The 121,896-nt window shown below is 46.3% G+C and overlaps 3 protein-coding genes across 4 annotated transcripts; 2 read left to right on the top strand and 1 right to left on the bottom strand.

Annotated features, from left to right (window-relative positions):
• Nucleotides 1-1,148: 1,148 nt before the first annotated feature.
• On the bottom strand, nucleotides 1,149-13,410 carry ND-ASHI (NADH:ubiquinone oxidoreductase subunit ASHI). Its single transcript, XM_075675365.1, has 5 exons — nucleotides 13,258-13,410; nucleotides 9,072-9,295; nucleotides 6,038-6,102; nucleotides 4,110-4,206; nucleotides 1,149-1,260 (listed from the first exon to the last, which is right to left on the bottom strand). The coding sequence occupies exons 1-5, from the start codon at nucleotides 13,346-13,348 to the stop codon at nucleotides 1,201-1,203; spliced, it is 537 nt and encodes a 178-aa protein (XP_075531480.1). The 5' UTR covers nucleotides 13,349-13,410; the 3' UTR covers nucleotides 1,149-1,200.
• Nucleotides 13,406-61,379, top strand: LOC142564377 (RNA-binding protein Unr-like). Of its 2 annotated transcripts, XM_075675363.1 has the most exons (15): nucleotides 13,406-13,488; nucleotides 16,524-17,015; nucleotides 19,802-19,921; nucleotides 21,743-21,839; nucleotides 22,617-22,771; nucleotides 23,610-23,921; nucleotides 24,498-24,757; nucleotides 30,929-31,094; nucleotides 34,672-34,815; nucleotides 41,013-41,165; nucleotides 42,115-42,248; nucleotides 44,223-44,458; nucleotides 51,383-51,546; nucleotides 51,981-52,171; nucleotides 56,601-61,379. In XM_075675363.1, the coding sequence occupies exons 2-15, from the start codon at nucleotides 16,995-16,997 to the stop codon at nucleotides 56,923-56,925; spliced, it is 2,478 nt and encodes an 825-aa protein (XP_075531478.1). In that variant the 5' UTR covers nucleotides 13,406-13,488; nucleotides 16,524-16,994; the 3' UTR covers nucleotides 56,926-61,379. The 2 variants fall into 2 exon arrangements, with proteins under 2 accessions (XP_075531478.1, XP_075531479.1); XM_075675364.1 differs by lacking the exon at nucleotides 34,672-34,815.
• A 38,421-nt stretch (nucleotides 61,380-99,800) lies between these two features.
• LOC142564696 (uncharacterized) lies at nucleotides 99,801-102,609 on the top strand. The gene has a single exon (XM_075675821.1). It carries the CDS (start codon nucleotides 100,450-100,452, stop codon nucleotides 101,113-101,115), a length of 666 nt encoding a protein of 221 aa, XP_075531936.1. The 5' UTR covers nucleotides 99,801-100,449; the 3' UTR covers nucleotides 101,116-102,609.
• Nucleotides 102,610-121,896: the final 19,287 nt, after the last annotated feature.

The raw sequence follows: 121,896 nt of genomic DNA, 5'->3' as shown, positions 1-121,896 counted from the left end.
CTTTCTTTCCTCCAGACGACCAGCATTGTCGCTGCTGTGGACAAGCGTACGTGAGCACCATCTCTTGGTGCTTCAAGGTGGCTTCCTCCATTTTCCTCCTTGCACTTTCTTCGCCATCACAGTCCTCTGCTTTTCTCCTCTCCCGTTTGCCATACTCCCCTCCCCCGCTTTCTGCCTCATACTTTCACTGTAGCCTCCTCTTCGCTATCGTCTTTCATTCCCCGCTGCGCTCAGCATTCTCTCGGTCACGCTGATGCTCAAGGCAGGAACGGGCACCGAAAAGCTGCGCTCTAAAAGCACGGTACCTAAGTGCATGAAGCTTGATAGTGAATGTCGAAGCAGCTAGGTGAGCGGATCGAAGTGCAAGATTGCTGGTTCAAGGCTCCAATATAATCAAAATGGCTGTAGTCGTGGCTTCAGTTAATGTTGTTGGGGCCCTGCGGTCACGGCAAAAAATCCGAAAAACTGTACAGGAAGTGTCTCAGTGTTAAAAATTTCAGACGTCTTTCTACAGTGGCTCCATGGAGTACGCAGCTAGGCCGCAAAGGCGTCCAAATTATCAAAGGCATGTCCAAAAAAAATGAATCGACTGTATTAGCTACAGTTGGCTTTGGTGCTTGAAATAAGTTTTCTGGCAACAAAAATATTGAATGCTCAGCCATGATCTACTTAAAACGGTACATTCGGGATGTGAACATGCGTTTTGGCCAATGGCATGGCTTCCCTGGCTTGCTGCCACTAAGCCTATGTGCCCATTCCGTGTTGTTACAGCAATCAAACAGTTGCTTGTCAGCCCTGCTGCATCAAGCTGGCCCTTTTTTTTTTTTTTGCAAACCTGATCACAAATTCTTCTTTTCACCAATATCAGCATGCATGCTTACAAGGAATACCGGACATAATGGAGATGTTTTTATGTCACATGCAGCCCTGACTCCAAATGTTTCTTTTCAAGGATTTCAGCATGCCTATTATAGTGATTGTAAGACAAAGAAGGTATTTTCTTGGTGGATGCAACTGCGTTATTAGAGCAAAGCCCAAGTGTATTGTGGCACAGCCCATAGACAGATCTATGGGCTTGTCTGAAGCTGTGAAGACCAATAGTACACTTCTTTCTACAACTGTGTATAAATGAGACAGATGGCAAGAACAATGGGTAACCTATCTTTAATGTTCGAACTGCAGCGAACCTGCACATCAACTCTACTCCACTGGATCAAAGGTATAGTGGACGACTCCATCGTTTGGCCGTTGTGGTGGACCCTGGAAAAGCATCAAACAGCAGTTTGTTACAGAAACCTTGGAACATCTTTTGGCAAATTACGAAAACGAGAATATGGGCAACAACAAGAGAGGAAATCAGAGGGACAATATTTAAGTTTTCAGAAGAGCTTTCTCTGATCATCGCGACGCTTTGGTTCAAGTATGCCTAACAAGTGCATGTATGAATGCGACTGAGCACTCACTAGCCAAATCTCGCTGTGATGACGCCCTCTCTGTCACGCGCCTGCCAGTTCCCAAGTGCACATTGCTGCACGTGCATGACTTTGATCCCCGCCAGTTCAGGACACAGTTTGCAAGGGTGAGGCTGAGCATAATGTGGCCTGACAATGACAGCAGCCATCAGTGACCATACACTGCATACTTCACACAAGTTCTGCAAACATACTGTGACAATAATTTGTTTGATGTTTGTTTTACATTTATGCATATTGTTCTTAGTGCAATTTTACTCAGCTAGTTTTGTAACATTGAATGAAGTTTTCATGTCAATGTTTGTTTTTGTTTCTAAAGTTCTTTTTTATGCATATTATACCCACCCCCTCTATAATGCCCAATGGGTCCTAAGGGCATGTCAACAAATACATAAAATAGATGACCTTAATGATGATGGCCGTCGTCACCGAATTAATAGAGTATCCTTTCACTTGTTTGTCTTGTGTAAGATCATGAGTTGGCCAGGCATCTAGCTCTAATCATTATGTTGCACCAAATAAGTGTAAAAAAGCCTTTTTTTCACCAAGCTAAGTGTATGCAAGCTTTATATTTCACGCTGTTTAGAAACTTAATAATATTTCGTATTTAATTTGGAAGTTTTGCTATCTCAACACCCCCAAGTTTCTTGCTTCTTTTTTTATGCTTTAGCATTAGGAGTGTCAAAGTAGAAAAAAGTGTATATGTGCGTGAAGTGTGGAAAGCCGGTCACGTGGTAGGGGTGGTTCATGTGGTGGAGGTATATGTACACACACACAAATATATATTACACACACATTAGGGGTGTGCGAATATAAAAATTTTCTAATAGTTAGCATCGAATATCAAATTAGCAAGTTGGTTTATTGTAACATGTAGGAACACTGCAATTACTTTATCATTGATAAAAAATTAAACTAGCAAGTCATTATACTAAAAGATTGTGTATTTGGCTTATGTTAGCTTTCAAAAATTGAGTAATTTCCACTAGTTGTCTGTTCTCGCAAACCTGTGCCTTATTATAACGCATCAATTTCCTGTACACACAAAGGCGTTTGGCCCTGTATCAGCTGTCACTCATCGGATTTGCTTTCAAGCAATAAACTCAGGATTTGGGGTGGAATGTGCAAAAGAGTGCACCCTCACTGTTCGCAAACCCGTGCCCCTTGCTACTGAGAGTGGATTTCCTGCAAAGCTTAGACGTCCAGTGGCTAAGCGTGTTTTACAGGCGAAATTTCACCAGCAGCATGAAATTGTCGCAAAATTCAGCACAAAAGCAGGCAGTTTCTTAGATTAGATAGAAATAAATGCCAAAAACCATGTTTACTCCCACAGGGCCAGCGATATATTCCATTTGTTTCAAATATTCATATGCAATTGTATATTAAATTTTTTTAAATATTTGCACACCCTTAATATATATATATATGCACACAGTCAGTTGCACTTCACTCCTTGAAGAGGCAGGATGTGTGTTGAGCGAGTTCCTGAAGAACGCAGCTTAACCTTCAATCCGGGACATCAAAAAGGAGCGATGTAATGCTCATGCATTTCAAATCGCCACTGAAATTTTTCTTTGCAATGCTTCATTTACGGTGTGTTAATATAAACAAGCAGTTGACCAGGCTGCTCATTTACATCGCTCACAGAATTTCAAGATTTTGATGTAGTTTGTGCAACTTTGTTGATTCAGTAGACTTGTGACTCCACAGCTGTTGAAGCTGCCCATGTAGCGGCCCCCATGCTATTGACCATGGGTTCAACAGCCTTCCAAATGCCCGTGAAACACTAGTACATGTATAAGAGCCCTGTAATACATGGGCTTTCCTACAGAAGTTAATCGAGGGACCTCTAGCACTAGTGGTCTATGGGAGCTGCAAATATTGCAGTTCAGCAAGCAGGAATGACTTGCTTAAACTTTGTCCTTCTGACTTTAAACAGCTTTCTCATTTTAAAATTGATCATTTTTCAACAGCATACTGTGCTGCATATGAAGCAATTAGAAGTGATTGGGCATGTGCGCAAAGAGCAATTGCCTTGCTGTGTTTAGAAAATGACAAAAATCTTGAGAACTTAGAAGCATAAAGCTTAATAAACAATGTCACAAGAACGCCTGAAGCCACAAGCATTATGATTAGGCAAATACAGTCAAGCCTCATTTTAGCAAACACAGACATAGCAAATTATCAGATATAACAAAGTAAATATAACATGTTTCTTCCCAGGGGTGGGCAGCACAACCCGAATGAAAGACAAAAGGAAATGCAAGGTACGAATCGTCCAGGTAGCGCTGCCCACCCCTAGGAACATGTTCAATCACAACTCCCCCAGCTTGCCATGTTAAAAAGGTTTCTTGCCAATATTTAGTGTATTACCGGTTATTTAGAGTAATATCGTGAATATTTAGCTACTATAGTGGATATTTAGTGTAATATTGGTTATTATGAAGGCATTTTCATATCAGATCCCACTTCATTATAACGATACTCAACTGTACACGCACCAACCACCTTTCCCATGATGGCTGAATGGTCGCAGGGCCAGACTTCCCTGTAGTCATTTCTGTGAGGAACTCTATGCTCTAATACACCCTGCTAAATGCCAAGCCATGACGCTTTGCAGCTGCGCGCACTACATACCAGGTCTATACCGATCTTTAACTGTGGGCGGTTGAAGAAGTTGCTGAGGGACCACAAGCCAATCACTGTGCCCAGAAACATGGCTATCTGCTTCCACCTGGTGAGCAATATAAAAAAAAGGGGGGGGGGGCTCGTTAGCGTTGACCCAGACACACCCAATCAGGTGCACAGTGAACCACCAGTAGCAAGTGCGATGGCAGAGCAGATGTTTTTACTTGTCAAATTACTACACACTGGACACCATAGAATTTCTTAAACCCCATTCATACAGGCAAATTTAGTGACACTTACCATGAGCGCACTTCACTGCAGTGTAGCAGCATACCGTGAAATTCCAAGCAAGTGCCCCTACTCATGCAAGCGCCCCCTGTCCACATTCAAGTGATTTGAAATTGATGCCGACTACAGAGCAATTGCCCCCTCCCTTTCATCACCCTGTTCACCAATCCATGCATTTTCACCGGACCACTTGGATGGTTCTTTTGGCACTCTTTTTACGAAATTGCATATTAAATTGCATAACATGATGCAGCTTAGTGAGAAAGAAATTAATTTTTTCGCCACACTTCTGCCGAGGCGATAGTTCACCTCGGTCGTCAGTCGTCGTTTTGGTCAAACGTGCGAAGTGTCACATGCGAATTAAGCGCGAGACACAAGCTGCGATTTTGCATGCAAGCTGTCATACGACGCATTGGAGCCCGACTTGCTGCATACGACAATTCGAGACACATGGTACGAATAAGCGAGCGGCGAGTAGCTCTGCCCAGAACAGGTGCCGCTGCATGGACGTTTGGAATGACTTCGCAAATAAAGTGAAGACAAACATGTTTGCACAGCTCTCTCATAAACAAAATGCCAATATAAACAAGACTATGCGAGCAGTGTAGACATGTTTCCGCAAGGCCACATCCGCAGCTTTGGCTCAGTTGATGGCCGCTGATGACTAGGAGCTGGCAGGTATAGCTCGCTGGGCCGTCAAATTGGGAGTCCGGTGGCGCTTGGGACGCAATCGCATGCAGTTTGTAATGAAGTGCCTATGTTGGTCAGCACAATGTGTACACAATTATGTCATGCTTAAATTGCAATACATTTGGTTTTACCGATGCCGGTGGAAGTGAACGAGCAAGCCAGGTGAGCCTATGATCGCTGGGAGACGGTATATAGGCCTACCTCGCTGGCTGCCGCATTTGGTGCCGACAGCCCTTGAATTTCGCTTTGTGACCAAGCAAAGGCACCCCCGCAAACTTTCTTGGATTACCTTGGGGGCGGGGTCTCGGAATTTTACGGTACTGCTACACAGAAAAGGAAACAGCCATTCCTAACTTATGGCAACCTCGATGGGTAAGTCAGCTGGCACATTTTATACAGTAGAAGTCTGTTTGTATGTTTCTTAGGGTATGAAGAAAGAGTGCATGGTCCGGGAAAATGTAAGATCCCAGTGCACAAGCACTATAGATAAAGCAGAAAGCAATCCCCACACAAAACCTAATTCGAAGTTGAATAGAAAGCCAACGCACCACTGAAAACCCATTAAACAAAGCTCATTATCACTGCCTGGTGGCCAGATTGAAGTTTTCCAAGTGCTGTTTTTAGCTCCAATGCACTATTATTTTGCAGACACTGCGAACAATAAGAAGTTCATGTTGTGCTTACTAATTCACCCATTGCTACTGCCGTCACTCCTTCGTGTAGCAGCTCGTCACCAAAGTGCGCTTGCTCATAATGGCACTAAACTTGCCTGCCCCCCTGGACCTCTACGATGTCTCTCATAAACTACTTTGCAGTTCTGGAATGGTAAAACCAGTAATTTTTAATTAGCGTATGTGTCACCAGGCAGCATAAATGCCACTGAATGATGTCTTCGCTGCCAGTGGATGCGTTAGCATTTGTGAAGCAGGGCTGCAAACTTGTAGTACTTTAGTACTTACATTGGAGTACGTTCCCTTTGCAAGTCTAGTCTTTCGAGGCTGTACGCATCCATGTAGATGTTAATCTAGACAAAAAGAAAGGAAGGGGTCAAATTAAACTATTGCGGCACTTTGATAGCTGGCAAGTTGTGGGACACTGCTAAACAGCAGTCAAGTTATCAGAGCTTGCTTGGGCTACGTAAAAGAATTCCACAGCACGCACCACCTCAGACGGCCTCTCGCTGGGGCCTCATTGGAAATTTCAATTATGCCCTTGAACCCAGATACACCAAACATTTTACCAGGGCTGACAATTCTGACAAACAAAAAGTCAACAACAACAACCAAAAAAAAAGAAAGAAGAGAAAGACTCCATGTGACACTGCATCCCAACACCAGTGATACCAGCAGTCTCGGATGTAAATATTGCGATCTAGTATGTTGTGTATATATGCACGTGCGAACCAAGGACACAGTCCTGTAACTGTTTGGGAAGGGAACCGTTACATAGTGTTTACTTTGTGTTTGATAAAAAGCGAAGTTGCGCGCCGAAAGCTGCTGACGTGTCGAAAGAGTGCTGCCGCTCGTTCCCACTGCCTGGAGGCACTGTCATGGGCACCAGTGTATTTTTTTTTCTCTTCGTAAAAAAATGTCTGCAGGAATCCTGTTATCGGTCATTTCTCGATGTCCTTCACAACTTTTTCATCGCCATCTTATCAATTAGGTAAGTTTACAAAGTTAGCTAACGAAACATATTCGTTCACAATGAACAAGAAATACTCGCAGTGAGCGCCATGAACAATGCCCATTGACATGCAGTGAACACTGTTTGCCTAATGACCTCTGCCAATTTTTAATTATTTGAGTTGTTCACTTGGGACAGCAGAACACCACGAAATAAATGTGAAGTTACTTCCCTAGGCATCATATGCTTGCCAGTATTCCACATCGCTTGCCATCAAGGAAACTGGTATTTTTGAGAAGCATAAAGGGCAGAGAATGTTCAATGGCTTTCCAATCTGCTTCATCAACCAATATTTTGTACGAGCTTGATTGTTCGGGCTTATTCGCAGCTCTGCCGCAGGCGCCTCATGAAGCCAATGTAAAACGGCAACCAATATTTTGAATGCCGAACAACGGTTAAGTAAATTTTTCAGGCTTAGTCTCCGCAAGTCACACTACGGATGTTGCTGCCGTGAAGACAATTTCTGTCTGCACTTTCGGCAAATATTTACGACTGCCATTTGGCCGCTAAGGTTTACTAAAACCCGAATTTTATGACCTTGGCATGCATTCTGTGGCGGAACAGTCTGATTTTGTATGGTATGGTTGTGCAGAAAACGGGTCGAGCAGACCACACGAATTATTCATTCAGGTGGGAGTTCGGCCTTCCTTCCCAACAGCCCCATAAAGAGAGTGCCAGTTCATGTTTAGATCGTTCGCATAGTATGCCCAAACACATAAGGCTTACATAAAACATTTATAATGCATTGCACAAAACCATTTTCATTTCCCTGCGACCAAGTTACAATGCGCCACTAATAACATTCACACTCAAATGGCGCCAACAGTAAAAAGTATTGCTTAGGCTTGGATTCCAGGAAAAGAATGCTAGCCAATGCATGACTAAATCCTATAAATTTGGAGACATCATTCAAAATTAGTGTTCTGGCGAAGGTTCGTGCGGCTCGGTGGTATGGCGCAAGATGGTGCTATTAGAGCAGCACTTCCATCCCTGCATAATAACTAGAGACTGGATTTTTTGGATTTTACTGATAAATGCCGAAAACTAGTTTTAGGGATTCGGTTTAAATAAATATACATAAAAAATCTACCGAATTTAGGAATTCGTCATGATTCAGAACACTGAGCCTGCGCAATGTGACCAGACCCTCTCAAGCGAGTTGGGTGCTTAGGCCCCCTTACTCAAGCTTGGGTGGTACAAAAGCTTCAGTGCATGTTGGGATGGGAGTGGGGTTCACTGGAGGAGCAGATTTTCTTTTTGCTAGCCTCACTCGAACCTCGTGCAAATAATGGGGGGCCTCGCCAACGGTGTCACGACAAAGGGGTGTGAGAGAGCTTTGTGCCGCAACCATTCATCCCCACTCTTCCTGCATATTGTTGTCGGCTTATGTGTCCGTCTGTGAAAAAGGAGAGTAAGATGTGGTAATGGGATTTATGCACACCAAGCAGACGTCATTAGTGCATGACTACTCGTGGATGCGAGCAGGGTGAGGACAATACCAGACAGCCCATTTCAAGAGGCAAAAGCCAACTGGCCATTGTGGATAGAGTAAGATTCCAGAAATTTAGTCAAGAGTTTGACGAAAGTTCGTCTGGTCAGGTAACATGATGATGAAGAAATTGTGGTCACTGACCAAGTCAAGGTGAAAACAACACAGACGTTTTGGGACCCGTACGGGTTCCTTGATCACACTCAAGGAACCCGTACGGGTCCCGAAACGTCTCTGTGTTATTTTCGCCTTGACTTGGTCAGTGACCACAATTTCTTCATTCCAGAAATTCGCAGGGGTCCCCGTCTTTTTTCACAGGCCAGCGTCGAGGCATTTTTGAAATAGACGCACTACAAGTGCGTATGGCCATACACAGCATGCACCGACCTATGTGCCCATTCTATGCTCTGGTGCTTCTTTGCAGTGCTACTGCAACAGATGCAGGGCAGCAGGATTCAAGTGTTAGTCGCACATGATTGGCAGCGCATGAGACGGATTGTGCCAGTGATCACTCAAACCTTATTCCACCTTAACATATATCTGTATGTTTTTGTACTAATTTGCCTCCCTGCATTTATAACAATAAAGCTTTCTATTTCCTTCCCGAAATAAATATGCACGAGCAGCTTTTCAAAGGGCCGAAAATGCAGTGAAGGCAGTATTGTAAGAAAATAGGTACCTATAAGTGCTGAATTTTTCAAGGAAAATAAGTGCCGATAAATGCCTACCAAATTTAAATAAATATAGGTGCCGAAAAATTCAGTCACAAATTATAACTTATGCTAACTCCAGATAACGTAAGAACATCCTCTTGCTCTTACCGGCTCGCCGTAATTCCGCCTCAAGTAGGGAAAGTCGTAGTCCTCCTCGGGGTGCCTGCTTCCTGCCGGGATCGTGGGAATCTTGGGGTAGTCGCCCCAGGTGAGGCCCTCACTCTGGTCACGCACCTTGTAGTCCTCGGGCAGCATCCTGTACTTCTTGGCGGCCGCTCTCACCTCTTCCTCCGTCTGTGGAGCCGGCTTGGGGCACCAGTCCTTGTTCCAGTCTGCAAGCAAAAAAAAAAGGCCACAAAATGATCAAGATTCATTTACAACAAAGACAAAGTACAGGGTTGGAGGCCATCCTGGCAAGAAAGCTGTAAGCCTGACAAGGCCAGGAGGCCACCATACAGACAACAGCAGCAGAGAGCACCGGTGCAGAACAATGAGTGCACTGAAATGTTAGCTTCATCTAGTACATTAGGCACATATGGACTTCCCTGCTCATAAATGTATCTACATACTTGTACACAATACACATGGATTAAAACATACGAGTATGGACAAACACTTTGCATAATTGACAACACTGTAGGTAACACTGGTGATGGCCCATCAATTAAACATTAACAGCAGCTACAGTAGTAATACAGCATGTACATCCCTGGGTGAAAGGGCCTAGACAGCCGCACATGCGACCACCCGGTAGCCGGCACTGCACCGGGTGGCACAGAGCACTTCGGAGCAAGCAAGTGCATAGCGTACCCACTCTCCCTTCGCCCGTAGAAATGCAACCACTTCAACATAGGTATCACAGCAGGGCTTCAACTTCATCATGAGCACAGTGACTCGGGCACCTCTGCAGAAGAAAATGCATGCACAAAATAAAGGTTGCGCTTTATGAACTAGTTCATTGCAGTTCAGTGCAAGTTCTGTGCAGAACTTGCTCAGTACTTTCTGCACAAGCCTTGCACTATGTTTCTCCCACAAATGCAGGGGATGCTGTGAACTTGTCCTGCGCAAAGCCAGTGCTATGTGAAACAGACTACAACATGCTGCACCAGTGTAAATGAGGTGCAGCACCTCTTGAAGTTGGAGTTCTGGAAGTGCTGGCAAATCGAATGGACCTGAAGGGCTCGTTCACCTCGGCGACTGACAGTCGTAGCGTGACTGACCACAACTGCCGGCCAAGGAGCGACTCACGGTGACCAAAACGCATGGTGGCAAGCGCTACATGCCTGTGAATACACTGAAATGTCTTGCAATCGGTATCGCCCACACTTGCTCGCACCACCATCACCACATAAAACAAGCAAAATAAGCATCTTAATGTATGGATGTCCTATTCCTGCGCTGCCAATTGGTTCAGCTGGTTGTAGGCTTGTGACAGCAGTCGCACTGACTGCAAAATCGAGCAGCAAGCGACTGAACCAAAAGAGTTGCTTTTTCTACCAAAAACGACCATTTGCGACTGGTCACTTTGTGACTTGAGTGTACCAGGATATCTATGACCAACTTGATTGAAAGCAACAATGACTGATTTACAAAGTACAAGGTAGATACATATTTCTGCTCAGTTTTCATGACTTATATTACATATATTAATAATAACAATAATGCTTATCTTCATCTTGAAATGAAAACAATGACAGATGAGCTGTAGAAAAAGCTGTCCCAAATAGCTTGACAATGCTGCAGAGTCCATTATCGAAGCAGCAGAGAAAACAACATACAGTTCATCGAAGTACATGAAAGTTAGAAATTCCACATACCAAATGAATGACACAAATATGCAGATTAAACAATTTTTTCACTTTTCGCTATTCCCAAATCTCACAGCACTATATGCGGGTCTGTACATTATATGTGCATTTTTACAGTAGCTTGCATCAAAAAAAAAAAACAACAAGGAAAACGAAAGCGAATGAAAAGACAACTTGAACACTTGAAGACAACTACATGAATTCCCATGTAGGGTCCTTGCAAGGTTTTTTTACAAATAAATAAATGAAAAAAGATCAGTTCAGCTTTCAGACACCTGTGGCAACTCCTTTGAATGTCCAATTTCATTACACTATTCTCTTATTTCAGCACTTCTGTTAAAAAAGAATAGTTAATTGTCCCTGTGATTTCCCTGGTTTCATTGCCCATTTCTGACTTTGTAGTAATTTTGCTGAAACTGAGCTGAAATTCGTGGGTAGTTCAGTTTCTGGCTCAATACTGGCTGCCTCGTATGGTGGAACCTTCTAGCTCTTGCTGCCCTCACATTCACAATAAAAAACATAATGGAGACGTTGGAATAACCTATATAATGAGCCATTCCAGGAAGCTAAACAAGCCGAATGAAGACAGTTGAAAGGGGTGCATTACAACAAGTTCGTGTACATTATATTCAGTCAGTAGAGCCTTCAGTTAGCATGTCTCTTTGACAAGATGGATTAACTTTAATCACATTTTTGAGGATGCCCTTTGAATCATCCCCGTGCACATGTTTCATGAAAAACATCAGGCTCATGAAACACATCAGGTTATTTTCTAATTGTTTTGGGTTTTACATACTAGATGGACATATTTGTCTACATTTTCAGCAGTAGTTTGAAAAACAATGGAAAGATTCTTGCTCATCGGACTCCTCCGTTGCTGTAGCTGTTGCAACCAGAGTACCAGGCTCAAAAAGAAGCATAGAGGCTTCCAAGTGGGCTCTTTTTTTTTTTTTGCACATACCACTGAAAACTGAAAAGCAGAACCATTCAATGCTGCGCTTAGTTTTCGAGGGCCAAGTTCAAAGGCAGAAATATTCAAAATCTGAGTGCTAAAATATGCAAAGGAGCACTCCACATTCCTGCTTGTTTTAAACTTCTATTATGCTCACTTTCTAGTTTTTTACCACATCTGACATGGAAACCGTCTGAGAACAAAATGAATCAGACATTTTGTAAATGCGGTGTCATTAGAAGATTTTAGAGCAATTTTCTTACAATGCGGAACACCAGGCACAGCGGAGTGCTGAACGAGCGGAAGGTGTTAAAACACAGCGCCATGTGTGCCTTACTTACTGTGCCCTGGTCTTCTATTTCTATGCTCTGCTTGTGGTTTTGCCCTTGAAAGCGGTTGCAAATGTCACCTTTTAACTTGGCTTGCTTAGACCAACAGGAACACCGTGTCTAACAAGTGATGTTCTGTGTAGGGAATTTTCCCTTTTTCAAGAAATGTTCAGCCATAATGTAGGACCAAAGGGAATCTTTCTGATATTAAAGGGAACTTTAGATTCATGGAGTAAATATTAAAATTATGCCAGTGAACGAAATATTATATCGTTGATCCACAGCATATCAGTGTCAGTGCACGGGCTTAACTGGGAGTTGGTCATTTTCTCATTTTTATACTCTGCATTGTCAAACAGCCGATATGCTGTTTCGTACAATTAAACCTGTACTTCAAAGTGTTGTGTTAATACAAAAGTTAAACCACTAAGAATCGAAACGATGCTTCATGGCGCCAGTAATAGTCGATGCTAAAGAGCAAAATGCGCGGAAGAGATGTCCGGAAGCGCACAGGGCACCAGATTAGAAATTAAGTTCTCACATCATACTGTCCAACCAATGTCGAGTCATGTAATGTTTTTCAACGTGAGTTTTTCTTTCTTTATCTAATATTTGTGGCTGTCAAGATTCTTTATCAAAGATTACATCTGCGTTTGTATGTATGTGCAGGGAAATTTGTGGGAACTTTTCGAGTCATGGCGGGGAAAAGTGCTGGAAATAGGGAACTTTCATGTCTAGGAATGAGAATTCTCTGAAGTACGGGACATCACTGTGGCTAACCACAGAACGGGAAGCAAAATTCGCAAACATCATCCAGATATACATTATTTTTAATTGCAAGCGTTCTCTGGCTGTGTGCTAGAAGTTCGAAAACGTCTGAAAGCGCGCTTGAAGCATGGTACAGTACGACACAATTTCAGAACGTGAAAACCGTGAAGGCCTTATTGACGAAAGTTACTTTAGTTCTGAATCACTGCTCAACATGGGAAAAGTTCGGAACCAGCAGCCGGCGTCTTTTGGTGGAGTTTGGCAGACAGTACCCCACATTTGTTCACAAAAACTCGTGTGCTTCATCGAGCAGCCGGCAGAGAGTGAACTTCCAATATCCACGTACAAAGTTCAATCCTTGCTATTAGCATACCTGCGTTCCGTGCGAACGCCGGGTCAACGCATAGCATGATATAAACTACATGACAGAAACTTACGGGCTGATCGGCATGATGCGATCAGTGGAGCCTTTAGCTGGTACTGTACAATTTGCCCGAAACGACCGGACCGACCTACAAGGGCGGCCATCTTTTTCGATCCTTGCCCGTGACGTAAAGGAAGTCTAGCCTGGTCTATCCACCGGAAATGGCGAGACGGGCCCTGGCGGATAAAAAGTAAACTTCGGGAGCCAACATGGCGGCATGTCGTCCGTGGTGTGCCGTGGAGAGGTAATTCCTGCATTTTCTTTGCGCTCTGTCTCCGCTAGAAAACTGCTCGAGTACACGTCAAGAGCCGCATTTCGATCCCGACTCGCGTTTCTGACCCTCTGTGTCGAGCAGTTCGCTGTTCCTGCCCTGCTGCCGGCGCTCTTCGGCCTAGTGCCTTGCCATTCCCTTGTTCAAAAGGAACTCTCTCGCCTCTTTCCCCATGCCAGCTGAGAAATGTGTCGAAATGAGGTTGCTGTCGAAAAAATCAAAAGGCTTCGCGATACGCTTGCAAAGGGTGAGAACGTCCCGTTACCAAGAACGGCAGACCGCCGGAATTTACTCGCGTTCTATTCGTCGCCGTTGCCCGAACGAAGCGACGGCCGGGTACTACAATAATCATGTGCGCCGTAGACTCTCCACCTCGCCGGTAGGCTTATCGTGTTCACGTCGGGCCCGTCCCATAGCATTCCGCCTAGGTCTGGCTGACTTTGTAGCGTTGCGTATGCCTTTACGCGACTGTCACCGACGCCTTGACACACTTTTCGGACCTCGACAAACTGACCGGGCCGCACCGGGACCGTTTTTCGGCGACCTCTCCGATTCACGTTGTTTCGCACTCGTCACGGCGCTGATTAGTCAGTACCGAGCGTGCACCCGTCGTTGCTGTATGCATGCGGTTCTGTGCGATCTCGCGGTGTTTGAGAACTTGCTCTGTGAATTTCATAACAACAAAAAGAAGGCTTGAACTTTGAGGCGATAGTGGCTTGCACTGTTCCTTCGTAAATGCGGAGTTCTCTCGCGGCATGATTTCAGCCTGACGTAGCAACAAGCCGGACGTCCTGATTATCCGCATCAGCGTGATTCTTCGGTTTTAATAGTGGGGGTCAGCCTGCGAAAATACTCGTGAGTCCTGCCGCTAATCCGTAAGACTTGTAGTTATCGGGAACTGTAAGGCGGCCGTGAATTTTACCCTCTTTTCCAAACTTTTTTTTCCTCGAGGCTGTATTGCTTAGTGTGGCTGCGAACATTTTTTTTTCTTTTTATCTGTTTGCTGTCTTGGAGCTCGTAAAGCGGGATTTTATTCGGCGGCGTATTTTTCGGCCCCTTACGGTTTTTTACACAGAAAAAACAGCCACTACGAAGACGGTATCGGTGCATCGCGATTTTCTTGCGGGACCATTGCTCCACCCCAGGGCATTTCACGAACTTTGGCAATCTGATGCTTTAGTGTGCGCATATTGGTATTTTAAAGTTGAAAAAGATGCAGTTTGTTGTAAACAAAAAATACATTTACATAGGCATATTTTTAGTCACAATAACGATCACACTTGTGGGTAATGCTCAATACTATTTTTAAGTTTTGGTTCGACGACATTTCCTCGAGCACTTGACAACGCAGTTCATGCTTTTTTGTGTGTGTGTTTGCTGCTGTTTTGAAGAATGCCATGCTGCTGCAGCAAAGCTTGTCTGCGCTGTGCTGCCCACCTAGTTCATGAATACTGTTGAATGCAGTGAAACGCCAGTGCCAGTGTCGTACCTTCCTTTTGGGGTCCGTCTTAGGTGTTTGTGCTGTAAGTTTATGTTCGGAATGTCAGTGAACTCAGTATTGTTGCTTGTTTAATAGTAGCATTAAAGGCAGTCATATGAGTCAGCTAAGAAGCTGATTCTATGAGGCATGTGCGAGTTATATGGATAGCTGTAGTAGGATCCTGATAGCATGAAAATGGTTAATGCAACTGTCAGCATGACATGTCAACAAACAAACAAAAAAAGGTGGGATTCTATGAGGCATGTGCAAGTTATATGGATAGCTGCAGTAGGATCCTGATAGCATGAAAATGGTTAATGCAACTGTCAGTATGACATGTCAACAAACAAACAAAAAAAAGGTGGGAAGTAACTAAGTATGAAGGCTCATCAACAAGGGGCAAACAAGGGAAGCCTTAGTACAGGACATGTTGCTTAGAAAAGTGCAAGGAAGTGACTTCACAAGAAGAGCATGACACACACAATGCCACTATTGACTTAATGAAAGGAAGACATCAGAGCAGTGAATATTTGTGTGTATGTGTGTGCAAGCACATTAAGTAGACAGTGCAAACATTGTGGAATGTCTTCTTTTTCTTTTTTTGCTAGCTTCATCAGGTGTACATGTTTAAGAGACTTGAATGTGTGTGCCATGATCTCTGTAATGCATTCTGTGTTTCATGCCAATAAAAAGAATGCTCAGTACGGGTCCGGCACTTAAATGCGGAGGCTTTTCTTTGTCAGGGCTCCAAAAGAGACATCCCTCTAATTAAAACATTGAGGGGGGGTTGTGGTTAGCTAGTTTGCCCAATGTTCAGAATTGATACAGTTAATTACAAGGTTATGCAAAGTTTGAGTGGTCAGACTATTTTCGTTGGCAAGGTTCTGCTGTACAACAGCTGCAAGACATGCGCCTTTATTGAAAGGTGTGTTAACATGTGCTTTAAAAGTTGCAGCAATTCTGTGCCACATGCTTTGCACTCATAAAGGGATGACACTTCAAATATGTGAAAGTTGCGGAACACTCGTATTTTCATTTGATAGTAAAGCCGATCTTGAATAGCTGTTGTTATTTGTGACGTGATAACAGAGGATGAAATTTGATGAGTTGCAGCATTAAGACTAGGTGTTATGACGTTGCTCAGACACATGCACAAGAAGTGCTGCAAGCATTTATTTTTGGCTGCACTCGCCTGCAGTGGCCGCAGTGATTGTAGAAACTGAACGAGCCAATTTCAATTGATGTCATGCATTTGTCAGCTGGTAACTCAAACTAGTTCTAGAAAAAAGTATTGTAAATTATTAAAGTTGCTGTGGCTATGCCAGTACCTTTTCTAGGGCTTGGAAAGTTTGGTTCTTCACTTAATGCAAGAAAAGAAGTTACTTCTTTTCACTCAGTAACCTTTGATCATTGAATCCACATTTATGTGCCCCTAACGTATCGTAGCCAAGAGTATCTAGTGTAACGAAATGATTCATGCACAGCTTGCTTGAGTCTTACGTGCAACATTTCTCTTTTTGTTTTTCAGCAAAGCTCACCACTAAAATAATCCAAAAATTGAAGCAAAACTCCACCACCGAAAGGCACTCACACGACAGATCTGGTCCGATTGATCCACATTCCACGGAAGGAAAGAAAGTAAACCGATTTCACCCTTCATTAGTCTGAGAAGCTGCCAAAAAAAAAAAGAAGAGGAAAAGAACAGGTTAAAAACGGTGCCGCGTCGTCCACAATTGGAAAGCTCATCAAGCAGCAGCAGCATCAGTTGTCGAATTTTCCGGCCAAAAAAAGAAAAAAAAAGCAAGTTTAAACAGTGCTCCAGTTTTTCCATCAAGAAGTTTTCTCTCTCAAAGAAGGAAAGGAAGACGAAGATACGCACTGGCAAGAAGTCCACGAACCAGCATCGTTACAGCATCGTAATCGCTAAGCCGCACAAAGCAAACACCGTTGCCTGTCTTGTCAGCTCCGGCAGGTTTTGCACACACCTCCTGGTGCCATCATGGCCAGCGCTAAGTGGCAGGTGAGTAGGGGGCATCGTCTTGCATAGTACCATCAAGTGGTACTAGGTGTGGGACATGTGGCACCGCTGAGCGGTACGTTTGTGATATGTTAGGTAGATGTAAATGGAAGCTGTAGTGGGCATGGTACCACCAAGTGGTAGCGTTGTACACTGAGTTCAGGCGTTATTGTAAGTGGTACTTATTGTGGTACACTGAGTACACATGGGGAGGCAGCATTGTCGGTGGTACCAAAAAGCAGTACTTAGTGCAGGACTTCAGTAGTAACGAGCGGTAGCATTGGATGTTCCATTGATAAAATATGTGGAGGTGGTATTGGTTATGATACCACCGAGTGGTACTACTTGTGGTACGTGTGTTGGATGTGGTACTACTGAGTCATTGCGATACATTGAGTAGATATAAGTAAACGGGGTTTGATACGGTACCACTGAGTGGCACTTAGTGTGGTACACTGAGTAGATATGGTGAGGCGGTATTGTGCCTGGTACCGCTGAGGGGCTCTTGTGATGTGGTAGGGGCAATGTGATAGTCTGAGTATGTGGAGGCAGTATTGCGCATGGTACCACAATGTGGTACTTAGTGTGGGGCTTGAGTTGTGATAGGAGCTGTTATTGGGTGCAGTGTCATTGTGGGGTGCATTGAGTAGATGTCAAGGTGGTATTGGGAATGGCACTACCAAGTGGTACTTAGTGCGGGACATGATCTACACACAGTGCACACAAGGATGGAACCAAGAAAGGGTGCAAAGTGCTGTGCCAGTCTTCCTTTGTGTTTCGTCCTTGTTTGATCTGTACGTAGATCATGGATAACCAGCTTGCCCAAGCCACCAGTCTAGTGTGAGACGTTCACTAGTAATGGAAGAGGGTTATTGAACTTGGCACCGAGTGGTATTTAGTGTGGTACTTTGAGTAGGTATAAGTGGGAGCAGTGCTGGGCATGGTACCAGCCATTAATGTCCCTAAATAAGTTTCCTGCTCCTCTACTCTTTGTACATAGAATGCCACTAGCATCTCCAAATTTCAGACCTCTTAACATGCAAGAAAAAGCAAATAGCTTCTAGATTGTGCTGTACCACGTTTGTTCTCAATAATAATTCTGAAACTGCGTTCCGTGCAGTAAATCCTTATTCATGCATATTTTGGTGTAGACCACGCTGTGTGAAGAAGCCTTGGAGCCTTTTGAGAATGCTAGTGATCAGTGTGGTTGCATAGAAATGCCACTTGATCACACTAAGCCAATCACGTACAGGCAATGGCGAGAGCGCATAAGGATGAGGAGGACAGCGATTAGATGGAAAGAATGGTGCTACTTTGAAACTTGTTATTTAGGGACCTTACCACCCTATGTTACTTAGTGTAGGGTGGTGAATTGATGCGAGACGAAGTGGTATGGTGTGGTATTGTGCATGGTACTTTAAGTAGGTATAAGTTGGGGCGGTTTTGGGCATGGTACCACTGAGTGGTACGTTCCAGATCATGGTGAGCTGGTGCAGGAACTTCAGTACTGTGTCACCACCCATCGTTCATTGAAGGAACATAATTTGCTGCTACAGTTTAAAGGAGTACTGACATGCATTTCTGAAGCTGTAGAAGTTCTGTCATGCAACAAAAGAATGGAACTAAGTGTGAAAGGTGGGAAACGTAACATTTGGTCTCGGAAGGCTTGACTGGATGTCAACATTATGATGACTTCTTGACACGGAGCAAAGTTGTTTTCACGTAGCCATCAGGTCAAGTGCACATTTCTTACCACTGTGCTCGGTTGTGGCCACTGCAGTGATTGCAGGAACATAATGGCTGAAACTGGTTTGTAGAAACATTATACAGTAAATAATATACAATTCTCTAATGTTTGTCATTGTTTCTTTGAGTGCACATTCATTAACAAGGAAAAAGTGACGAGTCGAAAATTTCATTTCAGTACTCATTTCTTTTTTAAGGTTTGGGACTGTGATGTGGCCTGTGGCATTTTGATGCTCAGTTGGATACACTCAAATTCCTCCTTGTCAAATCTCGCTTTGTTTGCGATTTCAATCAATCGGAGAGGGCTGCAACTGCCCTGCGGGCCAACCAGGGCTGACAACACTGTGAATTTGGCAATGCGGCGCATATTGGACTGTGTCTGGAATCTGCAAACTTTGTCTGGTGGGATCGATCTGCTGCGGCATCTACTGCAACATTCTTGTTATGCCACTTCTTGCCATGCTAAAATCACACATTAGTCACGGCGGTAGAAAGACGCAACTGTGATTCTGCCTGCGACGCTTCGGTGCTGTTCTGGACTCTTGTATTCGACCACATTTTGAAATTCTGCCATGTTTCAGTGTTGAGCCAACTGTACAGGACATAGCTGCCCTGTAAGGCAATCAGGTATAACATGACAAAATTTGAGTGTTCATGAGCCCTGATCTTGGACGATCACATTCTTGAGATTTCACAGGACTAATGCCAAATGCACGAGTGCCCACCAGCAGCGCAATTCTTGGTGCAGTGCCAAGCCGACTGGCTTATCATTGTTGGTCAGGAATACTGTCACTCGTCAACACACACATCTTCTGCTAGTCTCAGGGAGTCTCGTGAAAGTGGAAGCATCCCTGAAAATGATTCTTTGAGAAGACCGCCCTGTGCCTAGTAAGATTGTTCTGTTTGAGGATATTGCTCTGACACTATCGTTACCTTGCACCGTTTCCGAGCCGTGCCAAAGCTGCACATTATCCCACAGTGTCGAAAGGAAAGAACTGTGATTCCGCTTTGTGACGCTTCCTCGATCTCTGCATGCTCTGCAGGCGTCTGGCGCTCAGCAGGGGGAAGACGAAGCCGGAGACCAGGCGTCATCCGGTTCCCCCAGGCAAAACGGAAAGCAAGGGAACGCGCATAGGGAGGCCGGCATTGTTGAAAAACTCCTGGTAAGCTCTTGCGTGCCTCCTTGGGATTGATGTAGACCTTATTACTCCAATACCCTGGTCACTTGCACACACTTTGGTCACTTGCACACACTTCAAGACCGTTCAAACCGAAGGCATCGGAAATCTGCGAGCCCCGTCTGCTTGCTCAGAGTGCATTTCCATGAGCTAGCAACGTGTTACATTTTGAATGTCGTCTGCTGCTTTTTACGCCGTGGCAGATGTGAACGATTGAGCCAGCAGCAGGGCTGTGCAGACCACGTTCCTGTTGCCAGGGTGACACGCGTCACTTTTCCTTGACCCCACTCGATTTCTTTGTGCAAGTCATGTCCTTATCGCTGTAAGGCAGCAGCTAGCATGCAGCGACAGAAGAAACTTGAGATAGCCAAGCAGCTCTTGAAATGCTGTCTTAGAAACACGTGAAGTGTGCTGTTCGCTGCAGCCAAGATGCGCACGAAACAAATGCGTCAGTTATTTAAATTCACGTCAGCCAATAGGAGCACTCGGTGTATGTCACGTGACTACTGTACTGCTGTAAAGAATTGCAATGCTAGATATCCCTTTTCGCACTGGCTTTTGTTGCTTTTATTACTGCAGAGATAAATACAGCGTTGTGACTGTCTGAATCTGCATCAACAGAATGCCGCACTTGCGGGATCAGCTGTGCTATCTCGAAGCCTGATTTTTGAAGAAACACTAAAAAAGTAAATTTTTTTTCGAAGTCTGCTGCGTATTTCTTTTAAATAATTGTCCATGAGATAAAGGAAGGTTTAGGATTGCGAAATAAAATTCATTAAAGATTTGAAATGTAGATTAAGTCTGCCATGTCATTGCCACATGCCCCCTTTAATTCTGAATTTTAAACGTTTTCAGCTAATATGAACTTCGGGCGATTCAAACTTTTACGTTGTCCCAAGAGATTCGTATCATCGTGATTCCACTGTTATAGTGCATAATGGTACTCGTCATGCCGGACTCAAATAGAACCATGTTTGAGTATGCAGGATGTTCAGTTTAACCACGTGCACTCTGTGCCCCACTAGAGCATACCTGCCAACTCTTCCATATATTCCTTATAACGTTTGGGAATTCTGTCTCAATATACGATCTTATAAAGGTTTTGTAAAGTTTGATGAAAAGTACTGTTTGTTGGAAAGTTTTGCTTGTTCGTATCCAGCTGTAGCCTTCAAGCCTTTGGCGTTGGAAGTGCCCTTGGGGGATACCTGCTTCGAACAACTTTATAGTCATTCGAGTTCCTGAAGCTGGTAAAATCAGTAACGACAAAGTGGCCGAAAATGTTGCAGTGCTTTGCTTGTCAATTTGTGCTGTTCCAAGTTTGCTGCTGTTGGTGTGCCAAGTCTAAAGGTAAAATGTCATTAATGCACGGCGTGTATATCCCACGAAAGGTGGGTACTTAAGGCAAACAAAATAAAAATGTGCTATTGCGCCCTCCTATTTCTTTCCCTTTTTGTGCAGTGTCCGTGGGTTATTTACCAATTTTACTATTCACAGGTTGGCAGGTATGCTAGAAGGGAACTGGCAAAAGCTAGTTGGTAAGCGCAAATGTGTGCACCGTGGATGAAGGGTTAACGCTCAGGCTAGGAGTTAATGTTGTCTCTATACATAAAAGAAAATGTGATGCTACCGTATTTACTCGCATAATGACTGCACTCTTTCAGCATTGGCTGTCAAACATTAGAATTCTTTTTGCTCTATAAAGATGCACAGCACTGTCTGCGCATCTCATTTGTAGGGCCATCTCGTGGCAGTACATTGACGTGCACCCCACAGTACTTATTTTGCTTTGCTTTGGCTTGGCTACAGCACTCGTATGGATTCATCCGGTGCTGCGAGCGGTCGGCGAGACTGTTCTTCCACTACAGCCAGTTCACGGGAAACATTGAGCACCTGCGCATAGGAGGTGAGTCACCGCTGAGGAATTCAGGGGCTGTATGTTGTCCCCTATTCAGCGCCTTTCACGATGCCCCACAGCGTAATAAGCTGGGATTGGCCTCTCGCCATGGTTGAAGATGCAAAACGAACAGAACCGGTGCAAAGGTATTATGAAACCAGATATACCGTGACCAGATTTCATACCCATGCCGTGTGCAAGTGATTAGGCAGAAAATAAGCAATAGAGTGACCACACTGAGGAACCTTACTGAGTCAGTAACATGGCAAGCCTCTGCTTTAATGTGTTTGCCAAATAGAGAACAAAGAGTAAAACACGGCTCCTGATTTAATTCATAAGCACAAAGTTTGGACAGCTTGGCATACATTTCTAGCCCCTCTTTTAGTACAGGCACCATATATGCTTCTCGCACCATTTGTACAAGGTGTAATGCACTCTGAAAACACTCACGTGTCCTCTGAAGCTGTGACCAAAGCTTCGTGTTGTCCACCCAGTCTTCGCCTACGATACCTGCTGAAACAGATGTTCGCTGAGCCCCGCTGGGCATCATGCGCATCCATTGTAAACACCGAGGCAGCTGAGGCAATAAATGCATTGTCACCACGGGATCAAACATGGCGGCGCCCACGGGATGGCTGTGGAAAGGGTCTATAGTCTTACAGCAAAAACAAATAACAAATCAAGGTTATCGGTTGCCCTCAATTTATGCTTTAGGCTTGCTGAAATACGCGGTTGAGTGCGTTGGTGCTTGTCACACTGGTCAATCCCGTACATCTCATTGCCCAGACCCGGTGGAGTTCGAGATGACCAATGACCGAAAATCGGGAAAGCCCGTAGCCAGCGCCGTGGTTAAGATATCGTCCGAGGCCCTGTCCAGCGAGGTGCTTAGCGATGAGGTGGCAACGGGCTTCATCACGACCGAAGCCAAGGACGGTGCTGAGGTGAGTGACAAAGCATCTCCGTAGCTGTTAAATTTTGTTGCAATTCTGGGTGAGTTCCAGTACTTTCTATGGATGGCTAAATAGATAACAAGGCAGATAGTGGCCACCGTAAACAGACACTACACAGAAGAATGAGTTCAGTTTTTACTAATACATTGCACTTTCAACACTATTAAAGAAGCCACTGTTGCCATTAGAGAAGAAAAAATGGGTAGCGATGCGGGGGGGCCTTATAAGTTCCTGCAGCAGCTTGCCGTGATGGCATAGATTGTGACGCCATCTGCTTGGGCATCATTAATTTTTATTAAAAACATGGACACCATTTTAACATTCTGAAGTCTAAGTTTGGCAAGTTTCAAGAACTTTCACTGAACCACAAGAGCCCATATGTGAAAGAAAAAAAAACCTTGGAATTCGTGATGCTCCTCCTGATGTACCACCGCTGTGATTTTAGTATGAAATTGGAAGAAAGTAATGTTGGCCTTCATTTTTTCTTCTAATAAACCTTTTATGAAGGTTTAAACCTTTTTATCAAGGTTTCAAAAATTGGGAGTTCTGAAGGAACATATTTCATGTGTGTAAACTGATTTAGTGTTTCTCTTTTAGTGTCCAAATTTATTGTCAAAATTTAGTGTCAAAGATAGTCAAAATTTATCTAGAGCTCTCGACTGCAGTGTCTCGCATAGCCACTATGTTGCTGTAAGAATCTAAACCCTAACACTGAAGGAGTTACTGGAAACTAATTGAGGAGTGAATCACCTACTATACTGCAGAAAAGTGCAGCAAAATCAAGAAGTCCGAAGGTGTACAGCTGGCTCGTTTTCTCATGTGCGCCCAGGGCCGAGTGGCATACGAGAGTCGCGGCGAGTGCTTCTTCCTGCCGTACACGGAGGAGGACATTGAGGAGGGCTACACACTGCACCAGAACGACAGTGTGCGGTTTTATCTGGCCACCTGCAAGGAGACGGGCGCACCCTGTGCCAAGCGCGTGCGCCCCGAGAACGCCCCCGCCAAGGGCACTCCAGAAGCAGCCCGGGGGGCACGCAAGAGCCTGCCGTCGCCATCGCCGTCTGGACAGCGCAAGCAGGGCGTTGTCTGCGCCCTCAAGGACACGTTTGGCTTTATCGAAAGGGGAGACGTCGTCAAGGAGGTAAGGCTGTGACTCCCTGTTGCCCGAAGGCGTTACTCAGACCAGGAGCGATATTCTCGGGGCGATCACTATTGGGGACACAACCACTAATGTAATGCCCAAAGTATACGTGCTACGCTGGGTTTGATACCGCTAAATCCTTATTTAAGCTCGAGAAACTTGATGCATAGCTTTTAGCAATGCTGTTCCTTTCTATATATATATATATATATATATATATATATATATATATATATATATATATATATATATACACACACACACACACACACACACACACACACACACACACACACATACATACATACATACATACACATTGGAATAAGTTTTCCAGTTGGAGATAGTACAGCAAATCAATTAGTAATTAAGTTATAAATTAAGTAACATTTCCTTGTATTGGTTTTTGTACAAATATACTCTCCATGCTGAAAAATAAAAGCCAACAAGCTGTTTTAGCTTACCGTGACGGGGAACTGTATTCGGGCAATACGGGGTTAAGAAATTGCGACACAGAGAAGCCATGTTGGGTTCCAATGTCAAGTGTGCTGCCTCGCATTGTTCCCACTTTGCCAGATCTTCTTTCACTCGAGCGAGTGCGGCGACTTTCGGGCCCTATCGCTGGGTGAGGACGTGGAGTTCACTGTGCAACTTCGCAATGGCAAGGAAGTGGCATGCAACATCACGCGCTTGGCACCCGGCACAGTGGTCTTCGAGGACGTCGACCCCGAGCTGCTCCAGGGCCGCGTTACAGTCGTGGCCGACAGGGGTCGGCCGTCACAGGCAGCCGCCGCTGATCCTCTGCCGGGACGCATTGTCTACACACAGGGCGAGGAGTGAGTGTTGAAGAAGGATCTGATGTTTTGATTTGGTTGGCACGGGACGTGAGAGAAAACAACTACGTTAGGCTCTCTTTTGGAGTAGCTCGGATGGGTTTTCGCTCGTAGCTTGTACTACTCTTGTATGGATGAGTATTTTTCTCTTTCATGACCTGATGAGCTTACGCAAGCTCCACTGGTGTGCTTTGAATGTATAGTGCGAAAACAGTAGAATCCCACTGAGGTATATTTCATTTAAGGGACCGCAGCAAAAGAATGCATGATCTGCAAAATGCAACATCTGATAATGCTGGCCCTTGTTGCACTACTGATGAGACTGAAGGCTGTTCTCACACAAAACCTTATATGAAGGAAACAAACTACGTCGACTTTTGGTAATTCGACCTTGATGGGATCGACGAAATTGGTAGAATTATCCGGCGGGTTAAATTAAAGTGCTGAAAAAGAGGTCGAAACACGCTGATTCATTTGGCAGTATTTGCCGGATTCCAACGGGCCCGAATCAAATGTGCGCCCGCTTACAATGTGTCCAAAATAGATGACTAACATATAGATAATATTGAAGCTCCTAAACGAAGGCAAAACCTAAAGGATTTCTTTTTTCAGGAAGAATGGGCAAGGATATGTGTTGCACAGTGGAAGCCAGTTTACTAAAGTTAGCTTTGCCGCACAGTTGTATATAAAGTCAGCTTCGTTGCAATACAGCAACATTAGATGGTAAAGCATACCACCGCTGTGAACGCAGTTTTCCGCCCAATTTTCTTTGGAAAAAGGGGTGCGCATTAGAATCAGGTTAACACCATGATCAGACATAGGCGAGCTACCGTTATTGCTTAAAAATCTTTGTAGGGCACACCAAAAATAAACGTTTCCATTGGAATAAAACTTCAATGTATTCACTGTCCCCGAACTTCTGCCCAGACAGACTCTGCCAGTAAAGGAGTTGCTACTGTTGAGCCCAATTATAGTGATCCCAGATGCAATGATCTATCGGTTATAACGACTACATTTCAGTGCATTTACAATTTTCGGACCCTTCCTATGGAAACTGCCTCCAGACATAACGAACATTTTTTAAATCACCGTACCGCTACCATGAACGCATCGAACCCAGCCATGGCAAAAAAAGGGCACGCGTGAAGTACCAAAGCACAGAAGCTTGACAAAACTGGGCGCCCCGCTCCAGTCCAAATTGCTACGATGATGCGGCCGGCAAGATGAGTGAGCAACAGCCTTGCGCCGATTTCGGAAGCTGCGAAGGTCACGAATGGTCACGCGTTATCAAGGCACGCCTTCATGGTGGAGGCAGGCCGCACGCATCGTAAACAGCAGGGCGCTAGGCGTGCGCCAGTGCAATGACGGCATCGCTCACGTTTTTGTGCAATTGTCCACTTGGCACCATATGCATTGTGCCGGGTTCATCCATTTGGAACGACCATCTGTGTCTTTCCACCATGCGAACAACGGCCGCTCAAGCCTACCTGTCAGCGCTGCCCGAGCTGGCGAGAACGCTGCAGCACGCGCTGCCACCACACAATGTTTGCAAAGGATCGGCGGTTACTACACCATTATCAGAAGATCCCGGTTGGGTGCCGGTTAACTTATGTATTGCGAGACGGGCGGCCGCGCGAGCACCCGTACAAAAAAAAGGAGCGGCGCTTTCGCGCCGCGTTTTCCGGGTTGCCAGACAACATAACTCTCAACGACATGTATTGTCTCTGTTATCGCATATATAATATGCCCTTAAACTTATAGAACACTACAATAAAAATAATCTGAGTGTAATTAGACAGCAACATTTCTTTCTGAAATGTATTTATCAAGCTTAATTTCAAGCAGCAATATTGTGTGCGAAACTGCGACTATGTACCTTCCACATGCTGAGAAGCCGCTGCTTGTTTACAACCTCACATATAAAAAGGAGGGTCGGGCGCTTACTACCGTGCAGAAGAGGCGATTGCTACTATTAAGGGGGATGCTGATACTGAAGCAAGAAAAAATCTGGGTCAGGAGGTACATGTGGGTGCGGCCTGCCTGGTTGAGAAGAGAGCGAGCACCATACACTGGTAATATTATTAGCAAATTGTCTTGCCAGTATCAGCGATGAGGCGCGACGCTTCTCCACTTTAGTTATTAGGGCCTCGTTGAAGGTTGCTTTGTTCATTTTAGGTGAACACGATGCGCGAACCAACATGATGCGCGAATGAAATCACGGTAGCACATGTTTTCCTTGACGCGCGCGCCAGTTCTGCCGAGCAAAAAAAAGAAAAAAAAAAATCCGCCAAGGAGGTTCCGTCGAGATGCGCAGAGAGCAGGGCCATCTGGTGGCAAAAAAAGAACCAAAATGCCACGTGACTTACCTGAACTCTGATTGGTGGACGCGCCGCGCGACGCGTTTTTGACTACTCCGAGCAGCAGTACGCGGCGGCGCGATTTCGTGACGGATCATGCTGGGCACGCGTCAAAATGACGCGCGCGTCCCACCATCTGCGCGTCAATCGCGCCTGAAATCGCGCCATGCGGTTCCGTCTTCATCTTTCGAACGTCGAATTTTTTCGCCCAGAGCAACATGGATAACTTAATTTTACGGCTCTTATGCGGCTGACGCACAGTCGTAATGCCGATTCCATGATGCCCGAGACTTTCACAGGACGGCGGCATGCTGCAGTAGTTTGAAAAGTTTACGCTTCCGGCCAACTGGAATACTTCACTCGTGTGCAGAATACAGGCATGTCCCGCTGGTGGTAAAATATATCACGAGCTCTCGAGTAAAAAATGGTAGCTGCCCTTGCAGTTTCGAAATGATAGGCGATCGGAACTGGCCGCCGGTTTGAAAGAGCTGCACAATGCCCGAATCCGTTCTTTGGATGGACATTTCTGACGGAAGTTTGCAGTTAGGTGTGGGAATGCACTGGGAACAAAAATGACGGTAAATATTTGGTTTTCGGACCAAAGTGCTGCCAAATTGGTTATAAACAGGTTAGATTGTATTGGAGTCAACATATAGGGTTCGGGTGCGTGCACGCTGACTAGTCAAGTTCGAGATGTCCAGCGAAGCCTGAATTTAAAATCCAAATAAAGTTCGGGCTCATAGTAATGCATGGGTGCCGACCAGGACCTTCATTCGAGACTGAATTAATGGAAGTCAGCTGTATTAAAATCACGCTTAGTAAAGCTAGTTATCGCTGCCTGATGGTTCAGTTGAACTTTTGCTTTTTAGGGTCGTCGTAGCTGTAGCTTCTTTTAGTACTTAATTTGAATCTTCGATAATAAAAGCCTATATTCAAGCACTCGCTTGAATAGAGACTCTCTTTGAGTATACATGCAGCCTTGTACAGTAGAACGCCGATTATATGACTTTCTCAGGACTGCGAAAAAGCGTAGTAAAATGTGGCTGTCGTAAAATCCGAACATAAATTATGCCTATAAAAATACTACTTATTTCGCTGGACGGATTTACGAGAAACTTCAATGTTAACTACTAACATACTCTACAGGGCTTGGAAACCCAAATTACCGGAAAAGTAAATGCGATAAGAATTAATGCTGCAGTACGGGTACCAATCATGCTTTATTCAAACGAACCTTTACGGCACTCCACTGCCCACTGCCGCGATTCCCACCAGCCGGCGTGAACTTTAAATAAAGTCGGTAAGTTTCTTTTGGACCTTGTTTGATCCGTGAATCAAGAGCTTTCGCTCGAGTTGGGCAACATCCAAAAGGAGGTCATCTGCGGCGTCGCATGAACAGATGAAGTTCTGGGTGCCATCTATGTGTCGTATCACTTCGGCGAATGTGGTAGGCACAGACACAGCATCTGTGGCATCTTTGTTGTCCTCGTCCGATGTCGCAGCGATGTTGGCACTAGGCAAAGCCTCCTCAATGGCGTCATCCAGCGACACCTCACCGCAGATCGCAATCGCAGATCACCGTTGTCGCCGGCCTCCACGTACTCGGCGAAGGTCGTGGTGAGGTTTAAACCCTCGAAATTGTTGTCGGCGAAGCCTGCATTGGCCTCGAGCGGCATCGAGGCTGTTGCTTCCCCAGCAGAGAAGGCAGTCCCTCGCTTAAAGCCACAGTGCTTAAACGAGTTAGCGATTGTGCTTTGCGACACTGCGTTCCATGAACTGGCAATGAAATGCATAGCGTCGAGCACAGTGATCTTTTTTTTCAGACTCGCTGCGCTCCATGGCCGCCGTTCGACGCTGCACTACCGCTTCCGGTACCCTTGCTTGACGCACTTAATGATGATGGCATCCAGCGGCTGCAGCTGGCTTGTGCAGTTGGGTGGAAAACGTGCGATAAATCTAGGCCTCTCCGCGCTACCTTGTTGCCGATCTGCTGCTGAGAAACTGGAAGGAGAGAAATGCTTCCCCAACGCAACAAGGGGCGACGCCGCCGAGAAGAGAGGGAGAAAGTGATTGTGGAGAAGAAAAGGTGCTATTTCAGGACAGCGGGCGTCGTGGGCGGCTGCTGGTGGGGGGAGAGAGAAAAGAGACCTGCAGCACTCTTCTTTCGTCCACCGTTCCGTCCTGCGCTTCGTGAGGGTCGTCGTATACCGTATTTACACGATTGTAAGTCGACTCGAATGTAAGTCGACCCCCCCATATCGCTTGACCGGAAAAAAAAAAAAAACCGAAGGCGCATTCGATAACGAAAATTTATTAGTAGCTGACATGGTCACTGGACTACTCGTCTTCACTAGTGCTGCCATCGTCATCGTTGCTGCGGTCCCACGGCGCGTCGTGGTCCAGCGAAATTTCAAATTTGGCAAACGACCGCACCAGGACATCTTGCAGAACAGCAGCCCACGCCAAATGCAGCAGCCCACGCCAAATGCACCCAACCACACGCAGCCGTCAGGGAGGCTCTTTTGACAGGTCCGGTTGGCGTAATTTCGCAGTCTTCTGCCGCCAGCCACTCGTACTCACGGCAGAGCAGAACCTTAAAATTAAGGCGAAGGTCCGGGTTTGTTTCATGACCACGTCACACTTCACTGGCAGGGACCGATCACGCATTTCAGCGACGCTGCCGCAAGCTTAGCCTACAGCTCCGGAAAACGTCCAGACTTCGGCACGTGGGAAATTTCTCACTTGCCGCCACAGGGTGAAAATTTCGCTTCGCTGCAGTCGCCACTCTCGCACCACCCGTTTAGAAACATCGAAATTGCGGCCCGCAGCGCAGTGATTTCTTTCTTCGGTGTAAAGGATGGCAGCCCCCTTGAACGCTGCTGTGAACGAGTGCCGAAAGATTAGTGGGCCTGCAGCACTCATGACGACTGGGGAAGCATAGAAGTAGCACGTAGCCGGCAGTCAAGTGGAGCGCGTCAAAAAGTTGGTCAAACCAATGCCAATGCCTTTAAACAGAGAAAGAGAAACCCGCGAACGGTGTCTGCTCTTCCATGAGCTACCGATACTCCCCGCAAGCGCCGCCGTTCTAAGGGTGCCGCCGCAAATGGGAACAGCGGCCCTTCCATCAACTATCGACACCCCCCATGAGTGTTGCAAGACTCTCAAAAATGTTGAAAACCCCTTCCGAAAAGCAAACAAACACGCGGGATAGCGAAAAGATACGGGTAGGACCATAGAGCAAACATAAAATTGTAACTACGTTGTAGCTCTCATTGGTATCGCTTTTTTTTGGGCGGGGCCATGTTTTGGTTTCGATTGTAAGTCGACCCCCCAACTTTAGACTTTCAAATTTTAAAAAAGGGGTCGACTTACAATCGTGTAAATACGGTAACTTGGGTCGGGCGTAAAATTGCGTCCTATAATCAGGGTTTTTAATGCATTGCTTCTATGGGGACTTCGCCGGGGCTGCGCTAATCCATCGTAAAACCTGGGTCGTTGCAAAACCGGTGGACATATAACCAGAGTTACACTGTACATTGAAGGAATGTATCAAAGGTCAAGAGACAGAGTATCGCAAATGTTGGTGTGGATCAACTCCATGTTCCTTCATCTACCTCCTAATGAGTAGTGTTGAGATTGGCAACAGGGGACAATCTGAACACAGTGATGGTGATCTTTCTCTGCCGCACAACAAGTTCTGCGAAGTGACCAGTGGTGATTTAAAACTGGGAATGTATCAACAAGGTTCCTTGTTGTTTTTGCCAGAGAACTGTATGCCTACCTTTCATTCACTCATTGCGCACTGTTTTGTCCGCAGAGAACTGGAGATGCCTTATGGTGAACGTGACCCAAAGTGCGAGTACTCCCTCCAAGTCGGCGACCAAGTCCAGTTCAGCATCGCCACCGACCGCCGGGACGGCCTCCAGCGGGCCACCAACATTGAATTGCTCGACCAGACGTTTGCCAACGAGTCTCGACAAGTGGTGAGCCTTCCCGGACTGTGCCGTGGCATTGCCGAATGGCATCAGTCTTGCTGTCTTTCCTTTAAACCATGAATTGAAAGAGCTCTGTGGATTAACATGTGTTGTACTTGGCACGCAGGAGGAACTTTAAATTGTTTGTTCTTACTGAGCAGCTAGTGAAGCACCATTGTTGGGTGCAGTGTTACGGATGAGAGGTCTCTTGTCATAAGCTTTTGATATTCATCAGCCTGGTATATGAGATGTAAGGAACGAAGTGCTGTGAACTTTTTAGTTGTGCATAGTTTTATGTAACCCCATCAGAATTTTCTAGCTAGTACGGGCTTCTAGAGCTCTCCATTCTAATGACCCTTCGCTACAACAGCAGTACCTGGGGGAGGTAGTCATTCTTTTTCTATTTTTTTTTTTAATACAGTCGAAGCTTTTTATTTTGAACTCTATAGTTCGCGAAAAGCAATCATTGTATCAGCAGCTCATGAGATGTCGACTCAGCCTTCAAAACATACAAAAATTAACGACACTAGCTGGTTTTGACAGTTACTATACAACACCTTTGGTCTGAAAGTCACATTTTTAGTCTCTTCAATTCTATTCTGGACTCAGCTGCAAGTTTCTGTTAAAAACTTTATCTGAAGAACGAAATGCGGCACCATAGCTCTTTCGAAATGGCGCCTGCCTGGTTCCGATAACCGGCCATTTCAAAACTACGAGTGCAGCTGCCGCCATTTTTTTTTTTTTCAGAAGCTTGTGATACATTTTACTGTCAGTGGGACACAAATGGATTCTGCATGCAATAGTGGAGCGTTCTAGTTCGCTGGAAGCAAAAGCTGTTGTGGTGGCTGCGGCGTCAGCTGTAACTGGAAGTTAGGTTTTCTGTGTTGCTTCGGTTGAAAAATTATGAAGCTGCAAAGCTAGAACATCATTGTGAATGTTTGTCAGGGATTATGTAAACAAAGCGTCCGCAAACCGCAATCTCCCAGTAACGGCATAGAAACTGCAGACCCTTTGCAGCTTTGCGTGAAATTGGCGCGTCGTACTGCGTTCATGTGGACTCTGGCCATTTAATGTCCACAGCAATGATAAACAAGCAGCGCTTGAGGGGCTGTTAGTCCAGATTGTTTCAAATAATTGAAGTAGGCGTATAGCACACGCTACTGCATAGAAAACTGTGCAGAAATGACAGTGGAACTGTTGTACCCTCCGAGATTGCACACGGAGCCGCACGGAGAACTGCGCAAAAACTAGAGTGCCGCCGTCGGTCACACCCAAGATAGCACCAGTGCCATCATCTCGGAGGCCACAGCCACCATACTGCCTTACCAGAAAGCTTGCTGGAGACGTGCCTTGCAAGCATGCGTGGTTACCCTAGCATGGTTGAAAGCGAGTGGGTTTTCTCATGGCGTCTGAGATCCACACGCAGCACTCGCTCATCTCGGTGCCCGTATTTCCGTCGCGGTTGGAACGAGGCGGGCAGATGCACTGCTCTGCTTCGGAACTTTGTGTGCACACTCCTTTCACTGCACTAGTTTTGAAGTGCTCGTAGTAATACGACGCTGTTGAAAAGGTTTATCTCTGGGTGCAGTTTCGATGGGCAGGGTCGGAAAATCGCAAATGCAGGGAAATGTGGTCGTCATAACCGGTAAATCGTCATATCTGAGATCAATATAAGTGGGATTGACTGTACCTTTATAACAGATGTACGAGGTGTGACACAAAAGAAACGAGACTAAGTGTGTAGCTTGAAAAAAGAGTGGAGTTGGCAACAACTGTTTTGCTGACGTAATCCCACACACCTCCTCTATTCATGCCTCCAGTTTCGACGGAACCGATCACGCCAGTTGGGATTGCTGCGTCATTGAGTGAACACGTGCAACTGCATTCTGCCGGAAAAATTTCTGATGTAAAAACCGAACAGCGAATCAACATCAAGTTTCTTGTGAAACTTAAGAAATCAGCCACGGAAATATTTCAAATAATAACCGAGGCTTGTGAAGATGTAACCTCGTCTCGTGCACGTGTGTTTGAATGGCATAAGTGGTTTTCAGGGGGAAGGGACAGTGTGGAAGATGATGAACGTGCTGGGCGCCCAAGGTCGGCGATTACAGATCAAAACATTGCCAAAGTTCGTGATGTGATCAGTGGTAACCGAAGATTAAGTGTTCGTGCAGTGGCAGAGTTAGTTCACTTGGATAAGGAAGCTGTTCGACGCATTTTATTGGACGAATTACACATGACGAAGATTTTCGTGAAGGTTGTTCCAGAAGTTCTGTCCGTGGACCAAAAACAGTGCCGTAACGACGTGTGTGCGGACATAATAGAACGCATTGCAAATGAGCCAAATTTGTTGGAATATGTTGTAACATGTGATGAGACATGTATTTTTACCTAAGACCCAGAAAGTAAGCGACAGTCAATGCAGTGGAAGTCTCCAGGATCCCCAAGACCCAAAAAAGCACGCATGTCAAAATCAAAATTCAAGGCAATGTTAATCGTCTTCTTCGACATTAGCGGAATTGTAATGATTGAGTGGGTTCCCAGTGGTCAAACTGTTAATCCACACTACTACATTGAAGTACTAAAAAGACTTCGTGAAAAAAAAATTTTGGAAAAAAAGGTCACAGTTGTGGAGTGATGGATGGCTGTTGCACCAGGACAGTGTACCTGCTCACACGGCCCTATCTGTCAAGCAGTTTCTGACCAGCAAAAATATTACTGTGATGGGGCATCCTCCTTATTTACCTGATTTGGCTCCATGCGACTTTGTTTCACTTCCTAAAGTTAAATCTTGCTTAAAGGTAACCCATTTTAACTTGGTTGAAGAGGTTCAGGCAAAAACGGAGAATCTCTTGAAGGGCCTTCCAAGAACCTCATTCCAGAACTGTTACCAGCAATAGCAGCGCCGAATGCAGAAGTGTGTGAATGCTGAAGGGGAAGACTGTGAAGTGATAATGTCACAGAGAACTGATTCAGTAAGTACAATAAGTTATTGGACCAGTCTCGTTTCTTTTGTGTCACACCTCGTATAAAGAAACCTTAACACATTTGCATTTGATGTATTGAGGTAATACTATAGTGCCTTGTTATTTGCTATAGTCCTGACAAGCATGGTGGGACAGGAGTGGTCATGAATGATGGTCTTTTCATGAGTGGGCACCTTTGCAGGTTTAGTGCCACCGGAGGCGCACTCAATGTCTGTTCTAGCTGTAGCCATGTTTGACCAGCTCTGGGTCTCTTCACGATAGCGGCGGCAACCTTTTCATTTTACACATTGCCGTTTGACCAGACGCACACCACTTGTCTTGTCTAGATGTACCCATGCTCGGCAGTCCTGCACTGGTTGCCGTAAAGAGTCTCTTAGTATGACGAACGACATCCTCACCGAAGGGGTTTTAATAACCTTAGTGCCAACGAGGCATGCTTAGTGCCCTGTCATTATCCATAGTCATAGCCATTAGTCATTAGCCATAGCCCTGTGTGGTAAGGTTGTGGGGGTTGTCATAGAAACTGGTCTCTTGGCAAGAGCGTTGGCAAGCAGTGGACTTTTTTTTCCTTGTGCCCTCCCTCTTGGCGCGTGTTGTAGGGTGTTGTGGCCACAGTGAAGGAAAGCTTTGGCTTTATCAGCTGCCAGGATCGCGACAGCCAGATCTACTTCAAGACCTGCGAGCTGCTTGACCCGGACATGACCTTGCATCCGAGTGACGAGGTGGAGTTCACAGTGGCTCAAGTAAGGGACTCCAACAACTGCTGCCACTGTTCCCATCACCTCCGCCAGGTTGCTGCACCCAACTTGCACGTGCTTCTGTGCTGACGCACCTGCACATGCATGCTTGCTCTCAGCGACACTGCTTGCAAAGCTTGCTGCTGCTATGGGGAATCTTGCAACGAAATACAGGCAGGCCTTTGCACGTCTTGGTGCCTGTAAAGCCATACGTAGCGAACAGGTGTTTTACCTTGTGGTCTTGCGCATAATAATTCAAGCACTGTTATGACAAGCATTGCTGCACCACTGCTGCCAGAAAGGTTGTAGTCCTTAGCGGTTTGAAATGAAACTGTGGTACAAAGCACATATACAGTCAACGTCCAATTTTTCGGACTCCCTAGGGGCCGCGAAAACATGAAAAAAAATGTGAATGCATGCCTTTTACTGCCCCCAAGGGCTCAAGTTGCTGTAGGCACGTTAGAAATAGCTCTGAAGGCCTGCTGATACACTTATTAAGCATATCGGTGCTCGTACTCATACTACGACGGCAGACGGCAGGTGCACATGTGTATAATTAAAGAATGCGTACTGCGTCCCGTGACAATTGCCCCTTCCCACTCTTGATATGCTTCACCGCAGTACTTCGCCAATGCTTCACCGCGTAACACTGCTGTATGAAGGCGAAGCGGGCTTAAGGGAACCGGCATTATGCAGTGCGTTGTTTTTGAAGCTTCAAAGCTATTGGCGAGGATTACAAAGGCGGAGTCAGTGCCATTCCAGACAGCAGCAAGTTCTTTAAATGAAAAATCACCGCCCAAGCACTCAGTACAGATGGCTAATAGGGGACACTGCTAATGAAATAATGTTCCTTTTTTTTGTTTTTCATCCATATGAATGAAACTTTCCAGTCTTAAGATTTTTGTGGTGATTTCATATACGTAATTCTTTTTGCAATAGGCCATTTAGTTCGGAAGATGAATGAAATTCGTTGTTCATTATTTGCAGAAACAATAGAAAAATGAGCGCATTACAACAATTCATATTGCACATGCCTAGGTATTAGAAAACATAATGAACACAAGGGTAGGGATAAGTTTTTGATATAACAAATTTTAGTAATTCTTTAGGAATTCAAAAGTCTGTTCCTTCCACTGTGTGCCTTGCACACTCAGCTACGAGCCACAACAAAAATTATGGCTCTGCCTGCCTTGAAGGCAGAAACGTCGCTGCCGCAAATCAGCAAGAAGTGAGAAATATGTTTTGAGAAAACGAGAAGAAAGGCATTCACTTTTAATCAAAAGTGTGGAAAAAATTTTGCAATATTTGCAGTGAAAGGGGCTAAAAGTCACCAGGAATGTAGTCGCTCTGACTACGGCAACCAAAATGTGGCAAAAGCATCGTTTAGTGCTGTTGCTGATTCCCAGTGGCTTGCATCGCACGTGTGGCAAGAAAGTTCACAATGAACGGGGTGCTCTTCTGGTTCCCATTCATGCAGGGAGAACTCCACGTCAACGCGACATCACTGCAGCATGTGCACGTGATAACGATCTTTATGGCGAGGCCATATTTTCGTTCGCGTTTGCCTACTGTGACGCTACCGCTGCATAATTTGCACTTGACAAACGACATCAGTGTGTTTATAGAGTCCAAACTGACGATAGTGAAGCCTGCCTCAGTGTCGACTGGTGCCGCCCCAACATCGTGGGCGCGAGTGAGGAAATCCAACTTTGTTTCTAGCCTTGAAGCAAGAACTTTTAAGTTTTTTGGGGTGGACATTCGTCTCCCTCTGCAGCAAATCCACATGCTGCAACATTGCAGTGTCACACTGAACTTGGCTGCTGTCCGAACACTCTCGTTGGTGAGGTGGCTAGGCCTACTTCGGCATCACTTGTGGTAATCAGTGGACTATTGTCGTTTTCTGACGGAATGGAACGCTTTTGAAAGTTCTAAGCTAATCTCTTCTTTTTGCTGAACTTGTGCCCTGTGGCGAACTTCCCCGGTGGATCAGGCATCGTTGCTCACTTGTCACAAACCTATGAGAGGCGCCGTCACATCGCCTGCAGTGTGGAGCAGACGGCAGGAACCTCGCGCATCCAACCACAGCACGCGTTTCTGGTCACGTGCACTAGTTGACAGATGGGATCTCGTGTCTGGACTTTTTTTCTCTCTCTCTTCGGATTGCAGTGTCACCGGCGAGCCGGCAGAGTCACTTTTGGCAGGAAATTGAAGAAGAAAGGCTCCTCTTTCCAACGAGACCAACATGGCTGTAATTGCGCACGTAGGAAAAGAGCTGGGTTGTGCAGAATTGAGCTCACAGTGATGTTATAAATTGATATTGCAGGCAAAATACTCTTCCGTGAATGGGAAACTTGGTGAATTAAAGGAATAATAGCTGTAGGTATTGAAAATGTGATTTTCAAAAAATATATTTTTCACAATTTTTTCACCTCAAAGAGCCGTGTCCCCCCTTAACCAGCGAGGCTGAAACGTGCGGCCCCGGTGTTTATCACTGGGTTAATCCCCACAATTCATTAAACGGCGGCTTGGTAGGCTGCCGGATCCTCGGTACGCAGTTGCTGCTTGTGCGTGGCTGCACGAGCCTGTTCTTGTGCCCAGGCTACAGCATCGGCACGGCGTAGACAAGCTAATTCCCAGTTCTGCTTGCGGCGTTGCTAATCGAAAGCTGCCTGCTCCTCAGGAGTACGTATGATGCATGGCCTATCCATTTCGGAGCCGCCGAGAAGCTGCTGCACCCGTGCTTAGCTGTGACGGAGAGCCACGACGTTGCTACTGGTGCAGCTAATCCAACACCACCTAGATAGCACAAGGCCTTTTCACTCTGATCCATGACGTCATGTTATGTGGTCCGACTGCCCCAGAATATAATAGGGATGCTCCCGAGTAGGCAACAGTGATTTTGACGTGCCCGCTTTCATCACACCAACCTTGTCAATATAAATTTTGGGCCAGGTAGCGTGACGGCATGGATCGGAGCAAACAGGTCTTGTGCTATCTAGGTGGTGTTGGCTAATCGCACGTCTCTCTTTCCCTTTTTTTTGTTTATTTCGCGCATGAGCATGGGGTTGCGTCGGAGGAATTTTCGGCGTACAGGTGATGGACGGACGGATGAATCGACTAGTGATATACAGCTTCACTGTAAAACACGGCACCGAACAGCAAGAAGTTTGGTCGCGAACGTCAAAGCAAGTAGGCCTAGCATTTCTACGGTGGTGGCTATGGCTGCCAGCAGGTCTGCATGCGAGAGTGGCTGTTCGAGGCGGCGAGATAAAGTGGCTTCGATAATGCCGTTTTGAACCTGCGATGATGGCAAAAAGTCTGGAAAATCGGACGGTGAAGGGTTTTTGCATCGAAAATTTCAGATGTTTTTATACATTGACTCTGACATTTGTGGTGGTGCCGCGAAGGTGTCTAAATTATCGGGCATGTCCGAAAAATTGAGCGTCAGCAAAATCGGTCCTTGATGGTATTTTAAACGTGACAAACCAGATTAGCCTTTCAGTTTAACAAGTGGGAAGGGGAAGATAAGTCAAAGAGTCAACGAGCCCCCACCTGCATCCCCCTGATAATTCACCTGAAAAATCGACAGTGGCATTCTCAAGTTCAAGTTCAAGTTTATTCTTCAGGATTACCCTCAGGATTACCCTCATGGTGGATTACCCTCACTTGAGTGCAGCGAGAAAATGGATAGGGCTATTGGTATCACGGCACTGGCAGACCATGTACCCATGCACTCTGAACTGTGACAGATTAAGTTATGTACAGTCGTGTGCTAAATCTTGAGCATCATTTACCTCATTCTGCATCATCTTGTTTGGGAAGCTAGCTGTATTGGCAGTGCTCTGGTATGCTGCTATGATGTATAAAACCCACTGCAGCTCTAGTGCCTTGCTGCATGCTTTATTTTTTTAGTGCTTTGTTGCATAATATGTGAAAAATGTTTTCTGGTAGCCGCCAAGTACTTCTAATATCTTGCCATGTTGTCAAGGTGGTGGTATTGATCATGCATGCAATGTTAAAGAAAGCCCAGGTATCCTCAACAGTTATTTACTGTAAAACAGGCTTCTGCACATTTGCTTGCTGTCATCAGGTGATGGTTGTCATGTGGCCATAACCAGCTGCAAGATTCATGTGTGATTGTAGCTGGTGCATTGGTGGTTGGCTCATTATTGCTTCATTAGCCATGTGTATAGGCCAGCCTGTGGTATTGCTGTGCTTGCCAATCACAGAGAGCTCTTCGGGTAAGGTTTGCAATGCAAAGCTGGCTCGCGGCCGGCATTGATTACTGACGGCAGCCTTACAAAACAATGATGCTTATGTGAATCCAGAAACCGTTACAGTTTTCCTATACTTTGTGCGAGCAGACCAAAGAGCTACTTGGTGTAGACAAGAGCACCTTTCTGTTTTGGTGCACAAGAGATTTGGGAGGAGAAACTGGTGGTATGGCTGGTTGTTGTGTATGGATAAAGCAATTTAGCTGTAATTGATAGCCGAATTGTTTCTTTTAACACTGGCGCATACTGTACCTCTGCGACTTGCTCTGTAGCCGTGATTGTCTTAAAATTCAATAAATGTGCTACATGCTATTTTATTCCTGCTGTATGACTTGTGGGCTCGAATTGTGCGGTCGAATTGCCACTATTCTTTTATTTTGCCTTGGTGGTGGTTGCAGAAACTTGCATGTATTGCATCCTTGTCTTGCCATTGCTTTCTTCTTGGCCCACTCATTCTGCTGTTTTTGACATCGTTTCGGGCTGAGCTGCTGCTTTTTTTCATTTAACCTACCTGATTGTCTTTTGTCTGCTGATTTGCTATGCCAGATGCTGTATTTTCTTGTAAAAGAATGATTGACTAGTACAATCTGTGCTCAGGTGCTGTCAATACATTGAATATCAGTGCTTTCTTTGACAGCATTTGCCACTACAGTGCTGCTTCTTCAACGTGAATATTTCCGATGATACAAGAAGTGGTCACCGCTTGTTAGAACAAGTATGCTTGCAGGAGGTCAGCGCCACGCAGCATCTGATATATGGATTGTTGCGGAGATCGGGATTTTGGTGTACCGTATTTACTCGATTGTAACGCGCACCTGTTTGCCATGACCTAAAAAAGGAAAGTCCTTTGCAGTACCGCACACCTTGTTCTTTCATGCAAAAATACAACTTTCTCTCATTTGAGAAAAACAGGGATTTACTCCCACTGCACTAAACTTGCGATTAGTAAAAAAAAAAGCTGCAAATTTGGCCAAAAGGTGAAGCATTGATTGAGATAGCAAATTAGTAAACAGCTATGCGTGGTAAGGATAGTACTTTTATCGACCATATAAACTTGTAAACATTCGCTTACTAAGTTAGCAAGCATGGTTGCAACGTGAACATAAGTTAACAAGCAAGCAAACAAGAACACGTCTCACTTGACGACCGCGAAAACTTGCTACCAAAACGCTGGAGTGAGAAAGTGCGGCAGCAGGAGCGAGCAAATCGACCTTCATGCTGCCTCTCACTTCAACGCGAGCTGAGCCATGAGAACGCAGCATGGTGTGCCTAGACGCGTAGCCTCTCTCCCCATTGCAGATTGGTTTCAAATAGGGGCCGCGTGGCCGTGCTGTACGTAGCAGCCGCCAGAGTAGAACGCCTCGCCTCATGTTAGCATCAGTCCCACACGCAAGTTTTGGCAACTCCAAACGCCTGTGATGCGGCCCGATTTCCTTCTGTCTGTGCACTCAAGATCACTTTCCTTCCAATTGCTGCACCATGACGAACTTGGCGTGTCTTCGCAGTTGGCACTTCCATGATGACAGAGCAAACACAGAAAACAGGGAAGACAGACAGACAATGAACTAACCTAAGCACACATATTCCAGCACATGGAGCAAGCTACGACAGCTAAGCTCGAAGCACGTATGAGGTGGCCTTATCGAAATGCCAATAGCGCTATGGTAACGCAGATTTAATGTTGTTCTCGATTCTAAAGCGCACGAATTATCCATATTATCAGAACCCGTATTATTGGAACCCGTATTATCGGAAAGAAAGTTCGCATTAGATTCGAGTAAATACAGTACGTGTAGTACAGTACTGTACTTTTGCACAATATTTCCAAGGAAGCGTTACAACTGTTTAATATAGACAATAATTACTTATATCCGTTTTCGATATATCCACGTTAGACTGAAATTGGCCACTTTCTTGCTCTTAATTTAGGATCCTGCATCTCCCAGTCGCTTCTTGGCAACACGCATTCGTCGCCTGTGGTCCGTGTGTGATGACCAGGATGGTCCTCGCACAAGGCGCTCGCTGTCGAATGGTGACGGATCTGCCGTCAACGGGGATGAATCCAAGAACTTGAGAAACAGGGTAAGGTTCTCTGACAATACTAACCCTTGCTGGAGAATTGTTGGCTACAGGGAACGCACTATAAAAAAATATTGTTTTCATGCCGAGTTTCAGTTTTGAGTATGGAGGGCATTTGAAATGTACACTTTTGCTTCACATCTGAAAAGTGTCTGTACAAGTTCCACACAGTCATAGGTGGCCTTGGGTGAAGCTTGCTTCTGGAGTTCTGCCTCGTATTGTTCATAGGTAACAAACTTATTGCAGGAAAAGATTTTGCAAAATATATTTCTGTTGTTGAATATCCTTATTCCCTGTATTTTTGGTCACTTCATTGAAAATAGTTTCCTTCAGGTACTTTTATGACTGGACCTTTCTTAAAAGTTCAGAAAAGAGTCTGGGCCCTAGACTAAAAGCTTTTTTTTTATATCTTTATTCGTCATTCGTCAAGTTCTGGTGCTGAAGACTGGACATATTTGATGTGCTTATTTCGTAATATGGTTCGTATTTACTTCCTTTGGGTCCAATTTTACGTGGTTTTCAAAAAGACTTAACACGCTGGAAAATTATTGAAAATTGGTTCCTCCGATTTTGCTGAGCAGAATATAAGTGGCCGCTACATGATTAGGAAGAATCATATAAAACCAACCTTATTGTTCTTTCTGCCCTAGAACAAGCATTGTAAAACTTCGAAGTTGACACTAAGACGAGTGTTTCTTGAAGAATTATTTGGATCTTCAGCAAATTTTGCTCTCTCGCATCACATCATGATAATGTTCAATGGTGCCAGTTTTGCTCTTTCACGACTAACTTTAGTTAGTGTCAAATTAATATCTTGGAGAATGTTTCCTAACTTTCACATTTGCTAAGTGTCATCATCCTTTTACATGCGGAAAAAAGAAAAGTGTGGTAACGTTTATTCAACTTTGTAACATGTCACTTATGCACGTGTGTTGTTTCTTGTGCTTTGCAGGGAGAGTCTGGCAAAGCCCGCGGTGGGCGAAATGGCTTCCGGTACACGCACCGTGGCTACATAGCAGCCCTGAAGGAGAGCTTTGGCTTTATTGAAAACGAAGAGCACAACCAGGACGTCTTCTTCCACTTCAGGTAGCCCGCTGCTGCAGCAAGTGTGTAACAGATGTGCGTGATGTAGAGGTGCCTGCCAACAATTGCTTAAGAGGGAGGCTACCCTGGAGACCGTACTTTATTTTTTAAGATACCTGGATGAAACTTTCAGGGTACGTTTGCACGACCAAACTATGAGGAACTGCAAAGTTTCATGAAGATATGTTTATTAGTTCCAGAGTTATTGATGTCTAACTAGGTAGTTCATGCCTATGCCTGAGGAAGAGCCTGGAGAAATCCGAGGACATCGTAGGAAGCTGAAATTCAATGTGGTGATCCCTTGATAGATATCCCAGTGGGCTACAAAGTCCTTTTCTTTAATTTTCTCTCCAAAAATTTTAACCCAACTTTCAATCTGATGTAGCCAGTAATGACCACATTCATCAAAAATTAATTGCTCATGATAAATTAACTGCGCCAGCTTTCAAAAAAAGAAGCTTGTTACAACCAGGCAAAATCATTCAAGAACAGAAAAAAAAAAAATGGCACACAAATCTGAAAAGTGGTTCTTAAGATATCGCCTTCCCCAGCACCACACAAGCGAGAAAACCATTCTGAGAAAACGGGCCTTAAAGTGGAACACATGTTTTTATTAGAAAGCTCCTGCGGAGCTTGTAATTAGCTCTTGCCGCTCCAGGCACACTTAATGTGTCAGTGCAGTTTCGCTGCTGCAAGCGTCTACGCAGTCGGCACTCGCTGTGGAAGATCGCAAGTTCGATGATAGTACAAGTGGCATATCACACTTCCGCGCACCGAACATCTGCACTGTCTAGGGCTTTGTTGCTGGCATTGCGTGCAACAAAGAACTCGCTAAAAAAAAAGAAAGCTGAGAAAATAATCTAAAAGATAGCGCGAGGCGATGAGCAGCTCGGAAGTAGCCGTCTGATGAGGTGGACGGAGCAAGGGGCAACAACGATGCGAGCATGGCGGGCATGCCATATCGAAGGGAGCAGCCGCTGCCCGCACAGCAGCCAATGGCAGGCTCGCTTTAGCCTGCAGAATTTGAATGCCCCGCTCCGGCCAATCAGCGCTGCGCATTGCATCGTGGAAAAACGCTAATAGCGCCTGAACCGTGCAGACAATGACATTTAGCAAGGCGGTGAAACAAAGATAAAGAATTCATGGTCAGAATGAGACTTAAGATGTCGTGGGCAGGCCGCATGGGCTGGAAATGGCGCATGCGCGAAGTTTGACTTCATTTCGGCATTTGCGCACATTTTGTGGGCCGTGGTGGCCTCAAAAGTAGCGTTTTTTTGGTACTTTGCAGTTGAATTAGGTGCTGATAAATACTGAACAGGTAGTTTATGAGACACACAACCCAAAAATAATTGTTTTTCAAAAATTAACTTTTTCGCAATTTTCTGGTTTTCAAGGGCCACGTCCCCCACTAAGTGCCACCTATTGAAATATCTAAGGCGGATAAAGTTAATGTAATATGTACGCACTGCTCTGGAATATACCACCGATTTGTTAATGGGCCTTTTTCGAAACACCCATGAGAATTGCGTAAGCTGCAAACCCGTGTACATAGTGTTTGTTTGCTTCAGAGGCTCGACAGGTTCAATTTGCAGAGCTTTCGTTCTTTGGCACAGTTGAGAACGTGCAAATGTTGTGTTCCAATGTTTTGAGAACCTGTTGATCTTCGGCAATATTCAGGAAAACTGCCAGGTCTTAAATGTAAGTTCCTCTTCCTGCATTTCATGGAATTGAGGTTTCTTTTAATAAATGTACCATATTTCATTCAGATCAGTGCAGCTGTAGTGTAATGAAAGCGTTCCTGCACTAATAGGGAAATAGGAGTTAGCCCTGAGATGAAGTCTCCTCTTGATGTACACTTTGCTTTGTAGCTGGATTCCTTGAATTTCTGGTGCATTTTTTTCTTTGCTTTCTTTCTTTTTTTAATAAAGGCAGCTTCTTGTCTCCCTCCACTCCCCGCATGCCTTTACGTCTCTGCAGTGTTTTCGAGGGCAACCCGCAGACCCTGGAGCCCGGCCAGGAAGTGGAATACGGCATGGTGCTCAAGGGCACCAAGCGTAGTGCCGAGTGCGTGCGCAAACTTCCCGCAGGCACACTGGCCGATCCTGAGGAGGTCGTCAAGCCTGAAATTCTCAACGGCACCGTCGAGCGGCCCGTGCGTTGCTTCAATCCGGATCAGGAGCAGTACGCGGGACTCATCCGCCTCACCATCTCAGGTGAGGCACAACGAGACAGTTAGCGGAGCAATAAGTTTGCTTCCCCCTTGGTCTGAAGCACTGAGACCATATAGCTGGATCAGTGTTATGTGATGTAAGTCTTGTATATCGTCTGGTATCAGAGTAAACTTTCACATGTGTGCAAGCAATCTTCTGTTCAAAAGAAAGAAAATTTTATTCAATGTTATTTGTGTCATCTTGAACCCTTTGTGGTGGCATAGTGGATTACCGAGGTGGCTTAGGGGCTATGGTGTTCTGCTGCTAAGCACAAGGCTGCGGTGGCTTAGCGGATATGGTGTTGCGCTGCTAAGCATAGGGTCACGGGTGCAAATCCCGTCCTCAGCGGCCACATTTCGATGGGGCGAAATGCAAGAACGCCCACGTCCCATCCATTGAAGATCCCCTGGTGGTCGTAATTAATCCGGAGTCCCCCACTACGGTGCGCCTCATAACGAAATTGTGGTTCTGGCACGTAAAACCCCATCATTAATTAATTCATTCATTCAAGGCAATGTGCTACTAAGCCTAAGGGCACGGGATTGAACTCCTGCGGCAGCGACCGCAATTCGGTGGGATTGAAATGCAAAATCACCTCTGTACCGTGCATTCGGTCCACAGTCCCAAGAACCCCAGATGGTCAAAATTATTCCGGAGTCCCTCCCTACACCGTGCCTCAGAATCAAAGCGTAGTTTTGACACATGAAACTCCAGCATTTACAATTTTTGTGTGATCTTTGTTAGTAGACTGCCTGTGGGTGCATAACGGGAGAGACATAGCCCCTCATTCCTGCTCATTCTGTCTGGCATGTTGCTTCTTACTGCTTGCTTAATTTGAGGTTTTTCACTTTTGGTCCTGGTTCAGGAATAAGTTCAGAGTGCATGGTGTCAGGTAATCATAGTAGCTAGAAGCCTGGCTAGTTCTACAGGCACGATATTCTCTGCTGTAACATCAGTGCAGGTGTTGAAAGTAAAACCTCCTACTGCCCCTCTGTGGACTGGAGTTTGAATCATCACAATGCAGGGTTGTGCTTTTTAGTTCTTGAATTTTAAGGAGTGCAAAAACTAAGGGTGTGAGAATACCAAAATTTTTTAATGCAGATCGAATACGAATACAGTAGAACCTCGATATTTTGAAGGCCGCCGGACCGTGAAAATTCTTCGAATTAAGGGGGGAGGCTACCCTGGAGACCGAACTTTCTTATTTTTTAAGATATCCAGATGAAACTTTCAGGGTACGTTCACACCACTGAACTATGAGGAACTGCAAAGTTTCATGAAGATATGTTTATTAGTTCCAGAGTTATTGAGGTCTAACTAGGTGATTCATGTATATGCCTGAGGAAGAGCCTGGAGAAATGCCAGGACATCGTAGGAAGCTGAAATTCACTGTGATGATCCCTTGATAGATATCCCAGGGGGCTAAAGAGCCCTTTTCTTTAATTTCCCCTCCAAAAATTTTTAAGACAACTTTGAATTTGATGTAGCCAGTAATGACCACATCCATCAAAAATTAATTGCTTATTATAAATTAACTGCACCAGCTTTCAAAAAAAGAAGCCTGTTACCCCCTGGCAAAGTCATTCAGGAACAGAATAAAAAAAACGGCATACAAATCTGAAGAGCGGTTCTTGAGATATCGCCTTCCCCAGCACCACTACTAGCGAAAAAATCCATTCCGAGAAAACAGGCCTTAAAGTTGAACACATGTGTTTCTTTATTAGAAAGCTCCTGCGGAGCTTCTAATTAGCTCTTGCGGCTCCAGGCACACTCAGTGTGTCGGATTTTCGACTGGCGACAGCCGAAAGCACAGTTCCGCCGCTGAAAAGCGTCTACGCAGTCGGCACTCGCTGCGAGAGATAGGAAGTTCGATGCTCGTACAAGACGCATATCGCGCTCCCGTGCACCGAACATCTGCACTGTCTTGGGCTTTGCCGGCATCGCGTGCAGCGAAGAACTAGCGAAAAAAGAAAAGCTGAACAAATAATCTAAAAGATAGCGCAAGGCGATGAGCAGCGCGCAAGCTCATGTTGAGGCCGACAGAGCAAGGGGCAACAACGACGCGAGCGCGGCAACAAAGGGAGCAGCCGCCGCCGCCCGCGCAGCAGCCAATGGCAGGCGCGCTTTAGCCCGCGAGATTTGAGCAGCAGCCGCTGCCCGCGCAGCAGCCAATGGCAGGCGTGCCTTAGCCCGCGAGATTTGAATGCACTGCTCCGGCCAATCAGCGCTCCGCATCACATCGCAGGAAAACGCCAATAGCGTCTCAACCGCGCCGACGATGCCATTTTGCAAGGCGGCAAAATATAGACAAAGAATCCACGGTCAAAACGACACCAAGATGGCGCGGGCAGGCCGCATGGGCCGGGAATGGCGCGCCCGCGAAGTTTGACTTCATTTCGGCATTTGCGCGTTTTTTGGGCCGCGGTGGCCTCAAAAGTAGCGTTATTTTTGGTACTTTACGGTTGAATTAGGTGCTGATAATTACAGAACAGGTAGTTTATGAGACATACAAACCAAAAATATGGTTTTTCAAAAATCGACTTTTTCGCTATTTTTCGGTTTTCAAGGGCCGCGTCCCCCCTTAAGCGTATTTTCGAATGATTCAAAATGAAGAAAAGAAAGAAAACAAGCAGGAACTTGCCTCAAAAAGAAATCGCCTTCGTTTTCCATGCCTGAGAAAGATGAAGTAATTATTGGAGGCGGAATTGCTTGGCGCGGCAGTTCGCCACCCCAAGTGCCAAGTTCTCCAGCCAGCTCACAACATGTAGCATATAAATATCACTACCGTTGCACTCAGCAAAGTTGTAGACGATGTTCACAAAATCGATAACCGCTGTCAAAGCGGGCCCGGGGGTTGCTTGAATCCAAAAATTCGGACTTAAGGGGGGAGGCTACCTTGGAGACCGAACTTTTTTATTTTTTATGATGAAACTTTTAGGGTACGTTCACACCACTGAACTATGAGGAACTGCAATGTTTCGTGAAGATGTGTTTATTAGTTCCAGAGTTACTGATGTCTAACTAGGTGGTTCATGCGTATGCCTGAGGAAGAGCCTGGTGAAATCCCAGGACATCGTAGGAAGCTGATATTCAATGTGGTGATCCCTTGATAGATATCCCAGTGTGCTACAAACCCCTTTTCTTTAATTTCCCCTCCAAAAATTTTTAAGACAGCTTTGAATTTGATGTAGCCAGTAATGACCACATTCATCAAAAATTAATTGCTTATTGTAAGTTAACTGCACCAGCTTTCAAAAAAAGAAGCCTGTTACCTCCTGGCAAAGTCATTCCGGAACAGAATAAAATAACGGCATACAAATCTGAAGAGCAGTTCTTGAGATATCGCCTTCCCCAGTGCCACTACTAGCGAAAAAAGCCATTCCGAGAAAACAGGCCTTAAAGTTGAACACGTGTTTTCTATTAAAAAGCCCCTGCGGAGCTCCTACTTAGCTCTTGCGGCTCCAGGCACACTCAGTGTGTCGGATTTTCGAGTGGCGACAGCCGAAAGCACAGTTCCGCTGCTGAAAAGCGCCTTCGCAGTCGGAACTCGCTGCGGAATATCGGAAGTTCGATGCTCGTACAAGACGCATATCCCGCTCCCGTGCACCGAACACCTGCACTGTCTTGGGCTTTGTTGGCATCGCATGCAGTGAAAAACTAGCGAAAATGTTGCCATGTTGGATTTTTTCACTGGCTTGGCCCACTCTATAGCCTCAAAGAATGGGAGGCGTATGCTATCAAAAATAGCACCATTCTCCAGTCTCGGAGGCCATGTCCGCTCTTTCTTGGCTGAAAAAGTGCTCCAGGGTGCGGCACTTTTTTTTTCTTTTTTCCGTCAGCACTATCGTCGGAATCACTTAATGCATGATCTAAAGTCTCAGTTGCTATTTTGTACGTGATGTGCCCACTGAACAGGTGGGTCTCAGAGACGACGCATTTTTTTGTTTGTGTGGCTTTGCATTTGTGTGATCGGGGCCACCTCCTCTGCGTTCGTCAGAGCCAAGAGGTGTCAAGCTCGTTTCTTCGATCACCATGGCGGACTCCGTTGGTGGAGATCGCTAACGCGGTGATGCTCTTGTCGACTTTATACAGAGACAACATCACTCTTATGCAAATCCAAGCAAGTCTGATCGCCTCCAAGCGTAGTTTGAGGCGGCGCATTATTAGACATTTTTTTTAGCCACTCTATGTCTAATATCTTATTTACTCGAATCTAACGCGTAGCATTTTTTCAATAAAACGGGTCTAAAAATTGCACGCACGTTAGAATTGAGTATGGCTCTAAATCCGCGTTACCATATCGCCATCGGCATTCGAAAAATGGCCGCCTCATACGCGCTTCTAGCCTAGCTGCCATAGCTTCCTCCATGTGCATACCTCCATGTTGTATGTGTAACCAGGCGCTGGTGTAACCTAGTCTACCGTCTGTCTTCCCGTTTTCTGCATTTATTCAGTCAGCATGGAAGTGCCGACTGCGAAGACATGCCGAGTCTACCATGATGCCGCATTTAAAAGGAAAGTTATGTGCGCGGAGATGGACGGAAATCGGGCCACATCACGGGCGTTCGGAGTTCCCGAAACTTGCATGTGGGACTGGCAGAAACAGAAGAATATTTTCGGCAACAAAGCAACAAGGAAGAGTTTCAGTGGACCGAAGCAGGGCCGCTTCGCTGAAATGGAAGAGCTGCTCGCGGAATACGTGCAAGAGCAGCGAGCGGCACAGCAGCGTGTGACGACTGATCTGCTCAAAGTACGTGCAATGCAGTTAGCCCTACAGAAAGGGCTAATGTGGAGTGACTTGAAAGCGAGCAGGTACTGGCTATCAAATTTTATGAAAAGAAAAGGCTTTTCTCTTCGATAGCGGACAGGGATGTGCTGAAAATTGCCCGAAGAAGATGAAGAGAAATTGCACAGTTTTCACCGGTACGTATTGAAGTTGCGCCACAGGAACGGCTACCACTTCAAACAGATTGGAAATGCCGATCAGATGCCACTCTACTTTGACGTGCCTGCCAGCACAACCGTTAAAAAGAAGGGGGCAAGCAAGTGCACGTTTTGTCTTTCGCAATGATTTGTTGCACTGCGGCTGGGCACAATCTGCCCCCGTATCTTGTCTTCGGACAGAAGACGCTCCCAAAAGGAATTCTGTTTCCAAGTGGCATCATTGTGCGTGCAAATGAAAAAGTTTGGATGACCACGGACTTAGTCGCTGACTAGATTGATAACATTTGGCGGAAGAGACCCAGCGGCAGTGTGGGTCTACGTGGGATACTTGTGCGCGACGTGTTCAGGAGCCACCTTGACCAGCGCATCAAAGACAAGCTAGCTGCATGCAACACCGACCTTGTCGTGGTACTCGGCAGTATGACATCGCAGCTCCAGCCGCTTGATGCTTGTTTGAACAAGCCAGTGAAAGAATTCGGGTGCTCTACACCGAATGGCTTGTCAGTGGCTGCCATGAATTCACACCCGCCAATGAAATGAAGCGTGCCTCGCTGCAGGACTTTGCTGGATGGGTGAAAGATGCATGGTGCACTATCCCGTCTGCCACGGTCAACAAGGCCTTTAAGAAGTGCGGGATTTCGAATGCCATGGATGGCAACGAGGATGAAATGCTTTGGTCTGTTGATAGCGATAAGGAGTTATCTGATAGCGACGAGTGATATCTATTGCCCCACGCGACTCATATTGGCACAGTGAGAATCTTGGCGGGAAGGTACGCTACTTCCGTTTGCGTTTTTATTCATCACAACTTCAGTGTATTGGGAATAAATCTGTTTTTTCCAAATGAGAGAAAATAGCGTTTCTTCGATTTACATTAAACAAAGCTCTGTGTCAGTAAGGGAATATTGCAAAGGCACTTGGGGGAAAACCTGGGAAACCAAGGGCATTTCAAATGTCAATTTGGGGGACACTCTAATTGGATCAAATAACGATATGCACATGCTTTGATTAGCAAGTTAGTTTACTTTAGCATGCTGGAACATTGCAATTACATTGACATTGGTAAAGAAATTAAACTAGCAAGCCGTTGTACTAAAATATTGTGTATTTAGTTCGTGTTAGCTTTGGAAAATTGCATAATTTCCTCCGGTTGTTTGTTCTCGCCAGTGGGTGCCTTATTATACCGCATCGATTTCCCGTAAGCTCAGAGGCATTTGACCCTGTACCAGTCGTCACTCCGTCGCATTTTCTGCCAAGCAATAAGCTCAGGATTGGTGGTGGAACCTGCAAAAGAGTGCACCCTCGCTGTTCGCAAACCTGTGCCCCTTGCTACCGAGAGGCTGGTTTTTCTGCAAAGCTGAAACGTCCAGTGGCTAAGTGGGTTTTGCAGGCAAAATTTTGCCAGCAGCATGAAATTACCGCGATATTCAGCACATAATCAGACACACTTTCTTAGATCAGATAAAAACAAACGTCACGAACCATGCTTGCTCCCACACAGCTAGCAATGTATTCGATTTGTTTCAAATATTTGCATCCAATCGTATATTTTAAAGTTTTTGAATACCTAGTTTTCGAATCAAATACGAATATTAAAAGTATAACATTCGATAATTTTCAAATATTCGTACACCCTAGCAAAAGCACTAAGAAAACAATTTATAAGTTACGAAATTTATTCTGGGAGAAACGGAGCGAATGCTTGAGGGCACGATTATTGTATGATGCTTCCCTGCTGTGTGTTTACTTGTGTAATGCTTTGACAACTTTGTGCACCAAATTAATTATGTAATTTATTGCTTAAAAGATGTTACCATACTTGTTTATAAAATCATGAGACACGATCTTGCTGCCGCCAATGTGACAACAAGATACGTGCCCACTGGCAGATGGTCACCTTAATGAAGATTGCGTTGACAAACTTGTTTCATTTGAAAATGAAGGACGAGAAGGTCAAGGCCGTAATTTGCTCCTTGTGTACAGGGGAGAGCGCCGAGCCCACTCCCACCTACCCGTTTGGCATCACCAGCCTGACGGACAAACACGAGCTGCTCCAGAAGAACGATGTGGTGCAGTTCCAGGTGGCAACCACTGGATCGGGTGTGGAACGTGCCGTCAACGTTGTGGCTGTGCGAGCTCGGGTTCAGGTAGGCATTGTGTTTCTGTCTCATTAGTTGAGTGAACGCTGCGTGCCACTTTCAACAAAGGCATTCTGAATGTGCCAGCTTCTCCTTTTGTTTTTCACTTGCGATAGAAAGATATACTCTGTTTACAGTGCTTTACGGAGCCACTTATCTGAAGCCTCTTGTGTATCATGTGTGCCTCCGAGATCTGTAGTCGCATAAAATTTTATTTGAGACAGTTACTTATGCTTAGTGTTTGCACTGGTTTGTGAAGCCTCTTGCATCATGGTGTCTTGTAATGTGTAATCATAGAGAGTTTCACTTAAACATACACTTAATGTTCGCAATGATTCATGAGGCCACTTGTCTGAAATCTCTTGTGCGTCATATGACCCTTTGAAATGTCATTTTTCTTGCCTTTTGCATGGAGGATCACTTTGCTACAAATCTGTTTGCAGGCTACGGTGGAAGCAATCAAGGGCCAGTTCGGCTTCCTCTCTCACGAGGCCGAGGAGGGGCGCAAGCTGTTCTTCCACACATCCGAGGTCAAGTCTGGCAACCACCTCCAGGTGGGCGACCGTGTCGAGTTTGTGGTTGTCTACAACCAGCGCACCAAGAAGTACGCCGCCTGCAGTGTCATCAAAGTTGGGTATGTTGCTCTCACTACACTATCTTTGTGCAGGCTCTTTCGCGCAAGCAGCTCTGTTGCCTCAGTTCAGGATCTCGAATTGGTGTTCACTAGTGGTATGCAAACACTGTATAGTAGATTTCCAATCAAATTTAATCAAGAAAAAGATTTCAGAATATCAAATCAACTACTGAATATAAAAAATTTTCAAATTTTCGTAAGAAAACATGGAGCTGCACATGCTCTGGAGTCTCCTCGCATTGCATAACAAGAATGTAACAAGTAACTTAGTTAAATAAAGATCAAGCTATATAGTATGGTCTGATCTTATTAAAGGGAACTCCAAATTACTATGCCAGCACTGATTACAGCACAGCTCTAGTACAGTGTATACTGCTTAATAGCGTGAGTAGAAGCATAATTATGCACACTACAGTCGAATCCACTTATAATGATGCCGGATATAAGGATCTGTTAGTTATAACAACCAAATTTCAGTGCATTTATGATTTTCCAACCTTGGCTACTGAAACTGCCTCCACATAAAGTAAAACCTCATTAAGCCATACCCACTTAACCAGTAGTTTCCTTTTAAAAGCAGTAAAGTCAGATCCCCGACTCAGTGCCCATTGAACGTAATGCGTTTTGTATCTGCATTAACCGTACTAGCTTATTGCGTACATATCAGTTAATACGTATTGTTTTTACTTTTCGTCATGCAATGATGGTGGTGTGTCGTCCCCATCGGGCGGCCAGCAGAAAAACAAGCCTCAGATCTGAACAACGGCGTCCAAGCGCCCTGTGCATTCATTTCGGTGCTGTGCCAGAGGCCGTTGTGCGTTACGGCGTGCGAACGATGCCCTCTGAGGCACAGTGGTGCTGCGTCGTGGCAGCTTTGAGCACCGTATAAGCCTCTCCCATAGCCTGATGGTGGAGTTTCGTGTCCAGAAAACATAGAAGGACTCTGGTATGAGTAGTAACCTTAGTGATATAATGGTGTGGCAATATAACCCGCATATACCGCATGCCATAAAGCTAGGTGTGGCATAACATGTACTAAATATATACAGCAATTTTCGTTCACTGATAACTCCGCTGACGCCGACACCAGCACCGGATTTTCTGCCACAATGGGCCTTAAACGCTATTTCATTAAAAAATGCAATGGCTCATACCCCCGTAAGGCAGAGGCTACAAGTGCACAGCAAAGTGAAGCAAGCAGCGCATATATTTATTGAAATCACTCATACAACACACAGAAAAGCATATGCTACAATAAAGAACAAGCTCAAAAGAAGAATCTGAACCATAAATTAAGCATTGCACACCCTCCCTTCTGCAGTTATAGTGGTGGTTTCGCAACAGCTTTGCTGGACATCCACTTTTGCAGGGCAGGGATGGCAAGTCAATTATCTTTTGCATGGGATTTCCAAGGGGGATTTTACAGCCGTTCGATTGAGAGATATATCCTAGTTTGATATACCCAAGAATTATCTTTTGCATGGGATTTCCAAGGGGGATTTTACAGCTGTTCGATTGAGAGATATATCCTAGTTTTATATACCCAAGATCAACTGCACAACACAAACTAGACACCGTGGGGCAGAACACACGACCTGTCAGATACAGTAGACGTCTGTTAATTGACTCCAGTTAATTTGATCGCGATGAAAAGGTCCTGGCTGGCGCTCATACAATTTTATTAGTCCGGACCTCCATTATTCCAATCTCAACATTGGCCTTCATCGGTTAAATTGAACTTAACTGGCCAATTTCGCCGCAATACAGCCGTATTATGCCGTGAAACATACCTAGAATGGAAAGGGGCCACTGTCACGGAACAAAGTATGCGTTCCTTAATTACACAGGCGCGCATGAATCATCTCCAGTCACAGTACGGAGCACCTAGACATGTAATAAGCATACTGGCAGCCTTTCAGAGCTCTTTCTGACATTGCTTTTTTGATTTGAGCCCCTGTTTCACCCACCATGTATGTGTTATATGTGAGACCGTTAATGGGGCTTAGTACATGTTACTCAATTATACGCACGCACATGCACTATTCACCCAAGAAGTGTAGAAAAACCATCTATATTTTTAGACAGATAGTGAGAAGGAAGGCAGTAAGATGAAAAACTGAAAGTCGAGGGTACGTTTAATCCCAGCATAAAAGTGGTTGTAACTTTGGATGTGCCAGTAATCTTGCTGCTCTAACTGTGACTGGAGACGACACAGGTTCTTTGTTCCGTAACAGTGACATTTTTACCTACTTGGTATGCTTCACCGCATAACGTCGTTGTATTATGGAGTGACCAGCTTGTTTCGACGTTCTTTTTTTTCTGCCACTTGTTCAAACAGTTTCATCGCTCCCATCAGGACTGAATGAATGGAAGTTCACCATGCAGTGAAATCTTCATATAGCGAACTTCAAAGGATGGCAGCAAATTGTTCGTTAACTTATTCTGAAATCTCATTATAGAGTAAAGCCCAAAAATTAACCATTCCACCGATGGGTTCATCAGTTGTCATCGTATAAGCTATCCATGAAAAGGTTACTGTTGGCTTTCGGCCCGTGCTGCTGCTATATTCCATAATTCCGCTGCTCGCACCATCGAAGCGCTGTATAGTAAGAGTAGCGTGCAAAACAGACACTGATGCTGGGAAAATCGTTGGCATGAGGCCTCCAAAGCCCAATGTTTCTTTTTGTTTTCTTCACATTTCTTGTGGACACCACAGCCGTCTCGCTTGAGGCAGACACTTGAGCTATTCAAAAGCGCAAGCATGTGTAAACTACACCATCTGGAAAGTAGCATCGACACGAGCACAGAGGTTAGGTTACATTTCGGCATGCATGTAGTTACCGTATTTACTCGCATAATGATTGCACTCGTGTAATTATCGCACCCCTGAATTTTGTCGTCAAAATTAGATTTTTTTTCTTTCCCATCTAATGATCGCACCCTGAACTTGTCGCAGCGATATGTCATGTGCTAAGTCTGGTTAATGATGATCACGCTTACCACCTGTCGAATGCTACGCTAGTGACTCTTAAGACGTGCCAAGCAATCTGCAGGCACTCAACATTCTTAAGCAGATGCCCCATTTCATTCCTTTCATCACTTTCCGCACTTCCATGAAAAAAAAAGCTACAATGAAACTTGCCTCGGCTTTATTTGTAGGCATCATAATGGTTTTGGTCAACAACATAAAAGGCGGCTTTGGATTCTTCTCGCCTGCACTCGTGGGCACGCAACAAATCGCTAGCGGCAACGATAGTGGCCACATTTACACTGATGTGTTTGAAGTGTACCCAATTCGTACGTCGGTGCTTGTAATGCAGCTAAGATATTCGCCCACCCTTAGCGGAAACATGCCATAGCAATGAAGACAAATGCCGCAGTTTCTGCAGCATGCCTGCCATGTGTTTCTATGTCACTGGCAGCTAAGCGTGCCCATCTCTGTTTCTGTGCCCTCAAGGTGGACATGGCTACGTTGTTGTCGCAAACTTGCCGATATTAACAATATTATTCATTACTGATATGGAAGAAACTTTCAATGCACGTAATGTACTCACAAGAAGAAAAATAATCGCGTTCGGCGTGTTTGGCCTGCTCCGCCGGCTGCCATTTTTGTTTTGGTGTCTCGCACTGACAGCGGCAGCCGCCTGCTTGTCATCCCGCAGCAAATGCAGGAGGCAAAAATAAAATGTTTCTTTTTTATGGAAATTTAACCCGCATAATGATGGCACCCCTGAATTTGCATCAATTTCAGTGACAAAAAAGTGTGATCATTGTGCGAGTAAATACGCTAGTACAGCTGCAGGAAGATGCACGAAAGAGAACGTGGGAAAAGGAGGGCAAAAGAAGGTAAACATGCACCTCCGTTGCTAGGCAGCACTTACCTGGGTGGAGCATGTGCTCACAAAACCTGATCCATTGTCACCTCCACAATATAAAAAAAAAAGCCCCTTGCATGCCTTTCTCTTCTGGCGCCGTCTCAGGTTTTCTGAACTCATGTGCTGCGTTGTCTGCTTTCTGTGCCTTGTTGTCTGCTAGCCTACTGTGCCGTCTGCCATGAAGGATACAGGAAACGTATTTCAGAATATAATTTGTAGTACTGAGGCATTAACGTGACACGAACTGAATAACAACCGTTATTCAGAAAAGTTTGGTATTGTGAAGTTTGTATTACTAAAATATTTTTGTTATACCTAGAAGCAGTCATCAAGAGACTTGTGAAAAAAAGTTTGTATTCATGGTAACAAGGTTTTACTGTATGAAACCTTTGTTAGAAGAGGATGTAATTCTTTTTGAAAGCCTATGACATCACTAGTGTTAACATCTTCAAGAAAGCCTTTCAAAGCGCTTTGCATAGCCTTGAGCAGACAGATGGGTTTAAAGCACGTGGCCAAAAATACATCTTTTGATATGTTGTGCTTGATCTTTACAGTGAATCGCAGCCAACACAACGTCCGGAGCGTCTCGTGAGCCGGCTACGGACCCTCTCTACTGAGGACTCCGGTCCGCGCATCATCATCGTTCGTCAACCCCGCGGTCCAGATGGCACCAATGGGTTTGCCAGCCGTGGAACGGAAGCGAACCCAACGGCAGCTGAAACACTCATTGAAGAGTCCGAGGAGGCCGTGGAGTCTGAAGAAGGAGGGAATGGAAATTCTCAAGACGAAGCCGAGGACGTGGCCAAGCCTGACGAAACTGAAGTTGCTGACAACACGCTCGGTGCTATGGCTCCGGTGGAGGCCGAAGTCCAGGCCTAAAGATTTAGGCTTAGTGAAGGAAGTCGAGACACTTTTTTTCTCTGCTTTTTGTGTTCCCTATTGGCTCTGGTGCCAGCATCATTCTCTTTTGGTGCAAAAAAACAGACAGTGGGTGCAACAAGACTTCATATTATTTCCTTCTGCATGCCGCCATTTCTAGGTTTTGCGTTTGAGCGCATCCCTGGCAAGTTTTTTTGCCCTTTTTTCTTTCCTCTGTCAGTTTATGGAAATGAAAAGCAAAAAGGAAGTGGCAAATCTTATGTATTCTCTTGTTGAGTTGAGCATGTATGATTGTGTGTGCATGTGTGGATGTGTCTTTTATTTTTGTTTGCGTTTTGTTTTGATGAGTTTCACGGGGCGCAAGTTTCAGCGAAACTTTTGAAGTCTTTTTGGAATTGAAGTTAGAATCGTGAAGAAAAAAAGAACAGTGTGATTGCTGTCTTGTGGCGTTTAAAGCAATGGTGTAAGTGATGTGCGCATTTTTCTTCTCCACGGCTCCATTCTTGTTTGTCTGAGGCCTTGTCTCGGCTCGGATTCTGTCTTATCAAAGATTTTTCCCCCTTCCACCTGTTTCAAAGGTACAACTATTCTGCATGCTCGTTTGAAACTTCGAAGTGTTACAGTTTGAGAGAGCCGAGGCAGTCCGTTCTGTTTCTTCTTTTTTTTTTTTTCTCATTTCAGCTGCAAAATTGGTACTGACTTGTGGGTGCCTGAACTATGTGATTTTTTTTATGTCATGATTTTACGCTTCTTTCTTTGGTCAGCTTTGAATTTTTTTTCTTTCAGATCTTAAACGTTGACTTCGTTAATCTTTCTTTTTCTGTGGTGGTCTGTAGGAGTCGCAGAACAATTCCAAGTCTTTCTATGTGTCTGTGCATGCGTATCCAAGCAACGAACGATAAAAAAAGTTTGAAAAGTTGTGCTGCTTGTTTTGATCAAGCGCGATGTTTCTTTCAATTCCCGCCCCTCATCAAAACGTGAGGTTCCACCCCGTAAGCTCTTTGCCTCCACAACTGCGATGCCACCCCAATACCTTCTCATGAAAGCAATGCCCTTTGGGGGTAATACTCAATGCAATACAGCTGGCTTTTTTTTTCTCTGCTTTCACTAACCTTTATTGTTTTGCCAATGTGGTTACGAGTTTTCTCTCTCTCCTGAATAAATGACTTGTGGTGAGCCCCCATTTAAATGCCTCTGTTCCAGTATGGTAATCAAATGGAAAAGCCGCACAGTATTGGCTTGCCAACTTCTGGCCAGTTATTAACAAGGTTGTGTATGGGCAACAAATTTAAAATGAGAAATAAGGAACATACAAGGCAACTACACTGATGATGATTTTTTGGCAAGCCCATGTTTAACTGCCTTGGTCCCCGTGTAATTATAGGCAGGGCCACACAATATTGGGTTGCCATTCTGTAACAACATTATTTTTGGGAAACAGAATCAAAGTGAAAGAAAAACATCAATCTAGAAAGCTGTTGCGTGAGTCAGTTTGTTTCTTTTTTTATTCCTGTGATAACGTGCGACAACAACTTTGAAATTGGCAGCGCCCTACTGCAGTTTGGGTTTACTTAGCAGTATGAGTAGCATTTTTAATATTGTGTGCCCTTAAGCAATCGTGTGACACTCTTTCATATAAGCTGCGTTCTTGGTTGCATCGAGGTGTGAGACCTTGCCGAGTGTTAGCGCACCCATCCAATGTGCTGTGTGCCATGCCGTTGTTGTCCTGGGGAAAAATTTTGCAGCAAGAACGAGCGGTGAATGATCTTGACTTCCAAATAGTTTCTGGTGCCGGTCTCATGCACCAATCAGTGTCTATCTGTGTGCTTCTCTTGCTTCAATTTCGATGCTTAGTCGTCGAGAGTATGGCGCTGTTGCGTGTTTAGATTTTGTGTGCTTTGCTGCATGAACGGAGGTGTGTTAATTTCTGTATTAATTTCTTCGTAACCATGCTACAACATTAAAGCCCCCTGTTAAGGCCTTTGGCTATACATCTTTTGCTTTATCTGCTCTCGTTAAATTTATCTGTTCACTTTGCTGCCTCGAGAAGTTTTTGTTCTCTTGGATGCGGTGGTGTAGAGGTAGGGGTAAATTTTTTATATTGATGTTACAGGTGGGCTTTGGGACCTATATGTCGTGTTGTACCCTCCCCCATTGGAACGAAAATATAGAAGAACTGCACATTTTTCCATTGGCAGCACTTCAGGAGTGTTGAGGCACTATTTTGTAGCCTAGAATTTACTCAGTACTATGCTGGAATGTCAGGGAAACATCCTTGTATTTTTTCTCATTTTTCTGAGTTTGCTGTAGTGTATTGATGTTTGTGTCACTGTTAATTTTTTCTTCTGATATTTGCTTGAATTTTGGCTGTTTCTTCAGCATCCCCTATTTGAACTTAGTTTGGCGACTCTTGTTATATATTGTGCTATGAATTGTTTCTTCGTAAGGCATTTTTAGTCTTCGAGGCATTCACATGCTGAGCCGGGCAAACGCTCATTGCAGATTTTACCACCACCTTTTTGTCTGTGTAGAACATTTTAGCTCTGTCGGCGCTCGGCGATGCCTGTTTGCAGAGTGGAGTTGATGGATGGAAGTGTTTAAAAGTGTGTGTACCGTCTTTTAATGTGGCACGGCGTTATGCAAATTATAGGGGGCGCCCAAGTAGCTTTGGAAACTGGGCCAGAAATGTTGCAGTGTTGGACAGTATTTGGCATGACATTGGACTGGTGATGTCCAGCATTGGTGCCAACACGCCTTTACATGGGACATTTGTTGGCCTTGCTTCTGTGCTGCTAGGGCCGCGTTTGAAACAGCAACCCATTACTGCCTTGTTGATATCATGTCTATAGTATTGGAATTGGAGTATATTCAGTTTTGGTGAAAAAATATAATTTCTTCCTAAAGCTGCATTTTGTGTGTATGTGTGTGCAGTTTTTTTTTTCTTTTTCACATTGCTGCTTTGAACGTTGTGGTACTTGGCTCTTCGAGTTGGCATTTTCGATTGTACACACATTAGGAGAAGCACTGCAAGTTTCAGTGCTGGCTGTATCTTCTAACTTTATTGCTGACCTTAAATATTTTCGCAGTATCGGTGTAGCAGATTCTTTTTTATATATATATATATTTGTATTCTATCCCTACTGGAAAAGTTACGTATGGATTGTAATTATGTTTTCCCCATTCCAATCGGAAGTGATGCGGACTACATATGACTTTCACATACTTTTTGTATGAGTAATGCGGAAAACTTACTGAATTATGAGACTCATATCAAACTTTTTCAGCGGGGGCCTTAGTCATTCATTTGCTGTAGTCTACAGACTTCTGCCATTAGCAGCCAAGATTGTCTGCAGTGAATCATTGTAGCTGAGTTTTGCCTTATTTCTCGTACTTCCGCTGCATGTTCTGAATTAATTTCCACTTTTAGAGCGTAGCATCTCTTGAAAAATCCGTTTGCATTCTCAAAAAAATTTGTGTTGCTTATATGTAAAGAATGCGCAGTTAACTGTAGAGTCCGGCATTCTTTGTAGGAGCAACACAGGAAGTAAAAAATTGAGAGAATGTCTATCGAATTTTATCGGTAAGGGCAGATGTGTTCAGAAAGAAGTCTGTCCCGATTGCGTACAGAAGTCGTATTTTTGGAAGTTCGACGTGCACACCTGAAGGAAGCCTTGTAAATTTTGAATGAAGAGCTGTCTGCTTTGTGCGCCCAAAGTATCACTTGAATGTGTTGAAAGACTTGCATGGTCTGAAAGGAACATATGAAAAAAGTTTGGCCAAGAGTTTGTGCAACACTTAGAAAAATCGCATACTGTTCCCCAATGCATTGCTGTCAAGACTGTTCATGTGTACCGCATGGGCACAGTGTGGAGGTGTACTGTCTAAATGCTCTCCTATTCTCTTCTTTTAGATGTTATTTTTTTCCACATGTTGCGAGAGTGTTTAAATACGTGCTGCTCAAAATCAAATGAAGGAGCCTCTTCTTTTTCTTGGATACAATTGCCTTTGGTAGTGAAAAGTCAGTCTCATCAAAAAAATGTGTCATTGAATTACTGGTCGCCAGTTCACTTGCTGTGTCAGTAAGGTTCCTTTCCCAACGCTTGGTCAATGCAGGCATGGCCATATTCTACCAGCAAACGCAAGCGGCCGTGCAGTGTGATGTGAAAGAAGCGACTACTTTATATGAAGGGCTTAGGAAAGGGGATTACTAATGAATTTGTCCCGATTTTTTTTTTTTCCCTCCATACTTATCCGAGACAAATCTGGTCTAACGGAGCTCAGAGAAATCGTGGAAGGGGTCATCTGTGGTTTAAATCAAGGATGTCTCGTCCCTCCCAGTTTTGAAGGAGCCCTCTTTATTCTTTGTCCAGTGTTTCTAAATGCTGTGGTCTTGTCAGATCGCATGCAAAAAGAGTCTTTGTATGGGAAGACATTAAAGAAGTGTTTCTAGCCAACCTTGTTGCGTGATGTTTCTAATAACATATTGCATGATATCTGTGTTAGCAGGTGGCATTCCTGAGTGTCGTTAGTGGTCATATCAAATACCTGCCCCCAATTTGTCGCTCACCAAGTCTACGCAAGTTTATCAATTCGCAGAAATGGTGTTGGATTTAAATTTGCATTTAAACAAAAAAATTGCGTATAGTAAAATGCTTTGGTAATCTAGACTTTCAGAAATATGGAAGATGCATTGCAGTGTGATTCATTGGCCTATATTTCCACCGGCAATAAAGGCATTTACTTAAGTTTGTAAGAAAGTTACAGCTGGTTCAGAGTTGGCAGCGACTTCCAAATATGACATTGTTTAATAAATTAAATACAAAAGAAGTGATGCAGATCCCAGGCACTGTGGGAATCTATGTTTTTTCAACACCTTTGTTACTGTCCTCGATATAATTTGCAGAGACAATCACTCGCAACCGCGATAGCGCGCTTTGACCAAAGACGTCCAGCGTTTCGACATCGAGTTTCTGCGGTCATCGAGCAAGATGCGTTCATGTTTGCGTGTGCAACACCATGCTTGATGTCAGTGCTATCGACCAATAGCAGTCGTCTAAGGGAATGACGAAATAGGGCGTCTGATGACGAAATAGTGCGTCCAGAAGAGAGTAAGGACAGGGCCTTTTCTGTTGAAAAGAGAGCGTTTGAGAGAAAGGGGGGTGACTTCGCGATCCGCTTGCGAGCTCCACGCACCGCGTACGACAGCAAAACTTGGCTGAGATGTTCACGGCAGCGTATGCCACTCGCGGACAATGCTATTTCATCAAGCTCGGGGGGTGGTTGAGTGCCTCTTTAACGGCCACGCATAATACATCAGTTTTGTCTGCTTTAGATTTACTGTCAGATGCAGTTTACAGAATATCGTTTGTCATTGCTGAGCTACAGAGTTGTAAATATGATTTGTTTCCTGAAAATTTTCCTGAAGATTGCCGGCGTAAATCAAAGGTTTGCTTCCAACAGCCACCAGAATTTAGCCTTTTTCTTTTAAATGCGATAAAACCTTGTCAAATTTGGGGCAGTGGTGCCGAGAAGTACGATTTGCCCTTCCAATGTATTTAGATGGGAGCCCCCAAGATTCGACTTGTTAGTGCAAGCTTTAGCTCGGAGGCTCCTGGGAAAGGAGGAATCGTTCTTTTTCTTTTCGGGTACCACTGCACCGAATTTCAAGAGGTTTCTTGCATACAAAAGAGTGAAAATCTAGCGACATTTGGAAGCGGATATTTTTTTAGGCCGTCATTTATTAAATATAAGAATTGCCCAAATCGCACATTTTCAGAAAACGAAACTATAACATTTACAACTTAAGAATTTGGCAATGAAAAATGATAGCACGATTCTGTAAATTGCGTCCAGTAGTGCATCTAAAGCGGATAAAATACATCTAAAGCCTACATGGCTGTCTAGTACACCACTAATATGTGAGTAGGACGTTTGCAGACCAGTTTTAAAAATAGAAATTCATGCTGCGTATAATTTAGTACATCAAATTTATCCGCGTTTGATGTTACAGAGGGTGCAGTTTACAGAACTGCGATATCTGTTCTTCGTAGAGAGTCAGGATTTGTAAAGTTCGTTCTGTATTTTTTTTTCAACCTTATCGATTTCCGGCAATTTTTGTAAAAAATCCAGGCTACAAATCAAAATCTTGCTTCAAACAGTCTCGGGAATTTAACTCTCCCTCGCAATATGCTATGTGTCTTTATACTTTGTTTTTCTTTTCGACATGCTGTTAATGGTCAACGACTTCTGTACACATCGTAGTAGCTTTGTACTTACTGTTGTCCCCCCCCCCCCCATGTAATGCCTGCCGGGCCTTTAGGGTATTTGAATAAATAAATAAATAAATATGCAACAATAGTCATCAAAATGGGCGCAGGTGTAGTGTCAGCAAAGCATTTCTGCGCCTTGCGTGTATTTCAATTGGCGGTATCGGAGTTAATGGGCCGGTGCTCTCAATAGTGATCTCACTATTAAAGTACATCGTCTCAAGAATTTTGTGCCGCAAATATGTTTCGAATCCGCTTATAGTTATAAGTGAAGCTGTCGACCAGATACGCGGCTTTCTCTTAGTCTCTGCTAGCGCGCTGCAAGTTTCACACCGGAGAAGCTAATACTGCAAAGCCCCGGCCTAAAATTTTAATGTCGTGACGGTGCAAGGGCTCGTCGTGCCACCCCGTGGCGGCCGCGGCAGACTGCGTTCCGCAGCACGCCGCTGCCATCTCGGAGGCTACGCGAAGCAGAGGAAGCTGAGCGCAGTGAAAAGATGAAATAATTTTTCTGGCTTTTTGAGGTCTCACACACACACACGCACACACACACACGCACGCACGCACGCACACACACACACACACACACACACACACATACACACACACACACACACACACACACACACACACACACACACACACACACACACACGCACACACTTTAATTCAACATTATCAAGCATGAATTACTGAGAATGTTCTCGCGATCACGGAATCAGTCAGTACTATTGGTGGACCAACTGCTTTCGATGTTGACATTACGGATGCGAGAACGAGCGAGTGTTCACTGCTTTTGACACGAGGTTGTGAATTGCCTGCTGCATGCAGTGCAGCAATGTTTGGCTCACATGTTCACAGGAGCTTCGTTAACAGATGGGCAGCATTTTTTTTCTTTACTACGTTACTAAGTGTTTCAAGGCTCCGTTATCTCAGTAGCGGGTGTGATGGCTGACAAATACATCGCAATTTACGACACTGAAAATCAGTAAAAAAATGTATTTTCGCCTGCGTATGCAGTTTTCATTGCTGAGTTCCTTCTTGGGAGCAACAAACCTTAAAGGGCCCCTGAAACGGTTCGGACAAATTTTGTAGACGCGTAGGGTACAGCTTAAGTAGAACATTCGCACCACAATTTAAGTGAAGCGTTACGTATTAATGGAGCTACAAGCGATTAGACGTTACCCTCCTCCCTGGCCATGCTTTTCCTCCTCAACTCCTTCGCCGAGCGAGCGGGGCTAAGCTCCGCCTTCACTGGTTCAGCGTCACGATGCGACGTCACATCGTCCACTTCCGGTTGTTTTGGAGCCCGCCCGCGCGAGACCTCTCCGCTAGCCGCTTGGCCGTCGACCCCACGCGAGAGCTATCGAAGCAGCGTGCGTTGCAAGCATTCTGTCGTAGCGCCGAACGTGTTTTGTATTCCGGTAACCACAGGCAAGCTGGTCATTTCGGCAAATGACTGGAGGCATAAACTCAAGCTGATGAAGGAACATTAGCGTAGACGTACGTGAGCGGCCTGATCGGTCTTCACGGTCCATACACTTGTTGGCGCAGCGCTTAACCAGCCAAACAAAGCGCTAATATTGCTCTAACCAAGTGTAAAACAATTTAAACATTTATAAAAACACGTGTTGATGATTGCACTCCTGCGAAAAATACACACCAGCAGCAAAGAAGAATACACTTCGTTGCTGCTACTGTGTATGGTTGAGCTTTGTGCCACCAGGTGGCTGCACCATGCAGACCATTCATATTTGCCCTTCTGCTCATCTCATGGCTCATCCCGTTACGGCACAGTTAAGCGGCCAGACTCTGTCCCCTTGCGCTTGCGTCTGCCCTAAAACGCTATTGCGCTAGTAATCTTCCGGTGTAAAATGACGGCCACAAACGCGCAAATCCTGGCGCCGATCGCATAGCGGCAGTCTGATGCGCAGCAGGCAGTTCGCTCGTACGCTGCCTTGCAGAGGGACACGATGTCGCAGCTTGACATATTGCCAGTCGCTACGTTTGCAGTCCACAAGGCAACAAAGTCCAATCATAGAGCTCGCGAAAAGACTGCGACCGACTCTGACCGCGGAGCTCTCTTCAATATGGAGTACGTTGTAACACAAGCAGACGACACACGCTGTGTGCCGGAAGTGCTTAAGTGTACTGAAAAATTGTTCTTGTGCATTCTCTTTATGTTACTTTCTTTTCATAAAAACAAATTAACTAACATTCCAACTATTACGAAGATAATTTGTTTACCGTAAAGTTGGAAAAATTATCGATCACGCGCCCTTGTCAGCCAATCGGATAGCTCGCCCCACTGACGTCGCATGGGTGATTTCGGTCATATGGGTAGGGGCGGCTTAAAATTCCGCCGAGCCATGCGCTGCGATCGGCAGCGATGTGCGTATTTAAAACCTTATAATAAATTACACGCTTTACGCGGAGCACTTAGATGTGTCAATTATTGATCAGAAGGACCTACTCTTACGACTCAATACGTTTGTAGAAAATCGTCAAAAGCGTTTCAGGGTCCCTTTAAGAGGTAAATGACTGCCGTCCACGGTGTGCTTTCGACACATGAACTGAAACCCGGCATATTCTCCCCCCCCCCCCCCCCTCACCCCATTTCAACCTAGTTTAATCGGGCGAGACGCTCATTTCGTTGGTTCGACGTTTTCAGTCTATGAATAAGCGTCGGGGAATGGAAAGTACTTCGTTAAATCAAGAATTTCGGATAACCGCGAGTTTCTCTAAATGGAGGTTTGACTGTATACTGATTGCTCTGGAAAATCCGCTCCCTCTCTCCTCTTCTCGTCACCGCAGACTACTTTGGTTAGTTGGCTATTGGTTAGTTTTCGAAAAATGCGTATACATTTTCGAGAATGCTTCGAAACATCACCCCGAGCGCTGTGCGTTGGCGATGACCGCAGCAGACGACCCCCCTACACTTGATAGTTCCGTTGAGCGTCACGACTTTCCATTTAAATCAATTCCTCGCCGCTCTTCCCTAGGATGGCGCTGCGATCCCGGGGTGCCCCCCCGCAGCGCCCGAATAATGGTCTCTAAATGACCGGGGACTTTCCCGCGGCTCGCGGAATCACTTTGCGCGCGCATTTGAACTGGCAGCTGGGCCCCCAACTGTCGATCCTAATTCATTGCTTGCGGGCAGATCGTGCTTCGAATGCTCGAAATCGCTCCTGCGCCGAAGACGAAGAAACCAAACGAAAGCCTAGTGTGAGAAAGCACATGCGATCTATCTGTCTTCCCTGCCGAACTGATCGCGCGAGGGACACTTACGTACGTGACACGGGGCCGGCAATTTAGCCGTGCGATTCCGTAGGCCGGATCGGTCGCGATGATCTCGCGATAGAGATAGGCGAGCATTTGCGTGGTTGCCTACGATCGCTGCGATCCCCTTCAACACGAAGGCCAGGGTGCCCGGAGCACCCTCTCGTGCTCCCCATGAATGAATTCCTCTCCGTTTCTACTACGCGCGTATACGCGTGTATTCCTCTTACGCAGTCTCGTATCGTGGTTGTAGAATTGTAGTCGTGAGAGGCGGGGGTTCCGGCGTCCGTCCGCGTGTACGCCGCCACGTTGCCTCGCGGAACTCGTACTCTGGGCACACGGAGACTCTGGGTGGTGGGGTGCCTTTTTCCCGCTTCGCAATCGTGTGACGATTATGGGAGCGCCCAGACGTGCTCTCACGACTTCGCGAGAGACCTGCTGCGGAGCGCTAAGTGTGCGCTTCTATTTGGCTAGCGCCACACTGCGAGAGTACAATTAAACTCGGCCCGCCTCCGTAGCTCTTCAGTGCGGACTGCGTTGGTCCCATTGCTTGTGCACCCAATGGAGCCGCAGTACGCGTGCAGGGACGCTTCCATCCGCTCGAAAAAAAAAAAAATACCGGACCGGAAGCTTATTAGTGAGCCATATAGGATGCAGAATGCCGAGTGCCGGCCTGCCATCTCGACCACCCAGAAAGTCATGCAGCTGCCCGGTACGTCGTACGCGCACAGTCTCTCCCAATGTTGTATGCTTAGAAGCATTCAGACTGTTGGACGGGGAAGGAGCGGGAGTGAAGGTGAACGGGGAACGTTTCGGCAACTTGCCGTTTGCAGATGACGTCGTCCTGTTGAGCGACGCCGGGAATGACTTGCAACAAATGGTTGAGGACCTTAGCCAACAAGGTACCATTTGAAGGAGTTTGAAGGTTCGAATCCCGGTGCCGCGCAACTTTCCATCGGATTAAAAAACAAATCCGCGTGTTGATGAAATTGCATAAACAGGCCTGGAGTGCGGCCTGATCCCGGTGACCAGAACTGGCAACGCACTCCCTCACCAGAGCAGGATTGGCCACCCTGGTGCAGCACTTGGCCACAACCTCTTATGTGAATACAAAAATCAATCCCCGGCCCTGAGTCCCCAGCAGCTGCGAAGCAACTGACCACGGCGGCGGTCAGACCTGCAACGCAACAGAGGGTGCTAAGAATCCCTGGATCCGGACAGGCCGCCATTGGAATCAGAACCTGGCAGCGTTTAACGCTAGAACGTTATCTAGTGAGTCGAGTCTAGCAGTTGGCAGTTCTATTGGAGGAATTAGAGGGCAGTAAATGGGATATAATAGGGCTCAGTGAAGTTAGGAGGACAAATGAAGCATATACAGTGCTAAAAAGCGGGCACGTCCTGTGCTACCGGGGCTTAGCGGAGAGACGAGAACTAGGAGTCGGATTCCTGATTAATAAGAACATAGCTGGTAACATACAGGAATTCTATAGCATTAACGAGAGGGTGGCAGGTCTTGTTGTGAAACTTAATAAAAGGTACACATTGAAGGCCGTACAGGTCTACGCCCCTACATCCAGTCATGATGACCAGGAAGTCGAAAGCTTTTATGAAGACGTGGAATCGGCGATGGGCAAACTCAAAACAAAATACACTATACTGATGGGCGACTTCAATTCCAAGGTAGGCAAGAAGCAAGCTGGAGACAAGCCAGTGGAGGAATATGGCATAGGCTCTAGGAATAGCAGGGGAGAATTACTTGTAGAGTTTGCAGAACAGAATAATATGCGGATAAAGAATACCTTCTTCCGCAAGCGGGATAGCCGAAAGTGGACGTGGAGGAGCCCGAACGGGGAGAATAGAAATCAAATAGACCTCATACTCTGCGCTAACCCTGGCATCATGCAAGATGTCGACGTGCTCAGCAAGGTGCGCTGCAGTGACCATAGGATGGTAAGAACTCGAATTAGCCTAGACCTAAGGAGGTAACGGAAGAAACTGGTACATAAGCGTCTGAACGAGTTAGCTGTAAGAGGAAAAATAGAGGAATTCCAGATCAAGCTACAGAACAGGTATGCGGCTTTAACTCAGCCAGAGGACCTTAGTGTTGAAACAATGAACGACAATCTTATGGGCATCATAAAGGAGTGTGCAATAGAAGTCGGTGGTACCTCCGTTAGACAGGATACCAGTAAGCTATCGCTGGAGACGAAAGATCCGACCAAGAAACGCCAATGTATGAAAGCCTCTAATCCTACAGCTACAATTGAACTGGCAGAACTTTCGAAGTTAATCAACAAGTGTAAGACAGCTGACATAAGGCAGTATAATATGGATAGAATTGAACATGCTCTCAGGAACGGAGCAAGCCTAAAAGCAGTGATGAAGAAAGTAGGAATTGGCAAGACTCAGATGTATGCGTTAAGAGACAAAGCCGGCAATATCATTACTAATATGGATGAGATCGTTCAAGTGGCTGAGGAGTTCTATAGAGATTTATACAGTACCAGTGGCACCCACGACGATAATGGAAGAGAGAATAGTCTAGAGGAATTTGAAATCCTACAAGTAACGCCGGAAGAAGTAAAGAAAGCCTTGGGAGCTATGCAAAGGGGGAAGGCAGCTGGGGAGGATCAGGGAACAGCAGATTTGTTGAAGGATGGTGGGTAGATTCTTCTAGAAAAACTGGCCACCCTGTATGCGCAATGCCTCATGACTTCGAGCGCACCGTAATCTTGGAAGAAAGCTAACATAATCATAATCCATAAGAAAGGGGACGCCAAAGACTTAAAAAATTATAGACCGATCAGCTTACTGTCCGTTGCCTACAAAGTATTTACTAAGGTAATTGCAAATAGAATCAGGAACACCTTAGACTCCCGTCAACCAAAGGACCAGGCAGGATTCCGTAAAGGCTACTCAACAATAGACCATATTCACACTATCAATCAGGTGATAGAGAAATGTGCGGAATATAACCAACCCTTATATATAGCTTTCATTGATTACGAGAAAGCGTTTGATTCAGTCGAAACCTCAGCAGTCATGGAGGCGTTACGGAATCAAGGTGTAGACGAACCGTATGTAAAAATACTGAAAGATATCTATAGCGGCTCCACAGCCACCGTAGTCCTCCATAAAGAAAGCAACAAAATCCCAATAAAGAAAGGTGTCAGGCAGGGAGATACGATCTCTCCAATGCTATTCACAGCGTGTTTACAGGAAGTATTCAGAGACCTGGATTGGGAAGAACTGGGGATAAGAGTTAATGGATAATACTTTAGTAACTTGCGATTCGCTGATGATATTGCCTTGCTTAGTAACTCAGGGGACCAACTGCAATGCATGCTCACTGACCTGGAGAGGAAACGCAGAAGGGTGGGTCTAAAAATTAATCTGCAGAAAACTAAAGTAATGTTTAGCAGTCTCGGAAGAGAACAGCAGTTTACGATAGGTAGCGAGGCACTGGAAGTGGTAAGGGAATACTTCTACTTAGGACAGGTAGTGACCGCGGATCCGGATCATGAGAATGAAATAATCAGAATAATAAGAATGGGCTGGGGTGCGTTTGGCAGGCATTCTCAGATCATGAACAGCAGGTTGCCATTATCCCTCAAGAGAAACGTCTATAACAGCCGTGTCTTACCAGTACTCACGTACGGGGCAGAAACCTAGAGGCTTACGGAAAGGGTTTTACTTAAATTGTGGACGATGCAACGAGCTATGGAAAGAAGAATGGTAGATGTAACGTTAAGGGATGAGAAAAGAGCAGATTTGGAGAGGGAACAAACGCAATTTAATGGCATCTTAGTTGAAAACAAAAAAAGAAATGGGGGCATGGGCAGGACATGTAATGAGGAGGGAAGATAACCGATGGTCATTAAGGGTTACGGACTGGATTCCAAGTGAAGGGAAGCGTAGCAGGGGGCGGCAGAAAGTTAGGTGGTCGGACGAGACTGTGAAGTGTGCAGGGACGTGGTCACAATTAGTACATGACCGGGGTTGCTGGAGAAGTATGGGAGAGACCTTTGCCCTGTAGTGGGCGTAACCAGGCTGCTGCTGCTGCTGATGATGATGATGGGGAAGGTGAGTACGCAAGACAGAGCTATTGTTGAATAGCCTGGCAAGAGAACGATAATTCGAGGTTAACGTTCAGCCTCTAGAACCGTTGCAAGCAAGCGCATTCACATTCAACCTCTGACAGAGAGAGAGAGAGAGAAATGCAAATGAGAGAAAGGCAGGTAGGTTAACCAGAGTTAAAGCCTTCGGTTTGCTACCCTGCACTAGGGGAAGGGAAAGGGAAAGTAAACCAGTGAATAGTCGAGAGCAAGAGCCACCGCCGTCTACGTCACTTGTGCTGGCCTAATAAAAGCAGCCAAGGGGCAGCAACCTTTCAGTGGGCATGGAGAACGCATGAGGACAATGCATCAGAACAATCCGTTCTTGTTTTTCATCCACGTGAGCTACTATCGCCAAATTCCCAGCTGCCGTAGTACAAACCCATATCTGTTGATTTTGCCGTGCCCACCGTCGCTGACAAATGTGTACTTTTGTCTTGTAGATATTATTTCTTCTTGCGGGGACGTTGGATCTAATCAGGGACCGTCTACTGATGAAATGTTTAAACGCATAATGCATGAAATACGGGAGACCAACGTAAGCACGAGCTCTTCAAGCTAGCGGCCTGAAGATAAACTGAATTCTATTGATAGGAAAGTAGACGGTATCTCAGTCGCTGTCACGTAATATCCGTGTAATATATAGGTGAACTAAAAACAACCGTCGATCATCTGATTCCCAAAGTAGACGATTTGTAAAACAGAAGCAGATGAAACAATTGATTATGAGCTTCAAAAAAAAATAGGAATAAAGAAATGGTGAACAGCAGCAGGTTTTAGTAGACGAAGTTACCAAGAAAATCTTGAGGACGTACTGAAAGTTCTAAATATTTAGAGCGTACTCATAGGCTTGGGACGCCATGTGAGAACAAGTCCCGACTAGTCATATTTAAGCTAGTTGATGATCGGGATGAGAAAATTCTCAATAACTGTGGCAGTCTTAAAAGTATCCCTTTCAATATTTTTGAGGGTTTCTCGCCTCGTGTTCGGTTATCAAAAAAATTACCGACGATTACGTTACTTCCTAATGCGAAATTTGAGCGCAGCAAATAAGCTGTTTCACCTTTTCGATAGATTGAGGCAAAGAAATCGAGCAACACATGTATGCGCTATCACAGAATTTTTTTTTTATTTTTCACACGTATTCCTTTAACAAAGACTCCACTAGGTAAGCTTCTGCTTCGGCGGCACGCACCTCTGGATTCTGACGGCGACGGCGCTGGGCCTCTGCTCTGGCAGCTCGTTTAGCAGTAGCAGCAGCAGCAGCAGACGGAGGACTTCCATCGGTCGTCTCGCTCATGGCTCAGAAAGAACTGGCAGATAATTTCGCAGTGGCGAACGGCAGCGGCAATTTCGGCTCGGGCGGTGCACATATACAGATCCGCCGCCACCGATCTGGCTCTCTGATTGCCACCGCACAGGGGTTGCATTGGAGGAGGAGCGAAGAAAGGAATTAAGTTCGAGCCGGCGCTTTGACAACCGGAGACTCGCAGGAAGAGGGGGGAGGAGGGCGGCGTGTACACCCAGCGGCAAACGATGGGGGCAGAAGCGCGCGCAGCAAGCGGACAACACGATAAAGGGAGGAGGGAAGAGATAGCAGCGACTGGCTGATGCCGCTGACGCCGATAGTGAGTCAACCCCAGCTGCGGAGTTGGTTTCAGGGACAACGCCGCCGATGCCGACACAAACAATATGATACCCTCGCTTCCGCAGCGCTAAGAACCAGGTCTAGCCGTGGGAAGGTGGTCACGTATTCGTCGACGTGCCGGGGCCTACGTGAAATAACCGGCGCGTCGGCAACTGAAGAGCACCCTATCCGCCACACAAGAACAGGGGGGGGACCCTTTCCTCCTCTTTCTGCATGGCGGCGACGGTGTTCTATGCAGTCACGTTATCTTGACTCTCTAGCGGCGTCAGCGGCATCCAGCGGTATCAGTCGGTCGCTGCTAGCGCTGGGGGGATGAAAGGGGGGCGGAGCTGTTTACGAGGCCGACGACAACGCCGACGACGACGCGAAACCCAGGAACGGACGCCAAAGAGCTGCGCTCTAAAAAAAAAAAGAAAGTAATGCACAAAGGAAAACGGGGACAATCACGACAAAGTGGCGTTGACTTATCACAAGGTAAAGATTAACGGCAGGCTACTCAGGTGGGATGGTACCCTACAAGACCGTCACCTTGAATGGCAAATGACCAGATGCCCTAAACAAACCGAGCAACAGATCAAAGCGAAAACAGAACATGAAATCAGCCGGTGTGCTCCTGCCTACATGGGAGCTTACTATGTCACGTGCTAATGCTAGGAGCATAACGAATAAAACTGTAGAACTAGAAAGCCTGCTGCTGGCCTTTCGTTCTGATGCGACGCTCCTAACTGAAACGTGAATAAGCGAAAACCGCAAGGATGCGGACATAGTACCGAGCTCTCACATAGTGGTCAGGAGGGATCGTGGTGCAAGAGGGGGTGTCGTTGCTATTATGCTAAGAAAGGGAATTGACTGCACTATTATTCCTCACGAGACGAGTATTGAAATGGTCTGGATCCTTGCTCATCATGTGTGCGAACGCAGCCTGCCGGTCTAGTCGGTGTAGTCTGTAGGCCTCCTAACGCTGACGGTGCAGTGCTTCACTCACTGCATGCATTTCTTCAAAACAACACGAAAATCTGCAACAAGATTATCACGTGTGGCGACTTCAACCTGCCTGCAATAAATTGGGAACTGTGCTCACTACCGCCTTGCGCTCAGTCTAATGTGTTGCTCGACATTGCGTACTGTTTTAATCTCGCACAGCTTGTGCAGACATCAACGCGTGTCACGTCCGATGCCAGCACCATACTTGACCTTGCTTTTGTTTGTGAAACCGTTCATGAAAGGGGCATTTCTGTGGGTGTTTTTATCTGGAATAATGGATCAGGAAATGATTTTCTTAACATGCAACTTCACGATAACAAGATTGCATGAACCTACGAAGGGATCCTGATTTCAACAATGCCGAAGAAGAAAGTATTCTGGACCACTTAGAACAAGATTTCCACTTTTATTTTTTGGCCAGAAACAAAGACAAGGTTTCTTAGGCGTCAATGAGCTGTGGATGCACTTTAAGAGTATACCGTGAAGGAATGCATAAGGAAATACGTTCCCAGAAAGCGAAAAAAGATAAAGAAAATTCGAAGAATCCCATGGATTACCCGCAAAATCCTCCACTTAAAGCGGCGATTAAAACGATTATGATCATCTCAGACAAGCCACTACGTATTAGCGTTACTGTGAGCGAATCTTAGAGCCCACTTGAAATCATGTGAACACCACTTTTTAAATCGTAGCATGGAAGCTTTCTAAAAAAAAGCAACCCAAGAAAGCCTTGGATGCATATAACGAAGTGGAACAACCTTGTGGACTAGATAAAGTTTAATGACGTCGAAGTTACCGACGCTTAGAGCGTTGCCAAAGCGTTAAACAAGTTTTTTTTTCATCGGTATTTTTACGCGAACCCGCTAAAGAAAAGCCGAGGTCCACAGCGTTGGTTTCGAGCTTTCAGATCTTGTCATATCCGAAGAAGGCATCTTTTCGTCCCTACGAAACTTGGATGCTAAAAAATTATGTAAGTCCTCACGCCATACCTAATGCTTTTCTTAATCGGTTCGCGGAATAGTCCGCCAAATACCTGTTCGTGATATTTAACGAACACACACACACACACACACACACACACACACACACACACACACACACACACACACACACACACACACACACACACACACACACACACACACACACACACACACACACACACACACACACACACACAGACACAGACACACACACACACACACACACACACACACACACACACACACACACACACACACACACGCACGCACGCACGCACGCACAGTTCCGTTGTAGGGCCACTTTTTATTTACCTAAAGTTCTTTGTCTGGAAATTTTCCGTTTGGTGCCGTATTTTTTGCATATGACTGTATTGTTTAGTCAAGTGTTTTGCCAGTCAAGCTTAAGCCAATCTTTGAATACACGGCTGGTGTCTCCAGTAGCATATAACTTTAAACATCACAAAATGCTTGCACATGGTTATTATGCGTAAAAAAAATCCGCTAGTTTGCGCTTAGGAGATAAAGAATATACTTATTAAACAAGTTGTTGAATTCACATATCTCGGAATAACAACTGTTACTAATATGAGCTACAATCAAAAACGCACATGTTCGGTGCGTTTCCTCGGCAGCAATAAAAAAGTTGTGGCTATTAAAGCATCGTTTAAGAAACTGCACCAGCAGTGCTACCGAATTTGTAATGTAAGACCATCATTAGGCCAATGCTCAATTATGCCTATACTGTCTGGGACCCGCACACAAAGATTGACATATAGACATTATCGAAAAGGAAAGCACTTAGACTTATCTATAATGCTTATGACCGGCACATTTCAGACACCGATCTGCGATTGCAATCTGGGCTCCAGACACTAGAAACTCGCGGCAAACTACACCGTTTACAAATCGCGACTACATGCAATTTAATTAATTGCGACAGACACGAGGTACGAACAATAAAACAATTTTAAGGCCGCATACTAGAACAAACGCGTAACTTCCTTCCTTTTTGCCCAAGGCAGTACGCGAATAGAACGCCCTTTCGCAAAGAGTGTTCTCGATCAAGAGAACTCGACCACTCCCGGTTCCTTCTTATATGCAGCGCAGGCGTACTTGCAATGTCATACGCTCATTGTTTCTTTTTGTTTCTGTTCCATATTCTGATGTTTCCTTTCACATCGAAGCTGTTCACTTGACGGACCTGTATGAATGAGCCGTATGCGTGGTCTCGTAGGTGGGGGTGGGGGCTGAGGGCTATCTGGGCTGGCTAACGTCCATAATGTGAACAAAAAAGATGGCCGCATTGCGTGGTCTCGTAGGGGTCGAGGGGGCTATCTGGGCTGGCTAACGTCCGTAAAGTGAACAAAAAAGATACCGAACGATAGTACGGCGCAGGAGAAAGAAAGTACACGTGATTTCACCGCGCGTCGCACCTGCGCAGTAGGGAAGCGCACCCGCGCTGACCGCCGTTGCTGCCGTCTGCTGTCCGCTGTCGTCTGCCATCAATATGGCGGCGCGCCACTTGTGGCGAGAAAACACGAGGACGTGTGCCGCGGTAGCCGCCGCGGTGTGCAAGAACCCCATTGTGCATTGCAGAGGTAGACGATTTCAACAGTTGCAACTCCAACAGAAACGGAAAAAGTGGGAAGGCCACGCATGTGCGCGCGGCCGATGAAGAAGCCGAGTACGAGGAGAGGCGTCGACAGCAGAGACGCGATTCTTAGCCAACGACAACGTTGCCCGTGCGAAAGCGGTGAATGCGGCTAGTGGCTTTGCCTCCGAAGAACGTCAGCGAGAGCAGATGCGAGAGTCTGGTCGTCGGCGTCGAGCGCAAGCCACCGATGAAGTTCGTGCACTGGAGGCCGCTCGCTAGCGTCGAGCTAGGTCGTTATAGCCTGCGTCAAAATGGCAGAAACGTGAGTTGACACCTCCTTCGAGTTTCACCGGGGCGAATTCCAAATTCAAGAAAGTGTTTCTGGACGCGTAGTTTGGCCATAGTTGCTCAGTCTGCGATCGACAGCTTCGCTGGCCGATTCGCCACCGTGTGAATGGTGCGGTCCGAAGTGTTCTTTTACGCCTTTCCTATTCTATCTTTAGCAAATGTGACCGGGTCATGATATTTCTTTGCAATGAATTGTATATTGGAAAACGTTTGCCTTGTTTACTACGCTTTTATTATTCATTCCCTTGAAGGAAATGAGTATAATATCATGTATGTACCACTCCTGCCTCGACTTCCAAAAGGAAGCCGGCAGTATTATTGTTAAACAAATAAATAAACAGTAGGTTCGTCTACGCTAGCTTGTCACAGTGGGCCGCGATCACGGGAAGGAAGTTTACAGAAGAATAAAGGGAGTTGGAGCACATATACGGCAGACATTACCACGTCATCACCAGCAGCTACCACTATCTGTGCAGCGAAAGGTACAGTCATAGCATTCTACCAGTGCTGGCGTATTGGGCAGAAACTCGGAGGTGCCCTGCCCTTATCTACGCCACGGAAGAGAGCGGCGTCTTAGAGAGCAAATGGGATTAGCCGATACTCTAGTTGAGATTAAGTTGAAGAAACGGAGTCGGACATCCCATGTAAATCGTAGGGCAGGTAACCGGTGGTCTATCAGAGTTACAGGATATGTGCCAAGAAGAGCCAAGCGCATTGGAGGACGGCAGGTAGTTATCTGAAATGAAATCAGTAAATTGGCAAGCATAGATGGTGTCAACTGGCCCAAGACAAGGGGCATTGGAGATCAGTGGAAGAGGCCTTCGTCCTGTAGTAGACATAAATAAGTTGCCGAAGCAGTGGCGTTTGAAGCTTTGGAGCTACACGATGTATTCTTACTTTCTTTGGCTTGCTCCGTGTGGTCTCCAACACACCAGCTATGCGTGACCAAGGTACTCAGCCGATCAGAAACCTCCCCAGCCCGAATGCCGGCGTCGCGACAACAGATAGGATTGTAGCCCTGACATTCAAACTGTGATCCGTATCAGTATTGGCGTCGTTGTCTAAACGCTGCTTACACTGCGTTTAACTTTGAGACATATGTTTGTTCCTATAGAAGGAGACGCTCAGGCGGAGCGAATGTCGGCATGCTTTGGCAAGGCTAGAACCGCCAGTACCTAGACCACTGCTCCTCTTCTCACTTTTTGTTTCCCGTGGATGTCCATAAAAGGAAAGCTGGATTCCAAATTAGCTGGCATTTGCTAACCAGGTTTCGGCTGACGTCATCGCACCTAGAAAGGAAAAACTATAAAAAGTGTCATCAGGTAAGTTTATACTGGTCATGTGCTCTTGACGCCCTGTTCCCTCCATTGCCTTTCTTTGCATTCTCCCTCTCTTTCTCCATATCTGCATCCGTATGCAGGAAGAAAGGCTGGTTAACAGTGTAGAATTAAAATGGCGGCCAGAGTTTTCCTCGTTGAGCTTCACCCCTAGTACATCAGTGTGACTTCATTGACCTCAAGCTAATCTCTCATATTTGTGCACACACACGCACACGCATCTATACGGACGTCTCGACGGTGTCGGCTGCCGCTGCCCTCGAGAAGAGGGGAGAGGGGGAAGGAGGAGGAGGAGTGCTCCCGTCTATCAAGCGTGCGGGCCCTCTGTGCGGTTCGGCTACTACCGCGCGGGATCATTTTCAATTTTCCACTCGGGTCTGACGCGCCCGCGTACACACACTGAAGCGGAAAAAAGAAAAGTGACTGCGCGAACCCGCAACCTCCTCACCCGCGTGCTTTCCCATCCTCCGCCGTTCCTTTCCCGTCGACTGCTGCATCCGAACCATGACATTGTCTTGACGGCCGTTCGAAACTAGCCAGCACGAGACAGGCCCGCCGCATCTTCGCCATTGCTAAAGAACAACCGTAGAAAAGCAATCAAGTAGCCGCTTTCCGTGTAAAAACCGCGAGCCTCTCTGCCCACACCGCCCCCTTCCTTCACTTCCTCTTTCCACTTTCTCACCCTCTCCCCATCCCCTTCTGCCGCGTATACACCGTAGCCATTCTGTTCATTGCAGGTGCTGCATGTGAAGGGAAGTGTATGACGCCTGAGTAACTTACCGGAGGCCCGCTTTAAGTATTAGCGAGAGAAGAAACGGAGAGGAAAGGGCAAAGTTCAGAGCGGAAGTGGTAGACGGGTGCGCTTCCCACGCGCTCACCGGGGCTACGCAAGGCGCTTTACTTAACTCGAGCTACGAGAGTGGTACGTCGTGGAGAATCATATAGCGCGCTGTACGATAGTGGATGTCGTCCTGGGAAAGTTGGTGCATTCAGGTAACGCGCTAAGGAAGACCAGAGCCCCCGTTGAAAAGTTGGCTTCAGGGATATACTATACATTACTTCTTCTAGCACTGCTAATTACTACCAATTATTGTTAATTGTTATTTCAAGGGACGTTAAAGACAAAAACATAAGGTGCGCTGTATTAGTAAATAACGCTTCTACAACAACAACAACAACGACAACCAAAAGAACAATCATTGGTGATGCAACGGTATATGTGATAGAAATGCTCAACATTGCGGTTTCAGCGCTTTCAGGTCCCGGATCCATGATTTGATCAGCGTTCACCACATTGCGAAGTGTCGTTTAGGAGCTAACTGGACACATTTCCTACCTTTTCGATGAGCGAAGTGCAACTGACATTGTTCAACAGCAGACCACAATCAATTGCACTATATATATATATATATATATATATATATATATATATATATATATATATATATATATATATATATATATATATATATATATATATATATATATAGCATAAGTCATAGCGTAAGAAGTCGACAAAGACACCAAGGACAGCATAGGGGAAAGAGTTCTTATTATATGAATTAAAGAAATGACAAATTAATGGAAATGAAAGTGGATGAAGAAACTAGTGACCGGATCCATGTGGCTGCAGCGACGCTTGCGCTAGCTTCGCCATTACAATATATATATATATATATATATATATATATATATATATATATATATATATATATGTGTGTGTGTGTGTGTGTGTGTGTGTGTGTGTACTAAGAGACTTATTGCCGCACTGTGCATAGAAAATTATAATGTTTAGAAATGCTATAGCGTAATAAGTAACGCCACAAGACCGTCTGAAGCCACAAGCACGAAGACTAGACAAATCCATGTTCAATATCCCGGCATTCCCACGGTAGCCGTATGATCGCCCCGCCAGAGTCCTCTCCGAGTGAATCTACAGCGGGGAACTCAATGGAACGAAGGGCGTCTTGCGAGCTCGGAAATAAAAGCGCGAAATCTCTTCGCCAGGCGACCGCGCGCGTTGCTTTCGCGGTTTCACGACGCCCGCACGGCACGCACGCGCACACAGATCGCGGCGCTCGACCCCCCCCCCCCCCCCCCCTCCGTCCCCGATTTTCGGCCCGCGTCGAGTAACCCCGGATGAACGTGACCCCCGGTCGGTCGGTCGATTGCCCTTTGATCGGCGCCGCAGATAAAAGGGAGCCGCCGATCACCGCTGCAAGCATGCGTTGTGCCCTCGCGCGTGGTGTGTCTGTACGTATGTGGCGCGCGTGTCTGTGATCGCGCATGCGCCGACCCTGTTGAGAGCGCGATGGTGCGGAGGCGTCCGAACCAGCGCCGCGCGTTAGTAGTCAAGGTGCCTTCCGATAATTGCATGTACGGCGATGCGGCGGCGGCGGCGGCATCGATGTAGCGGCCTTCTAGTTTAATTGAGAAGTTGAGAGAGGAGTGGTCGGCAGCTCAAGCGGCCGCGCAGCCGAACGCGCGTGCTCTGAAACCGCGCGCTATGAAAACCCGAGCGGTGTGTAGTTCGGTAGGGAACAATGACGTGCGCGTCAGTCCTCTTCAAGCTCGCGTATGCCGGCCCGTGCTTCACCAGTTCTTTAGTGTCACTGGTACCACTTGGTGTAGTGCGTGAGGTTGGCAAGAAACTTCCGTGGCCACGTCTGTATACTTTGTGACTAGCTAAGAATGCCGTGTACAAGCTAAGTACACTGTTGTTCAACGCGAAGAGAAATTGCGCAATCGGTGACAACCGCAGAATTTGTGTCTTCGGGTGCAACCTAAGAATGCCGACCTAAATAAGAATGACAAACCTAAGTAAGCTTCTAAGTAAGTCAGAATGACAAGATAAGACGGTTATGGGTAAGTGGGTAAGAATCACAACATAACTCGGTTACAGACCAAGTATGACATCTCAACTTGGCATAGTCGATGAAAGCCGCTGCCAGACTCGAAGATAATTTGTACAGACGCGCCAACCAAATGTACGTGTGATCATTTACGTGACGTCACGTTGCAGGCGAAGTTCTTGCAATGTCGTCGTCTTTCTGGAACTATGCTTGTGGAGAGCGGAGGGACACAGTGGGCAGATGTAGTGTGGTTTTTGGGTGGTGCTTGTACTGAATTCAAAAACTGGCGCAATGCTTTTTTTTTTATTGGTAGGAGGAAATCTGGCTGATTATCAAAGCTCGAAACGCCACAGCAAATTCATCTTTCATAGGGTGTCCCAAAGCAAAACACATGGGTTATGAGGGACACCATAGTCGAAGACTTCGCATTAATTTTTGCCGTCTGGGGTTCTTCGAGCGTTTTCTTGCGAAAAAGATTAACTATGGCGACTGTGTGGCGATGAGCTGTCACGTTTGTTGTGGGAACGCGCTTGGACATGGGTGCGATGGTGACAACCGAATGATCGACCGCCCAGCCTGGCGCCGAGCGTTGGCGTTTGTGTTGATTCCCTTTTAAACGTGGCACATACCCACGAATTGGGTTGGCCACACAAATGAGAAATAAAATTTGGTTAATTAAGCAAAAATAAATAAGCTTCAATGAAATAAATGTATTCTTACAGAAGTAAAGTAATAAACCTATTTAGTCAGAAAATATAGCGAACATTTCACCTACGCGTGCTGGGCTTACTTCGTGGTCACCGCCAGAGCAGTGGCGCTGTAAACCAATTCAAAGAATGTTTTCTTAATTAAAAAGCGCATTCGGAAACTCGTTAAAGTAGGGCTTTTGCGATTATTGGTAAGAATAAGGGGATCCATAGGACTCTATCTAAAGGACTGTATTTTTTATGAGTCAAAACCATACAAAGTAACAGACAATGAAGTTAGAAGACGGCAGGGGGGGGGGAGGGAGGGAGTGAGTGAATAGTTATGTAGAATTGAAACGTAGGTATGCTAACGTAAAGGAAAATGAATAATTTGCCGCAGCTGGGTGGAGTGGAACCCGCATCTTTCGCATTACGCGTGCGGTGTTTTTGTAGGCCTTCTGTGTGTGTTTGCGTTGGTACAGGCGTAAGAACTCGACTGACGTGCACAACATTGTAAGCATTTGTGAATGAATACCTACAACGTTTCCGCGCTGAGGAGCCCCCCCCCCCCCCCCCCATTCGCCGCCAATTCAACTTCCCTGGATTCAGTCGCGCGAGCCGACGCGTTATTAAAATGCTCGATCACGACGAATCCCAATTATCTTGCGTAGAACCCGCGCAGCGTTAGCTCTCAGTCCAGCGTTGGGTTTTCAAGGCTGGACGTACGCGCTCATTCTCTCCTCCGCACTGACTTTAACGAAGTGGGAGACGCGAAGCACTACATCCGTTACTGCGTATGTTTTGCCACGCAGAGACGAAGAGATTACGCTTCAAAAGGACGGCATACGTTGGGCAGATTGGTGTTCCATACTGAAACTATTGACAGCGCTAGACGGTGCGAACAACACAAGGGAGATACACAGACAAGCGCTGAATATATCAACAGACAACTTTATTGAAAGCTCACACATAGATAAGCGATGATGCACGCGACAACAACCGAAAATGATGCTGTAAAAGGCGCACTTGGCATGAAATGGCGACATGAGCAAATTCCTAAACAAGCTTGTCAAGGTAATCTATATCTGAGTCGTGGAGCGAAACAGACGGACGCGCACCAGACGCGTCTCCTGCCCTGTCAGTGAAGTAGGCTCCTACTCTCTCTCCGACTGATTTGTCCCCGTACCTCGATGGTACTTTGGTTTTTTGAAGACACTGGAGCGCAGCCACTGCCGCATTTCTTGCAGCGCAAGGCAAGATTCGAAGACGGCTAACTCCTCAGGGAAGCCATATGTTCCCCTAAGGCGTACATTGCCGCATCTTTCCGTCTGACCAGTGTACAGCGCCCCGCACGAGAAGGGAATTTCAGACACTACTCCTTTCTTGCATTGATCATGCTTTTCCCGGTGCTGAATGCCGCACGCTCGTTCCGCATCTGCACTTCCCCCCTGCCAGGTTATGAACGGCAGCATAAATCCTCCCCAACTTGTTCTTCGCTGAAAAAAAAAAAGACACTAATGCCGCACCGTGCTCCAACCTTCTTCAAATGGTGCGAAAGGTCATGCATATAAGGAACGATTTTGGACTGGAACATCAGGTTCGGGGGACCACGCACCTGCTGGATGTATTCTACCCGGTCTGTTAAACCAGTACTTGATTTTCGCTCAGGGCACTCGAAGGTTTTTAAGAAGGTTACAGCTTGCTCCTGTTTGACTGCGTCCTTGAAGAAATCTTGACCGCATTGGATGGAGGAAAGCTCTACTAGACAGTTGGGAAGACCAGGTTCGGCGGGATACCCTGTACGTTATTCGGCCTTCCTGAGTAAAATGATTCTGGAGAAACTGAAACGCGAAAGTAGTGGGAGAAGGCGAGCAAGACGTGTTAATGACGGTCATGTGGTAAGCGTTCCTCATAAACATAGCCCTTATAGACTACCAGCTCAGAAGGCACTTCCACGTCTTAAGGGACGTTTGACGTGCGGCATTGCGTCAGCCAAAGTTAAACAAGGGGCTTTCCTACCTCGTAATGGCCGTGGCCAATGGTTAGCTTGTGTTTTTTGAGTCGGTAATTAAGTCAAGTTTATATACGGAAAATGCAACATGATTGACTCTACCAAAGTGAGATTTTACTACTCCATAACTACGAGGAACCAACTAGAAGATCCTCAAGCAATCATCCTATTTCCTTTGCCTTCGTTGCATGGAGTCTGTAACGCGTTGGAATTAAAAAAGAATTAGTGACTTTAGCGCATTTAGATATCGACAGTCCATCATTATTCGTGGTTGAATGGAAGAAGCTATACCTCCTGCATCCGGCCTTCGGTTACTCCATCTGTGGCACTTAATTACGCCACTTGAAATGCTCTCGCGTAGTTCTCATGAAACATTTACCGTATTCACAAGGGTAATGTTCACAAGGGTAATTCACAAGGGTATTCACAACACAGAACGTTGCTAGTGCACCGTGGTTGAAGAAATCGCCGCACCCTGGCTTTGCCATCGCTGCTGCTGCAGTCGACGTCTTCCGCGGGCCGGTAATCGGCAAACTGTAATACGCTTGCGAATAAGATGCGCCTTGCTTCGACAGTTGCATATGTAGTCGGGAGTGCTTGTTGACATCAAGTTATCGCATCTTTCTTTTAAAAAAATTAGTGTGCCTAGCTGCGCCTGATGTCGTTCTTGCGTATAAGTTAGACGACTCCCTCTTTCTTTTTTTCTTTTTCCTTTTAAGCGAAGCTTTCTACCGCTGGGTTCTATGGGCCTAAGTGGTACGCGGCGAAACTCGACGCCAAGGATGAGCGGTTGAACCTATTGCAATAAGAGAAGAGAGCACTGAACAGTTGCTTGCACGTAGTTGGACGTAAAATATTACAACGCGCATCGCCTGTCTCTTTGCGCAGCATTTAATTGAAACGTTTCAGGAAAGCTGAGCTTAACGTACATTCCAACAAGCGCGTTGGATGTGCCGTATTTCTCTCTTTTTTTCGTGCTCTTGCAAGGCAGTCGCACTTTGTACGTTCGTAAGCACACTCGGACGAGAATCCGCCGTCGCGCGCTATTCAGCGCAGCGCAAGCGCGTGTTACAATGCTGTCAAGTTTGTCTGCGATTCGCCCTTTTTTCTGTTTTTCTCTTTGTGCCCGGAGGCTCGAGAATCAGCGCATATACAGAATTACTCTTAACCTAGTTTATTTTTTTATTCCTTTCTTTCCCCCGCCGCTTTAGGTTGCGCGCAGAAATGTGCTTACCGCATTTGCGCGAACTTAGGGAGCGTGTGAAACAAACTTGTGCACCCAGGACTTGCGCGGCCTTTGTTTCAGCCGAAACTTTTCGAGAGAGACTCTTACCGTACAGGCGGACACATTTCCTTTTTATTTTATTCAAGTATCGCCTACTGAAATTTATTATTTTTAAAAATTTTTTTAGTCTTATATTAAGAATCTATTGCAATATAGGTAGCTGCTGCCACCAAACGAAGAAAACTCCACTATGCATTTTCATCTTACTACTACTACTACTACTACTACTACTACTACTACTACTACTACTACTACTACTACTACTACTACTACTACTAGGACTACTACTACTACTACTTTACTGCTACTACTTATTTATTTATTTAAAATCTCCTTACAGGCCTCGTATGAGGCATTGGGTAAGGGGGGCGACACAGAAGGACTAAAAGAGCATATATATTGGGCATATAACAAAACATAATATACATATACATTATTAATATAGTGTGGAAAAATGTATACACATCTTAGACAAGCATTAAAGCATTGCACAAAAATAATAGGACTGGTAGTGTACATATTAGAGAAAATACATACTGCTGCTATTACTACTGTTTCTACTACTACTACAAATAATAATAATAATAATAATAATAATAATAATAATAATAATAATAATAATAATAATAATAATAATAATAATAATAATAATAATAATAATAATAATAATAGACAACCACCGCTGTAAGCATTCCACTTGCCCGTCTTTGGCTATGTTATTCAGGTCATACGAAAACCGTCTATTACCGTGAAAGGGTTGGCTAGTTGGTTATTCATTTTCAGGTGGGAATAGTGCGAATGATGAAGACAAAACTAAAGCGCACGAAAAGTTGACAAACTAGAGTCCGCGCCGTACTTAAAAAGCAACGTGCAACAACGATACAGTGCGTTGTCATCCTTTTATGTTCCTTTACATCGTGCGAGTCCTTAGAGCTATCCGCGCTTGAGAACGACAAGTGCGCAAACTTCATGGCCAATAGCTTCAAAAATACTCCCTACAGGTAAACAAGGGTGATGGAAACATAAACGACACGTCTACCTGAGTCAGAATTAAAGCAGAATCGCGGAGGCTGTCAGAAAATTGAAGCCTTTAAAAGAGTAGGTGTGTCATTAATAACTTCATTATATAATTTACTGGACTATGTATACGCGGCATGAAGAGTTACTCAGTTGAGTGTCTCCTTTAGTCCTAATTTCAATATGATGATGGTGATTGAGGTAGAGGAGCGCCATCTCCTAATTTAGCTTTGTGTACACGGACACGCGATTTAATTATTTATTTTAAACACTGATTGCACCATGCGTGGACATAGAAAAAGAACAACAGAAAAAGTATTTAAATAGGATACTGACATGGACAAATAGGACGCTGACACGTGGATGAGCATGCAGGTGGAAAATAGTGAGTAAAATGTAATGGATCCTGAGTCTTTATTGAAATAACGCCAACAAGGCTGACAGCAGTGAACACATAAAAGTGTAAGGAACACTCACCTAACAAGGTAAAGATACATCGAAATCCAGTGCCTTACATACATACATACATACATACATACATACATACATACATACGTACATACATACATACATACATACATACATACATACATACATACATACATACATACATACATACATACATACATACACACACACATACATACATACATTACATGCATGCATGCATGCATACATACATACATACATACATACATACATACATACATACATACATACATACATACATACATACATACATACATACATACATACTAGTTTGGCGTTGGCATTATGCTGTTGAGCATGAGGCCGCGGGTTCGATTTCCGCTTGCGCTTGGAGCGAAATGCACGGAACATTTGGTGCACGTTGAAGAAACCCAGGTGGCCAAAAATAAATGTGGAGCTCCCACTATGGTAACTCTCACGCGTTGCTTTCAGTCCTTAAACCCTACCCGCCAATATGATAGTAACATTACAGCACACTCGGCAGGCTAAAAAATTCACCGACGATTACGATACTCCGTAATGCGAAATTTGAGCACAGCTCTACATGTGTTTTCATTTCGCGATATATTTGCTTGCGCGGACAATCTGTCCAATGCGGCACGTTCCAGATGGAGCGGAGTGCGGCGCATCTGCCTCGCTAATGGGGAGATCACGAGAGGCAACGCGTGGGTGACGTGTGGGTGCGATTCACAGCAGCCGCCGCAGACAGACTTCCGTTCATGCAGCACTTTGTTTCCATACAGACCATGCGCACTGTGCTCTGACGCCATATCGTAGCCATCGCCGCTGCATAGTCCATCTTGCGCGGCACGACGCATCTCACGCTTTAGTTTCACCAACGACGAGAGCGGCCTTTCGTCGCAGGGAATTCGTGCCACCACTGTCAGCGGCGACAACACCCAAGAGAGCGTTACATCGAGGCTTACTCGTAGCCGCTCGCCATTGCCCCTTGCAGGATCAGCGATCCCGTTCCACACGCTGTTACCGCGGACTGACCTCAGAAGCAGACACCGCGGACGAGCGTAGCCCTCCCCACCTGACGGCACCCTGCCTCCCCCTCCCCCCGCCCCCTCGATAGCGTAGATGAGATCGCCCACGCGGCTGTGGATGCCGCGGCCGCCGACAACTCAACGCATGCGCAGGCAGTCTCTTCTCCGTTCCTCCTCCGCTTTCCGCCTTATGGTTCCAGTGCACCCTCCCATCCTGCACTTCGCTATGGTCTTTCTTTCACCCACCGCTGCGCTCCGCGTTCGCTTTCATTCTTCGCGGCGCTCGTTCGTTCAGTTACGCCGACGCCGCCAACGCTGGCCACAAGAATTGGTTATTTTTGCAGCTGCGCTCTAAAAGAAGCTTCAAAGGAAGGTGTGGACCGCGCAACGAGTGATGATAAACAAAAAATGATAGGAACTTTAAGAGATAGTAAGACCATGCAGTGGTGGTAGACTAGAAATCAAACAGGGGTAGTCAATATTTTATAGCTTAGATTGAGAGGAAGAAATGGACTCGGGAAGGCCATATGTAATGCGTAGTGCGGGTAACCGACAGTCTATTTGAGCTACAGTATGGTTGCCAAGGGAAAGGGAGCGCAGTCGAGGACGGCAGAAAACCACATGGCGCAAGAACATACGGAATTTGCAGGTATGAGATGGTGGGAACTGGCTCAAGACCGGGGTCTATGGATATCAATGGGAAAGGTCTTCGTCCGGCAATGTACACAAATAGGCTGGTGATCACGAGTGTACTCCTTCTTAAGTCAACGCTGCACGCAGTGTGGTTACCGAGTCTCGTAGTTCGGGGTTTCGAAACGCACATGCAAGCGCGGGAAGGCTTATATTCGCGTTGATACGGTACATTCTCTCTGAGTCGCCGCCCTTGCGTCCGTTAGACGCTCTCCAGCGGAAGTTTTCTTTGCATTTATTGTCTTCTTGGTTTGTCGGCTCTACGCATCCATCGCGAAGAACGTCCACAAACTCGTTAGGCAAAGCAGTTTCCGGGCTTTTCGCCACTCTCGCAACACCGGCGCGCCGAGCTAACGAGGTGCCGAAGAAGGAGAGAATAATGCAGGCCACGTTTCGTGCCGGCCGTGTTTGCCTGATGCCTCCTCCTCCTCTTCCAGCCATGCGCGCGAGGCATATGCCCGCGCGCCTCAGACGTTTTCCATCATGAGATGCGCTACACGGACGGCAACGCTGGAGGCTTTGATCAGGTGTTCTCGCGAAAGCCTTCCACCTTATTGGACTGCTGACGAACACGTTTATTTTCGCACCTGATGTACGGGCAAATATACACACGGCCGATTGCGCTGAGTCAGCAGAACGGCCTGAGAATTTTTTCCTTACGTTGCACACATGCGTTTTTGTTAGATTTGTTCGGCGACGAGCAATGCCGAGCATGCACTCAACACTTTTATGTGCAATCGCGTTTGATCCTGTCTGTCTGTGTCTGTATGCATGCCTGTCTGTCTGTGTGTCTGTCTGTCCGTCGTTCATACATTGATACATTGACGCTTCCTGTGAAGACGTGGCAGAGGGCTATGGGATTCCTTGTTTCCTGCGGCACAAATGGAAGATTACGTAAAAAAAAAAACAGAAACTATTGGTGATTCCTGCATTGATTGTTGTGATGCAGTATTTTTGGGGGATTTGTACAGCGAGCATTGTAGAAATTCACATCAAATACATTCTTGCGACAAAAGACAGAACCTTGCCATACGATCTCATCTTCCTTCTTGGATTGCATAGTCTCCGGAAAGCAAGAATTATAGATAGACATGCCGAACTATCCCCAGCAACGAAACGTCTTCAAAAAATAATAATAATAATTGAAATACGTGGGATACACGTGTATTCTAGTGACTCTCTTGACTGGTTCCTTCTCTTTGACTTGTGTTTAAATCTGCCTGGTCATTGATTTATGATGTGTTTAGTGTAACTGCCACAGTTTCGCTTCCCAGCAATAAAGAAAAAAGAAAGTGCGTTCGTGGCTTAATGGTTAGGGTATAAGGCTTCTGTGCTCGAGATCTTTGACGGTGAAAATTCGCCTGCAGTGTCCATGAGATTGCTGTCGCAAGAATAGTGTCTCTTCTAAGTGACGTTCAGGCGAATGCGATGAAGGCAAGTTCGACCATCAAGACAACGTGGCATACGAAAGTCACACTTGGGGTCGAAACAGTTATGCGGACGGTATTTTCGTCACTCGCAGGCTCCGCCGAGAGCGCCGTGCAACGGCGGACGCAAGCACCAATGCGTCACGTCTTTGAAAATGCTATCAGGCTCGGCTTGGATGAGCCTCCGTGGGCAGTTCCGGCCTCGCGGCTACCTCTTGCATCGCCTGCTATGCCACAGTGGGCGGAGCAACCATTGAAGCACAACACCGCGGATTCACCTGCTGGGAAGTTATGCGTAAGTAGTTTATTTCGGTGAGTAGCTTGGTCTTTTGCAGGCGGGGTGACTTCAGGCATTGCGTATAGCAGCCCGTGAATCACTAAAATTTACGCCCTCGTGAGCTGGCTGTTGCAAAATGTAAGTGGAGGCTGCCAGCAGCGCAGCAAGCTTAGAAGACATGTCCTACGACTGTGTCTTTCTGTTATTGTGGTCTTCATTGCTGATATCGACACTCCTGTGGCAGATGACGCAGGCATGTCCGAGCTACCAGCGCGAAATGTGACAGCAAGCACTGTGTTCGAGGAACAACGGCGCAAACGAACGGGTACGAGATAGAAAACACGGACGAGCACTGAAGAAGTTGAACTTAGAAGCAAAAGCTGTCGTGACAAGAGAGGCCAACTCTAATAAGCCAGTGGCAAGTATTCCAGATCTGCACAGCTTGTCTCACCGCATGGAAAATGTGGATAGCAGATTCGGCGCAAATGCAGTCTTATCGACAAGAAACAGGTTAGGCTGCAGCTGTGCAGCGGTAGTAAGAAAGGGTGAAGGTAATGCACAGAAGTGGCGTGATTGCGATGTTAAGCACCGTGACGGGTTCATTTATGTGTAGAAAGGGTGTAGCGTATCACATTCCCCTATCCTGCGGGAAGCGGTACATTGGACAAACAGGACGGGGTTTGAACAACCGATTAATGGAACACGGAGCTTCCTTGAAAGGGCAGCCGTCGTCTGATCTGTGCCTACCTTGCAAAGAATGCAAGTGGAAACCGTTACTAAAGGAAACGAAGTTGCTGTCAAGATGCAAAGATAGGACAGCGAGTGAGATTGCGGAAGCATCCTTTATTCATAAGCCCTGTGACATGTGCGTTGCGAGGTTATCATTGAGTCTATACGAACCAGGCATTGATTAGCTAACCACTAATCTTTAATCTTCTACACGTGTTTATGGCAGGTTATATATTTTGCATGTTTATTTGTTTCGAACTAAACTGCTGTTGCTAGTCTGCGCTCGGCCGTGTTTTCTATCTAGTCCCTGTTTATTTGGGCCATCCTTCATTCAGTATGGACTACCAACAAGTCAGTACTTCTAAAGCACTGCGTGAGGGGCAGACATAATCTGAGGCAAAATATGCCAGAGTCGGCCCAGTCATGTCAGCTTTTCTCCTGACTCCAGGTATAGTGGTGGAAACGTACCGTGTAGAAAACTTCCAAGGCACATAAACGCAGCGAAAATTGTCCAAGCAGTGGGCCGTAAAACGAGAAGAGAGAGAGAGAGAGAGGGGGGTGATGAGTGTTGGTAGTACAAGCAATACTAAAGCAAGAATTTAATATTTTGCACGAATGATTTGCTTAACAACAGAGGGATGAGAATCGCGCGCCCTTCAGCAGTCAGTCTACACACGCTGGGCACGAAGACTGGTCGGCGCTGGTTTTCCTCCGAACAGGGCACGAATAGGCAGCTATTGATTCGTCTCCTTCGTCGGAAGGCTCCGCGAGTGCAACAAACGACACCGATCGCTTCCTGCTCGTGCAGCCTGAACAAAACCGAGAGCATCTCTCCACCCCGCTCCATATCTTCCCTACCGCGACCACCACTGCGAGCTTCGAGAGCTTGCCACTACTGTTTGTCCGTTGCCTTTCCATCGGTGTTCGTCTATTCATCGAGCCTCGGCCACCCGTGAGGGGGCGCGGTGATCTGGGAGGTCCCCTTTTGTGCTCAAGTTTGCTGAGTGACTTAGCGAGCGTGCGGGGCCTGCACGCGTGAGTGTGGGCTCTTAATCGGGAGCTGGTTCAAGACGGGCAGCTACACCCTATATACTCGAAACACGGGAGCGAATAAGTCACGCGCCTTGTACTCCGCTACGCGACGTCTTGCTGCCGAGCCGCGTATCGCACGTCTTTTGACGGGCTGCCTCACCGGTCGGCAGTGTCGACATTTTGTGGCACTTTGTCCGACCACATCGACTTAGACGCGTGTTTGCGCTATCTGGCTGTTCTCGTTGAAGGAAAGTAAGAGGGGACATTGCGTTAACAATTGATTCGCTACCAACGCGTTTCGCCAGCACATAAATAAAATAGGGTTGGTTACTGAGATATTTGTCTCCTGTCAAGTTAAATTGTGCACCTCAAGGTGGCGCTACCATCGCGCTTGCTCACGTCTGTGTCGGTGTTGCGATAACAAATTAGCTATCCGAAATTTTAACAAAGGGAGAATCTCGCAAGAAGCCCTCCACATTCTACTCAAAAACCCTCCCAAGAGGGACATAACATTTATTTGGGTACCGGCCCATGAAGAAGTCCCAGGCAACGAAGCCGCTCACGAGCTCGCCCGAGCACTCTACCACCGGGCAACTCTAGAGCAGACAGTTCCAGGGATAAAAGATAGCATGATCACGTACAGGTAAATTGTTGATCACTACAAAGCCGAAAGAAGAATCTTTCCGCCTCCGCATCGGTCTCTCTCTCTGGAGGACGCTCGAGTTTGGCGACGCCTCCAGGGAAACAATTATACATCACCACATTGGATATACTTAACACAGACGAGGGACTATAACGACGCCCTCTGCAAAATTTGTAAGCAAGAAGGTACGCTAGACCATATAATATGGGAGTGTGCTGGCTCCCCAGGGGCCAAGGAAAACATTGACAGTAGAGAAGCCTGGGAGGCCTTGCTCCAGAGCGAGGCTGAAGACGACCAGCGTCGAGCAATCCGCCTGGCCGTTGAGGCCGTGAAGACTCACCGTCCTCAACGCGCGGGGAGTGCTTCGTCCTCCCCCCCCCCCCCCCCCCTACCTTCGTGTAGGTTAAGAGGCGGGCACCCCAGCTCGGTGGAACAATAAAGTTTTCAATCAATCAATCAATTACGGAACACTGGCGAACCTGGATTACGTAAATAACAATACGTAAACATCTTTCTATTATCGGGTGCATGTCGTTATAAGCACCAAGTGTTGGTAATTTAGCCAGAAAGTGCTGTAGCGAATTTTCAGTTGCCCTCGAGGCAACTTTGTCCTTTAAGAGTCTGTGCATGTTTATAATTTGCTGGCGCGTCACGACGATTGTTTAGTTAACGATTAAATCAATAAGGCTTCAAGTGGGCCTAGCTGACCCGCCATCGTTTGGTTTAGAGTGGTGGTACCCGTATTTCGCACGAAAGAAAATGTTCGGCTGTGTCATTTTCATTGTCTATTGTGCGAATTATCAGCGCAGTAAATCGAATGATGATAAGCGAATGTTTGCTGCCCCCCCCCCCAATATATACTGCCAAAAATCTACGAGCGTCGCTTGTGTAATATTCTAACACGTTGCTATCGCTATTAACTGTTCCCAGAAACTTCAGCTTTCGTTTTTTCTAGTACTACGCTGTACTGTATATATATATATCACATAATATACCCATCTCTCTATTTTTCTTCCTTCCTGACCTGAGAACATTTGTTGTTGCAACCTGAGCTTTTATTTCTTACTTTTGGAGCCCTGTGAACACATTTTTCTATTCTTATGCTGCTTCCTAAGAGATGACAAAGACCGCAAAAGCTGGATCAGTATGTCTAAATAAATAACCAGTAATTACGGTAAGTTTTCTAACTCTTGCGTTGCACATTTGTGTCAAAAATTTGAAAACAGTTTTATCAGGCCTACATCAATTTCATTCTGATTAATTTTTATTCAAGAAGGCTTCGTGTTGCGAGATATTCGACCAGACGTTCATCGCTCGGTGCGGATTCTATCACGCATCCCGAAGCGGAGAATTACTCCAACGCAAAAAAAAAAAAATAATAAAAAAAAATCGGCGCCCGGAGTGACGCTGCTCTTCACGTGATCGTCTCGTCTTTTCGCCTTGCTTGAGTTACATGTCAGTGTTCTGTTATCACGCCTGCGGCCGTTATTTCAGACTGGCGCGCAATTATTGCGCGACCAGATGCATAAGGTCGCGTCAATACGAACCGACGTGCAGGACGCTGACAACCTGCTCATTAAGTCTGTGTATAAATTACAGTGGACGCCCCCGCGTTTGGCTGCGAATTTCTAAATAGCCTGAAATGTCATCATATGTTCATCATATGTTCATTCACCAGTTCAGAGTTGCGCAGAAGCCGCCGACATATTCTGCTTGTTCCGACATACTGTGGCAATACGTAATAAATAAATAAATAAATAAATAAATAAATAAATAAATAAATAAATAAATAAATAAATAAATATGCGGATCCCGCGTACTGTCGGAAACGATGTAAGCGAAGCTTTCTGTGCTGTTTGCTTTGATTGGCGATATTTAGTGACGATGTTGACGGCGAATGTTTAATTTATTTAACATTTAATCCAATACGAAAGTGGCGAGTTGATGTCAAGAGTTACCTTGCCTGCACCACTGCTGTTTGTCTGCGTAGTACACAGAACACACAGGGAGAGTTGTTTGCTTGAGGCATTGCTGCGCGCCATACTTAAGCTCTGAGAGGGTTGAGCGTTGTCATTTCCTCACATGTGGCGCATCGCATCATGGCAGAAGTATTAGAAGTTTGATTGTATTATGGAGCTGCACGTGCCAAAACCACAATCGGGTTATGAGGCACGCCGTAGTGGCGGACTCCGGATCAATTTTGACATCGTGATGTTATTTAGCTTGTCCCTAAATCTAAATGCACGTGCGTTTTTTTTTATTTCGCTCCCGTTGATACGCTGCTACCGCGGTCCGGACCAAACCCACGACCTCGATCAATGCCATAGCCGCAAAGCGACCGCGGTGGGCACAGAAGGGTTGATTTGACGTGTGACCGCTTCCGTAGTGTCTCCTGGACCCTGTGGGGCGCTTTAATTAATGCGGCCCTGCTTCTGCACGCCCTGCGCCAGTTGTCCGCTTGACATATTTGCATGGTCTTATTGTTCAGAAATAGCAGAAACGTACCGTACCGCACCTTGAACCTAAATTTATCGAGTCTGCCCACAACCGCCCTCGTGTATAGTAGTAACGCTTCCTTGCCTTCTCACGTTACCTTCTGTCCATGCTGAATGTGCATGCTAACACAACAGCTGAGCAACATGGCAAGCAGCTCTACTTCCGGCTTTGGGTGCGCCGCACTTACCCCACTCTCTGAGAATGCAATTCCAAAGTTTTATGGGTTTGAGGACGACCTCACCCTTTGGGTCTTCACCGCCCACTCTGTTGCCGGAAAACACTCTTGGCCACAGCATCAAGAAATCCATTGCAGAAGGGCGTCTCCAAGGAGCTCCTGAGGCCTGGCATCGCTTCCATGGATGCAAATATGCGTCATGGCCAACGTGGATCGGGGCTTTGGCGTCCGCATTTGCAGCTTTTTCGAATGCTTATGAAGCTCGGTTCGCGAAGATGCGGTCACGCCGGCGAGCCGCAACAGAAGGCATCGTCACCTATATCTACAAGCTACGCCTTCTGCAAGCCTGCGACATAGCATGGACCTCTCCGGCAGCTCGACGGTATGTCGTCGACGGCGTGCGTGACCCAACGCACGCGGCGGTCCGGGATGTATGCATACTTCCGTTGGATGGTCGGCACAGTTGCAGGGCCCTGCTAGTCGGCGCCTGGGTACTGGCTCCTCACAGGAGTCCACTACATTGCGGCGCGGAAACTTCACGTGCGGGCGTTTCGGCCATAGATATAAGACCTGCCCACAAGTGCCCCGTGAAGCCACCCAGTACCAAACGCGACCGCTTCAAACAGTTAAGATCCGCGTCGACGGCAACGGAGAGCTTACGGCTCTTTTTGATACTGTAACTCAGCGTACGGCGTTGTTTCGACGCCATTCCCCAGTCGCCCTCCAGCCTTGGACCGAGGCACTCCTGCGGGGCCTCGGTGGTTGCGTACTGCCTGTCTGTGCGCTAGACCTGCCGCTCCAAACCGAAGCCCGGAGCAAGTTCCTTGTCGCAGTTCCCGTCTTCGGGGACCTGCCTACTGACATAATCCTGGGAGCTGAGCACCTCCTCTCTGGTGAACTTACCGTAAGCGGCGGTGGTGTCCCCGCCCGCTGCTTGACTCCGAGTACTCCGCCGGTTCAACATTCCCAAAGGCAGCGGGCAACCCTGCATACACTATAAGCTGTATTCGAAAGGCACGGTCCCTTTTTGTTGATAGTACTGCGCAACTTCCCGGAACCAGCTTGCTAGAACGCCATATACCAGCTGACAAACATCCACCAGTGGCCATACCGTTGCGACGGTATGCCGAACGAGAGAGGGCTGTAATTGCCGGACAAATACAAAAAATGCTAGCGGCTAATGTTATGAGGCCCTTCTAGCCCGTTCGCGACACCCGTCGTTTTAGCCCGGAAAAATGATGACAGTGTGTGGCTTTGCTTGAACTATCGGGAGCTAAATAAGCACAGCATAACCGATTCATACCCGCTGCCACGTATTGACGACGCCATTGACACCGTAAGAATTTCAAGATTCCTTTCGTCTTTAGATTTATGCGTAAAAGCGGGGTATTGACAAATTAACGTGGACGAGGAGGATATGTGCAAGACGGCTTTTCGTACACCTTCTGGCTTGTACGAGTTCAACCGAATGCCTTTCTAGCTGCCCACAGCCCCAAGTGCGGTCCAGCGCGCCATGAACAGAGTGCTGGGTCCGCTCGAAGATCACGCCTGCGTTGTGTGCCTCGACGACATCCTGGGTCTCGGTGCAACAGAAGAACATCTACAAAACCTCGGCAAAGTACTCGAGAAGTTACACGACGCCAGATTCCAAATGAACCGCAAAAAGTGCCAGTTTGGATTGACTGCTATATCGTACCTCGGTTACACCATTTATCAGGACGGCGTCCATGCCCCTTCCTGAAAGAATTGCAGCCGTAACGAACTATCCCGTACATACATGTATTAAACGGCTGCAGCTATTCCTCGGGATTGCGTCGTATTTGCGCAAGTTTGTCCACAACTTTGTCTACTGTAGCTCCACTCACGGACCTACTTAAAAAGGGAGCTCAATTTCAATGGGGCCCCTTCGCAGGTTGCTGTCCTTCCGGACCCTAAAACACCAGCTGACACTGAGTCCTGTTCTGTGCCACTTCCATGAAGATTGGAAAACAGAAGTACACACTGATGCCGGTAAGGTTGTTGTCGGGGCAGTTCTCATCCAGCGCAACCCTGACGGACGTGAGGAAGTAACAGCTATATACGCCAGCTGCAAACTCTGCAGCTGGCGTTCGTTCCAGTTCGTTCGCCAGTTCGTTCACTCTGTGTCTGGAGTGAACGAACTGCCAGCTGCGAGCGAACTGGAGTGCCTGGCCGTCGCTTGGAGCGTAGATTAGAAGTTTCGTCACTACTTGTTTGGCAGACAATTTACCGTTGTAACGGATAGCTCCACTATCGCATGGATGTTTGCTAAGCAATACCTCAAGCATAAGTATGCACAGTGGATCGTTCGCCTGCAAGATTACTTACTACATCCGACACCGTGCAGGAGCGCAAAACGAGATTGCGGACGCTCTATGGCGAAACACGATTGAGGGAGGCTCCCCACAAAACCGAGAAGGCTGGCTCATGTTCTCCCAGCAAGACGTTTCGAAGGCCCGTTGTGTCGACAAAGACTTGGTGCCGATTACGAATTCCCTGAAAAATAGGGGGGCAATTCCAAGTTAATTTTTAGCGAAGGTACGTCGTGTCGTCGTTATCGTGTCAATAAGGAAAACGAACCCCACCTTCCCGTCATTCCTAACGCCCTTACGCCCTAGGATTTTGCGTGCTATCTTTGATACACCCGAAGGAGGCCACGTGGTATATCTGGCCAACTTGCGCAAGGCACAGGGACGGTTTTGGTGGCCGAGGATGGTTAGAAATGTGCGTTTGTATGTCGCATGCTGTGTGGTAAGGCGAGGCATGCAGTGAGGTGTGCCAACTACGCAAATGGCGTCCAGGGTGTCAAGCTGGAAACGTTGCCCTTTCGCGCCCCCTGAAAAATGTTCCACACTGTGGGAATGAATCCCATCGGGCCTCTTCCAAGGACGACAGCGGCTAACGGATATACTCGCTGTGGACCATTTCTCAATGTTCTTCAAAGTCGCTGCCATGCCTTCGCTTGCGGCCGACTGCGTCAGAAAGTTCCTACGGGACCGCTACGAATGAAGACACGGCCTCCCTAAGAAGCCCATCTCCCACAGGCCATCCACGTTCCGCAGCCGTGTACTCACCGTGAACTTACCTACAGCTATCTGGAGTTGAGCACCACTTTCCGTTTGCGAACCAACCACAAGCGAACGGTCTGACTGAGAAGTCGTACCAGACTATCCAAGCTCAGCACCATGTTGTAGAAATAACAACACAGGCGAAGCCTTTTGGGTAAGAGTACTTTCAAGTGGCTGCATACGCAGTTCACATGGTGTTAAAGAGCTCCACGGGCATCTCCGCTTACGAGATTGTGTACGGCCAACTTCCAACGCTGGGCGCTACACTCAGCTTGGACACACCTGCAAAAATGGGGCGTTCCATCGACGCTTTGCCGCAACATCAGAACAGAGGTGCACAAGATGATTGTGCATGCCCAAGTAAGGTACTACAACTGCCGCCTTATGGCGCCAGAATACAATATCGGCGACAAGGTGTGGGTGCAATGAGGTGCACCGCTATCTTCAATGAAATTAGGCGCGAAGTTCGAAGGGACCTTCATTAATGCCGCACGAGTGAGCGAGAACACTTCGCGTGTGCTGTCCTCGGCATCCGAGTGGCACGCAGACAGGAGACAGCGAAACAACGTTCCCGTGCATGTGTCGCCTATGAAGAACTGTGTCCGCCGGCAAACCGAAAGTGCTGCGACGTGTTTTTCTTGCAGTGGCACACCAGTCGCAGTGTGGCCGAGTAAAAGAAGACAGAGCGGAGCTCGGGCTCGGCTGCTCGCTCGGTGAGCGCGAGGAAGCGGAGGAAGACGAGGCAGAATATAACAGGCAGCCCGGCAAATCCCCACAGTGGGTTTGTGCCATTAACTGAGGCTTCATCATCATCAGCACCATCAAACGGGCGTGGTCCCTGTTTCTCCTTATCAGAATAACTAAACAAATCATAGGTCTGTGGACGGCAATATGTAAAACGCAGATCTGTTCTCCATTTTTCGTTATGGACCTTACATATGCTTCTTATGGCCAACTAGACGATGTGGATAGACTCCATGTAGTAACTAACTGTGATAAAAGCTTTCAGTTGTTTCTTCATTTCGTTTATGGCCATCTCTTTGTCTATCCTTGTCATCATGGTAATGACTTTCTTCCTTTCCTTTTGTTTCCCTCCAGCTTCACCCCAACACCGAGTAGCAGACTAGATCCTTCTCAACCTTTCTATTATAACAAATCTCTCTCTCTCTCCCTGAGTATAACCAATAAGGGCCAGTCCATGAGGAAGTCAAGCAATCTGCAGGAAGGCTACAGACGATCAAAAGACTGCCAGAAGCACGCACAGCAGGGTCCGAATCCACAAAACCGTGTGTCCGTTTAGAAAGGAAAGGGTTGTATTTTATCGGCCCTGGTGGGATAAACGGGAAGCGCAGCAGGACGAAAAGTTTTGAGGGAAAGGAAAAAAAAAAGACAATGCGACATGCAGTCCACAGCAACCCTTTTGCGACTGTTTCATCCGCGTTCCGCGCCGCCGAACCAGCCAGCGTGACCCAATCAACGCGGCCGCATGTTTGTTTCGTTCCAGTCCGCATCGAACAGGATGATAGCGGCGTAGCAGGAGCAGCAGCAGCCCGTTTGATGTCCAGTCTGAGTGACCCCCCCTTCCAACCCACCTGTAACCCTCCTCCCCTTAACCCCCCCCCCCCCTTGCATACTTCACAGGCGTTCCTTTCACTCACGACTTGGTTGGCAAGCACACATCCCGCTAGCAAGCAGTGGCGAAGCATAGTTACATAGACGCAGGGAAAGGGGGGGAGGGTGACGTGGTAGGGGGGGGGGGGGAGGAGTATGCGGCTGGAGAGTCACGCGAGAAAACACGTACAGCGCACGAAGAGCCCACGGTGGCCTGGCAGCAGAAACAAAAGGACGCGGCACGCGATCACTTGAGTGAAAACGTGGCTACAAGGCAGCAACACGGCGGGGGGTGTTCCATGGGTGGCTGTTGGCGGGAGGGGGGGGGCCGGGAGGGCTGGTTGCGAGGGGTAAGAGAGTAAAGAGGGGTGGTGGTGGACCAAACAACTAGGGGGCGGGCCGAGGGGGGGACGCAGTAAGGCACAGCTGGAGGGGGGGGGGCATGTTTCGTGGCAGACCCCTCCTTCTGCACGCGCATCTCCGTGATCGACTTCCATTGGCCACCCATTGGGAACTGGGAGGGAAGACGCGCGCGGAGCCAGAAAATCAAAAACCACGTGCAGTGGTAGCAAGCGCGAGCACGACAGCACCGAGGATCCCTAGGTGTGCGTACGTGTGTATGTGCTTAGTTCGGCAGCGTGCTTCCTCCGATTCTGGCAGATCAGGGTCTGAAGTCAAGGCGCAATCACCTGGTGGCCACCGCTACACCGAGAGAGAGTGTGTATGGAGCGCGGTGGCATTTGCCTCTGGAACGGTAGACCTCGAAGCAGCACGGAAGCCCGACTCGTCTCGCACCCCCAGACCCCACCTCGCTGGGCCAGCCTGCGTGCCCCGGCACCGCGGAGCAGGAGGACTTCGGAGCCACCACCGCGGTGTGCCTGTCACGTGCCCTGAAGTCTCACGAGGGGTGTGTGTGTGTGCGCGCGCATTTCATGTTTTTACGGGCCTCCCTATTTTCACCGTACTCGCCACAGACAGCGTTCACTACGGCACTGATGAACTCGGGTACGTGACATCCCGTTTATAGGCTTCTTCAAGAGCGCTGAAAGTAGGAGATTGTCCTTCAATTTTGGTTGCTAAGAACGTGTTTCGTGTAGCCATGTCTTCGTGAAATTGAGTCCGACGTTATGATTACACCTTTCAAGTCGGGAACAATTTAAGGGAGGAACTGCTGCTGCGCAGACGGACACCTCTGAGCTGCCAAATACAATTACTCGCTTAGCGCTTCGACATATGTGACGTAGATTCGTTTTGTCTTCTTCCGTGCCGTTCATTCCAGTGTGATCTGAAACCGGCGAGAAAGTGTCACGACCCATGGTGAATTTCCGAGAACATACCTGTCCAAGCCGATCGTCTCGGACCAAGCGAAGGCCCCAGAACGCGTGAGCATTAGACAGAACGAGACCAAGCGGGTTTACTTCTTACTACTTGAACTCTGCGTAACGGTGCGCCAAAAATATGCCAGCTTAGCTTCCATGACGCTAGCGAGTTCGCCTTCACCAGCCGGTTTCTCCACCGCGACAGAACGAGAACGAGCGCAGGCCATGAGTTCGTACAGGATGATACGAAGCACATCGTCGGCTCACCACCACAACCACCAGCACTGCAAGGCGAGCGAGGTGCTGCGATTCGCGAGGAGGACGCCCTACCACCAGCCGGCCATCTCTTCCGGCTACTCCCAGGCCGTGGCCCGAAGGAACGAACGCGAGCGAAACCGCGTTCGACTCGTCAACATGGGTTTCGCGGCCCTCAGGCAGCACGTGCCCAACTTCACGCAGAACAAGAAGATGAGTAAAGTGGACACGCTGCGCTCGGCGGTGGACTACATCAAGGCGCTCCAGGAGCTCCTGGAGCGAGGTGCCAGCCAACAGAGGCACGGTGGTTCCGAGAGGGACACTGAAGACGACGACGCCGATGAGACTTCGTACGAAGGAAACCATGAGCAACGGCAACGGCACGTGGTCACTTCTTTCGAAGACACAGAAGGCTACTACGACTTCTCGCACGTCGGAGAAGACAATGCTCCATCGCCCGCGGACGTGCCACCCTCGACCGTGTCCGAGTCTTCGGCGAGTGCCTTGGACTGCTACGGTGCGGACGATGCGGAGCTCATGGACTTCTGCCAGCCGTGGCTCGTGTAATAGCTGAAACCGTGGTTCTGTGAGACAACTCTAGGTTCTGTGAGACACTGCCATTTTCAGGAACTCAGAGCCCGCTACAAGTTGTCTGGAGAGAAGCTGAGTATGCCCGGTACACAAGGACGCGTTTTTGTTATATGTCACACGTGTACAGAAATGTTTTTGTGGCGTGCGTTGCTGCATATTGCAGGACATTGAACTTTTCACACTGCTACTTATATATGTTTTAGGGTTTTATATCTCGGAGCGGCGAAAATCGAGTGTCTCAAACAACTGTTGAGCTCTTCGCACCGTGCAAGATCCGTATAAGCTTTTTTCCTTCTTTGCAGACTTCCTACGGGTTATAAAGCGAGGCAATTTTAAAGCTGACGCAGCCTGTGGAGCATGCTTCGATGTACATGAATATTTTCTTCCAGTGCTTTGAACGGAATGTATCGGTACATCTATAAAGGTTCCACAAAGTAACAAAGCCCGCTTGTGCTAAGAAACACTGCCGATAAAAGAAATTTCTTCATTCTAGCCAGCGCAGTCCATGGCAATTTCCCATTATAAGGGGTGGTTTTCTGAGATCATGTGCTGTGGCCACACTGCAGCAAGATGTCAGAATCGAGTTATACTGACTTTATAGCAATCAATGCCACATGCCGGGAATGGCAATCTTTGTCATCTACATACTAAACGTACTAAAATTATTGCTGGCTGCTTCTCTATCTAATCAACGATAAAAAATTCGTGACTGCTGACTGATTACTTTTGTGGGCAGTAATACAAAGCATCCGTTTATCAAAGCGAAAAAAGTGCTCATGGAAATTTGCGAACGTTTAATTTCTCACCGTTCAGAGGCAAGTTTCTCAGGCGATGGCTCTGCCGGATTTGCCAGTACGGGTATAGGAGCATAGATTTTCATGTTATCACAGCTCTAAATGTGACTGGCTTAGCTATAGTAACTTATACTAGAGCCTGTGGTCACAAGAAGGTCTGTAATTATTTATGTCACTGTGTAGCTTCCTTTCTTCATCCCAAATGAAACCATTACAAAGATGTTTCTTTGTTGGTATGCATAGCAGGAAAGTTAATGTCGTCCTCTTAGTATCCTGTTTAGGTCGCCTATCTTTCAACTTTCGTGGAACATGGTAACCACATCGTGCACGTTGCGAAGCAAAGCTCTGGACAAGTTCATGTGGGCTGTTCTTGCTGCCTTACGATATCATGTTAGGAACAAGCTGTGTTCACGCAAGCTTTCATGTTGTACTCATTCTCAAACTGAAGCTTAGATATCACTATTTCTGATTGAAAAGTCTCAAATATATAAAACATGACAATACATCTACGTTTTCGTGAAAGGCCTTTTCTCAACATGAGAAACTCGAGGTTCTGTCAAGCTATTTCGTCTGATTACTTGAGTTTGTAGAGTTTATTCACTTTAGACAAGTCGACCAAAGACCGAAAGTGTCTGGTGACAGCGCCGTACTTTGAAGAAATAAATAAAGCCGATCTTTTTTTGTGATTTCGTGTATTTGTTTGTTTGTTTAAGACTCCTGTATAGAGATGATAAAAAAGAAGAAAACCTACCCATCACAGATATTCGGCAAACATTTGCGATATTTCACTTGGATAAGAAATTCATTCACTTCTCAGCGCATGGTGCATGCTTAATGAAATATTCAACACATTTTCAGCAACACCCTGCAACAAGCATGAATCAGTGCGCTTAACAAAGGCCGAAGTGTTTTTTTCCTTTTCTAACAACATTGCGAATCTAAACTTAATATCTGTGACACTATGTACGTCGCAGTCAAAGGGCTTCGTGTGTTAGCCATTTGTAGTAAAAAGAAAATGCGTTGGCATTTGCAGCAAGTTGGAGCCCAGAAGCTAGCCGCTGCCTCCTGTAAGAAGGTAGGTATGTTGGTTTTTTCTGCCTTGCAGGACGAATGCCTCTGCCAGCAATTTCTAATTACCTCTTTATACGTCAGGCGTTGGTGGTAGTGACGCTGCTTTACAATAATTTCTCCCACCTGACTGATTTCATTATGTGACAGATTTTAAATGTTTCTGATGAATACAGTATGTTGCCAGTTTCTCCACAGCGTTAAAGTTTTGTGCGAATGAAGGATGATGAAAACTGTGTTTGCCTCACGGCATGCCTAGCATGCTACTCTGAAGGTTTTAGAAGAGTTAACTGCTGGGCTAGTTGGTTATCAGACATAATAAACGAGTTTTGCGCCGAAACCACACACACAAGAAAGGAGGAGGCAACACGGACAACCAGGGCAAAGCGCCCGTGTTGTCTCCTTTCTTGTTTGTGTGGTTTTGGCTCAAAACTCTTTTATAATGTCTAAATGACTGCGATGATATATGAAATGACACACGCACCTGACACAAAGCACTTAGCACGAACGTTTATCACAACATAAAGTATTAAACTATTTCTTTGAGACCAGTACTTTTCAGAAGAGTCAAGAGCGCGTTGATAGCGTGGTACGTACAGGCGGCACTAATTTACGGCCCAAGCATGCGTTGCAAATCAAGTTGGGAGCCCTGAGGTTCGTTTAGTGAAGTCGATAGGACCCTCCTTCAAACTGCAAAGAGGTTGCGATTTCAGATTAAGTGTACTATGTGCTCTCGTACATTGCACATAGGGCACTGTGTCGATTCTACCCGTTTAACTTTACAGCAGAAAGTATTTGGTGTGTACAGCGTTCGGGTGGATACGGTGAAATACATGTCGGAGCAGCAGGATGATGACAGGCGACGTGCATCTATTGTGATGATATGTATACGGGTGTTTCTCTAAGCATCGGTCAATTCAGTATCTCGAACGGTGACAATCAACAGGCCTTGTTCTTTCTTGATCGCCTGGGTCTCTTCAGGAAACAGTACTGCTTGGAAACTCGAGCGGCAACGAGCCCTCTTCAGTAGACTGTCAAGCGGCGTACATCTTTCCACGTCAAGGAGCGCGCCCATTCATACGAAGGGTTCCACATCACCGACCTCACCACATTAGCAAAACACAGGGCAGCAGATCCACTTCCATATTCAAGAAGAAAGCCTGCACGTATACAGGCAGATATACTAGGTTTCCCAGTCTCTCGACGCCACCTAATTCTCCGCTCTCCTCTCCTACGCTTCCATTTCCTTGGCGATGAATTCTTTTACCCCAACGACACGTTCGATCTCCGCACACAAAGATCGTGTAATACAGGGACTAAGTTTGGTGCAAGTGCAAGCGGATTCCAATGACAGTATTGTGACGCAGCAGTTATCACGACGTTTATTCCGCGTCAAAGATTGGGTGAACCGACCACGCCTACAGCACGGATCACACTCTAGAGCCAGCCCCACAAGCGATGATGAAGAAGAACCCCATAGGAACACCACATGATGATGATCAAGTACAGATGACAAAGAATAGCTTATAAATTCCCACACTATTAAAGTTATTGTCGCTACTATATCCGTTTATACTGTATTACTGCATTCAGCCACGGCGGCCGCATTTCGATGGGGGCGAAATGCGAAAACACCCGTGTACTTAGATTTAGGTGCACATTAAAGAACCCCAGGTGGTCGGAATTTCCGGAGTCCTCGCCTACGGCGTGCCTCACAATCAGAAATTGGTTTTAGCACGTAAAACCCCATAATTAAAAAAATTACTGCATTCAGATTTAAAAGTGTCCTTAAAATTCTTCGCATTACGGCCTGACAACTCTAAAACGACCACTCGAATGTGCCATGATGGACGATGGCATATCTGCTCTACGAATTACGTGGATTACCCCAACTTCAATTCTTTCTTTCAATTTCATTTGCAGGCAATAGGAACAAAGTGATACAGCCAACGTCTTGTTGCAGTTATATCCGTATAGTCTGTCATCTGTTACGCTACGAAGCAGCGCGTTGGTCCAACTATGGGCCTCATCGAACGATTACTAAAACCTCAGGTTCATTTCTTGTCTGTCTAATCCATACTGATATTTTACGCCTAACAATTTCAGTTCTGCGATCACTAGTGCAGAGGAAGGTTTGCCTCAGGAGCTGCTATCTACGTCAGACGCAGTTGCTACAAACGCACGGACTCACACTTAATTCACAAGTCACAATTGCTGTCGCATAAAGCGACCACATGATTCCCAGAGTGCTGGATGCCCATCCAGTGGGAGGTATCGCGATTCTGCTCCTTGAGCTGAACTTTTCGAAAGGATGGTTCTACACGGGAACGGAGAAACCATTTTGCTCGAAATCCGCTATAGCGAATTTGATGAGGTTAATTGCATTTAAAAGGACACGTTATAGTTCACCGACTGCAGGCAGGACATTTTTTGATGAAGGCCCATCAAGCTTTATAGTGAAAGTTTTAAAAATTGGAAAATTTAAGAAAACGACTAATGAATCAGTTTTCCAGATCCGTAACTCTGCAGTAAGAAGATCTCACAATACTGTAAGCTCCACCTTGGCAGAAATAAAAGGCGAGACACAACTGTAGCACGACGCACTGGTCTATAAAACATACTACAAGTTCTGAAATAGACGTTTGCAAAACTCTCGTAGGCATTGTACCAGCTTCACATAAACCCATTCGAGCGCTTCTACGGTACCTGAAGACGACAGACATCAGTGCCCTACTTCAGATACGCTGCACCTGGCTCAGTGAAATTGAAAGGGCGATGGAGATTCCGGTCTACTCTCTCTTTTTCTTTCGCTCGGCCATCCCTCTTCCCACGTGTAGGGTAGCAAACTGAACAGTCTAATCAAGCTCCCTGCCTTTTCTTCCTCCTTTCTCTCTCTCTGACACAGAAGCTGAAAACTCGGGCATCACGTCTGCCCAATTTCACATTCAAGAGATTCACTTTACGAAACTGTGATAACAATTTTCAGAAATTTCTGTAAGAAAATTCGAAATCCCAAATTACAGTTATGCTTCCTACAGTCAGTAAAATTCTGTTTCTTTTTCTCTTTATCTGAACAAATTTAATTGAAATAGCTTCAGCGATTGCCCAAAGAAAATATATTTGCGTTATGCATGTATTTGAGAAGGGGAATCGCCGAATCGACCCAATGGTGAAGTTTCTTGTTAAGTTCCCTCGTTATCTTTAGAGGTTCAGCCCAATATGAAAGTATTAGCAGAATGCACTAATCGGATGCTTTGCATATCAAGGATCACGGATGACCACATATAAGTCGAGCCAAGGAGAAGCAGATGCGGTCATGTACTCCTAATTTTTATTTTCGCGCAATATATATATATATATATATATATATATATATATATATATATATATATATATATATATATATATATCAGGGGCTTAGCCAGAAATTTCATTCGGGGGGCTCACTTTGCAGCTCGGCCTTCTCCTTAAGAGAAGCTTTAGCTCGGGTGCTCGTATCTAAATACATGTGGAAGGAGAATTCGTTTTTCTCCGTAACCACTGCACCAAATTTGACAAAGTTTGTTGCATTTAAAAGAGAAACTCAAATTCTAGTGACTGCCGGTTTTGAATTTTGCATTAGGTTGTAAATTTTTTATCCAAATTTGGAATAAATCGCAAATTTTCAGAAAACGAAACTATCAAGTTTAAATCTCTAACTCAACAACGAAAAATGAGATCGAAATTCTGTGAATTGCGTCTAATAGTACATCTATAGCGGACAAAGTTATGTTGTACATGATTCTAACACAATTTATTGCTATGGAAATACGGCTTTTGCAGAACCCTTGTACACAACGTAACCAATTCACGTAAGATACCAATTCACGGACCAAATTTATCCGCTTTGACTGTTATAATAGGTGCCGTTTACAGAACCGCAATATCTGTTCTTGATGCAGAGCTATTAATTTGTAAACGTCGTGCTTCTGTATCTTTCGAACTTTCGAATTTTTCAAAACATTTTAAACAAAATTCAGGCACTACATCAAAATTCCGTTTCCAACATACACTAGAATATAACTTTCTCTCTCAAATGCAACGAATTTCATTAAAAGCGATCCAGGGGTTATCTCAGAAAAGCGCGTCTGCGTTTTACATGTATTTGAATAGGCTGTGTCGGAGTTGGGCCCGAGCTAAAGCTTCCACTTCAACAATTTGTCGAGGGATCAAATAAAAGAATTCATGGATCAAATACATACTGCATTGCCATTGCTAAAGATGCTGCAAACAATTTCTTGAACGCTACTCACTGTCAATACAAGCAAAATATGTATTTTTTCATAAAAGAATATTCTCGTATGTGCTGAAAATTGTGCCTAAAATTGCGCCCAAATTAACTGATATCAATGCTTCCATATTTATTGTCTATTTAATAAGTAAAGAAAATATCACATGAACTTTAGAACTATACCTGCTGGAAACCAGCAAAGTAGTGCGTGCCGTTGATATGAAAAATGTAAAGGCCATGAAATGAACAAGTTGAAGACAATTATGGTAATGAAACTTTGTCATTCAAGAACCTTCTTTACATTCTTGTACACATGCAACGGCCAGTCAAAAATCTGAATGACGCTGTCATTTTTCCCTATATATTATGCAGGAGCAGCTGTCCCCGGTCGTGTATCGTGAGTAATTGCACCGAAATTATAGTCGTAACAGAGAGCAAGTACAAAAAGCAAGAGTTCTGCAAAATATACGAGGGCCAGTCAAATGAAAGTGAGCCAATGCGACCGTATGACAAATGGGGTACTTTATTTAAAAGTAGTCTAGACATTTGTCATATCGACTAACGAGTCACGTGATTCCCGTCTCATAAAGCTCCTTGGGTTGCTTCTTCAAAACGTTTGCAACTGACTCTTTCACGTCATCGTCCATCACGAGTCTGGTTCCTTTGAGCTGTTTCTTCAGTTGCCCCAAAATGTGGAAGTGGCAAGGCGACAGGTCTGAGCTGTATGGCGAATGTTGCAGCGTTTCCCACTTGAACTTTGCCAGTTTTGCATTAACCACATCAGCGACGTGGGGGCAGGCATTGTCGTGGAACAAGATGACCCCATTCATCGATTTTCCGCGTCATTTGTTCTTGATTGCGATACGCAGCCGATCAGGCGTTTCACAATATCAGAAACAATTGATACTCTCTCAATATTTGGCAAATTCTATCAGTAATGGCCCCTGACGATAAAGAAAAGCCAGCAACTTTCCGGCAGAAATGACGGCCTTTGCTTTCTTGGGGGTGGTGAATACGAATGTTTCCACTGTAAGCTTTGCCGTCGTGTTTGAGGCTCATAATAGTGGCACCATGGTTCGGCCCCGATCACAATTGCAGACAAGAAGTCGTCGCGCTCATTGTCATACCAGATCAGATGAGTCAAGGCAGCGCCGAAAGGCTCCGTCTTCTGGCGGTTGTTCAAAATCTTGGGCATCCATTGCGCACATAAGAGCCGATAACCGAGATGTTCACGAATAATGGTGTGAAGAGAAGCGTGGCTAATGTTCACATGTTCTGCCAGTTCGTCGATGCTTATCATCCGTTTTTGTCTAATCAGCTCATCAACCTTTGTAATTGTGTTGGACCCGGTCTTGGATCGTCTTTGCCACTTTCACGTCCTTCTTTGAACCGTTTGCTCCAACGCTTCACAGTGGCCAATGAAATGCAATGTGCAACGTACACAGTAGCCATACGGCGACTAATTTCTTTTAAGGAAACACCTTCAGCTGTCAAAAACTTCACAAGACCACGTTGCTCAACTTCTGGAGCGTCCATTACGTCACGAAACCATGTTCACCCCAGTGTTTGAGCGCATTAAAGAACATTTATCCTCACACCTGCGTGCCACTTTTGTAAATGAGAGATGCCTGTGTGCTACGCGCATGCCTCTCAGATAGTGAACGGAACCATAATTGCGCGGGGTGGGTATGCTCACTTTCATTTGACTCGCCCTCGCACATTAAAAACACAAAGATGCAATGGAATATCCAAATGCGAAGACACAGCTTGATAAAGGGCAAAAAAGTGTAACTGGAAGCAAAGCTCACTGCACGTATACACAAAACCTCGCAACCAAATATTTAAATATACGTATAAGTCGTCAATGAATCTACGCATCTAAGAAAAAGTCACTGTGTATAATGCATCAAACAAGGAAAATAAACATGTTTCGCGCTGACATATTCACCAAATCATAGATCCCGCCCCCATTCAATCCATTCCCCCCGATGCGCGCGAAGGAAGGCGGCGCGCTTGCTCCCTGCTTTTCTCCTTTGCGCACACAAGACTGAGCCGCCATCGCTGCCTCACCCGTTCCAACTCCCCTCCCCCTCTTAAGCTTTCACTCGCGCGTACAGCATGCGGCACCCGGTCACGATGTTATCGCGCTTGGACTTTATATGAAACAAGAGGGCCACGGTGACGGCAGGAATGGGCCTGGAGTGTCCATATAACTGCTACCGCAATAATATAGTAAGAGTGTCCGGCAACTGAAGCCTCCTGTGGCCCATTACTTTCTGCAAAAAAAGTAACAAAATCGAAGTTTCCCCATGCGACAATTCGCTGCGCCGCAACAATTTATTTTTATATATAAAATATGAATAAGAACGTAGTTACCTTGGCTGACATTAGTGTCTTGACATGGATGCTTTGGCATAGGTGGAAAAAAATGTTGATTTTTTGTATGTGATGTGACGGCACAAATGAACCACCACAGCGGTTCGTCTCATCGGACCTCGTTGCGTGCTTTGCCAACTTGTCTGATAGTGTGTTGATTTGGCTTGTCTCGTTGTATGTTCTGATGTAAGATTTTAGAAAAGTCAATGTACCTTTGGCGTCGAATGTTTAAAACAACAACAAATCCACAGAGTTCCGCAATTGAAAATCTAAAGCCCAACTTTGGAAATGTCAATGCACCTTTCACATCAAAAGTTTGAGAACTTTATACCCATAAAGTTTCGGAATTGACATCCATGCGCTCCGGAGATTCCGCGGCCTGCGCGAGAAGCCGCGGCGAGCCCATTCGCTGTCAAAACGCCATTGAAACTTTGCTGCTCGGATGGGGCTGCTTGCGTTATGCGACTCCCGGTCCATGGGCGCTGCCGCGAAATCCAGCCCTAGTTCGCCATGTTCACGGTAAAATGTCTTTTCGAGCGTGAAAAAGTCATTCTAGACTAAATCCAGAATGATTTCCGGCGCCGGGGGTAGCTTTGGTCGGCGATGCATGGGCAGCAAGAAAAAATTTCGGGGGGGGGGGGGCTGAAGCACCGTAAGCCCCCCCTCGCTACGTCTCTGAAATATATATATATATATATGATGACATATGACATGAGCGAGAACGCGAAAGTGACACGCAGGTAATTTATAGGCCGAAGGAAAAGTACATGAAATGAACAGAAAAAAATTCGCACCAGCGCATGCTACAACACAATAACTGGTTCGTAGAGGTCCGATAATGTGCTGTATATTGTATATGTGTTCCCGTGTCTCCTTCCCGGTTTCTCTGGAAACCACTGAGTACAACCGTAATAAAAGCTGGAAGTCTTCGGTAACTTCAAAGCCTCCCTATGACGCAACGATTTCATAGGAAATGTTAACGAAAGCAGCAAAGGAGCGGTATTATTCTTATGTCACGCCACCTGACCGTGTCCGGTAAAGGAAATCACCTATTTGATGTGTTTTCTTCTTTCGTTTCCTTTCTTTTTTTACATAACACAGAAATGAAATTTAGGCTTAATTCTGATTCTAAGATCATTGAACAGCTCTAACAGCGACTCGATCTTCATGCTCGGCGACAGATGGCAAAATTTAAATCTTTCCGTCTGCTTTTCAATGGTGAAATCGATCCGTCACGTTATATATGTAAACCTTTTTATCGTCGAAAAGATCAGGCCAGTTCAAACCACTCCGCATTGCGGCGCTCGGGTCCTACTAAGACGAAGCTGTTCATATTTTTTTTGCCTAACGCTGATCAGCGATAGAATTGTATGCCTGAATTTGTTGTTTAATTTTTTAATGTTCCTGCATTGGAAGATGTCCTATTGTTTCCTTTCATGTAAGCTCTTCTGCTCGGACAGGGCTGCTGTTCTCAGTAATGGTAAAAAATAAAATAAAATAATTTAGCTTCAACGCTGTTACTGAATGTCGCGGCCGTGGTTGCTGTCCACTTCTTGCTAGTCCTTTCTTGATGGCGTCCATGTTTACGTGCATGAGACGACTGGGATCATCCCGCAAGAGCGACTACGGACAGTCTCGTTCCAGTTCCTTCGTCAACCCCAGCTTCCGACATGAATCTGGCCTGGCAACCCGGATCATCACTGTCACGGGAGCAGCCCCCACGACGGGGCGTATGTAAGCGCGTCTCGGGATGGCAGCAGGTTAGGCACGACGCTCTTCAGAGAATACGTCACGAGTACATCCCTATAGTTCACAGGTGTGTTTAAAGTTTTTCACTTATTTATCGAGATAACAATGTATGTGCACCAGCGGCCTCGGGTTGTCGAAGTGTGTGCGTTGCTTTGCAATCTGTCAAGCGTAGTCGTCTTCACGCTTACTTCTCGCATCTGCTGCGCCGATGATTTCCACTCCAATGCGGACTCGAGTGGTGCGAAGGCCGAGAATGCACCTTTGAATAACGATTTCAGCAGTGCTGGAAATGCTTCGAAGAAATCAAATGGTACAAATTCAGAAGCCCGCGAACTGTCAATAGCGATCTGTGTACACATATGTACCGCTATGTACAGCGAACAGTACATAGCGGTCGAGCTCAAATTCTGTCAGAGAAGAGGGTCATTCAGTGCAGACAAGCTGAGGCATAAGCGATATCGAACACCTTCAAAGCCAAGGTCTAGACTATGAAAGCATAGATAGATAGATAGATAGATAGATAGATAGATAGATAGATAGATAGATAGATAGATAGATAGATAGATAGATAGATAGATAGATAGATAATTTTGCTAGGTGATCAGATAGATTCGTAGGAAGCCTATGGGTCCTGCTACTTTATTTGGCTTCCATATCGGCTAATGCGCTATAAGCGTATAAAATTACATGAAAAAAAGGGTAACGGACATGTAAAAAAGAAAAAAGACACAGCGATGTACGTTATGTCACACGTCAGCGTGAGGTGAAAAATAAAAGGGCGAGCGGTCACTTTAGAGAAACGAGGCACAGTGTGAATCACACTTTTCTATAGCTGGCTTGCACTGACGTCATTCTAGGCGCCATGTTGGTTAACCAGCGCGGTGAGCAGCATGAGTCCGTTGGCGTCTCGCGCGGCTCCAACACTCTCCAACACAGATGGCAGGGCAGGAACACCTCTCCAAATCTTTCCATCCTCCATCAAAGCAGGTTACCCATGACAGTGAACATGGCACACTGACGTCATCCTAGGCGCCATGTTGGTTAACCATCAAGGTGAGCAGCATGAGTCCGTTAGCGTCTCGCGTGGCTCCAACACTCTCCAACACAGATGGCAGGGCAGGGGGACCTGTACCAATTAATATTTCCATCCTCCATCGAAGTAGGCTACCCACGGCAGTGAACATGGCACACTGACGTCATCCTAGGCGCCATAGTGGAGAACTGTCACGGTGAGAAGCTGCGTCCGTGACCTCTCGCAAACTTTTCTAAGAGTTGCCGAGTTGTCCGGTTGCGGACGGCGCCAGGTGTTATTGCGGAGGCTTTTTCTTTCACTGATGACAGTGACCACATCGGCCTATTGACCGTTCCAGACAAATACCATTCTCACTGTACTTGCGATTGACAATACAGCCTCACTGCGTTTTTCGAACGAAAGATACTACCGACTAAATTCAGAAATGACGTTTTTATATTTACCGCATCTGATTCTGCGGATGATACAACGTGGCAAATAGCTGAACAAATGGCAATAAAGTTCTGATCGGATAGCTTCGATATCAGTCCTGAGCCCGCATATTTCTCGGAGACAACTCATCGTGAAATTTAGGCGAAGTTGAGCGTAAAAAAATTAAATTTTGAGGTGTCTCGTACCAAAATTCTGATATGATGAGAAACACCCTAGTTTACGTCCACAGTTTACGGCACACGGGTGTTCTTTGGAGACTTCTATCAAAAGAGCAATCATACTCATGAAACTGAAACTTTCTGGTCATACCGCAGTGAAAAGAAGGGATCTTCCAGCTTTCGAAAATTTGCGCTGACTGATGCACTTCGCAGAACAGAAGGACCGGATGTGCTGCAAACCAACGTCGAATATATCGCAGTGGACTGGTGATTATTATGAGGTTGACGATTGTGCTTTTCCTCTTTCGACCGTGAGCGCACTGAACAGTGCTTTAACCGGAAATGTAAAAAAAAGTTGGCGGTACATCCACCCGTTAGAGATGATTGCCGACTTTAATATTATTAGCAATCTGTCTTATGGTTCATGAGCGTTTTTTTCTTTGGCGTAGAAAGTTTTCTGAGAACAAGAAACTACTCTCGGCTTTGCCGCAACGTGATATGCTGAAAAGAGTATTATTGTTTTCGTTTTTAGTGCCCGTTTGTAAAGGCCTGTTACTTTGACTGTTTACTATTATTTGCTCATTATATTGTGCTTTTGATGTTATACCGTTGAGACAACCATGCCCCCCCCCCCCCCCCCATTTCGAGACCTTTTACTCTACTTCATTCCTTTGTGTTGTGTGCTGTGTGTTATGCGCTTGCCGCAGTGTCAGGATATGTGCAATTTAAGGAAAACGAAGTAAAACCATACGTATTTTTTTAATTGAAAGCATTTAGAAGTTACGCTAATATCCGTGCCTGTTCTTCAGGTTAAAATTTATTCAAAGAAGATACATCATAAATACAGATACATGTACATACAGAAGGATGCTCTAAGGCAATTTACCGCGAGCGGGACTTCCTGTACATTTGAGATATGTAGATCAGAAGGCGTTGTGAACGATTCAGAGAATGGAGTTTAACAATGTAAGTGAAAAACAGGATAAATCAAGATCTGATTATTTTTACTAAGGATAAATACTTTCATTTTTTAAAGCTATTTCGAAGCACTTTTGTGTTTAAATCTGAATTGGAAGTGTCGCGAAAATAAGTTGCACGAACATAGTTAGCTGCCTCAAAGGCTGGAACTGATGCGTGAATGCTTAGGGAATGATAACCGGTGGACCATTAGAGTTACAGAATGGGTGCCGAGAGGAGGGAAGTGTAGTCGAGGACGGCAGAAAATTAGGCTGGCTGTTGAAATTAAGAAATTTGCAGGTGCATGTTGGAAACAGCTAGCGCTTGGTGGAGATTGATTGCTGGAAGAGTTATTCGTCTTGCAGAGGACATAAACGTAAGCTGCTGTTGCTGCTACTGCTGATGATGAAATGCTAGCAATTCTAGCCGAAGTTAAGTTGGGGCGGGGGGCACAACGAGTATAGATTTAATCTTAACCTCGGTCTACTTAAGTTTCAGTTAAAAGATAAGATGTTTCACATCTATTTTAATGAAACGGCGTTACACATAAATGACAAAATATGTGCAACGGTGTTGCTTATATGCCAGCTTCTTGCTCTTTGAATTCACACCACAATAAGAATGTGGAACTACGTTCTAGTTAAATAGCCATGTACTGCTAGTGTGAAAAGCGCTTGACATATTTGTACCTATTATGCAAAACAATGTGTCCCCCCTCCCTTCACTTCGATGGCCGGTGGAGTGGGTTCGACGGGCAGTGCCTGTTGCTCGACTTCTGGATTGACGAGTCTAGTCGCCGGTGGGTGAAGAAGCAAGACCGTAGCTTTCTCCACCGGATCCCTTACCGTTCAAGGCCTTAATAATGTTCCATACCACTACTACTTTACGCACCTGTAACAGGAACAGCGATCGAGTATGTGGAACGTTGTCCCACCTAATTTTCTGCTTATAGCTTGCACCCAAGTAGAACGCGATTATGACGACCAAGAGTGTAGTGTTGGAAAGCACGCGTTCGGAAAAGAAAATTGTATAAAATAATAATGCGGCAGTTCCAGTATGGGGTTGCGCTGTCCGTATAGCCATGGCTCCACCGGGTCGCCGGCATGCCGCAGGCAAAAAAAATAAGGAAAACAAAAAGACGCCGCGACGTTGGCTCAGTACGACACGAGAAGGTAACCGATCGGGGTGGGCCTAAAATCAAAGCGGTCGAGGCGGACCCGATCGGAGAAGGATCCGGAGGGTCGTAGATGGGGGGGGGGGGGGGGAGGGTATTCGTCACGGACAGGCGTTTTCAGTCGGGGCCGGACGCCATCTTCGAGGACCATAGCATCAGCCATCACGCTCCGCAGCCCTCGGGGGTGGCTTCGCGGGGCTATTGGAAAATGACCGCCTCGCCGTCTCGCACAACACGGGGCCATTGCGCCGTACCGCTGCTCGAAGGCTCGGTACATACGACGCGTGTTGCTTTGTATTAGACGCGCGTGCCCGTGTGGGCACAAGGAGGAATATGGCTTCCTTTTTGTTCTTGCTGCGCGGATGGGCCGGCGCGATCATTCATTTGCAAGTCCCCGTCGAGGATGCACGTTGGCGGATGCGTAAGGGAGACCCGAGGCGGCCGTCCGTGCATACCGTGTACTATGTATAGGTGTGTGTATAAACATCGCGCGTAGACCAAGTACACGCGCACACGCACCACCCGTTGCAGAGAGTGGAATTTCGTCGCGCCAGCTCGAATTAGTATAGACGAGGCGGACGTTAACTGCAGGGCAGATCACGGTGTGATGTGATGTCAAATTAACAAAATTTTCACTAATTACTTCTGTAATTAGAAACCTCATGGCGCATATACCAAAAGTGGAACAGAAGCTGAGCTGTTGTGAAGGAACGCTCGTTTGCCAGATATCACGTGCTTTGGTCCAGCTTCGAGAAATATGCCCTCAAAATTTGGTGCGGAATGCGTTGGTATTTTGGCGTCCCAGTTAGCTCTTATCGCCGCATCTTCCAGATAGCCTGTGATTGCCGTCACATTTCATTTTAAAAGGAAAAGCCTGAGATGTGCCGGCATATGACAGGCATATATGGGTAGACTTAGCATCGATGGCGGCGACTTCTTGTGGCGTTGTGAATGACCGCAACGCGATAAACAGGAACGTGGTGTTTGCTTATATTTTATTTTTTTACTGGAAGGGCTGCGATATGGCATACTATAGTTGAATGAATGCATGCAGGACAAGTCACAGAGGTCGCCTGCGGACTTTGTCATCCCTCAATTATCGTTCATGCTTGGCGGGCCGGTCTGCACAGCTCTCTCTTCGAAAAGAAAAATAATATACACAAATATTATCGTGACAATTAGGCTTGTGGATAAAAAGGAGTACACTCAATCTCCGCACCACACGTTTTGCATGTATTGTTCGTATATACCATCGCAAGTTTTGCTTGCACTGTTGATCTTAGTTTCATTGTATCCTTACGCTATTGGTGTTTTTTTTGGCAGTATATATCTCATACGTATATCATGTCTGCATAATGTATACAGTGTGCATGTATATCATACATGTACAGTGCTCGGCAATTCACAAGCCATTACTAGCCCGCGTGGCAGCCAACGCTTCTTGCGTCGCCGTTGGGCGCTGGAAGCACCGAGCTACCGTATCGTGTGTTTTGATCGGACCGCTGGTACGATCTGTTGGGAACTCGGCGCTGACGCCCGTGGTTGTACCTGGGTCGCAAGCCCCAAGGGTAGCGTTGGCCTGGCGGCCTGGGGTACAACTGGAAGCATCCGAAGGTCCCGGCAAAGCATGAGTCGACTGGTAACAACGAAACAACTTGTTTATTTTAACATCGCAAAGAGTTGGCGGTCAGGTTTGACCGAAGTAGAGAGACGGGAGAGCACTTCACTCAACAGAAGAAATCGGAGCCCTCCTTTTGGCGTCCGGGGGCAGCTGTTTTTATACTCTCGCAGTTGAGGGCAAGAAGGAACCCCTCAAAAGACGAGCACGTGAATGTACAATGGGCTAATGGTGACGCACACTGTCGTAGCGATGCCGTAGCACCATGTCGAGCACGATCTCGTAGCACCCTGTCGTGGCGCTGCCGGTCGGACACAATGACTGTAATGAGAGGATGGTCCCTGCTTTGGCATCGCCTGTTTCGGGCATAATGACCGGAACGAGATCCCTGCTTTGGCATCGCCTGTTTCGGGCACAATGACTGGAATGAGATCCCTGCTTTGGCATCGCCTGTTTCGGGCACAATGACTGGAATGCGAGGATGATCCCTAGGCGGTCGCATCGCCGCAGTCGCGCCTGGAAACACCTGGCGATGAGTGTTGTGGCGACGACGATCGGGCCAAAATGTCTGCCGCCCCGCCGCAGTCGCGCCGGCAAAACCACGTGTCGCAGGCGAAACGCAACAGACCGCCCCGCCGGGGGAAGGAGATCCCGATGGACAGGGGACTGCATCCGCTGTCCGGAGGGATGCCGCTCGATGATGCTCATAACCGAAGTCGGGCGTCCCTCGACGTTTCTTGAGCGCAGCGCACAGAGAAGGCCTCGTTCTCTTGTTCAGGTTCGCACGGGACACTGCAAAGTGACTTCGGGAGAGTTCACATTTTTGTTCTCGTTCCCGGCAAGCGTTAGAACTACGCTGAAACTCAACCGCTCAGTCAGCAAGCACGGCACAACCCTCACTAAGCCCTGCCAGGCTCTTTCCCCTTTTTATACCACTGCCTAGTTCCTTCCAGTAGTCTAGCATCACTCAGAACGCGTCCACAAATTGAAAAATTGCACTAGAAAGCATATCATCACTTTGAAACACTAAACAAAAGCAATATGTTAAAAAAAATCCTGCCTCAGGAAGAAAAACATCAGTAACAAACAATTTTGAGGCTGATTCCTACGTTAGGGGCTTCGACTTAAGCCATCGGCGTTACCGTTGAGACTCCCCTTTTTGTAACGCACCTCAAAGGAATATTGTTGTAAAGCGAGGCTCCAGCGCAGGAGGCGGCCATTTTTGGAAGAGATGGTCTGCAGCCATTGGAGAGGGCAGTGATCCGTCTCAATGATAAACCTCGAGCCGGCTAGATAGCATGACAATTTCTGAACGGCCCACACGAGACACGCACACTCTTTCTCGGTGGCGCTATACGCCTGCTCACGACTGGTCAGCTTACGACTAGCATACAGGACGGGGTGTTCTACTTCTCCATTTTCCCGTTGGCACAGTACAACGCCCATGCCTCGCTCACTAGCATCGCACTGAACAATGAACCCTTTTGTATAGTCTGGCGATCGTAGCACAGGCTGGCTTGTTAGGGCACTCTTTAGGGCGCTAAAAGCTCTTTCCTTTGTCTCGTCCCAGACGACTGTTTGAGGCTCTGTCTTTCTTAGAGCATCCGTCAGGGGAGCCGCGATATCAGAGTACCTAGGGATGTACCTCTGATAGTAGCCGGCGACACCCAAGAACGACCGAATATCGGTCTTTGTGCGCGGTTGCGGAAAGTCTCGCACAGCGGCCACTTTTATTTCAGAGGGGCGGCGACGACCCTGACCAATCACGTGACCGAGGTAGACAACCTCGGCCTGTGCTAACTGGCACTTAGGAGCCTTGACTGTCAAGCCCGCTTCGCGCAGGCGGGTTAGCACTGCCCGCAAGTGTGTCATATGCTCAGACCAGGATGCGGAGAATATCGCTACGTCGTCTAGATACGGTAAAGCGAATTCTTGCTGTCCCCGCAACACTTTATCCATGAGGCTTGAAAAACAGTATGGCGCGTTCTTCAAACCAAAACTCAACACTTTAGGACGGAATGTTCCCATTGGTGAAATGAACGCCGCATACCTACTAGCCTCTTCTGTAAGTGGAACCTGCCAATAACCCCTGACAAGATCTAGGGTGGAAATAAACTGAGCGCTACTAACTTTCTCAAGGCGCTCCTCGATGTTAGGGATCGGATAAATTTGATCCTTAGTGATGGAATTAAGCCTGCGGTAGTCGACGCAAGGACGAGGTTCCTTGCCCGGTACCTCAACTAAAATCAAAGGGGAGGTATAATCACTCTCACCTGCCTCAATAACACCGAGCTGTAGCATTTTCTTTACCTCAGCCTCCATAATATCGCTCTGGCGGGGTGACACCCGATACGCCTTGGATCGTACTGGCTCTGGGGAGGTAAGTTCTATATCATGAGTAAGTACAGAAGTCCTACCAGGCCTCTCAGAGAACAGACCTTGAAACTCTTGTAATAGCTGGTGTAGTTCGGTTTTCTGCTCGGGCGACAGCGGTGCTTTACTGATAAGGTCACTAATGACTTGACCGGTGTCTTCCCTGTTCGTCACTGAGCCTAGTCCCGGAAGCTCGACCGCAAGCTCTTCAGGAACGTTTACCATCATGCACACCACTGCTTCCCTTTGTCTATAAGGTTTGAGCAGATTACAGTGGTAAACTTGCTGTGCTTTCCGCTTTCCTGGCAGACTTACCACGTAGTTAACGTCCGACAGTTTCTGAACAATTCGTGCTGGGCCCTCCCACTGCACGTCTAGTTTGTTGTTTAGCGATGTGCGCAATATCATGACCTCATCGCCAACCTCAAAACGACGGGCCCTGGCTGTCCGATCATAATAAACCTTGGCCCTCTGCTGGGCCTTTGTCATTGCTTCACCTGACAACTCCTGTGCCCTTCTTAAGCGTTCGAGGAGCTTAAGCACGTACTCCACCACGACTGGGTCGTCGCCCCTGCCTTCCCATGATTCTCGAAGCATGCGAAGCGGAGATCGAAGCGAGCGACCGTACACCAGTTCAGCTGGCGAAAACCCCGTAGCCGCATGCGGCGCGGTCCTTAAAGCAAACATCACCCCAGGCAGACACAGCTCCCAGTCAGTTCGATGTTCAAAACACAACGCTCTCAACACGCGCTTCATGACGGAGTGGAGCTTCTCAACGGAATTCGACTGTGGGTGGTACACTGAGCTGTGTAACAGCTTTACCCCACACCTTTCGAGAAAAGTTGTCGTCAAAGCGCTAGTAAACACTGTGCCCTGATCTGATTGGATTTCCGCAGGAAAACCAACTCGCGCAAATATGGACAGTAGTGCATTAACTATCTCAACTGAGCTGAGTTCTTTAAGCGGCACTGCTTCAGGGAACTTTGTCGCTGGGCAGATCACAGTCAAAATGTGTCTGTACCCCGTGGCTGTTACCGGCAGAGGTCCCACAGTATCAATAACGAGCCGTCTAAAAGGCTCCGTAATGATAGGTACCAATTTCAACGGCGCCCTCGATTTGTCCCCTGGTTTGCCCACCCGCTGACAAGTGTCACATGTCCTCACGAAATGGTCTGCGTCCCGAAAACACCCTGGCCAATAGTACTCTTGCAAGAGACGGTCCTTAGTTTTCTTAACTCCTAGGTGTCCGGACCACGAACCCCCGTGTGACAAGCGCAACAGATCCTGACGATAGCATTGAGGCACGATCAGCTGATCGAACTCCACTCCTCTGCGGTCTAGATACTTCCGGTACAGGACTCCACCTCTTTCCACAAAACGCGCAGTTTTCCTGGCGATACCTTCTTTGACATTGCAGCGTATGTTTTCTAGGCTACCATCCTTTTTTTGCTCGGCTATCAAAGCCGACCGGCTGACTTTTAGCAACCTATCAAGTCCGTCTGACGTAGGCGCGATGAGCAAATCAGTAGATAGCTCTTCTAACTTTCCCGCGTCGGGCGTTTCCTCTCCAGTATCTGGCGCCTTTAATGTTACAGACTCAAGTTTATTCAGTTCGGGCGTGCTCGGAATATCAGCTTGCTGCGCCTCTGACCCTTTTTCGTTGTTTGATAACGTCGGCCCCGCAACTACCGCCTTTGCAGCGAGCTCCCGAACCTTCGACCTGGTTAAGGCCTGAACACTAGCTTCACCAAACAAAAGCCCCTTCTCGCGCAGGAGGTGATCGGACCTGTTTGAAAATAAGTACGGGTACTGGGGTGGCAGCATAGATGACACTGCCGCCTCTGTCTCAAGCGCTCCGAAAGGTCCTTCAATAAGCACCTTTGCTACCGGCAGACACACGCTATGAGCTTCCACGGCTTGCTTGATCCATGCGCACTCGCCCGTGAACATATGGGGTTCTACATAAGACGGGTGAACTACATCCATCGTAGCTGCGGAATCGCGAAGCACTCGGCACTCTTTCCCGTTCACGAGGAGGTCTCGCATGTAAGGCTCGAGAAGCTTCATGTTCTCGTCAGTGCTGCCTATTGAAAAAAACACAACTTTTGGTGTTGTTTCCGGACACTGCGCCGTAAAGTGACCCGGCTTCTGGCACGTATAACAAACGCGCGCTCGCCTCATCTCGAACCGCTTTCTGCGTTTGGCTGCCGCCGTCTCTTTACGTTTGGTCGGACTGCTTTCACTCGCATCCTCACTACGCGTGTCCCCCTTTGCTCTCATGGGTGTGAACTTCGGCCTCTCAAACTTTGAGCCAAATTCACCCTTTTGACCGTCCTTAGCTCCGCGAGCTCGACGCGTCACAAACTCCTCGGCTAGCTCAGCGGCTCTAGCCACCGTACAAACGTCTGGCCTATCCAAGACCCAGTATCGCACGTTCTCCGGTAACCGACTATAAAACTGTTCTAGCCCGAAACACTGCAGAACTTTATCGTGGTCACCAAACGCTTTCTCTTCTTTGAGCCACTCCTGCATGTTCGACATAAGCCTATACGCAAACTCTGTATATGACTCACTTTTGCCTTTCTCATTTTCCCGAAACTTCCGACGGAACGCCTCCGCAGACAGCCGGTACTTTTTTAGAAGACTCGATTTCACTGTGTCGAAATCCTCTGCTTCCTCTCTATCCAAGCGAGCGACTACGTCGGCCGCCTCGCCGGGTAACAAAGTGAGCAAGCGCTGTGGCCACGTTTCCCGA

This window comes from Dermacentor variabilis, chromosome 11, assembly GCF_050947875.1.
Source record: "Dermacentor variabilis isolate Ectoservices chromosome 11, ASM5094787v1, whole genome shotgun sequence".
NCBI classification, from domain to species: Eukaryota; Metazoa; Arthropoda; class Arachnida; order Ixodida; family Ixodidae; genus Dermacentor; species Dermacentor variabilis.
Note: the sequence above shows the minus strand (reverse complement) of the source record. Positions and strands in the feature narration are given on the sequence as shown.

Coding starts and splice junctions, on each gene's coding strand:
- ND-ASHI (XM_075675365.1), bottom strand. CDS start 13,348: ATGGCCGCCCTTGTAGGTCGGTCCGGTCGTTTCGGGCAAATTGTACAG. Junction 6,103..9,071: donor GGCGGAATTACGGCGAGCCG/GTAAGAGCAAGA, acceptor CTTTTTGTCTAG/ATTAACATCTACATGGATGC. Junction 1,261..4,109: donor TAAAGATCGGTATAGACCTG/GTATGTAGTGCG, acceptor ATGCTTTTCCAG/GGTCCACCACAACGGCCAAA.
- LOC142564377 (XM_075675363.1), top strand. CDS start 16,995: ATGGCCAGCGCTAAGTGGCAG. Junction 21,840..22,616: donor TGAGCACCTGCGCATAGGAG/GTGAGTCACCGC, acceptor CTCATTGCCCAG/ACCCGGTGGAGTTCGAGATG. Junction 22,772..23,609: donor AAGCCAAGGACGGTGCTGAG/GTGAGTGACAAA, acceptor ATGTGCGCCCAG/GGCCGAGTGGCATACGAGAG.
- LOC142564696 (XM_075675821.1), top strand. CDS start 100,450: ATGACGCTAGCGAGTTCGCCTTCACCAGCCGGTTTCTCCACCGCGACA.